General features: G+C 47.4%; 3 protein-coding genes across 9 annotated transcripts in view; 2 read left to right on the top strand and 1 right to left on the bottom strand.

Annotated features, from left to right (window-relative positions):
* The first annotated feature begins 23,217 nt into the window (after positions 1–23,217).
* ADA (adenosine deaminase) lies at positions 23,218–51,301 on the top strand. 2 transcript variants are annotated; one of them, XM_008515560.2, is made up of 12 exons: positions 23,218–23,393; positions 33,746–33,807; positions 39,475–39,597; positions 44,339–44,482; positions 45,757–45,872; positions 47,130–47,257; positions 47,992–48,063; positions 48,146–48,247; positions 48,536–48,600; positions 49,962–50,091; positions 50,424–50,526; positions 50,987–51,301. In XM_008515560.2, the coding sequence occupies exons 1-12, from the start codon at positions 23,361–23,363 to the stop codon at positions 50,998–51,000; spliced, it is 1,092 nt and encodes a 363-aa protein (XP_008513782.1). In that variant the 5' UTR covers positions 23,218–23,360; the 3' UTR covers positions 51,001–51,301. The 2 variants fall into 2 exon arrangements, with proteins under 2 accessions (XP_008513782.1, XP_008513790.1); XM_008515568.2 differs by having other exon boundaries at positions 23,224–23,393; positions 51,094–51,301.
* A 461-nt stretch (positions 51,302–51,762) lies between these two features.
* On the bottom strand, positions 51,763–128,135 carry PKIG (cAMP-dependent protein kinase inhibitor gamma). 5 transcript variants are annotated; one of them, XM_070588390.1, is made up of 5 exons: positions 128,009–128,081; positions 100,760–100,920; positions 73,589–73,658; positions 56,217–56,390; positions 51,763–52,515 (listed from the first exon to the last, which is right to left on the bottom strand). In XM_070588390.1, the coding sequence occupies exons 4-5, from the start codon at positions 56,365–56,367 to the stop codon at positions 52,436–52,438; spliced, it is 231 nt and encodes a 76-aa protein (XP_070444491.1). In that variant the 5' UTR covers positions 56,368–56,390; positions 73,589–73,658; positions 100,760–100,920; positions 128,009–128,081; the 3' UTR covers positions 51,763–52,435. The 5 variants fall into 5 exon arrangements, with proteins under 5 accessions (XP_070444491.1, XP_070444490.1, XP_070444489.1 ...); XM_070588389.1 differs by lacking the exon at positions 100,760–100,920 and adding an exon at positions 89,548–89,615 and having other exon boundaries at positions 128,009–128,063; XM_070588388.1 differs by lacking the exon at positions 100,760–100,920 and having other exon boundaries at positions 128,009–128,135.
* A 5,423-nt stretch (positions 128,136–133,558) lies between these two features.
* SERINC3 (serine incorporator 3) overlaps positions 133,559–142,985 on the top strand; it is a 20,098-nt gene continuing 10,671 nt past the window's right edge. The window contains exons 1-6 of one of the 2 annotated variants that reach the window (XM_070588382.1): positions 133,565–133,700; positions 134,120–134,310; positions 139,018–139,179; positions 139,799–139,992; positions 141,118–141,197; positions 141,862–141,999. In XM_070588382.1, coding sequence (XP_070444483.1) covers positions 134,272–134,310; positions 139,018–139,179; positions 139,799–139,992; positions 141,118–141,197; positions 141,862–141,999 — 613 coding nt within the window. In that variant the 5' untranslated portion in view covers positions 133,565–133,700; positions 134,120–134,271. Of the gene's footprint in view, positions 134,311–139,017; positions 139,180–139,798; positions 139,993–141,117; positions 141,198–141,861; positions 142,000–142,985 lie in introns of both variants that reach the window. The other variant, XM_008515655.2, reaches the window with a different exon arrangement.

The following is a 142,985-nucleotide window of genomic DNA, read 5'->3' as shown; positions in this document are numbered from 1 at the left end:
TGACTGCTTGTGTCGCTCTCCATCAAGTAAATGTGCTGCAGGGGGACGAGCTGTCTCCTGCTGGTCACACATGTCATCTGTCCATCAACTCCAATGTTTTATTGAGTGCCTTACCATGAGCCAAGCCCTGTCCCAGCTTATGCAACCTGCAGAAATGAAGCTAGTAGTTTTGTTCGGGGTGGTGGGATTCTGGGTAACAGGTTTCCCTCGCTCAGCCCCCATCGATTCTCCAAACTCTCTATATGTGGGTGCATCGCCTTTACCATGGTGAAAGAGAGGAAGCACGACTGGGCACCTCCCATGTACCAGATGTTGCCCCCTCATCCTCCCTCTGACTCTATAGGCTCCATGCAGGTGGGGACCGTCTGGCTTGCTCACCGCTGTATTCTCTGTGTCTAGCACTGTGCCTGGCACGTAGTAGGTCCTCAAGAGATATGTGTTTAATGATCAAGAATGATTTGTGCAAAGTTTACAAATGAGGAATTGAGGTACAGAGAGGTTGTGTGACTCCTCCAAGGTTACCCAGCTAGTGGGATACAGGGCCAGAATCCTGAGGGAGTTCTTTCTGCTCAGTGTCTGTCCCTCCTCCCCATATGCCTACACCCCCTTTACCCAAAACAGCTTAGTGTACAAATATGTGCAGTCATGTGTCACTTAACAACAGGGGTGTGTTCTGAGAAACGAGTCATTAGTCGATTTCGTTGTTGTGTGAACACCACGGAGTGCACTTACACAAACCTAGATGGTATCACCTCCTACACACCTGGGCTGTATGGGACCATCGCCGGATATGCGGTCCATCGTTGATGGAAATGTCATTATGCAGTGCGTGACTGTACTTATTTAGTACTTGTTAAGCAGTGACCCTAAGAGGCAGGTGTTAGAATTTTCCCCATTTTCCAGACCACTTGGGAACCCTGGAGGCCTGGATTGGGGCTTCTTTTGCGAGCCCCGGAAGCCCCTGGCACAAGCTGGGGCACAGTTCAGGCCCTCCAGCTGGCAGTTTGTCCAGCAGACGAGGCCCCTTAGTTGCTGTCGCTCTGTCTGGAAGTCAGTGGGTGGCCCTGGATTTCTAGTGCAAGATCATCTCTGCCCTTTGAGCCTAGAGCCACCCGCCCATGCCCCACCTCATCCTGTGCACACCTGCCAGCAGTGGACAGCACTTTGAGGATACGGGGAGGGGGCTGCTTTGTCTGCACCACTTTCCCCACTCTTAGACAGACGTGTGTCCAAAAGCACACAGCCTGTCTGCACATGGGTATATACATATGCACGCGAGCCCACACGAACTCATGTGTTCCCATGCACATACCTGTGGATACGAACCGTCCTGTATGTGAGCACACATGTGGGTCTGTGTGTGCTATGTGCGCTCCCGTGTGTGTCTGAGAGTGCAGATGTGGACCTGAGTGTGAACACCAGCTTGTGTGCAGCTCTGCACACGTGTGAGTAATGTGAAAAGACAGACACCGAAGCGGAAGGGTGTCTCCTTGCCCAACCTCAGTTTCCTCATCTGTAAAATGGGGACAGTAATGGTACCTCACAGGTGGGGCAGCCCCAGACACACAGTAAGTGCCATAATATTAGCTATTATTATTATTATTAACCTTCCGAGGGTTGTGTGGAGATTCCATGAAATAACAGCTTTCAGGATCTGGCTCAAGAAAGGTCTCTCCCATCATCCTTAGATCAATCATTTTTCCTTCTTTCTCTCGGTTTTATCACTGCAGAGACAATATAACAGTAGTCGAGAGAGTTTGGAAAATAGAGGTGGGGAAGAGTGGGGCATCTCACCCAGAACCCACCACCCCCACCACTAGTGGTATTTTCATTGTTGCTCTTCTTTTCTAGACTTTGTCCATAAGTAAGCTAGCTCGGGACTTGCCACGTAGTGCATTGGTCAATATACATTTGGGTGAAATAACATATCTTTTTCTGCTGTCATGACTAAACTGAGTATTTTTTTTTTCCTGCTTTTGTTCACTTATCATGGGCATTTTCCACATGACAACCAGTCTTTATAATTATTAGAGATAATAGAAGAAAATTAGAAACTTACCAATGCCCCCAAACTGGGAACTAGTTAATTCATTTATGGAAAAGCCACTTTAAGAAATGTTGTGAGTCAATAAGGGACATCTTTTTCCGTATAGATTCTTTTCTTTCTTTGGGACAAGTTAGTGTTTCCATATTGGGAATGGGGTGTCCCAGGATTTATTTGTCCCTGGACATGAAGTCGATTCCATGAAAAAGATGGAGACACTAGCCATCAAGGAAATACACATCAAGACATCAATCAAGCAATGAGACACGTCTACACACCCACTAGGATGGTTACAATCAAAAAGACAAGAACAAGGGTTGGAGGATGTGGAGAAATGAGAACACTTATACATTGCTGGTGGGAATGTAAAATGGTGCAGCTGCTTTAGAAAACATTCTGACAATTCCTCAAAAGATTAAAAATAGAGGGGCAAGCCCAGTGGCACAGTGGTTAAGTTTGCACGTTGAGCTTCAGCGGCCTGGGGTTCACCAGTTTGGATCCCGGGTGCGGACATGGCACCACTCGTCAAGCCATGCTGTGGCAGACGTCCCACAAGCAAAGTAGAGGAAGATGGGCATGGATGTCAGCTAAGGGCCAGTCTTCCTCAGCGAAAAAGAGGAAGATTGGCAGCAGATGTTACATCAGGGCTAATCTTCCTCAAAGGAAAATAAAAGATTCAAAATAGAGTTACCACATGATCCAGCAATTCCACTCCTAGGTATATACACAAGAGAAATGAAAACATATCCACACACAAATGTTCACAGCTGCATTATTCATAAAAGCCGAAAGGTGGAAACAACCCAGATGTCCAGCAACTGAAGAACAGATATATTTAATGTGGTACATCCCTACAATGGAATATTATCTGGCAACATAAAAGAATGAAGGACTGACACATGCTACAACATGGACAGACCTTGAAAACATTGTGCTAAGTGAAACAAGCCAGTCACAAAAGATTTTGTATGATTTCCATTTTGTATGATTTCATTTATATGTAATGTCCAGAATAGGCAATCCATAGAGACAGAAAGAAAATTGGTGGTTGCCCAGGGCTGGGAGGGGAGGGGCATGAGCAGGGGGTGGGGGAGTGGCTGGGGAATGACTACTAATGGCTGCATGGTTTCTTTTGGGGAATGAAGAGAAAATTCCAAAACTGATTGTGATAAATATAGTAAAAACTAGTGAACTGTATATTTTAAATGGGTAAATTGTATGGTATGTGAATTTTATCTCAATAAAGCTGTCATAATAATGATTTTTTTTAAGAAATATGGAGACCCAGGATGACAATGAAAAGACATCCCATGAGGAGCATGGACTATGGGCCAAGTACTTGTTAATCTCATTTCACTTGCACAATGACCCTGTTAGATTATTTTCCCCATGGTACGGATGAGGACACTGAGATTCAGAGAGTTTGAGTAAGTGGCCCAAGGTCACTCAGCTCTTTAGTGGTAGAGCTGTGCTTTGAACCAATGCTCATTTTTTTTTTTTTTTTAAAGATTTTATTTTTTCCTTTTTCTCCCCAAAGCCCCCCGGTACATAGTTGTATATTCTTCGTTGTGGGTCCTTTTTCAGTTGTGGCATGTGGGACGCTGCCTCAGCGTGGTTTGATGAGCAGTGCCATGTCCGCGCCCAGGATTCGAACTAACGAAGCACTGGGCCGCCTGCAGCGGAGCGCGCGAACTTAACCACTCGGCCACGGGGCCAGCCCCCCTGAACCAATGCTCATTTTGAAGGTCCACGCTCAATTTGAAGCACTTTTGCTGGAGTTCAGGTTCAAGATGGTGATGCAGGAGGATCCTGAACTCACCTCCTCCCACAGTCGCACCGAATCTACAGCTGCATACGGAACAATTAGCTGAACGTCTTGTACACATCAGATGAATAGAAAAAACCCACATCAAAGCCAGTAGGAGAGGCTGAGACCATCGCGCCATAAACCCCACCCCTGGCACCGTGACCCGCAGTCGGGAGGGAACTCAAAACCCTGAGCTTCTCCCTGAGAATCAAAGGTTTGAAGCCCCCATCTGGCACCCCAGCTTTTAAAACCTGCGCCTGAAATACTTTTGTTACCTCCCTGGAGGGGGCCAGGAGCTGGTGCACCAGGTCGGCTGGACAGACAAACACACAGCCGACAGGCCGTGTGGGGCCCCAGATCTGGGCTGCTCCCTGCCCCTTATCTCACCTGGGCAGCCCGGGCTCCTGGTCAGGGCTCTTTATCGCTCCCTCAGGCCTTCCCCCCGCATCTCCCTGTTTAGGGCCCCTTTAATGGACACCCAGCAAAGGGCTCCCAAAAGGCCCCGGTGTTACTGGCTCTTAATGCCAGCCCTGATATCGCTTCCCCTACAGTGAACCCAGCATGTATGGGGTTAAAACTAAAAGCACATGTTCCCACTTCCCTGGGTCTTTAGCTACACTCTTATGTGAATGTTTGTTTCTTTAGCCTCTGACTCCCTGAGCTTTACAACCAAGTGGGAGTTAGAAACCCTCAAAGCCCAGCTGGCCTGGCAATGGGCTCGCATTAAACTTTCAGCTAGTCCCGTGTCCTTGAACTCCGCCACAGGGAAACCGAGGTCCAGAGAATATCAGAAAGCTGACGCTCCCCAGGCCCAGCTCCTCCACTTCCTGGCGCCAGAGTCCACCACGGAGCCCGGAGCCGACAGCCAAGGAGGAAATGCCTTCTCTCCGCCTCCCCACATTCCTCGAAAACCCTTAAAACCCTTCACCCATTTCTTGACGGACAGCGAGCAGTTTTTGAGGCACCAGCTGTGCTCCCTCTGCCTGGCAAAGTAAAGTTGTCTTTCCTTTTCACTCAAGACTCTGTTCTCGCTATTTGGATTGGCATTCGGTTCAGAGACTGAACTTTCGGTGACACCGGGACTGGTGTGGCAAACGTCCGACTCAGGCCCCTCCCAGGCAGTGCTCAAGCTTGTCCACCGGGCAGCCCCCCAGACTTCCCGTCTTTAGCAGACAGAGATAATCATACATGTGACAAAGATGTTGGGATACAGATGTTCATCACAGCACTGTTGAGAATAGGGAAAAACCAGAAAGAACCTAAATGCCCAACACCTGGGGACTGGTTACTATGCAACAGAAGGTCCAGTGGAAAGACGTGATGCAGCCCTCAGAGCTGCTACAGCAGAAGCGTGCTTACCGGCACAGGAAAGGTTCACAATACATCAAGTGAGAGAAGCAGACCCCTGCTGGCCACCCCAACCCTCTGCCACCACCCAGGCCAGCCCCACTTGCATCCCACCCTCTGGCCACATTCAACTTCTTATGGTCCCCAAATGCCCCAGGCTTTCTCTCTTCTCAGGGTTTGTATTTGCTGCTCCTGGCAGGCGACTCCTGTCCCCTCCCTTGTAATTCTCTTTCACACCAGCTCTGCTTCCGCCTTCAGGTCTCTTCCTCTGGGAAGTGCTCTTGGGCTCTGGGGCTGGGGCAAGGCCCCTCCCTTGTGCTCTTGCAGCCCCAGTGGGTCCCCGATCATGGCATGGGTCACACTGTGACAGCAGAAGATAAGGAGAGTCATGTCCTACTATTTTCTTCTCAGTGTCTGGTCTCGGAGTAGGCACCGTCCAGTGACTTCCTCTGCCACTGGAAGGAAAGGTCTGCAAGATCTTATGAGATCTGGCGAGCGCCCGCTTCTCCAGCTCATGCGCTGTAGTTCTCACTCCCTCTGCCCCCTGACCGGAAGGTCTCCAACACGCCGCGAATGCACTCCTGCCTCAGGCCTGTTGCATTCGCTGTTTCCTTGCCTGGAAGGAATGACCGAATGACCAAGACCTAACCCTTCACCTCAAGTTGCTTATAGTCCAGTGGGGGAGCCAGACACATAAACAGGCCCTCCTCGGGCCTGATCTCCTCGCCTATAAAACGGAGGTGGTCATCTGCCCAGCCTCTCTCTCTCTCTCTTTCTCTTTCTCTTTCTCTCTCTCTCTCTCTCTCTCTCTCTCTCTCTCTCTCTCTCGCCTGCCTGCCCCTCCCTTGCAGGCTATTAGGAGGGTTTCCTGAGGCCCAGTGTGGAGCATGTTTATTGAACCGCACAGGGCAGAGCAAGTGTGAATGGATGTCATTATAACAGGGCTGAGAGCTGGGGGCCCAGCTTCTGATGGATCAGGAGGGGTAGGGGCTGGGAGGAGGGAACACAAAGGCAGGCTGTTTCCCACTTTGCCCCATGCTGCACCTGGCTAGGGTCCACAGACCCTGCTCTGAGATCTTTGCCACCAGGTGCAGCCCGGCCTGGAGCAGGGACCAGCTGAGGCTGGCCGGGCCCTCTGTGGGGTCAGGTAGTGACTGCCGATCTGCCTTCCTGAGCCAGGAGGGCCTGCAGCAGGCTGCAGGCTACACCAGCCCCGGCGCCTGTCCCATCGTGAGTGTCTCTGCCGCCCATTGGACTCCTCTCCTCCCAGGAGGAGCTCCAGGGAGCCATAGGATGCCAGAGGCCCCTCAGAATCGGTTCTCAGGTGCTCCCCTCTGCCCTTTTGGCCCATTCCTGGCCCCCTAGTGCTCAAGGGAGCGGAGTGTGTATCCTTCACCTAGCCTCATCTACTGCCCTCCAGAATCCTTCTATTCCTGTTCCCCCAGCGGGAAAGACGTTCCTGACCTTTCCATTTGTCCAGCAGGGAGTTTGCAGTGACCTAAAGCAGTATGTGACATTGTTAAGACTGTAATGAGTAGGGTTCCTTGTTCCCACTTGATCTGTGAGGAAGCAGAAGCTTTGAAAGATTGTGGCCACACGGATTCAGGGAGAAAAGAAGCTGAAAAACTCATCCAACACCTAAGATGTGATGGGCACTTTCCAGTGAGGATCTCATTGGATCCTCACTGCAGTCCTCTGAGGTAGGGACAGCTGTCTTCATTTAGCAGATAAGGAAACTGAGGCTGAGGGAGGTGAGTGCACGGCCCAGGGTGTCCACATAGCTAAACAGTGTGGGGCTGGGGCTCAAAGTCAAGTGTGGCCAACTGCTAAGGCCGATGCCCTTCATCACGGTGATTCCCGCCTCTGGTTGCCATTCGGCTGCACGGCAGTGCTAACGTGAGGAAGGCTATTGGCTCTGTTTCTCAAGGAAGAAAACTGAGGATAAGAGCGATTAAGAGACCGGTCAATTCCGCGTTGGCAAGACATGGAGTTCTGACTATTTATGAAAGCTCAGGATTAGAAGGAATGATAGAGTCTCTGAAGGTCCTCGTACCCAGCCCTCTCATCTTACAGATGAGAAAGCAGAGATCTGGAGAAGGGAAGGGACTGACCAACATCATATGGTTGCAAAGTCATACTCAGGCTCTTTCTCCTCATCTGGAGTAGCTCGATTTCCTTGGCAGGGTCAGCAGCTCAGCTTCACCACCACCACCTTCCTTCAATCCAAGGTCAGTCCCTCGGCCCTGTGTGACCATCTCACCATCCCACATGTATCATAGTGGACCGATTTATTGATGATATCATGCTCATAGGAATTGACGATCAGGAAATATTAGGCATCTTAGGTGCCTCACTAAGACACACGCAGGCTAGATATGGGGCGACAAGACCCTTGTATCAGCCAGGTTTCTTCAGAGAAACAGGACCAATGGCAGACATACATACATACACACACATACGCACACATATGTGTGTATATATCTATATGTGTGTATGTGTGTATGTACATGGGGTGGAGGAGAGAAGGAGAAGAAAGAGATTGATTTTAAGGTTTGGCTCACACAATTGTGGGAGGTGGCAGGTCCACTCACAGTCCACAGGACAGGTCAGCAGACTAGAAACTCAGGATGTCTATGTTGCCGTCTTGAAGCAGAGTTAATCTCATATACACGGACCGGAATCCCCTACTTCCAGCTATTGAATGCAGTGATTAAAATCATGAGCTCTAAAGTCAGGGAGTCCGATTACACCACCCGTGTGCTATGTAACCCAGGCAGGTTATTTAATCTCTTTAAACCTTGGTTTCCTCGTATGTAAAATAGGCTTCGTAATTGTTCCTGTTTCCTACGATTGCCATACAGGTCAAGCATAAACAGCACCCAGCACGGAGCCTAGTATACAGTAATCACTCAGTGTGTGTTAGCTATTATCATCACCATCATCATCATCACCATCATCATCATCATCATCATCAGCGTCATCATCATATGTATGGGTGGGTGAGACATCTTTGAGATGATGGGTGAGGAAGACTTTGGAAGTCAAGTCATAAGAGGAATCTCGGAAGGAGGCCAGGTTATTCTGGGCAAGGACAGAACTTGAGCACTGCTCTCAAATCCACAGAGCTATAACGAGACGGGAAGACGCAGCCAATTATTTCCAAGACCCCTAGAGAAGATCAGGACCCCAGGGGAACCACAGACAGTTAGTGGTCAGCTTGACAGAGGAATTTCCCAAACCACAGCTTTGACCTATGATAGTGTAGGATTTGGAAGACAGAGCAAGCTGCCCCCCGAGGAGGTATGCAAAGCCAAGGCTCAGTGGGCAGCTATCAGGGAGAGGGTTCCCGCACTGGTGGGAGGTTGAGGAAATGCTTTATGAGGTCCTTTCTTTTGCTTTGGTCTCTCTGGATAAGGGTCCCAAGATTCCCTCCCCTGTTTGGCCACACAGTCAGTGTGAGGTCAAGTCAGGATTATGGGCAATACCCTCCCCTCCTCCTCTGCCTGTCCTCTCTGTGCTTCTGGTCCTCGAATATGGCCAAGCTCTCACCCACTACCACTGGGCCTTTGCACATGCCATATCCTCTCCATAGAGGTGCATCCAGCTTTTGGGGGCCTGAAACGTAAAAGCTGGGAGGCCTTCTTTAAGAAAAAAGAATACAAAATCAGAGAAGACTGTGAATATTTAGAATAAGACACAAAACCACAATAAGCTTTTGAAAGCTGATAAACACTATACAATGTCCAGAAAAATAACATAATATTTACATTTACCACCTGATACACCTCTATAATACTTTTATTTCTACACTTTGGTTGTGTATTTCAGGACAGTCTCTTCATGTGACATTGATTCTATAATGTCATTTTCTTCAGAGAGAATAAGAAGATAATTTAATCTTTTCTCTAGCACAGTGGACCAGAGGTTTTTTTTTTTATTGTTGATAGTTTAGAAAAGTTTCTTTCAACTTCACAACTCATTATTGGTAGTGTCATAAGATTTTAGGATTCTGGTCAACTTTAGAAACACCTCTATCAACTTTCTTTCATATAGGAGCTGTAAGATTTCAGGACTTTTCACGTCTCCTTAATCACTCATCTTAAAAATTCTTCAAGAGGCCGGCCCAGTGGTGCAGTGGTTAAGTTTGAAAGTTCTGCTTCAGCAGCCCGAGGTTTGTCGGTTTGGATCCCGGCTGCGGACCCGCACACTGCTTGGCAAGCCATGCTGTGGCAGGCATCCCACACGTAAAGTAGAGGATGATGGGCACGGATATTAGCTCAGAGCCAGTCTTCTTCAGCAAAAAGAGGAGGATTGGCATCAGTTAGCTCAGGGCTAATCTTCCTCAAAAAAAAAAAAAATTCTTCAAATTGCTGCCAGCTATTAATCAGTTTGTTGTTAATGTCCTCTTTGCAACGACGTATTTCGAGTTTTGTTATTTTCATCGATGGCAGTATTCCATGACAACGTCCTCCTAGCTAGATCCCCCAAAATGTCCCAGCCACCCCAGCGATATCTGAAGTGAGAGGAAGTGTGACCGAAGGGGAAGTCACAAAGGAAAGAGGCAGCATTCTTAATCAATTGCAGGGAAAATAGCTTACTATGGCAAACTCTCCAACAGCATGCAATGCTGAGTGTGCATCTCAAGGGCCCCTCCCAGGTCAGGGGAGCCTGGCCAATGACGTGCTCCATAACTTAAGCTTCTGGAGCTCCACGGTGAGCCAGGTAAATCTGCTTCTGCCTCTCCCCGGAATGACAACCCTGCCCCACCCACCCTCCCGTGAATGTGGTTCACAGCTCCCCATTTTGTCCACCTCCCTGCAGATGTCGCTTCTTCCAGGAAGCCTCCAGAATCGGTTAGCTGCCCATGATGCTGGAGGCCACGTCTGTCTGTCCAGCTCAACTTGTACCCTCAGTACACTTTGAGCAGTGCCTGGTACAGAGTAGAATTGTAGGCTCAGAAGGCTGAAGCCACCTGCCAAGGTCACCCAGACAGTAACCGCCAGGGCTGGGAATCAACCTGGAAGGGAGGCAGGAAGAAAGGAGGGAAGGAAGAATGGGAGGCAAGGAGGGAGGGACAAGGCGGGGGAGGGAGGGAGGGAGGAATGCCAGACAGGATGCGAGCCTCAGATAGAGAAATTCATTTCTCGCCAGACCCCTCCTTCAGAGCCCTAAGCTGGCCTGCTTCCCTCTCTCCGCCCTGGACGCCTGGCCAGGAAGCCCTGGAGGAGATCTTCTGAGCCTGAGCAGAAATCTCCGTCCCAGGCACGGCGGTGAGGCATAGGAACGAGTGTGGGCCTGTGTTTGAATCTCCAGGCCACTCTGGCAGCCACGTAGCTTTGGGCGAGCTGGCGTCACGTCTCTGCTCCTCGATGTCTTCATCTCTCACGTGGCTGCTCCACGGGGTTGGAGCACCGCAGACAGTGCTGGATCAGAGGAAGCCTCTGGCCCTCGCATCAGCGTCAAGCGGCAGCACTATCTTTGTGAACTGGGGCCTAAGCAGAAGCCCTTTCTTCCTCTCTATAGTCTGAGCCTGTCTCTACCCCCCACCCCGACCCCCACCTCAGTCATCCGGGGTGCCCCCCAGGCTTCCGCTGATGCTTCTTTGTTGATGTCAACCAAGAGGACGGACGTGTTATGGTAAAGTAACTGTGGAGTGAGCATGCATTCCTCCCTCCCGCCTCTTGCTTTGAGGGATGAGGGGCACACCTCCATCACGGCCGGTGAGGACCAGCCTCACACTCACTGAGGTCAGAAGGCAGCTGCCCCCAGACTGTGAGTTCCCCTCAGCAGGCCAGACCATTCTCAGCATGCGTCGACAGCATCAGCGTGGCCCAGGGTTACACTCAGGAAATGTGGATGGGAATTAAAGGAGATGTTGAGACACTGCCTGTCCCAAAGCAATCACCTCAGGTCCACCACTGTGGCCACTGGGGAAAAGGAGCTGTGCACCTGCTGGGTGCCAGGCACGGTGCTCAGCATTCCCGCACGCTGCTCTGCTTTCCCAGCAGCCCATCACCCTCGCTTCTCAGAGGTGGAGACCCAGGCTGAGCCAGGACGAGCCACTTGCCTGGGCCACCCACACGCTGACTGTAAAGCTTGGAGGGGGCGTGCAGCCAGGGCTCCTGATGGTCCGCTGCTCTTCCCACTAGTCCTTACACCCAGAATTTCCCCCTTAGGAAGTCATTCTTTCAGTTAGGGAATTCTCCCCTCTTAAAATGTAACACTATGGCAAATAACTCTAAAACTTAGTTTCAAAAACTGAACACTCTTTTCTACCCAGGGGTAAAAACAGCTGTGAGCTCTTCAAGAGAAGCAATGGATTTTTGTTCTTCTTATGTCCTCGCTGCCTGTCACAGGGCCTGGCATGGAGTAGGATTTCAATAGATGTTTCTTGAATGACTATGTGAATGACTATGTCACCTGGCCAATCATCGTCCCTGTAGAATCATGGCTCATTTGGACAGGAAAAGACCTCTAACCCAGAGGTCACACACAGACTGATAGCATGTGGACGGTATGGCTCACAAGCACGTTTTGTTTAATCCACACAATGTCTTTTTAAAATTTGAATTATTTGCCAATACTTAAAAATTAGAAGGTTTCACATAAAATCCACATTCCCAGCTTGTGGCTGAGTCTGGCTAGCTTTCCCCAAACCCATATCCTTTTCCTCCCGGTACATAGCCTCACTTGCAGTTGGGTGGGACCACGTGACCACATTCTAACCAGTGGAGTGTAGGCAGAAGTAATACGCACCACTTCCTGCCTGGTCCCTCAAACCTCCCTCCCATCCTCCTCGCTCTCTTCCCTGACTGCTGGCCAGAAGCAGAAGATCCAGGCGAGGACTCCTAGGCCCTAGGAGACGGCAGAGCCACAAGAGCAAAGGAGTGGGGCCCCTCCATGCCATGCAGAGGCTCCTGCGGGGCCACACTGGACTGTGGTGGGATCAGGAAATAACCTTTTACGGTATTAAGGCCCTGAGCTTTGGGGTTGTTTGTTATAGCAGCCTCTCCTGACAATACAGCTTCTCTGGAAAAATCAGAAATCTGGCAACACTTTTCCATGTGGCGATGGAAGTTTGTAACTGCCGCCCCCTCCAGCCCGGCTGGCATTTTCTAGTTCCCCCGATCCCTGAACTTAATCTCCCTGGCTCCTAGAGTTATTTGATTTTGCAGCTCCTGATCAAATTCAATCTCTTCCTCAAAGATATGGGGAAATTGAGGCACAGAGAGGACAGGGGACCAGCCCAAGGTCACAGTGTGTTGGGGGCAGAGCTGGAACTTGGACTGGAGTCTCCTGACTCCTCCCCAGGGTTCCTTCTTGGGATCTTTCTTTCCTGTGAGCAGAGAGGAGATTGGATTACGGGGTGAGGATCACACCAGCCCTGACAGTGGTTCCCCTACATGGAACCCAGCATATGTGGGGCTCAAACCAAAGTGCTCATCCCCTTTCCCGCTTACTCCCTGACTTCCTGGCACCAGAACCCACCATCCCCGCCACAGAGGCCGACAACCAAGGACAGCCGCCTGGATTTCATTATCATCTCCTCCTCCTCCCTGTAAGAAGCCTCCCAAAGCCGGATGCAGGCTGGTGGGGAGGCTCCGACCAGCCAGGCCACAGGCTCCCCTCCACTCCCGCACTCCCCTCCACCCCTGCCCCCACCCCCACACAAGCAGACACATTCCTTGCAACCTTTGAACCCCCTGGCTTCTCATCTTTCCAGGAGATGAGACGAATTTGAGGGCTCACTCTCATCTCCTGGCTGGCATCACCCGAAATCAAAACCCTTTCCTGGCCATAGCCTGGCGTTCCAGTTGTTATTCGGCCCCTTTTGTGTGGCACGTAAAGAAACATTTGTAGCCCGTAACGATCAAAAGAGGGAGATGTTCAAAGTCTAGGGCCCTTTTGAGGTGGTGGGGTCAAGAGGGGAAGGGGACACCCAGATGGCGGAGGGGATGAAAAGAGGAGGGGGAAGCCATGGCTTCTGGGTGATTCTACAGTTTGCATAAGGCTTAGAAATGCTTGACAGGCAAAATAAGGTTCCCTCCCCAAGGGGGTAGAGCCATGTGTCTGGTGTGGAAGCCCGACCCCAATCCTCCCCTTCTCTCTCCGTTTGGGGAAAGGCCCATGTCCTTGATGGCTGAAGCTCCACTGACAAGAAGCAGGAGTCCATTTTCCCTCCCAGACAATTGAATCCTGAAAGAAATGAACTTGCAAGATAATCCCATGTTGAGGTGGCTGCGACAGGAATGTCTATGCTGGGGGCTTCTCCTTCCCCTCTCGTAGTGCTGTAACTCCCCAATACCTTGAGTACCTGTCAGCCATGCTTCTCCTGGAGTGCTCAGAGAAAATGCACCCCAACTGAGGACACTTCTAGATTCCCCTCCGACGCTTTTCTGTAGATGCCGCCGTGGAGATGTTTGTAGACACCCAGGAGCTGCTGAGGGGCTCCTCTTGGGCTCCACTATCTCGTCTGCCCAGACCAGACCACTGCCTGGAACCATGGCGGCTTTGCCAGAAACGCAGCTTCTTGGTCATTTCTCCACTGCGTACGTCCCCTCTCCCATTGGGCGCCAGCTGGCTCCCCCAGCTCAGACTGGGAAAGGCTCCTGGAGACTTGAGTTTGCCATCACCCCCACCCCCACCACCACCTGCCAACTACCAACTACTGCCACCCCACCCCCACCCCCACTCACCACCCATCAACTACCACCAGCCCCACCACGACCACCACCCACCAACTACCACTGCCACTATCACCACCATCACCACCACCACCCCACCACCCACCACCCACCATCAACAACGACCACCACCACCGCCGCCACTACCATCAGCATATTGGAAGGAACAGAGAGAAATCACTAAATTGAGGGCCTGGGTAGAGAAAGAAGAAAACAGTGTTGCCTCAGCCTTCACAGAGCTATTGGTACACAGAGGCCCTGCTAAGAAACTCCTTGAACCCACAGGGGCCACGGGCACAAAAGTTCTGAGTTGTCCTCAAGAAGAGAGTCCACGGTGGTTACACCAGATGTCCTCAGACAATAATGACAGCAAATCTTACACAGGCCTACATGCCTCACCTATGCCCCTGAGAACCGAAAAGTTCTGAACAAAATACTTTACGTTTAGCACCAAAACTCATTTGGTGGCAAAAACCTAAATTGAACAGATATATGAATATTCATACATTATTCTCTGCAGAAATATTAATGTGTTTAATTATGGGATGCTAACCCCGACCCCACTGGTATGTTATATAACATATGGCATGTGCTTTTTTATTTTAAAGATCGGCACCTGAGCTAACATCTGTTGCCAATCTTTTTTTTCCTCTCTCCCCAAAGCCCCCCACTACATAGTTGTATAATTTTAGTGGTGGGTCCTTCTAGTCGTGGCATGTGGGACGCCGTTCCTGCGTGGCCTGATGAGCGGTTCCATGACTGCGCCCAGGATTCGAACCGGCAAAAGCCTGGGTCACTGAGGGGGCTGGCCCCGTGGCTGAGTGGTTAAGTTCGCGCGCTCCGCTGCAGGCGGCCAGTGTTTCGTTGGTTCGAATCCTGGGCGCGGACATGGCACTGCTCATCAAACCACGCTGAGGCAGCATCCCACATACCACAACTAGAAGGACCCACAACGAAGAATATACAACTATGTACCGGGGGGCTTTGGGGGAAAAAAAGGAAAAAATAAAATCTTTAAAAAAAAAATAAAAGCCTGGGTCGCTGAAGCGGAGCATGCGAACTTAACCACTCAGCCATGGGGCTGGCCCTGGTATGTGCTTTGTAAAACCCAAAAACGCCCCAAATCCCAAAGCCCATGAGGGCCCTGAGACATCAGGTTTTAGATAAGGGACCTGTGTGTGTTCCAAGTGTTCCACATCTATTAACTCACTTAATCCTTGCAACAACCCTATGGGGTAGAACTTGTTCTTATGATTCCCATTTTATAGAAACTGAGGCAGAGAGAGGTGAAGTGACTTACTTCACAGCCAGCGAGTGTTGGAGCTGGGGTTTGGACGCAGGCATCCTGGTCTCTCTGAACCCCTCCATCACCTGCCTTGCTAGGCAAGGTGGGGTGGGGCGGGGTGGGGCAGGTGGGGTGGTAAACAGCAGGGAATAACTATTCGAAGCTGCATGTGCAATAAGTACATGCCACGGAGGGTGTACGAGGAGCGAACTGCTGTCACAGGTGTTCTCACAGGGGGACCAACCATCCCGGTTTCCCCAGAACTGTCTTGGTTTTAGCACTGAAAGTCCTGCATCCCAGGAAACTCCTCAGTCCCACCAAACCAGGATGCTGGTCCCCCTAGTTCTTGGGGACCATGTGCCTCTTATGAGCATCATGAGGGGGATTCTAGGGTCTCAAGATGTCTGTTGTTCATACAACATGGCTTCTCAACCCAAACCAGGATCTCCTGCAGGCACTTAACCAGGACACGGGGAGGAAACCTGGAGGAAGTGCAGGTTGTGTCAGAGTCACCAAGAGCCAGTGTGTCTGTGTCCAACCCGACACCTTCCTCAGGGGTTTGCAAGGACAAGTGCGACTCCATCCAGCTTTTCTCTTGAGCATTGACTTTGGACGCCGGTGTAAACACAGTGGGAGTATGCCTTTGGGTGTCGATTTGCTCTGAGATTCCAATTTAGAAATGACTGGCTGTCATCCCCAGCTTTGAATTTTAACTCATTAAAGCCCACACCTAACTTCTCAGGAATGAGTCACACCAAGGACTCACAGCCACCTGCCACAGGCCTGCCCAGTCCCGTCTGGGTGCAGAGAAGAGGGAGGCAGGACCCCTGGGGCTGTGGAGGTGGGAGAGAAACAGGCCTGTGCTCAGAGAGGGAGAAAGAGGGCCCCATGCGCTGCGAGTCCCCGGGCCTGTGGGGCTGAGTGAGGGAGGAGGAGGCGGGATGTGAATGCAGTACCATCCTCCTGATGGCTGAGGGCTCGGCAGCCTGAATACATTTATTTACCTCCACTGTTCTCTGAAATGCCAATAAGATGACATAAAGGCAATGTGAAAAAAAGCACACCTATTCACTGGGAGAAAGAGACCACGTGAGCAGATAACAGCAGATAAGAGGAGTTGACTGAATTCTGGAAGCTGGGAAGCAGATGGTGAGTGGGAACTGACTTAAGAAACCCGAGAAGCTGAAAGCTGACTGTTCATGGGGAGCCATCAGGACTCAAGGCAATTTATAGATCCTCAGAAAGCCTCAGGACTGGAGGGACCAGGACTCTCCAAAGACCAAGGTGCAGAGCAGAACTAAAACAGAAGGGCTGGCTGGTTACCCGTCTGGGGGACAACTGGGTTTCTAGTCTCCTACTCCAGCTGGCACAGGCAGGACACGACCCCTCCCCGCCAGAGCAGGCGGCTCCCTCGCGGGAGAGGCGGGAAGAAGATAATCTGAGATGGTGTTCACACAGGGCTCAGCACCGGGCCTGGGACGCAGCAGGTCCTTGGTAAGTTGCTGTTTCCATTCTTATGTTCAGCTGGCATCTTTCTGTCTTGTCCTCTTCTTTTCGTCTCTTGGTCAGAGGCTCAAAGACACATGAGGCAGGAGAGGTGAAGTGGACGGCAGAGTCCGGCTGCCTGGTAACACCTATCCACACACACTCCCCACTCACCAGGCTCTTTTATGTGGCAGAAATGGCCAGTTGCCTTCCAGGATCCATTATCGTCCTCTTTTTTAGTTACAGGACCTCTCCTTTTAACTAGCTACCTTGCCTCCCAGCTACAAGCCATTTCCCAGTCTCTTTTGTCATTACATGTGGCCATGTGACTATATAAGTGGAAACATTATGAGGAAATCAGGAAGTATCTTTAAAAGAAGAAGGCTCTTCTTCCATGCTGCTCATTGAAACAGTGATGTGATGGCCAATGCTCCAGCAGCCAGCCTGGACAATGAGGATAAGGGTCACATGCCGGAGATGACAGAGCAGAGAGATGGAAGAAGCCATCTTCAAAGAGTTGCCATGCCAGCCCTGCATTGCTCACCTTTGGACTTCTTTTACATGACAGAGAAATCAACTTTTTTCTTGTTTTTGGCTACTGTTATTTTATGGTTTTCTGTTGTATGCAGCTGATCCTAATGCTGTCTGATAAATTCAAGTTGTGTACAACCCCTCACTTTTCCTCTTTCTATTTGGAGATACTAGAAGATCAGAATCTGCAGAGACCTCAGCTATTATGGAGTCCACAGGGCTGGGGCAAAATCTGGCCCACAGATGTTGTCTTTAGCTCATACCAAGTTTTAAAAATTCAAACATGTTTTAAACATTAAAATTGAGGTTTCTGGCTGTTCTTGAGTAATTGGAGGATCTGACAACACTGGATTCACGTTTCAGGATGGCAGCATTCAAATAGGGCATCTGCTCCCCTACTGCACCGACTCTGAGCTAGGTATGTATATACAGGTTATCCTATGATCTAGGTATATAAATGGGGTATCCTATGAGCTAGGTATATATACGGGTTATTCCAGGAGCTGGATATGGATGTGTATTATCCTGTGAGCTTGCTCTCATGGTTATCTGCACTCAGCAGGTGAGGAAGTCAAGGCTCAGAGAGGACTTGCCCAAAGTCACGGAACTTGGATGGAGCGCAAACTCCAGACTCTCTGCATCCCGTGCTTGCTCTGTCAGCATTTGAGTTTGCAACTGTTGACTTCCCAATCCCTTGCTTGAAGTTTCACAGAGGAAGTCAGTAGAGCCAAGGAGGAAGAAATACTTCATGACCCTTGTCATACTGTATCAAGTTGACGGCCGGGCTCTGTCCGACCTAACCCGCTTTCTCCTGGAGACAGACAGAAGTCAAGAGCACAGGCTCCAAGGTCTAGCATAGTCACACCCAAATCTAGTTTCACCTCTCACCAGTGATCACTTGGAGCCTTGGTTTCCTCACTAGCAAATGAGATTAATCACAGTACCCAGCTCACAGGGCCACTGGGAGGACTAGATGACATCACACACGTGAATCCCTTCTCATGGTGATCAGCACATAATTGGTGCTCAATAAATGATAGCCTTTATTGTGACACATATTTTGTATAAGTGTGTGGGGTGAGGAGGGATTAATTTGCTTTGTGGTCAAATCCTTTCCCTGAGACATCCACTCGCCCTCCCTTAGCCCAAGGCAGCCTGAGCCTGCACAGCGCTGTACACAAGGTCGTGCTCAGGTGAGGGCTTCCCACATATCACAGGAGCTCGAGAACAACGACCTGAACCGCCCACTTACATTTCATCATTCCACCAACACGTAAGAAGCTCCTCCTCTCCAGCAGGCCCTGGGCCAGGACTGGAGATCCAGGAGCAGTGGAACCTGTCCTGCCTTTGAAGACCATCCAGTTGGCCGGTAAAATTAGACAAGGCCACGTGACTCTCCGATATAGGGAAGATGATGACAAGTATTGTGGGAAGGGGAGCAAAAGGGCTTCCTCGAGTGAGATGCACTCCTGCTCCAGCAGAAACTGCCAGAAGCTCACCCACATCCCTACTCTCCCCTCCTTCCCCGGCAGTTGCTGGACTACATTTCCCAATCTCCTCCGTGATTCAGTGGGCCATACGACCCGGATGTGCCGTGGCTGAGAGTGGGCTCAAGGGGCCTTCTGAGCCTGGGACCTTGAACCCCAAACACTCCTTAACCCTCTCTTCCCCCTCTGAATGGCGGAATAAAGATGAACTCCAGGGTGACCTTGAGACCCACACGTTATAGATTCAGCCTGAGTCCCAGAAAGAATAGAGAGTTGCCATCCACCCAGAATTGTTACAGAAGCAAGAACTCTATTTCTAGCTTATTTGCCAGGTATTTGTAACATTCTATGTGTTACAGTAGCTAGGGTTACCCCAGCTAATGCATCTACCTTGAAAGCCTGATTTTTTTTTCATTATGTAACCTTTCCCCTTCACAACTTTAACAATTACATTTATGCTGTTGTCCTAAGTTATCAATGTTATTGTCACAACCTTATTCTTTGTTTAACTGGAGATAATCCCTCCGACCAGTATTCTTTCAGATTGGGATATTCTTATTCATGAGTTCTCTGTTTTCATTTATTTCTCGTTGTTGGCCGGAATTAGATCTTGAGCTAGATTTTTCAGGAATGATGAGAGTTAGAACTCCTGCATGTTTGAGAATGTAGCTCTCTTGTCTTCACACATGAACGACGTGCTGTGTGGATAATGAATTTGGGGGAGGGTATCTCTCTCCATCCCTCCTCCAACTCTGTCGACATTGACTCACTGTGTATTGATGCGGAGAAGTTCAAGACCAGCCTGGATCACCCAGGGTCCTGGCAGGAACCGGGTGACCCCCTCAAATTGAGTGAGTTTAATAAAGGAATTATTTACATTCTGTTATAAGATGAATAAGGAATGAGGATCGGATGCATAAAAAGGTGACTATAGTTGATAACACTGTTGTACAACTGAAATATGCTAAGAAAGTAGAACTTAAATGTTCTCACCAAAAAAAACCCAGAGGTAAATATGTGACATGATGGGTGTGTTAATTAACTCAATGGGAGGAATCCTTTCACGATGAATACGTATATCAAATCATCACATTGTACATTTTAAATATCCTACAATTTTGTCAGTGATACCTCAATAGGGCTGAAAAATAAAAAACAAAGCATTATTTACAAAGGTGTGGGCAGGTGTAGCTGTCAGTGCCCCACCCACGTGCCCGCAGCATCACCTCTATGCAACAGCTGCTTACTGCTAATTCCTGCGTCAGTCTCTTGAGCTCTTTCTGCCGCAGGGGTTTGCCAGCCAGGGGAGCAAGCTTAGCAGTGGGTTGAGCACAGGAAGTTAACATCCCGGAAGCAGCCCTCAATGTCAGAGGGCAGGGAGTGGATAAACCCCCTCAGCGTCCTCACTCCTCAATTGGGTTAACTCTGAGACAGATGCTACATCACCTCCCAGAGCCCCCCTGAGGGACTGAGCTCCAGGTCTCTGTCTGGCCACCCACTCATAGCGGCTTCTCTCACTTCCTGTCCTACTTCCGCATTCCCCTTCCGGTGTTTCCTGGGATCTCTCCCCACAAAAACTACTTGCACTCAAATCTTGATCTCAGGCTCTGCTGCTGGGGGAACTCTAACTCAGAGCAGGGTTTAGGGAAAGGGCAGTGCAGTGGCCCGAGGCTAGTAACAAAAGGAATCATTGCCTTTCAAGAAAGGGGTAGGAGGGAAGAGTATGGTAAGGAGAGGACCTGCCAGGAGCTGTTGCCTTGGTAGAGAGGCCCTATTGACCCAGTAATTGTGCAAGAAGAAGAGAGGGAATAAACTTCCTAACTTCTCCATCCTCCCACTTTCTGATCTCCTGCTGGTGCCCTCTATCTGCCAAACCCAACCAGAAGCCAGAGGGCAACAGAGCCCATTGGTGTTTCCACCGTGGTCAGGCTGCTTGACACAGAGCAGCGTGGAAGAGGGTAGAGAGTGCATCTGGTGAGGCAACTAGGAGATCTGCAGCACACGGCCTGATCATTTTCCTTTGGGTTTGACCTGCTTGGAAAGCACAAGTCCAGGATCTGGGAAGAGGCTTTTCCAGGTGTCAGGATGGAGTAAACTAAGGTGCAGAGACTGGAGGGGCTGGGGTGGGGAGGAGCTAGCATCCCTGTTATTTGCTGCTGCATAACAATCCACCCCGAGACTTAGTGGCTTCAAATAACAACCATTGTCTTTTCTGTCACAATTTTGTAGGTCAAGATTCGGGCTGGGCTCACCTGGGTAATTCTTCTGTTCCTCACGGCATGACTGAAGTCACGTATTCAGCAGGTAGCTGTTCTTGTCTGGAGGGTTCACTAACATGCTTGGTTTCCTGGTAGGGATGGCAGACAGGCTGCACTGAGCTGGACTGTCGACTAGAGTGACTGCGTGGATTCTCCAGGGTGACGGCCTCCAGGTAGTCGGACTTTCCACATAGCGACTCAGGGTTTCTGGAGAGAATGTTCAAGAGGCCTCGATGGAAGCTGCAAGGCTTCTTACGACCTAGGCTCCAAGTCCAGGAATATAATTTCCACTATATTCCATCAATCAGATAAGTCATTCAGTCCAGCCCAGGTACAAAACGAGGAACATTAAACTCCATCTCACAATGGGAGAAATAGCAAAGAACTTGTGTCACCTTTAATCAACCAGCAAGTCATCCAGGTTGACTTGCCTTTGAGGAACGTGCTGGGAATCGGTGGGACTGATGTTGGAGAGGGACTTGAATGTCACGACAGGGGCTGAGGAGATAGTAACAAGGTGGGGAGTGAAGGTTCTGGAGTCAGATTCAAATTGGAATCCCAGCTCTGCCACTTACAACACATGCACCAAGCAGGCTGTTCCTTTCTCTGAGCCTCAGTGTTCTCATCTGTAAAACGAGGAGCTCAGTTCCTATTTCACAGCATTGCTGTAAAGAGTAAATGGGATGGTGCTTATAAAGTGCTTCTCAGAGTACCTGGCTCTGAGTATGTCTCAATAAATGGAGCCGTTATTATTCATCCTGAGTAACATGGAGAGCCGGGCAAGGGTCTTACAAAAAAACCCTTTGAAGAATCATTTTTGACCCACTCTCTCCCCCACTCCCACTACAACCCAACCCAAGTCCAGCTGATTTCACCTCTTAAATGTAGCCTGAATCCAGTGTTCCCCGTCTCCCCCACCGTCACCAGCATCTCCACCTGGACCACTGGGTTGCCTCCTTCCTGCTTCATCTGGCCCCTCTGTCAGGCCTTCCCCTCACAGCAGCGAGCCCAGGCTTAACCTGCAACGTGCACACAAGCCACCTGGGGAGCTTGGTAAAATACAGATTCCAGTTCAGTAGGTCTATGGTGGGGTCTGAGGGTCTGCGGGTCTAACGGGCTCCCAGATGATCTCAATGCTGATGATTCCTGGACCACACTTCGAGTAGCTGGAGAGTATTTTTCCAAATAAAAGTTTGACTCTATCATGCCTCTCTTTTCTCTTTATTTATGGACTTGTTAATTTCTTTATAATATAATGAAATGAAATAAAACCACCATCCCATCCAAGTACTGGAAGAGGATCAACAACCCGAGTGCACCTGTGTGTGCCTCCTCCCCCACTCCATTCCCCTGAGATAACCATTCTTCTCAAACTGGTGTTTAACTTTCCCTTGCTTTAAATTTTTCTACTGATGTATGTGTCTAAACATGCATATTTTTGATTTTGCTTTTATTATACATTCTCAAAGTTGCATGATAATCTATAGTTTCCTGTGACTTATTTTTTCACCCAACATTTTTTTCTGAGCCAGATCTGCGTCGTTGTCTACAGCTGAAGTTCAGTCAGTTTCGCTGCTGTGTAATAGTCCATGGTGTGAAATGCCCACTCGCCTGTGGATCGGCATTTGGGGTGTCTCCATTGTTTTTGTTAACAAAAACAGCATTGCGTGAACATTCTCCAAGATGCTCTCTGGCTGCAGGGGCTCAGGTTTCTCGAGGGTAAATGCCTAGGAGGGGATTTGCTGTGCCCCCGTCCCCTGCTTGCATTCCCCATCTCCTGGGGTCTCACATAGGATGGCCTCTCCACCCGGGCTGCCCACTTCCACTCCACCCCCACCCACCCCAACCCCCTTCGCCGGGAAACTCCTTCAAGTCCTCAGAGAAGCCTTCCCCCGATCTGCAGGCCCCGGCTGGTCCCCATTAAAGCTCCCTAATTACACATTTGTGTTGTGTGATTAGGTGTGGAGCGTGTGACTCGCCCAGTAGAGTGCAAGCCCCACGAGGTTTGTGATGCGCGCAGGTTCCCAGCGCGGGCCTGGCACGCAGCAGGCGCGGGGGCAGCAGCGTGAGCGGGCTTCAGGGGCCGGGCCGGAGGCAGAGCCCGGCCGGACGGCTGCAGCCTGAGCTCACAGGTGGCTGCAAGCCCGCGTCCCGGGCCGGGGTTTTCGGGCTGACCACGGCCCGGAGGGAACTCGGGTTTGTCCCGGGTGCTGGGGGGGAATTGCAGGAAAGCGCAGCTGGGCACGGCGGGGCGGGGGCTTCGGGCGGGGCGGGGGCTTCGGGAGGGGCGGGCCCGGGGCGGGCCCGGGGGCGGGGCCGGGCCCGGTTAAGAGGAGCGTGGCGGGCCGCCCGGGAAGCGTTCCGGCCACCCACCGTGCAGGGACCTTCGGCCTCCGGCGGAGAGCGCAGCGCCGCCGCGCACACCTGGCACCATGACCCAGACGCCGGCTTTCGACAAGCCCAAAGTGAGCGGGGGCGGGGCCTCGGGGTCCGGGGGTCTGCTTCCTTGTCTGGCTGGCGGGCCCAGGGGCGAAGTGGGCCCCTGCAGGCGCTTCCTTCCTTTAGTTCAGGCCCTTGCCCGCCTCCAGGCTGTCGAACGAGAGCCAACGAGGCAGGGAGGGTCCTGAATCCGGGGCGCCCCTAGCTGGCCTCCGAGTTCTGCTTCTGCCTCTGACTTAGACCATGTGGGTTTCAGTTTCACTAGATAGATCTCTCAAATGGGCTTCCAGCCCTGCCCTGAGCAGCTGTGTGAGCCTAGGCGTGGGGCTTGACTTCTCTGAACCGCACCTGTAAAATGGGGCCCAGTGTCCACACCTCTAGGCACTTAGTGCTGTGGACAAGGCATCCTGAGCGCTCAGTGAACAGTAACAGGTTTAGACTCCAACACTATGATTGCTTCATAAGCGGGGAAGAGCCCACATTGGTGGATGTGCCCAAGAATCATGAGCCATGCCGGGGAGGGGAGGGGAGGGTGGGGAGCAGGGCCCCCTCTCTCCACGCTAGGGGCAGAGGGGCTGGGTGGGCCCTGGGCCCTGGTAGAGTTCACTTGGGGCTAAGCCACAGCTGCTGGCTCTGGGGGATAACTTCCTGTCCCTCCTCCCACCAGCTGTGGTGCCTTGGGAATGGTGCGGTCAGGGAGGGTCCGGGCCCACTTGGCGAGCTTGGGAGCACTGGGATTCAGCCCAGGGAGGGGGGGGACCCAGGAATCCACCCAGCAGAGTGAATCAGCTAGTGGGGTTTGAGACAGCTGGGGGTCTGGGGAAGGAGTGAGCTTCAGTCGGCCTCAGCTTCCCTCTCCGAGAGACAGATGTGAGGGATGATGATGGCTACTACAAAGTGTTGGTGACAAGCCTGTGTGTGAGTTGGAGGGGAAGAGAGGGGACGCTCTGTGGAGTAAGCCCTGGCCCCCACTGCTGATGCCCCCACCACAGGGCAGATGTTCAGCTACTCCCTGCCAGATGTTTCAAGTGCGAGGGCAGCACTCCTGCCCCGACCTCATGCCTCCTCCACACCCCGTCTGGATGCCCCGTGCCCGGACATTAGTGCCTCTTCCCTTTGAAGGCTTTTTTTTTTTTTTTAATGCTTTTGAATTCTCTCTGCCTTTGGGCTGGGGAAGCATCTTACCCTGATATGAATCCTAAGACAGCAGACAAAGCCCCTTGATTGGGAATGAAATGGGAGTTATGAAGGTAAAAAGCAACACTTCTGTAGAACTTGCTGTATACGCCAATTTGATCCTTGCAACACGTTTATAATAGCCCCACGAGGGAGGGACTATTATCCCCATTTTTTTGGCTTCACCCAATCTTCTCCTCTGACTCAAGGTGGCAGATGCTTCTGCTCTCTGGGCCTCAGCTCCCACCCCTGGGAAATGAGCCCCACCTGCTTGTGGGAGGGTCCGGAAGTTATGGTTGATGCTTGCCAGGATACCCGCTGTGCACGTGAGGTGTGATAACTTTTATATTATCATGAGGCAGGAACGTGCCTGAGCTGGTAGGGGAAGCCAGAAGGAGCATGAATCTCGGAGCCCCTGTAACCAGAGCCAGCTCCTTGCCCTCCCGTGGGTGGAGCAGATAATAATGAGGATATTAGTATTGATAGCTGGGGCTTACCGAGTTATTGCTCCGTGCCAGGCACCATTCTGAACACGTTACCTGCATTAATTCACTTGATCCTAGCAGTGACTCTGCAAGGTAACTGATGTCATCTCATTTTATAGATGAAGAAACAGAGGCACAGAGAGGTTAACTAGACCCAAGATCACAGCTAGGAAGTGGCCCAGCTGAGCCCAGGGAGGCTGGCTTAAGAAATGCCGTGCCCCTAACCAGCTTCCCTGAACTGCCTCTGCAGAAGCCTTTGGGGCCGTGGAGATGCCAGAGCCCCAGGTGCAGGCCTCTGGGACAGGAGCCTCTGCTGGGCTCTCTGGCTTCTCATACTGACCACCAGGTGAGGCCCAGGACCTGGCCAGCTTTAAGAAGGCAGAGCGGGGCCGTGCTTTCCGGACCTTATGTGTACTCAAATCACCTGACTTCTGTTACTGTTCACACTGTGAGTCAGGAGGTCTGGGTGGGGCCTAAGATGCTGCACTTCTAACAAGCTCCCAGAGGATGCTGATGCTGCTGGTTCATGGACCACGCTTGGAGTAGCAAGACCCTAGGCAGCTGCCTACCTGGTTTGATTGTGTCATTCCATCAAATGCTTCCTGAGCACCTGTTGGGCCTTGGAGGAAGCACAAAGAGGGACAGAGGGATGGCCCTTATCAGCGTGTTTCCACAGGAGGGAAGGCTGGAAAACCCCGCAGGCCTCAGGAGTTCTTTGTCACGGAGGGCAGTGCTTGTCGCGTGCCTGTTATTGTAACAGTACTAACAGTGGCTGTCATCTGAGTGTTTGTGGGTACCAGGCACCTTCCGTGACTTATCTCACGGATTCCTCTGGACAGCTCAACAAGGCAGATGTCTTCATCTCATCTACAGATGAGGGAACTGAGCTGGAGAAGCGAAGTGACCTGCCCAAGGCTGCTCAAAAGCTGAGAGCCTCGAAGCTGTGGACTGGCGAGTGAGCTGGCTCGGGTCAGAACCGCAGGGTCTCAAAATTGCCCCTTCCTGATGCAGAGGCGAGTGGGAGCTAAGTCCCAGTGTACTTGCTTCTTTCTCATGTTTGAATGTTTGCTCCGGATCAGGTGCTGTTCTTATTGCTTTGCATATATTAACTCCCTCACTGCTCACAACCGTCCTCTGAAGTGGGTCCTATCATCTTCATTTACATATGAAGAAACTGAGGCTCAGAGAGGGGAAGGAACTTGCCAGTCACACAGCCGGAAAGCAGCAGAGCTTGCAGAGCTTGATGTGAACCCAGATCTCCCTAAAACTCAAGTCGAAGCTGTTAACTTTGCTGATTTGCCACTGCGCTTTGGGGTGGGTGTGGGGGCAGGAGTTAGAATCAGGGTGGCCTTGGGCTTCAGATGGACTGAGACTGGATCCCTTCCTGGCTCTTAGCAGCTGAGAGCTCAGGTGGACAATTCCCTGAACCCCAGCTCCCTTCTCTGTGAAATAGGCTGATAAAACCAAGGTCCTGGGGTCCCGGGGGAATCGATGTGCTGACTGGCTGGCAAGCAGCAGGCCCTCAGGTTTGTACATTCCCTCCCCCGGGCTGCAGTGGGTGATGGAAGTGGGGTGTCTGTGGTCACACAGTGAGGCGGGGGCGGCCAGCCAGCCTCCTGATTCCACATCCGGCCTCAGGGTGGGCTTGGCTCGGGCAGGAAGGGGCCCTGTGAGCTGGGAGAAACTTGTCCACTTGCCCAGTTGTCCTAGGGGGTGACCCTGGGGCAGGGGAGGGTAGGCCCGGGGCCTGGCTTTGGGAAGGAGTGAAGTTTGAGTCTGTACCGACCCGAGTGTTGGGCAGGCTCACCCGCATCCCCTAGGGCTCTGAGGCCCCAGAGCAGCAGGATGGAGAAAGAAAGAACCTCTGGTGTCCTTGTGACCACGGAAGGAGAACAGCAAGGAATTGAAACTAGTTGGGGCCAGGCTGACTGGGCCCACTTTTCAGCTGGGGGGCGCTTGAGTGAGTTACTTAACTGCTCTGTGCCTCAATTTCCTGGCTGTAAAATGGGAATCATACTCGTATTCACCCCACGTAAAACACCAAGTGCAGACCTGGCCGGGGGCGGGGTGGGGGGGGCCCGCCAATGCTAGCTGCCATTCATCAACATCCTCCACCTGTTTACTCATCAGTCTGCTTAGATTTGAGCAGCACTGACTCAGCACTAATGTGCAGGAGGAAGGGAGTGTATCGTGTGCGCTGATATGCAGGAGGAAGGGAGTGTATCGCGTGCGGTTGTGGCCTCTGGCTTTAGGGTCAACCAGCTTACTGACTGGGCTCTAGGGCAAGTTCCTTCATCTCTCTGAGCCTCAGTCTTCTATAAAATGGATAACTGTGCTGAGTTCCTAGGCTGTTGCCATGCAGGATGTCCCCCTTGGTGAAGACTCACCTTGCCTTCCTGAAACCTCTGGGGAAGCTCACAGCAGCGGCAGCTGAGAGCTCAGTCAGGCCCTGAGTCAGCAGGAGGCCCCAAGGGACTGCGGGGCCCTTCAGCTCTGCACCTCGGAGCTACAGGAGCCCAGGTGGCTGACCACAGAGGACTTCCTGGAGGAGGTGTGGCTGAAACAATTTGTCAGCCCTGGGGCTGCTCTGTCTTCTGACCTCGCCCCAAAAGTCTGCAGCGAGGCCACAGGGGCATGAGAGCACTGCCCAGCTCATTGCCAAGAGCAGGGCGGAGAAGGGGAGGGGACATCTGCCTGAAAGTGGGCCCCCATGGCTCATCCAGGTTCTGAGTGCGGTGCCCAGGTTATGGGGGCTGGTCAAGAAACCCTGGCTACTCTGCCTTGACCAGGTTCTCTGCGAGGCCCGAGGGGGTAGGTCAGCCCCTTCCTCAGAGCAGGGAGAGGACGCAGCACTGCTGACAGCGAACAGGGAGAGGAGGAAACCAACACTTGGTCATTCAACACCTACTGAGCACTTTTGCTGTGCCAGGCACTGTCCTAGGTGCTTTCCGTCTGCCCAGGTGCGCCACACACCGCTGAGCTCGTTGTACTGAGCACCTACCGTGTTTGGCGCCACTGTGCCTCCCTGTCATCCTTGTCTCCCTCTGCACCGCCGCCTCAGCTCTCTGCCTTCTGCTCTGGCTTCCCTCCAACCCATTCTCCACACAGCAGCCAGAAAAAGCTTTTAAAAGGTGACTCCCCATTTTAAAACTCTAGTGGATTCCTTAAGTGTGACCCGTGAGATCTCCCTGACTTACTCTCTGGCCTCATCTCTCGCCACCAACCTCATTCTCTGCGCTCGAGCCGTTTCCCTCACAGCTCCCTGATCCAGACACTTAGCACGTGCAGCTCCCTCTGCCTGGAACCATTCTCTCTCCCTCCTTCCTTCTCCCTGACACTAACTCTTCCTCTATTTGTCTCCTTCTCAAAGTGATCTTTTCTGGACACACTTTCTAAATCGCCCCCCTGCTGTGGATGTTTTCTTTTTCTCATGACACTTGGTGCATTTTCCCAGCATGATCTATAACTATGAGTTCAGAGAGGTGTGTTTGCTTGTTGTCGGCGGGATAGGCTGCGGTGCGCTGTGGTAGCCAACATCCCCAGATCCGCAGGGCCTCAAACAGCCGAGGTAGGCGTCGTTCCTGCTCACGCCGTGTGTCCATCACAGGCCTTCAGTGTGGTTTCTCTTCCTCAGTCATTTGGGGACCCAGTCAGATGGGTGACACCATCCTGAACATTGCCAGTCGCTGTGCCAGAGTGGAGAGAGGGCTCTGGGGAGTCTGGCATTGGCATCTAAATGCTTTGGCCAGGAGGAGCCATGGAGGCCCACCGAGTTGCAGGGGGCAGGGCAGGGCAGCAGAGACAACCGCCCCGATTCATTGCCTGACTTTCCTACTCCGAGGCTCCGCCGCCAGGCTTGATTTTCACCTTCTGACTTCTCCTGGCTGCTCGGTGACGTCACGCAGCTCTTCACCCAGCTTCCGTCTTCCCCATCGACGTTTAAACGTGCTCAAGTCATTCCCACCTTGAGACACAGCTCTCTTGACCCACACCCACCTCCAGCCCCATCCCAGGTTCCTTCTCCGCGTTCAGGGGTGAAGTTCTTGAAAGAGTGGTCTGAACTGGCTCCGTTTTCTTACCCTGCTCCAGTGTGGGTTCTGTCCCCTCCGGCCTCTGGAATGATTCTAGGGCAGTGGTTCTCAACTTGGCCCCGTGTTTTTATTTTTAAAGTGGATTATTTAAAAAACAAATGGGCTGGCTGGTGGCGCAGCAGTTAAGTGCGCACGTTCTGCTTCGGTGACCCAGGGTTCACCAGTTTGGATCCCTTGTGCAGACATGGCTCCGCTTGGCAAGCCATGCTGTGGTAGGCGTCCCACGTATAAAGTAGAGGAAGATGGGCATGGATGTTAGCTCAGGGCCAGTCTTCCTCAGCAAAAAGAGGAGAATTGGCAGCAGATGTTAGCTCAAGGCTAATCTTCCTCAAAAAAAAACCCAAAAAACAAACACCACAAAAAAACATGTCCCCAGGCCCACCTCCAAGGATTGTGATTTAATTGATCTGGGGTGAGCCCAAGCATGGGTAACTTTGTGAAGCTTCCCCAGGCCTCCTGATGGGCCTCTGGGTGGAGAACTCCTCCCAGGGTCCCCGTGCCCAGCGGCCTTAGCCCCAGGGACGTTTCTGCTCTCCTCCTCCTCCACCCCTGGCAAGAACCAACGGTATTTGTTTCCTGTAGCTGCTGTAACAAATGACCACACCCTGAGCAGCTTAAAACAACAAACTTATTTTCTGTCGGTTCTGAAGGCTCAAGTCCACGGCTCTGGGGGAGAATCGACTTGGTGCCACTTCCAGCTTCTCGGGACTCTGGGCGTTCCTTGGCAGCATCGCTCCAGTCTGCCTCCTGTCCCGTTGCTGCTTCCTCTTGTGTGTGTAGGTTTCAAACAGCCTGCCCTCCTCATAAGGAGGCAGGAGATTGCATGCAGGGCCCGCCCAGCTAATCCGGATAAACTCTTCTCGAGATTCTTAATCACGTCTTTTGCCTCCTAAGGTAATTCAGGTTCTGGGGATTGGGACATACACGTCTTTGGGGGGCTACCATTCAGCCTACACCTCGCGGGGGGCCACTCCTCCTTGAAACCTGGTGGCCCCTTGCCTTCTGCGCGCCACACGTTCCAGTTTCCTTCCCGCCTCTCTGGCGACTCTTCCCAGGGCTCCCTCTCCTCTGTAAGGCCCTGGGGTGCTGGCGCTCGTCAAGGCTTTGTCCCAGGCCCTTTCCTCGACATGCCCTCCTGGGTGAGCTCACTCGAGACCACAGCCTCGGTCATCCATGTTCTTGCTACATCTCCAGCCTCAGTCTCCCTGAGAGCTCCAAACCCTCATGTCCATTGGCTCCCTCCCTTTCCGTTTGGAGGTCTCACAGGCATCCCTGTGTAACTGCTCGTGCCTCTCCCTGCACCCCACCCCTCCTGATGCCCTTTGCACTGGGTCTTCTTCCCGAGTTCTCTGACTCAGCGTGGGAATCACTACCCACTCGGGTCCAGCCTGAAGCCTCATCCTAGACGCTCCTGTCCACCTGCTTTTCCACATCTGCCTCGCCACCCTGGCCCGAGGCACTGTCACCTCTCCTAAACTTGCCCGCAGGAGCCTCTCTGGTCTCACTGCGAGTCGTCCTCTTCAGCTTCAAACCTCGTCACGGCTTCTCTGCACGCTCAGGAGAAAACCCGCCTGCTCCTCGAGGCCCACACGGCCCTCCCTTCTCTGAACCCGTGCTTCAGTTCCTCACACGCACGTCCTCTCCCACCACACGACCTTTGCACACGCTGCTCCCTCTGCCTGGGCTGGCCTTCCTGCCTCCGCCTCACCTCTGCCCGCTTGGCCCCTCTCCATCCTTCTGATCTCAGCTCGAGCTCTGCTTTCTCGGGAAGCCACTGTTGGCCCGCTGGCTGGGTCAGTCCTTTTGTTTGTTACCTCTCTCAGGACCGTGTGTGCACATCCTGAGGGATTGTCTTGGCTCGTGATTGTACATTTATCAATGTGACACTTAACGTCTCCCTTTCTGGACTGTAGGCGTCACAGGAGGGGCACTGTGTCCCTTTATCTTACCTCTGCATTCCTACCGCCAGCAGGGCCGCGACAGTTTGGTGAATGAAGGATTCTGAGTTGAGGCTGAAGTATTTACTACACGTCAAGCACTGGTCTAAGCACACTACAGTCACGCGCCACATAGCGTTCCTGGCAATGATGGACCACATAGGTGATGGCGGTGCCATAAGGTCGGGACCATGGAGCCTGGGTGTGTAGTAGGCTCCGCCATCTAGGTTGGTGTAAGTGCACTCTGTGATGTTTGCACAGTGATGAAATGGCCTAACGACGCAGTTCTCAGAATGTGGCCCTGCTGACACCTTGATTTTGGACTTCCAGCCTCCAGAACTGTGAGAAAATGGTTCTGTTTTAAGCCACCTGATGTGTGGTATTTTGTTTCGGCAGCTACAGGGAACGAATACGGTCGGTTTCTGCCAGAGGTGGAGGGTAGGAGAGCAGAAACATGTCCCTGGGGCTAAGGCCACAGAATGCTGGGACCCCTGGGGCAGGGGCTCGCAACCCAGCTACCCATTAGGAGCCTCCGGGAAGCTTTGGAAAGTTACCCACACTGGGCCCACCCCAGGTCAATTAAATCATAATCCTTGGAGGTGGGCCCGGGCCCAGGTTCTTTGTTTTGCTTTGTTTTAAATTATCTGCTTGTTTAAAATACATGTGTGCATGCGTAGCACGCACACACACACACGCATCCATGCACACACAACACATGGAGCCAAGGTTGAGAAGGCTGCCCTAAAGGAACCATTCGAGAGGCCAAGGGGGCAGGACCCATAGAGGAGCAGGGTAAGGAATAAGTGGAGGTAAGGAAACGGAGAAAGTTCATTCTTTCAAGAATTTTACGCCTGAAGGGGGAGAAAGGGCCTAGGACGGGGCTGGAGGTGGAGGCGGAGGTGGGTCAAGAGAATTGTGTGTTTTTAAGGTGGGAATGACTTGGCATCGTTAAGCGATGCGTGACTGTGCGTTAACACGGTTAAGCCTCAAGGAACCGTAGGAGGAAGGCACGTTGTCCTCCCCATTGGACAGATGAGGACGCCGGAGCACTGCAAGTGAAGCAACTGTCCCCAGGGGTGAGTGGAGGAGTCAGATTCCAGCTCTAACCACAATGCTTCGCTGCCTCTCTGGCTGAATCCAACCCACGGCCATGTGAAGGTTAAGGATACGAAAATGGAGGTTCAGAGAGGTGAGGTCACCTCTTCAAGGTCACACAGCTGGTCGGCAGTTCCCTGGACTGGAAGCTTCTGTGCTCCCAATGCTGAGCATTTTTTGAGAACCCAATACACATTTGGCTGGGTGGGCCTTGAACTCATTTTGTCAGGGAATCCATAACTAACTTGACTCCGAGTCTGGGTAGCGTGCTGCTCTGTCCTTTGCTGGCTGGATGACTTCCAGAGAGATCTGATTACTCAGATGTCCTGCTGATAGGAGGGCTGGGTGGCTCTGTTCCTGCCGTGTCCCTGGCCCCAGGCTGGGTTTCCTCTGCAGGAGGCAGCTCTTTATGTGCTCCCGGGATGCCCTTGGGCCAACAGCTCCCTGACCACTCCCTCCCTCCCCAGCCAGGGCAGCCACTTTCTTGTCCAAGTCCCCAAGTGCCAGAGAAGGCACCACCCTGGGGGAGATGTCAATTGAGAGTTTTCTGGATCTCTCTCCCCCTGGCGGGGGAGCATTTCCTCCGTGACCTGGAATGGGCGGATGGCAGAGTCGCTTTCCCATTGTCTCCTAGTGTCGGCTGTGCTTCTCTTAACAGCTCACGGAAAACAACGGGCTGTTTCCTGTGGGCCACGCGTGTCCACTACACTGTATTTTTAAAGCTGTGCAGTTGTTCTTGGACAGGGAGGTGGTCTTTCCTGCTGCTTTTCAGTTGAGGAAATAGGTTCAGAGAGATAAGCGTGTTATCTAGGATCACACAGCAGGAGAAGGGGCAGAGCTGGGAGCCCAAGCCTGACGGGGTTGTCTCCACAGTCCCTGTGCTTACACTCTTGGTTTTGTGTGCGGGGTGGTGCCCGTGGGGCTGAGCACGTGGGAGGTGATCGCTAAGTTGGCCACAGATCGATGCCGTTTCTAGAGCACTGGAGAGGTCTTGTGTGGCCTGGTACTGATTCCTGGTAAGCTATGCTTAAGTAACACCTGCTTTTGAAAATGGAGCCTGATTTTTGAATTGCACTGTGTTATTCACTAGTCCAAGAAGTCAGGTCAGCCCTTTTTGTTCAAGTTGGATTTTGTTGAGTGAGTTGGGTGAGAGCAGCATCGGCCACTGTGGTGGCTGGGGGCTCTGTAGTTCCTACGGGACCATGGCTGGCCTCATGTTTAAGACCACCAGCTTCAGAAATGGGCTGGGGTTAGAATTCCCATCTGCCACTTAGCAGCTGTGGTGGAGAGCAAAGGCACTGGGTTGGGTTTCTGCTTCCATCACTTGCTTGCTGTGTGGCCTTGGACAAGTTAGTTAACCTCTCTGAACCTCACTGGTCTCAGCTAGGAAAGATAGAGATTACAGTTAAATCCACCCTACGGACAAGGATCACACGAGATGGTGTGTGTGAGGAGTCTGGTGGTGTATGTGAAGCGTCCTGTAAGTGGTGACCAGTGGTTATCATGGTTTGTACTAACACGAACCCTCTCACGGGTGCTTCAGGCCTTCATGGAGGTGTGTGTTCTCATCTCTCTCTTCCCTCTGCCCCTGCAGGTGGAACTGCATGTCCACCTGGATGGAGCCATCAGGCCCGAGACCATCTTATACTATGGCAGGTGAGTCCGTGGATGAGAGGCCTTCCTCCCCAGGATTTGGGCGGGGTCCACGTTGGACGAAGAAGCCTCTGGAGAATTCCAGGGTCGGTGCTCCTTCCTGTATCCCTGTGGGATCAAGCCAGCCCCCAGCCAGAAGAGGGGGTGTGTGGGGACACGGGGACCTCAGCCCTGAGCTGGAGACCCACAGCCCAAGTCTTCTGCCTTCTGTGCCTTGGACTCTTGTCCTCTAGCTGCCAGGTGAGCCAGGAGGAGCTTGCCTCACCTTGCACACCTGCGCACACGTACACACACGTGGAGGCAGTTCCCAGAGCCGAAGCGGTCACTGTTTTTTGACTTGGTCAAGAGCTCGTGGCAGGTGACACTCCCACACAAGATTCTGGTACACATTTGCTGAACATCTCCCAGTGCTGGGCCGGGCCCTCTCCTTGAGTCAGCGATTTAATCCCTCCCCACCTGGAGGAGGCAGGTGTTGCTGTCTCCATCTCCCTGAGGAGAGAGCAGGCTCAGAAGTGAAGGCAGTTGCCCAAGGCCACATGACAAGGAAATAGGATGGTCAGTGACCCCGCATGGTCTGACCCCGAAGCTCTTCCTGCACCATCATGGTGGTAACCTACTGGGAGGCGTGGAGAGCTGGCTCCCCTCTCTGGGCCCAAACCCCTCATCTTCCAAATGAGAAGGCACCTCCTGCCTCAGCTCTCGTGGATGCTGCTGGGCCCAAGGGTCCCCAGGGCCCCCCAGTAAGGGAGATCCACCCCTCCCTCCCCCACCTCAAGGGCTCATCATGGCCCCTCTCTTAGGTCCAGCACTTAAGAACAGGGACTTTGGGGGCCAGTGGATCTGGATTCAAATCTGGACACATTGTTTCCTCGCTGTGGCCTTGGCCTCGGTAGTTTGAGGATTAGAATAGGGCCTTCCTCCAGAGCTGACCTGGGAGATGGGGCCCCTCCTCCACTCCACCCCGCCTCTCCCTCAGCAGACGGTGTCCTTCCTGTATTTACCCAACGTTCATTTTGTTTGGAGCTGGGAGGGCTCCACCTCTCCCTCATTGCCTTGAGCAGCTCAGCTCTGGACCCAGATTTGGACGCTCTGCTCCCTAAGCCAGAATCGCCTCGGTGAGCCTCAGAAGGGAATTGGGAAATCCTGGGAATTTGCCCCCAATTCCTGGGAGCATCTTTTCCAAGCCCCTGAGAGAGTACTGGCGAGAACACTTGTCTCCATCTCATCGTACTTCCACTGACCTTTTTCTGCCCTAGGAAGCAACAATTGATTTAACTTCCATTTAACTATATAAGAATATTAGCATTTACTGCATGCCAAGCATCGCTTTAAGCGCTGTACCTGGGTTAACATAACTGAGTCCTCATGACAGCTTGTGAGGTAGGTCTGTAATTATCTCCATTTTATGGATGAGAAACTGAGTCCTGATAGGTGAGGCTACTTGTCCAGTAAGCACAGGTGTGACCCTGAGTCCATGCCTGGACCCTTACCCTGCCAGCTGGAGGTAAGGTGAAGTCATGTAGGAAAAATGCTTACCCAGGGCTGAGCGTGCTAAGTGATCCATCAGTGTCATTTGACCATGATAGCATTAACTACAACATATGACTCTGGCTAAATGGGGTGAAGCCATTGGTTTCCCTCTGCCTGTCCTTTGCCCATGTCAAGCCACTGACCTTTGCTGCAGGCCCCTAATGAGGCCATTAGGGCAGGTCGCTAGCCACCAAGATGAGATCTAATTGCTGTGCTCGTTAGGGGGTCATAGGGCACTCATTAGCGGAGCAAGAGGCCAGAATGTCTGGGGTGGGGTGGAGGGAAGAAGGGAAGGAGATGCCAGTGTAGGCGGCCGGTTGGATTTCCCCTATTCCATGTCGCCTCGGTGTCCGGGGAGCAGTCTAGGCCCTGGAGGAGGGGGTGGCTGCCAGCTGGAGTTTGATCTCGAGGTCAGCAGGAGGGGGACCTGGGAGTTGGCCAGATTCAGATATGGACACCCATAAACACGCTGGAGGACGCCGGGTGGGGCCAGGGCTGGGAGGGAAGCGGGGGCATCTGGCCTCTGAGCTCTCTGCCTCCAGGCCAAATCAGTGGCCCCTTTTCTGCCTCAGTCGACTGTTCTCACTTGTTTCTTCTTCCTTCAGCTCTGCGATTCCATCCTCCCCGGGGCCTTCTTCCTCCTCTTTCTCAAGCTCCTTCACGCCCTGTCGGCTCTTTCTCCAAAGCACATTCTGAATCTGGTCACTCGCTCCTCTCTGTCACCACCCAGGCCTGAGCCCCCAGCATCCCTCATCTGAGCTATTACAGAGGCCTCTTGACTGGTCTCCAGGTGTCTGCTCTGTCCTCCTCCATCTGCGATCCCCACACTACTGTAGTCAGAACAATGGTCTTAAAACACAGTCTGATCAGCTCACGCCCTTATTCAAAACCCAACAACACTCCCATCTTGCTCAGGGTCAAAGCCAAAGTCTGCATGTGGCCCCTAAGTCCTACAAAGCCCTCATTAACTCTCTGACCTCTTTTACTACTCTTTGCTTAGCCACACCGGGTGTTTCTCAAACATGCTAGACCTAGTAAACAGAGAGATTGGGTAACTTTCCCAAGGTCACACAGCCTTTATAGCAGAGCTGGGATTCAATCCCAGGCCGTTTGGCTTCAGAGTCAGCTGTCTTTCCCAGGACACATAAGTAGCCTCATTTGTTTCCCTCTCCACCCTCGGAAAGAAATCCTTTTCCTGAGAGGGACGTGGCGGTCCACAGAGGGGAGAGCTCTTGCCCATGGTGATATGGCACCCACAGGAGGGAGATGGACTTTGAACTCCAAAACCTGAGCTCGTCCTGCTCACTGGGCTCCTTGTAGGAGCATCGCCTACTGTGATGTTATGCTACCGGAACAACTTAACTGCCAAGGCGGGCAAAGGGCTGGACAGCGCCCCAGGGCGTGGCTGTGCTGACTGGGCGAGAGGGCACCCTCTAAGAACTGAGCTTGGCCCCAGGAGGAGCCCCGGCTGCTGTGAGTGGCTGTTGTGGCAGCAGGACCCAGGGCCCTAGAACAACAACTTCCTGCCTCAACTTTGGGCCCCAGGCAGGAGCGTTCCGGCTCAGTCTGAGCAGCTTCTGGAGGCCAAGGCCTGTGTCACGCTGCATGGAGAGTCTGTGCTGTTTGTCCCCTAGTGGGACCACTGTGGGAGCTCTCCATCTTCTGCTCTGGTTTCCCTCTGACCTGACCCTCACATGGCAGCCAGAAGGAGCTCGTAAAGTAAATTTTTTCATGCTGCTCCCCTGAGAAAAATCCTTGAGTGGCTTCCTGGTGCTTTCAGGATAAAGTCCCCACTCCTGTGAAGCCCGCCCTCTGGTCCTTGACCCGTCATCCACCGCTGACCCTGCCTGCCCTCCCATTCCCTCACTGAGTCTGTGGAGCCCTTGGCCTAGGCTCTTCCCCTGCCTGGAACCCTGTTCCTGCTCCCTCCTTCTCTCTTCCCCTCTCTAGCTCTCCTGCTTAAATGTTACCTCCTCCGAGAGGCCTTCCCAGGCCACTCTGGGGGTGGGGGGGGGGGGGGGCGGTGAAAAGAGCTTTCTTGGTGGCTGTTGAGAGAGGTTGGGAGAAATATTTAGAAAGTAAAATAGGATTTGGGGACCAGCTGTTGGTGGGCAAGGGAGCCAGAGTGTGGGGGAGGCCCCATCTCTGGTCTGGGCAGCTGCGTGGACGGAGGAGCTGTATTTGGAAGTGTGGAGCCTGGGAGGGGGAGGGAGGTGGCTCATGTGCCCTGCCTTTCAGAGGTGGTCAGACACACGGGTCTGTCTGAGTCACTGCCATCCATCCAGCGCCCAGCACATCATAGGCCCTCAGACGTTGGTGTGTAGAGGGAGAGAATTGGAAAGTGGGGACCTGTGGATCCTCAGTTGAAATCCATGACAGGAGATGACATCTGGGCAGGAAGAGAAAGAGTCTGGAAGACAATGGTCAGAGGAAGAGCGCCACCAGGAGCAAAGGGGTCATGGGAACTGGAAGAAGACCATCGGGCGAATCACGCACAATGGGCCCAGGGCAGATGTGGCCGCCATGGTTGGCAGTGTGGCAGCCAGAGACTCAGTGTCGCCTCCTCTGCCTTCCACCCACTGGCTCCCAGAAAGATATTCAAACTGTGGTATTGAACAACTGGCGCACGCTCTGCAGAGGCCACGGTTCCTGGGGACGGCCTCGTGAGGGCAACTCTGGGGCAGGGTGGCCAGCCGTGCGCACTGAGCATCTGACCTCTGGGTTCCAGAACGGTACCAGAGCTGCCATCTCCCCCATGGTGTCTCCCGGGGACGGGGGGCCAGAGAGGGACCACAGCGGGCGGACTGGTAGGCACCAGGGTGACCCCTTGGTGGTATCTGCTGAGCACCTGTAGGGCCTAGAGCCACCAGAGGGGAAGGGGGCAGACTTTAGGGGCTCAGGGAACAGGTATTCATGCAGGGACACATCCTAGCACTTTAATAAGGGAGATATCCAAGGACCTGAACACTATTTGGTCACACTTCCATTTCTTTGGCGATTTCCTTCCTTCTCTCTTCTCATCTTCTGGATAACGATGCTTGAACCTCCTGACTTAATCCTCTAACTTTCTTAACCGTCTGCTCCTGTTTTTTATCTTCTAGTCTTTTCTACTTGCTAGAGGATCTTCTCGCCTTTGTTTTCCATTCCTTTTATTATATCCTGACAGTTGCTGTCATATTCTTTTAAATTTCCAAGAGTTCTTTCTTAGCCTCTGAATGTCCCCTTTTGAAAAAGGGGTAGTGGTATTTTAAGGATGTACATCTTCTTGTCCTCTTGAGGGTGTTTTAGGGTCTTCTCTTCTCTCATCGTTTGTTCCCTGAGTCCCTTTCATTGCCTTTTGTCCCTCATGGTAGAAGCACTTGTTCTGTGTCAGGTGTTCTTTGCCTGTCCCTTTATCTTAAAAGTGGGGAAACTGAGGCCCAGGGTGACCTGTGAGTCAGGGTGGAGCGTGCAGAAGCAGGAGCCAGCCCCGCCTCGCACCTGCTGCCTTAGCTCGGGTAGGCAGAGAGCTGATGACGGGAAAGGGCTCCGGGCCAGAGGGCCGTTCTGGGAAAGTCCTTCCTGTGTGATGGCCGCAGTCCAGCCGCAGGCGGGAGGCTGTGGGCAGGGAGGGGAGAGAGCTCTGAGGTGACGGCCAGCTCACCCGGCCCTCTCCTGGCACGCTGGGCCAGGCAAGGCTCTGTGATGTGCCGGCCAGATGGAGGGCGGAGAAGGGAGGTCTGGCCCCTGCCCCTCCCCCCGCCCTGGGCATGACATGTTGCAGATATTGCCCCTGATAACCCCTGACCTGGCAGAGGACCAGCGGCTCTCCCCCTACCTGGGGCTGAGGAGGAAGTCATGCACTTATCCTGGCACATTCCCCGTCCCCAGGTGTGTGTGTGTGTTCATGCGCACAAATGGATTTAACCCCTGTGTGACCCCTTGAGATTTGCTGGCTGGTCATGGTCTTGGGGACGGGAAGCACTGGAAGGATTCTGGTCCTGGTTCTGTACGCCCTGGGCCTCGGTTTTCCTATCTGCCCACTGGGAGGGGTTGGGTGAAGACCTCCTGGTGTCCTGCCTTGTTTTCCGAGGAGGCTGGGCTCTGGGTCTGTCGGGTCCTGCCCAGGGCAGCCCACCACCCACGTTGTCTGATCCCCAGGAAGAGGGGGATCCCCCTCCCAGCCGACACAGCAGAGGGGCTGAAGAACGCCATCGGCATGGATGAGCCGCTCAGCCTCCCGGACTTCCTGGCCAAGTTCGACAGCTACATGCCAGCCATTGCGTGAGTCGCCCCCGTCTCCCCCCACCCCAGGGCAGCATTGACCCCTGTGCCCGTGGGAGGCTGCCAGCCCCGGCCTGCACTTCAGCCTGTTGGGGGAGAGGGCTCTGACACCCCAGCTCTGCTTCTCACCATCGTGTGTATTTGTGTAAATCTCTCCATGCCTTTGGGCCTTGGTTTTCCCTTCTGGAAAGTGGGTGTGATGGACTGAGATTCTGTCAACTTCTACAGAGAAGTGACAGAACGTGGGCTGAGAACACAGATCCTAGGATCAGACTCTTCTGTGAAATACCTGTGATGTCGGGCACATTTTCTCTCTCTGGGCTTCAGTTCCCTCACCTCGACAATGGGCTGATTGGGACAATGGGTGATCCTACTTACCTCTGAGGCCTGGGAAGAGGACACTGCCCTCAGCAAGCCCCTCTTACTGTGAAGACGATGGCTCGCTTTATTGACAGCCTGGCGCTAGTTCTCTCCTGTTACCTCTTAGTCCTTCTTTTTTTTTTTTTTTTTTTGAGGAAGATGAGCCCTGAGCTAACTAATGCCAATCCTCTTCTTCTTGCTGAGGAAGACTGGCCCTGAGCTAACATCCGTGCCCATCTTCCTCTACTTTATATGTGGGATGCCTGCCACAGCATGGCTTGCCAAGTGGTGCCATGTCCACTCCTGGGATCCAAACCAGCAAACCCCGGGCCGCCGAAGCGGAATGTGCGCACTTAACCACTGCGCCACCTGGCCGGCCCCAGTCCTTCTATTTTTTAATCGCAGAATATCTTACATATGGAAGAATGTAATATGTATAGAGCTCACGGAATTATACTTCTGGTAGTTGTCAAAAGGCTTGCCAAGTGGACACACTGCTCTTTTGCAGAGGAGGAAACCAAGGTTCAAGGAAGTGAAGGAGCTTGCCCGAGACCACAAAGCTGGCAAGGGGTGAAGCCCAGATTCTTGCCCCAGTGCCACCTCACCCTTCCTGGCACGAGGCAGAGTTTCCCAAGGCAGGCAATCATCGGGCGTTGGCAGTCAGTGCTGCAGGAGCTCAGGAGGGGGAAGAGGCTAAGGGGCTGGGACCAGTCAGGGAAGGCTGCCTGGAGGCGGAAATGCGGACTGGGCCTTGTGGGGAGAGGGTGTGATACGGTCCAGAGGGCTAGGCCTGAGGAAGGGTTTGGAGGACCAGTGGAGATGATGGAGGCCGTTGGCTAGATAAGTGGCAGGACAGGCATAGGGAGTCCTGGGGAAGGAAGATTGTGCACCAAGGCTGCTGGCTTCTTGCTAGCAGGAATCTTTGGGGCACAGTGTAGAAGGCACCAACTGCCCCATCCTTGCCGCTGGTAAGGAGACACTAGCATGTGCGAGTGCCTCCCTGCTGCCTCTCCCCCAGCACCCCTACCAGAGCGTACGTACAGGTGGATCCTGTACAGGCCGAGGTGCCTCTCCCACACCGCCCGCAAGGCTGCTCCTGTTTCTCTGGCCACAAGATGGAAGAGGCCTAGCTCCCTGAAGGCCCAAGCTGGCCAGGCTGTTAGACGTTGTCATCTTCAGAGCTGCCTGGCCTTCAGGCCACGGCCTCTGATGTTCTGACCTCCCTGTCTGCTTGTCACCATTCGCGGGTGTCAGATGAGAGCCCTCATCTCCTGCCACTCGCCCTTTGCTTGCCCCTCTCCAGTCATATCAGCCTCCTGTGACATCTCGGACACCAAGTGCACCCCGGACCTCGGGTCCTCTGCACTTGCTGTTCCCTCTGCCTGGAATGCTGATCCGGTAGATGCCCCACGGCTCGCTTCCTCACCTCCTTCACAGCTCAAATGTCCTCCCTGGCTGTACTACTGGCAATGGCAGTGCCTTCCCAGCCGCTGTGCTGTGCCCCCTCCCCTGCTGTATTTGTGTCCATAGAAATTCGCACCATCTGCCCTGCTGTCTGTTTTGTATTTTACTTGTTTACTTGCTTGTCTCTCTTGCTAGACTGTGGGCTCCTTGTCACCTTGTTTGCTGTGTCATCTGTTCCTAGGACAGGGCCGGCCACCGTGTGCAGTGACTGAGCCCCCCGCTGTCAGGGAGGTCGGGCCACCAGGTGGGAAGGAAGAGGAGCGCCAGCTCCCCTGCAGCGGCGCTGAGACCCAGGGTCCAGGCCCTGACCCCGCCCTCAGGGCTTTCCTTGCAGGAGAGGCCGGAGCTCCTCATCTGCATCAGCAGCGGCACCCTGGCTTCCAAGGACGCTCCTCCTGGGAGGCCGGTTCCGCAGCGCAGGGCTCCTGGGGCGCTTGCACACCCTCCCTCACACACTCTGCGTCCTAGTAACCTAATTCCTCTCTCCTCTTCACGGTGGAAACTTCCAGCTAGGCACGGCCCACTGTCATTTGGTCAAGACTCACAGTAGCCCTTGCAGGTTAACTTGCGCCTGGCTTCTGGAGCCAACACACAGAAATAGTGACTAAAATACTTTGAGCACTTGTCTGCTCTGCTCCAAGCACTGGCCTGAGTGAGTTTTATGAGTTTTAATTCATTTGTCCTCACAATAACCCTTTGATGTAGGGGTCAGAGAGGGTGACTAACAGACCAGGAGTCACACAGCAGATAAACATGGGAACTAGGATTCAGGTCTGAGTCCCAGGTGTCTTCCATCTCAGAGTTTCATTGTCCATCTGTGTCTTTTTCTCTCTCTCATTTTTTCAGTCTCATTGGGGTATAATTGACAAATAGGAACCAATATATTTAAAGTGTACAACTTGATGATTTGGTAGAGATACAAACTGTGAAATGATCACAATCAGGCTAGCTGACATCTGTCACCTCACATGGTTACCTTTGTGTGAGTGTGTGTGCTGAGAGCACTGCTGATCTGTCCTCTGAGCAAATTCAAGTAGGCAATACAGTATTGTTAGCCAGAGTCGTCATGCTGGGCATCAGATCGCCAGAACTTACTCATCTTGTGGAACTGAAAGTTTGTACCCTTTGACCAACCTTTCCCCACAGGCCCTGGCGGCCACCATCCTACTTTCTGCTTTGACGAGTTTGACTATTTGAGATTTCATATATAAGTGAAATCACGCAGTGTTTGTCTTTCTATGTCTGGCTTATTTCACTTAGCATAATGTCCTCCATCTGTCCATGTTGTTGCAAATGGCAGGATTTTCTTCTTTAAGGCCAAGTAATATTCCTGTGTGTCTGCATATCACATTTGCTTTTTCCCTTCATTTGTCAACAGATGCTTAAGGGGTTTCCATGTCTTGGCTGTTGTGAATAATACTGCAGTGAACATGGGGGTGCAGATAACTCTTCAAGATCCTGATTTCATTTCCTTTGGGTATTTACCCAGGAGTGGGACTGCTAGATTGTATGGTAGTTCTATTTTTAATTTTTTGAGGAACCGCCATACTGTTTTACGTAGTGGCTGCACCAATTTACATTCCTACCAACAGTGCCCAAGGATCGCCTTTTCTCCACATTCCCACCCACACTTGCCGTCTCCTGTCTTTTTGATAATAGCCATTCTAACAGGTGTGAGGGGATGTTGTGGTTTGATTTGCATCCCCTGATCATTCATGATGTGGACACCATCTCATATTGCTGGTGGTGTCTGGGGCTTGTCTTTTACGAAATGTCTATTCTCAGGTCCTTTCCCCATTTCTCAATTGGGTTATTTGGGGTTTTTTGCCATTGAGATATATGAGTTCCTTATATATTTTGGATACTAACCCCTTATCTGATAGATGGTTGGCAAATATTTTCCCCTAAAGGTTGCCTTTTCACTCTTGATGGGTTTCTTTGCTGGACAGAAGCTTTTTAGTTTGGTGCAATCCCACTTGTCTGTTTTTGTTTTTGTTGCCTCGGTGTGTCCTTCTCTCTTCTCTTCCCTGCCAGCCTACATCCATCACTCAACAAATATTTGAGTGGCCACCATGTCCTAGGTTCTGTTCTCAGCTCAGGGGTCATAACCATGACGAGACAGATGGCAGGGGGATCCTTGCCTCATGGAGGCTAGGGGAAATGGAAAACCGGCCAGTAAAGAAACCCATGTGCTCTGTAATGTCAGTGGTGATGAGGGCCACAGGAAAAACTAAAGCTCGGGAAGAGGGGGAGAGTGATGGAGGGCCCATTTTAAGCTAAGGTGGTCCAGGAAGGCCTCTCTGAGGAGGTGAGGCTGGAGCTGGCATCTAAGTGAGGGGGGCAAGGAGGACAGGCTGATCTGGGGGAAGAGCATGTAGGCAGGGGTAGCTGCAAACACAGAGGCCTGGACGTGGGGACACGCCTGACTGTTCTTGGACAGAAAGAAGGCTCTGGTGGCCTCATGGAGTGAGTGAGACGGAAGGTGCGGGGCAGGGTGGCAGGCCCAGATTACGCAGGGCTGTGCGCTGGGCCATGAGGTTGGAACTGTACTCGCCGTGGCGGGGAGCCATTAGGGTTCGGAGTGGAGGAGCGGTATGCTTACATGTCAGAGGTTGCTCTGGCTGCTGTGTGGAGAGCAGAGTCAGAGGCCACCTTGGAGGTGGGGAGGCCAGTTAGGAGGTGGTTAGGACCAGGGTGGAAGGGTGAGAATTGGCACGTAGTTTGGAAGTAGACCCGGCAGGACTTGCTGTGCTTCTAGGATCTTCTCCAGAGGCCGCCCAGAGCTTGGGGCTGGGGGATGAGCGATGAGGGGCCAGAAGTGGGTTTGATCTGCCAAAGGTTGGGACAGCCTCGTGGCTCCTCCTGCTCCCAAGGGACTTGGGGAAGGTTGTCCCCACTCGCTGTGCTCTCTCCGCAGGGGTTCCCGGGAGGCTATCAGAAGGATTGCCTATGAGTTTGTGGAGATGAAGGCCAAGGAGGGCGTGGTCTACGTGGAGGTGCGCTACAGCCCACACCTGCTGGCCAGCGCTAAGGTGGAGCCCGTGCCCTGGAACCAGGCCGAGTGAGTGGCCGCCTGGCGGGTGGCGCCGAGGCTGTGGCCGCATGGTCCAACCTGAGACCTGAGGGACGGACAGTCAGGAGGCCTGACCCAAGCGAGACTTTGCTTTTGCCCCCGATCTGGTCCACGTCCTCAGAAAGATGGGCTGAACTCTGTCGTGAGAGATGTAGCTCCCGTCCCTCCCCTGGGCTTCTGGTTTACCTTGGGCGAAAGCATTTGGCTGTCTTGCCACCCCTAGTTCTCGACACAGGCCTGCAGTCTAGAATATTAACCTGCCTATCCAGCGACTTGCAGGGGTCCTGCTGTGACCTGTAGCTGAAGTGAGTCTGGTCCATTCCTGCCCCCTGCCTGGACCCCAGGGGTCTCTAACTGCTATCACCCAACCACCCCGTCCCCCTTCTAGCCATGACTCTCACACACGTGGACAAGTGAGAATCAGACCAGGCCCCAGCTTAGCGGTGCTCTCCATCTGGGGGGACGGCTGGGTCTGACCCCCCAACCCCACCCCAACACACACACTGGGACATCCACTGCGGGTCTGGAAGTGCCCAGGCAGTTCCGAGGAAGCTGGAAGGGGGTGTGCTGGGGCTTGGGGCCATCTCCCTCCCTCTTTCCTCAGAGGCAGTAGGTTAGAAGGGGAGGGGGCTTCTCCTGGAAGACTCCTCCTCCTCCTCCCCTTCCCATCCCTTCCCCCACCCCTTCTTCCTCCTCCCCCGACCCCCAGGCAAATAAGCCACAAATAACATTCTTGCTCAGGTAACAAACAATTCTGGGTGGATGGCAACTCTCCATTCCTTCTGGGGCTCGGGCTGAATCTATAACGTGTGGGTCTCAAGGTCACCGTGGAGTTCATCTCTATCCCAGCCATTCAGAGGGGGGAGGGAGGGTTAAGGAGTGTTTGGGGTTTCCAGGGGCCAAGCTCAGAAGGGGTACACATCCCTTGAGTCCACACTCAGTCACCGCACAGCTGGGTCATGTGGCCACACTGAATTGGGGAGGAGACTGGGAAACGTAGTCCAGCTGGGGAAGGAGGAGAGTGTGGGGATGTGAGTGAGCAGGCAGGCTCTGCTGGAGTGAGAGTGCCTCTCCCTCGAAAAGCCCTTGTGCTCCCCTTCCCACAAGACATCATCTTCCATGCATCGGAGGGTCACGTGACCTTGTCTAATGTTACCAGCCCTCCCCTCCTCCCCCTCCTCCCATCCTCTGTTCCGTCCGTCCCGGGGCTGTCCTTTACACCTTCCTTTGTCTCAGGCCCATCCCTACTCTTCTCCCCACAGAGGGGACGTCACCCCAGACGAGGTGGTGGCCCTAGTGAGCCAGGGCCTGCAGGAGGGAGAGCGAGACTTTGGGGTGAAGGTGCGCTCCATCCTGTGCTGCATGCGCCACCAGCCCAGTGAGTATGACCTTGGCCCTGCCCTGGGCTGCCCATCTGACAACGGCCCCAACCTCCTGGCCTGGCACCGGGGCTGAACCTGGTCTCCCCATGCCCCTGCCACCCCAGGGTATCCCTGGAGCCCATCCGCAGGCCTTGGGGCTTCCTGAGGCCATCACAGCCCTCCTGGGCAGGCTCGGAACTTCCTGGCAACAGAGACTTCTCCCCAGGGAGACTGGGCCTGACAGCCATGTGACCTGCAGGAGGCTGCCAACCAAAGGAGCCTGAACAGTAGGCAAAAATCTAAGCCCACGGTCCTCCCTTGAGACCCTGTGGGCCAGGCCTTATCCTAGGTCTGATCTCCGGGATTTCTGAGGGGTCTCCCTTGTGACAGACACTGATCAAACCTCCAGGGCTTGAGCTTCCAAGGTGCAGAGCCTTACTGTGTGACCTTGGGCAAGTCACAGCACCTCTCTGGACCTCAGATACACATTGTCACAGGAGGTGCCTGTACTTACCTCATTCTCTGCCCTGAGGAATAGTGAGAACCAAAGGGTGAATGCCCCCTCTGGGGCCGACTTGCACGGGGCGACTTGCATGTATCTTCTCAATCTTGGCAGCAGCCTGTGAGGTGGGACCACCATTGTTTATCCCCAGTTGACAGATGATGAAACTGAGGCAGAGAGAGGTGAAGGCTCTTGTTCCTCAATCAGGAAGGCAGAACACCCAGATGTGAACCCAGGGCCATCTGGTTCCAAAGCCTGTGACTGCTCATTCTTTTTAAACACTTCATGAAAACTTTATTGGTTAAGGGTCCATAGTATATTAGCAGTATGTTTAGCAATAGCAGTGTAAGTTAGGTTTGAGATTCAAATGTTAAAGTGCGCAGGCCTCCACCTCCCCATCTGCCAGGTGGGGGTGAGCCCACCTTGAGGGCTGTTGGAAATCAAGTGCAAGAACACCCATGTGTCATTTACTGAGCCCACGCCCTGTCCTCGGTGCTGTTCACCCTGGCGTCGGCAGAGCCTTGCCGGGACCCTGTGCAGTAGCTGGAGGTGTGCCCTGAGAGGGGGCAAAAGGAAGCGCTGGGTGGAGCGGTTTGCTGAAGGCCACGTGGTTAGACCACAGCAGTCAGGATGTGAAGACACCGGGCCTTCTGTCGTGAGCTGGCCTCGGGGGGTGTGTAGGGGTGAGTGGGTGGGCCAGCTAGCAGGAGGGCTGGAGGGTCCTCTCTCCTTGGTGCTGCCAACAGAGGCCCAGCAGGCATCTCTCCAACAGACTGGTCCTCCGAGGTGGTGGAGCTGTGTAAGAAGTACCAGCAGCAGACTGTGGTAGCCGTGGACCTGGCTGGAGATGAGACCATCGAAGGAAGCAGCCTCTTCCCAGGACATGTGAAAGCCTATGAGGCGGGTCTCGGGGAAGGAGCGGGAGGAGAGGCTGGCACTGGGTGAGCGGTGGGAGCAGCTTGTCTCCAGCCACAGGAGGGAGAAATCACACACCCTGGGGTGTGTGAGACCTTCTGGGCTCCTCAGTGTGTCTTAGTTGCGTCTGGGAGCTCTAGAAATTGGGAATTTGGTATCAAGACCCCACTTGGTATTGGGAGTCCTGTGTTTGAGCCGTTTCTGCCTATGATTTGCTGTGTGACCTCGGACAAGATGGTATCTTCTCTGGGTCTCTGTTTCGTCTGCTGGGATGACTGAGTTGGAGCAGATGTCTCAGAGCCTCCTGATGCCCTTCTCGTGGAAGGGGGGCAGCGTGGGGCTCAGAGTGGGGGCTCTGGAGTCTCACTGCCCGGGTCAAGCCTGGCTCCCCACGTCCTAGCTGTTTGACCTTGGTCATGTTACTTAATGTTCCTGAGTTTCAGTTTCCCCCACTGTAAGGTAGGGATTATAATAGCTATGAATATTAGATAATGTATACAAACCATTTCGTATAGTGCCTGACACGTATCTGTCTAATAAATGATAGCTACCATTTAAATAACGATAAAAAAGACCAGCCTTCCCTATCTTGCAGCAGGCCAGCCTGACTGTGGCCATGGTGCCAGCCTGCTCAAACTCCACACCCAAAGTGTCGTGAAGGCAGGCCCTGCTGGGGCCGTCCCCCGGGGCTGCCTGTGACCTGGCTCTTGCCCTTTCAGGAAGCTGTCAAGAGTGGCATCCACCGCACAGTCCACGCCGGGGAGGCGGGCTCAGCGGAGGTGGTGAGAGAGGTGAGGAGGCCGGGCTGGCTGTGGGGCGCTCCTCCCTGCTTCCTCCCCGCCCCATACTGGGCTCCACTCTGCTTCTCTGCAGGCTGTGGATATACTCAAGACGGAGAGGGTGGGGCATGGCTATGAAGTTGTGGAGGACGAGGCCCTTTATGACAAGCTGCGCCAGGAAAACATGCACTTTGAGGTGAGGGGGCCAGGGAGTGGGAGCTGAGAGAGGTGGAAAGCCAGGAGAGGGTCCCAGGAGCCAAAGAAGCGGGGCAAGCGATGGCGGGAGTGGGTGGTGGGCATTAAAGCAGCAAGGTGGTGGAGGCTGAGCAGGACTGACGAGGTCGTGGGATTCACCAGCAACGAGGCCAGGGTGACCATGGCAAGAACGGTGACGGAGTAGGTGGCTCCAGCCCCAGGGCATGGGGGGAGGGGAGGTCAGCATGGCCTGGGGGTGTCTGTGCCAGTCACACACCTGCTCTTCCAGGTCTGCCCCTGGTCCAGCTACCTCACAGGCGCCTGGAAGCCGGGCATGGAGCACGTGGTGGTTCGGTGAGGCCTGGTTCCCTGGGGCCCATTCAGTTTTGTACTAGGAAAGCCAAGGGTGGGAAGGAAACGCAGAGGCTAGGACTCTGGATATGAAATCTCTACGAATCTTCGGGAACAGGCAGGGTTAATGTGACCAAGGCCCCCCAGCTACTAGATAGCACAGCTGGGGCCCTATAGCTCATTCAGCGATAGTAGAATGCCCTGCCACCCCAAGGGAGACTTCCACACTCTAGATTCTGCCTCCTCGGCATCAGGAAGATGAGTGCCTCCTGCTCGCGTGGTCTCTGCTCCCGGGACCTCTGGGCATTCCCCCGAGCACCATCTTGAAGCTTTCCCCCAGAGGGTCTGTCCCACCCTGCCCTGTGCCCACCCTGCAGTCTGTCTAGGGGGTCTTGGCCCTTCTTCGGGCTGTCCTATGACTGAGCCCTGGCAGTGGCATCAGGCCTCAAGAGGGCAAAGCAGCCTTTCCTTGACATAGGATAAGGACAGCAAGAACTTGGGATGACCATGGTCAGGCCAGCACTGGTCTGTCTGCCAAGCTTCTAAGAAGGGAAGGGGCGTGGGCTCTGATGTTCTGATCACAAGGAGTCCTAAGGCCTGCTCTAGGAACGTGGAGTGTGCGGTACCTCTGGGATGTCCAAGTGGAGGTTCTTAGAGGCATATGGGTATACAGCCTATGGGCTGGAGAAAGATTCAAGAGTCTTCTACACAGATATGGTGGTTAAAGGAAAAGGGATGGCCTCAGGAGACAGAACAAGAGGGCCTAGGACAGAACCCAGCAGGACAGTGACACTTAAGGGATAGGCAGAAGAGACAGGTAGGGGAAAGGCAAGTGTGATGTCCAAGAAATGGACGGAAAGGGTTCCAAGAACATTCACCAGTGTAAAATTTTGCTCCATGAGTCAAGTAAGAGCTAGGAAAGGTCCACTGGATTTAACGAGACGGTAGTTGGGGATCGTGCCGAGAAGAGTTTCCATGGCGTGTCTCAAGAGCCAGGTCCCAGGGGGATTGATGATGACTGGGGTAGGTGCGGATGACTCCCGGAGTGTTGGCTGTGAAGGGGACGGCTAGCTGGAGGAGGGTGTTGCTTTTGTGGCCTCCTCAAGCCCCCATTCCACCTCGCTCCTCATCCGCCTTTGCCTGGCTCGGGCCTGGCTGGATGGGTTTTAGTCTCAAGTTGCTAGTTATGTCACAGGCCTTGGGCAAGTCACTCAAGTTCTCTGGATTTGTTTCTTGCTCTGTACAAGGAGATCTTCCAGGTGTATCTAAGGATGCCGCCGAGGCTCAAAGGAGGGTGGAGTCAGTGTGCGGCGACTGTAGACAGAACAGTAAAGGGGAGCTCTTCTCCCTCTCCCTGCATCCAGGTTCAAAAATGACCAGGTTAACTACTCGCTCAACACAGATGACCCGCTCATCTTCAAGTCCACCCTGGAGACTGATTACCAGATGACCAAACAGGACATGGGCTTTACCGAAGAGGAGTTCAAGAGACTGGTGAGTGGGTGCAAGCCCGGTCAGCCTCGACTCTGGGTCCTGGGAGTGGGAGGCCTCAAGGCCTGTCCAGGGCCTGGGACCTGTGGAGATGAGGAGTGAGTTTGCCTCAAGAGGCCAAGCCACATCTAGGGTTAGACACCTTCCACGGAAGACAATATTTGGCTGATGAGAAGTGTGCTCTGTCACTTGTTGCCATGTGACCTTGGACAAGTCCTTCTCCCTCTGAGCTTAATTGCCCATATTTAATGAAAAGGATGGCCTATCACTAGATTGCCAAGGGCTCCCTTCCGTGCTCTCTGGTTCCATGTTGTCTCCTGTGCTGGCCCTTCCAGAATATCAATGCAGCAAAGTCCTGTTTCCTCCCAGAAGATGAGAAGGGGGAGCTTCTTGAGCTGCTCTATAAAGCCTATGGGATGCTATCTTCAGCCTCTGCAGGTATGTTCTGTCTGAGCTTCAGGGCCATTGACTTGCCCTGGATCCAGCCTGGCTTTGTGGGACTTCTAGCAAGATGCCTTCCCTTCCTCTCTTGGGCAGCACCAAGGATGTGTGATGACTTCCTGGTTACAGGGCCCTGGCAGGTGACAACTTCTCATGAGATGGCTTATTTTCTGTATAATGCTGTCTTGAGGCGGCTGGTCTAAAAGAAGAGACTTTCTAAAGCCCAGTCCAAAAGGTCTTGGCAACCCTGGGGCATCTTCATGGCTGCCCAAAGCAAGGTCCTATCTCTGTTCCGCTCCTTCTTTCCTGTGTGTCCTTGGCAAGGTATTCCCTGGCTCTAAGCCTCAGTCTCCTCATCTATAGAAGGGGATTCCTCTCTGGCTCTGACGTTCTGTGACTTTTTTTACATCCTGGGTGCTACGAGTTGCCTAATCTGCTTCTTTGACCTGGCAAGCAGGGCAGCATCGGTGAAGACATCACGGCCGCCTCTCTGAGCCCTCACCCTGTGGATGGAGTCTTCACAACTCTGCGGTCAAGCAACACTCCTTCCTTTACCCCTTCCAGGAACACTATGATTTGCAGTCTCAGCTACTGACGTTCTTGAAGCTTGTGTGCCTGTCTCTCTCCACACGCACAGCTCAGCATGGCCACACTCTCTGATTATGTGCCCAGCTCAGGGGCAGGGCCTAGGTGAATCTGAAACCCTCCTCCTGTGGTGACTCGTGCTGAAAATCTGGTGCTCAATAAAGAAGTCAATGGCTGGTGTCGTGTAGCGCATGGTGTGAGGTGCTGTGGTCCTGGGTGAAGGGAGACTGGAGGGGACCTCAGGGACTCCTAGACCTAGGCAGCCCACCCAATGGCAGGGCCCTGAGAGCCCCGTTCGGGCTGTGATTGGCTTCCACTACTGGGGGCTCAGAGGGACCTCCAGCCCCCGCTCCCTCCAGAAGAAGTAAGGCTTCTCTTGAAGAGTTGTCTGTGGCATAAGTGCTCCCTGAACTCTCAGCCCCTCCTACTCTGGGTTTTAAGGGGAAAACCTTTCTTTTGGGTTCCTGAAGCTGTGGACTGGGGTGAGGCGGGGGTGTTGGAAGATTCATCAGACACTGGGCCAAGGAGTGGTGCCAACCTCTGTGGAACTTCATTCCATGGATGCCTGGGGCAGCTAATTGTGGACCTAGGGAAAACAGGGCCCAGCCCCTGCTTTTGTTGTTTAAAGGAGAAATAATCTTAAACCAGTCACACAAATCATCAGCATTTATTTCCTGGGTCCTAGGTGTCACTTATCTTGGTAGAAAGGGCAAAGGGTTGATGATAGTTTTGAGCACAAAATCCCTTCCCTAAAAATGGGTCTGTGAAGCTCCATGAGGGAACCTCAGAGCTGCATAGATGATCAAAGAGTTTAGCTTACCATGGCTTCCAAAAAAAGGTCAATTGTCAGCTCCCTCCCTCTGCTGAAAAAAGGTTTAAAGTTATTAAAAAGTTTAAAAGTGTTTTTTAAAAAAGGGATAAGAAGGTCTTGACCCAGAAGGTTAGGGCTGGAGAAGAGAGGGCAGAGCTGGGATGTGGTCCCTGCCCAGGCCGCCCGGGAGAGGAGCGTTCCTGGATGGGCTGTTCACTCAGGTGGGCAGGGCCCAGCCCCCGAGTCTCCATGCCCACTGAATAAATAACACCCTGTGGTCAGTGTCTTGAAAGTGTATCAGGCCATGGTGAGGAGATGGTGGGAGCATGGACCCTGTGGGTGCGAGCGGAAGGCCTTGCCAGGGTAGGGGCCACGGTGGTCCCTGGAAGTGCCTTTCAGTCTGGCCTGGCTTGCCTGGGACACGGGCTCAGAGAAGAGGCTGCCGGGCCAGTGCCAGGGCTCCCCATTCACAGCAGGTCTCTCTTCCAGCCTCCTCGGGCAAGGTCAGACTCAAGACGAAGTGGTCCCGTCACTGCTCACAGGCTGGTTGCTAGCTTCCTTGTCTGGGGTGCCCGCTTCTGCCTGTCCTTCTGGAGAGGGAGAAAAAGGAGCATGTACACAAACATAAAGCATAGGAGGAGGTCTGGAAGGGCCAGCCAAAGTGGTTAATAGTGGATAAGCCTGGGGAGCTGGATTTGGGGGTGGTAGCCACAGGGCACCTTAGTCTGGTCTATAACATTTTAATTTTTACAAAGAATATGCATGCAGTATTACTAGTATGATTAAAGTCAATTAAAGGCCAAGATGGATGCTGAAAGCATCAGATGAAGGGCTGTTGAGGGTCAGGGTACTTGTGCAGGCTCTCCAGAGAGGAAAACGTGAAGTCCCAGCAGGTACCAGGTGCTCGGCGAAAGGGAGTTCTTATAAGACAGAAAAGCGCCTGGAACTAGGCCAGCTCAGGAGAGTCCCAGGGTGCAGGCTGGGGCTGGGAGGGAGCCCACAGCTGTTTCATTGTGCGGCGGCCTGGCCTGACCAGCCACACCTCCCTAGATGCCTTCTGCCTTTGCATCCTTAGGCTAAGCCCTTCAGATGACAAAGAAACACCACCCTGCACTGACCTCCATGCCTTGCACACAGCAGCCTGGAGGCGTGACCAGGGTCAGAACACAAAACGGAAAAAACCGAGCCTCACAGAGGTGACCTGATTTGCCTGAGATCAAGTGGTGGAGGGAGCCAGTGTCCCTCCCACTAAATGTAACTTCTGCTGAGCGTGCAGCACTCCCAGCACTGAGGCCTCGTCATCCACAGGGCCTCACCTGGCCCTCGCGGCAGGCCTGAGCAGTGGGGGTCAGCGGAGTGAGGGATGCAGGCCGAACGCAGATGCCCACCCCAGGCTACCTCCTTTCCTAGGGTGGTGCTTGTAGCAAAGGCTCAGTCCCAGAGGGTCCTTCTGGCCCTCTAAAAGCCTGACAAACCAGACTGCACTTCAGGCACATTTCCCAGCTTCTGATGCTCCGGCCCTGACCAGCAGGAACATTCTCGCTAGATTTCTCAGTAACCTCTGCTCTGCCATTTCCTTGCTGTGGGACCTCAGGCAAGCGTTTAATCTTTCTGAGCCTCTGCTTCCTGATCCATAAAGGGAGGATGGTGACACTTCCGCACATATGTGGTCATCTGGCACATGGGAATAGCTCAGCCAGGGAAATTGCTTCCTCTGTGTCAGTCCCCTCTCTCCTAGCCTGGAGAGAAGGTCCTCAAGTACTTTCCTCTCCAACTAGCACCCTTGGGACACCCCTGGAGTCAGCTTCCAAGCTTGATTCGAGAAGCTTTCGTGGTCACACACTCTCCCAGGCAGTGCACTCATATTTCTTCACGCCTTGCCTATTGTTTACCTCTATTAGGCAAGGGAAGGAAACATTTGTGCTCCCCATGTAAGGAACTCTCAAAGAAGACAAAGTTTTGCCCATGACATGCTTGGGGAGTGTTAATAACCAGGACCAGGCCACAGACGTGGAGGCTGGGAGGCCAGGCCTTCAGGACAGGCTAAGGCCGCGGCTCCCCTTCCCTTGCCCTGGCCACGCACGGGTCTCCCGAGACCTTTCAGCAATCAGGGCCTCTGGGGCCCCATCCCGGGCCCATACTCCCACTCCCCTGGGGCGTCTGCGGGCCTGAGCGTGCCACGCACCTGCCTGTGGAAGCTGGTCACTGCAGGGCCTACTGGGAGGCTCCTCAGCCTGCCATCCACCAGGAGTGCTTCACCTCCCTGCAGCGAGTGCTGCTCCTTCCTCAGGGCCCCCTTTTAAAGGTCAGTCACCCTGGCAGGCAAATGTCATGCACCCAGAGGACCCAGATACCTCAGGGATTTCGAATTGGACAGGGGAAAAGGGGATTGGGGTACATGGGTGGGCGGCCACCACTGCTGAGGTGGAGGGAGACAGCAGTGTCCCAGGGCTGGGGGTGCAGACAGAGAGGCCCTGAGGCCAGCCCCCGGCAGCATGCCCAGGTGGCGGCTGGGCACGCTGGTCCTTTAGTTATTCACTGAACAGCCACTGACCAGGCACCTCTATCACATGCCAAACGCCACCAGGCACTGAGGGCACAAGACACATCCCCTCAGGAGAAGCTCACAGCCTAGAGGAAGGGCATTGTGTTAAGTGGGATTACGGAGGCGGCTGGGAGAAGAGGCACCTCCCTGAGGCTGAGAAGGGGGACGCGGTCAGGCAAGGCCTCTCAGTAGGCGGTCTGTGTCTCCAAGAATGACGACAAGTGAGCCCAGCAAGGGGAGGGCAGGAAGAGCCGAACAGAGGGAGCAGTGTGCTATGACCCATCGGGGGCTGTCTAGAAATAAAAGTACTTTACTCTGGCTGGATCAGAGGCACTAGGGGAGAGAAGTGAGAGGGGAAGTGAGCAGGGTGAGACCCCGTGGAGGCTCATGTGCCTGGGTGAGGAGCTTTGGGGCCACATGATAAGGGAAGGCTGACAGACCACTCGAGCAGGGAAGGTATGGGGGTGGGGTTCCCTGGGAAGAGTGTCAGGGGCAGCCACCTTCTTGTTCTAACTATGTTAACATGCTGGGTGACCCTGGCAAGCCACCGAACTTCTCTGGGAGTGTTTGTCCATCTATAACAGAGGGTTGGGGCCATACCCCCACCAAATCTTCTCTGTTCTGTACTCACAGGTCATTTCTGGCCAGCAAGGGCCAAGGGCTCTGGACTGGGGGGGCTATACAGGGAAAAACAGGGTTGTAGCCCTCTTAAGGACAGCCTCAGTGGTGCTGTGAGACAGGGAGGAGAGGGCCCTAGCCAGTGCAGGGGGGACCAGGGCAGGCTCCCAAAGGAAGGTCCCAGGGCTGACCAGTGGCTTGAGCTGAGCGGACTTCACTGGGAGCACAGAGGGAGGAGAGGAGGGCTGTCCCAGGCAACACGTGAGGTGGCAGACGCTACTTCTTCCATTCATTCATTCATTCAGCCAGTGCTTTCCAAGCACCTGCTATGTGCCAGCAGAACAGAAGGCCCCTGTTCTCCGGGAGCTCGTATTTAACCACATGAGACCCTGTCAGAGAGTGATGAGGGTCATGTGATTGGGGAGGGATGGGTTAGCCATCAGGCAAGGCCCCTCTGAGCACCTGCAGGAGCTCCGGCCTGAGGGTGAGGAGGCAGCAGCCACAGGGCTGGGTGGGGAGTGATCCAGCAGAGGAAACAAATGAAACAGAGCAACGGCGGGTGTGGCTGGAGGGCAGAAGGTGAGGGGATAGTGGCATCGGTGAGATCCCAGAGGCAGGCAGGCAAGGCCTGGTCACTTGGCAGGGCAATGTGACAAGTTTGGCTTCACTCTGCGTGTGATTGGGGATTTTTTGGGCAGAAGCAGGATGGGATCAGACAGTTTAAACGAGTCCCGCTAGCTGTTGTGTAGAGCAAGATGGGAGGGGTGGGAGTGATGCAGGGGGGCCAGGGAAGAGGCTGCTGCAGTCGGCCAGGATGGGCTAGCAGTGGCCTGAGCCAGGAGTTGGCTGTGGGGATGCAGAGAAGTGGAGGGGCCCGGGAGGGACCCTGGAGGAAAACTGACAGGACTTGTGGATGGATGGGGTGAGTGGGAGGGGAAGAACCCAGGATGCCCAGCCAGAGTCCTCCTGCCAGGGCCCTCCAGCCGAGAGACTGGCTGGACTCTCTGCCGCTGCCCGTGGGACCAGGGCCTGATTCAATGCTGTCTCTTCTCTGAGTGAGCGGGCAGTCTAGGAGCCCAGCAGAGGGTTTCTGATACGCAGGAGTGCTGAAGACGCATGGGTTCTGACCTGCCCCCTCGAGTGCCAGCTCGCCCATGTCTCCAGCCAGCTTCCTCACGCTCACAGCCTCAGAGTCTCCCTGGATGTCAGGGACCGCGTTCCGACGGCCTGTCCGGTCACAGGAGATGAAGTCCGAGTAGGAGGACTCGACCTCCATCATGCCTGTTGCATCGCTCTTCAGGCCTGTGGGGCAGGGGCAGGAGGGCAGAGGTGAGTCCAGAGGCATTCTGCAGAGAAGACTCAGCTCTGCTCCCAGCACTGATGTCTTTTGACCAAATGACAGTTATTGCCTTGATCACTGAAGATGAAACAGCACAGAAAAGTACAAAGAACAAAAGGAGTCACCCGTAATTTCACACCTGGGAAACCACCATCAACATTTTACAGAACATCTTCTGCCTTTTCTTGAAGTAAAGTTATTGATAAATATCTACACACTTAGCAATATCATGTGCCAGGCACTGGCTTAAGTGCCACAAATGCAGCAAAGAAAAAATGAGCCGTGGTCCCTGCCACGGCTTATAGTCTATTGGGGGCTAATCCGAATACCTAATACCTAAGTAATGATCACGGGGCCCAGGGCCTCCAGGGAGAAGGCAGGGTGCGGAGTGACTACCCAAGCCTGACCAAGTCACGTTTTAGCTGAGATCCAAGGAGGACTAGGCATTAACTGCACAAAGAGAGGAAGAACATTTCAGAGAGGGGAACAGCATGTGTGAAGGCTCTGAGGAGGGAAGGGCTTGGTGGGACAGAAGGATTGAAAAAGGGGTGTAGTGGGAGAGAGGCAGTGACACTGAGGATGCTGCTGGGCTGGGCAGGGGCCAGATCCCATCTGTAACTTGGTCCTGAGGGGGCCAGGGCAGGTCACGAAGGATCAGATCTGCATTTTCAAAGATGACTCTGACATCTGGGTCAAGCAGGGGCCAGAAGGGGGCAAGTCAGGGAGCTCCTGTAGAAATTCATGTGCCAGAAGATGGTGTGTGGAGGACGGGGCTGGTGGTGGTGGGTGGACAGATTCTAGATGTAATCTGGAGGACAAATGAACAGGACTTGGTATTCGATGCAAAAGTGACCTTTCTGACGTGAATACGTAGGTGGACAGAAGTGCGGTTTGTAAGATGAGGAGTAACAGAGGAGGAATATTTTGGGGAGTGACGGTGGGGCAAAGATTAAGAGTTCTGTCTCACACGTTGACTCTGAGGTGCCCGTGAGCCCTCCCGGGGAGGTAGAGTAGGCCACGGAGGTGGGGGCGGGAGCTCAGCTGAGAGATGGCATGCGAAGGAAAGACAGGAAATTAGGAGTTATCGCTACAGGGATGGCGGTTAACAGCCCTGGTGGTTGACAGCACAGTCGAGAGAGAAAAGAGAACCATACATATAGAAAGGCAAGCTACATACATTTAAAAAATTATTCTGGGATCACACCACACATTGTATTTTATCGCCTGCTTTCTGAAACACTCTCGAACATGTCATTAAAGTTCCCTGCACATGACTTTTGTATACGTATACTTGCATGTACCATGATTTACGTGATCAGTCCCCTAGAAATGAACATGGAGGTACTTTCCAATTTTCCCCCATTACAGGAGCACTGGGTCTTTATGTAAATCTTTGCGCCTCTCTCTAGTTACTCCCTTGGAACATATTCCTAGGGGTAGAACTGCTGGGCTAAAAGGAAGGGTGAAATAATTTTTAAGACATCTTTTGACACTTTTCCAAGTCGCCTTCCAGAATGGCACGGTGGTATTTATAATGACAAAAAATTGAGGGGGAAAACCTTATAAACCTAGGACTGTTCCTCTTTATATTCCTACCAGCAGCACACGAGACTGTGCATGCATCTGCACGCTTGCCAACAACAGGCATTGCTACAAAAAAGGCTAACCTGCCAGGGGACACTAGGATGTCTCATTGAGCACCGACGACCTTCTGAAGGCAATCAAATCACAGCCACTGCACGGACTCTGGCAACTTGGCAGACCCTGGGTTAGGAAGTGGAAGGGGGGGTCTAAGCCCCTGACCTGCCCATAGGTGTTCATGGTCCTCCTAACTGGTGTGGGCCCAGCAAACCCCAGTTCTAGACACACTGAGGCAAATGCCAACGCTCTCTATGCTGTGAGGATATTTACTGTGCGTAGTCAGTAACAGCAAGCTGTAGGGAGCCACCCACATGTCCCTCAGGAGGCTGGGCATTACATGAATTATAAAGTATTCATAAAGAAATGTGCTAGACGGACCTGTACTGACATAGCAAAATGTAGGTTGCAAAACAACACCTAAAATAAAACCCAATTTCTTTGGGGAAAGATGGCAGATACAAGAAAAAATCTTGTCAAGGTTCTTTGTGATTAAGGAGAACTTACTTTCACTTTCTAAGACTATCTTTTTGTAAGACTTGAAGTTTTTATAAGCCCCAGTTGTCACGTAGTGCTTTGAGAAGGTAAGTGACATTGGCAGGAAGGGCTGGAAAGTGCTCAGGGTGGGGCTCAGACAGTAAGGGCGGGGGGGGAGTTTGTGCATAAGGAGGGGCTGGCCAGGATAGAGGCCTCCCCACAACGCCTAGCTCAGAAAAGACACCTAAAGAATAATTTAGGGGCACTCAACAATCAGACAGAGGAGACAGGGTGGTGTCCTGTAGCAGAAAGAGAAAAGAATGAGAGACGTGACCTTGTGTTTTGAACCTGGCTCTGCCACCGGACTGTGAGCAAGACTGCCCCTCTCTGAGAGGGCCTCCAAAAGTCTCCCACCCTGTAAAATAAAGACAGGGCCAGAATTCCGTCTAGGGCAATCCCCCCACGCTTCAGCAGAGGGCGCGCCCAGCCTGTTCTCTCCCGGCTGCCCTGAGAGAAAGAAGTTGCCCTAGATGTGCTTTGGCTCCTCCTCAGTAAAAAGCGGCATTCCCAGGAGTTCCAGAGGTGGTTCCTTCTGCCGGTCACAGAAGTTTCACTCCCGCAATCTCCCTCTGAGGAGACTGCTCCAAGCTTCAGAACAGGGGAATGGCCTATTGCAATAACCACACAGAATAAAAATTATGACGACAACTCTAACAATAACAGCAAAGGGGACATTTACCAAGTGCTTACCTGTTTTCTGTATCTCATTTACTTAATTGCCAAAACAGCCCTCTGAGGTCAGTGAGGTGAGTTCATAACTGTGACTCAGAAAAGTCTCGAGCAGCCCCATCTGGCTCCTCGGCCCAGAGTCATCCTCTCTGTTACACCTGCCACTGCTGAGGGAAGGAACAGGCCTGGGCAGGCCACACCACCTCCCTGAGCCTGTCTCCTTAGCTCTTTTCTTCCAATGAGAATGTTGGCTCCATGAGATGAGGGATCTGTGAGTGGACTCTCACCACGCCATACACAGGCCTTGTCCTGGCAGCTGAGCCTACAGGCTCTGGCCTTGTTGAATTAAATTTGAATCTATCCATCTGTCTATCTTCCTCCCTCTCTCCCTATCTGTGGGGATGATAAAAGCACCTCCTCCTTCTCAGGACTGTTGAGACAGGCCTCCGTATACTGTCGACTGCCCTGCTGATGCTCCTGTCTGGTGGCCCTAGGATGTGACACCATGGGATGGAATTACAGGCTCCACCTTAAAAGGCCAGCTTCCTGCTGGAACAGACACCCTAGGGCTTCAGCTCCCGCCTTTGCCTGTCTGACCTCACAAGCTGCCCAGTGCAGGAAGCTGACCCTACCGGCTTGGGGAGGGCAGCGGCTTGGGGAGGGCAGCGTGCCAAGCTCAAAGCCCAATCCTGGAAATCACCAACCGAGCCAACGTGCTCTGGCTGCCCCATCTCCATCCCCTGAGGGAATAGCGATTCCAAAGAGTCTAGGGTTTGTGTCTGGGAAGCGCTCTGACCCATGGTGCAAGCACAAAATTTCACTTTTCTTCAACATTTGCATCCTTTCTTCACTCTCTGCTCTTTAAAGTCAACAGCAAAGGGGGACAAGAAAGAAAGAATCCTCAGAGTTGGAAACTGTCAGCAAATGGTCGTTCTCAGACTCTGTTAATGAGGGTGTACACCGCCAGGATCTCTCTGGCGAGTGACTTGACAAGATGCACCAAAAAACCTCAACTTTTTCATATCTTTGAGCCACTAACTCAGCTTATAATAATTTATTCTAAAACAATAATCCAAGTTGTGCACGAAGATAAATGTACAAGGATGTTCATCACAGTATTACTTATAATAGTTAAAAACTAAAGACACAAAAATGAGCTCCTAAACGGACAACAGAGAAATATATACATATTTAACTAATTTATATTCAAATGAAATATCATTCAGGAATTAAAATGTTTGTGAATATTTTTTAAAGACATGGGAAAATGTTCACGAATATTCTTTTTTTTTTTTCTGGGGATTAGGATGCGGCTATCTTTTTGTGTGTCTGTGTGAGGAAGACTGGCCCTGAGCTAACATCCACGCCAACCTTCCTCTACTTTGTATGTGGGACGCTGCCACAGCATGGCTTGATGAGCGGTATATAAGTCCACGCCCAGAATCCGAACCTGTGAACCCCAGTCTGTTGAAGCAGAGCATGGGAACTTAACCACTACACCACCAGGCCGGCCCCCGAAAATTAATTCATTTTGAATATGTGGTATAAAACTCAAAAGGTACAGAAGGAAAAAGAGTAAGCTTGGTGGCCTCTTTCTCACAGATCCCCTCCCCTGCCCAAAGCAGGGACTGTCTTGTGTCCTTCCAGGGATAGTTGATGCTACACAGTCATGCGTCGCTTAATGACAGCGATAACGCTGAGAAATGCGTCATCAGGCAATTTGTCACCATCCAAATATCACAGTCGTTATGCAGCACATGACTATACATATTCCCTCCCTCCCTTTCCTTTTTCTTTTATTTAAAACAAAGAGTTGTTTTCCATCTTGCTTTTTTCATTTAAAAATACATCCAGAGGGGGCCGGTCCAGTGGCGCAGCAGTTAAGGGCGCAGGTTCTGCTTCGGTGGCCGGTTTGGATCCCGGGTGCGGACATGGCACTGCTTGGTAAGCCATGCTGTGGGAGGCGTCCCACATATAAAGTAGAGGAAGAGGGGCATGGATGTTAGCTCAGGGCCATTCTTCCTCAGCAAAAAGAGGAGGATTGGCAGCAGATGTTAGCTCAGGGCTAATCTTCCTCAAAAAAAAATAAATAAAATAAATAAATAAAAATACATCCTGGAAACAATTCCAGATTACCCTGAGGCCACTGCTGCACTGATTCTATCAAAACACTAGAAAGAAACTCAAAGTCTTTAAAGAACTGAATCTTTAAAAAGAAAAATTTATTGGCTGCTGCACAGACTCTGTTGTCTCACTATTGTAAACTGATTTAATTATCTCCCTCTTGATGGGCTTCGGGGTTGCTTCACAAAAGCAGAAGTGCTGCATTAAAGGATCTGTGAATTTTTTTTCTGTACTAGATATTGACAAATTTTCCTCCACAGAGGTTATTTAATTCCCATTAGGTATATATGAGGAGTACTTTGTTTCACTACCTTCTCATCAACATTTTTCCCCAATCTGAAAGGTGACAACAGTATCTGATTGTTGGTACCGCTCCTGCAAGTGAAGCTGACCATCTTTCCATGTGTATTTCCTTTTCTATGCACTGTTTGTTCAAATCCATTTGCCCATTTCTATTGGATTGTAGCTCTTTTTCTTATTGATTTGTAAGAGTGCTTTATATACCAAGGAAATTAGTCTTTTACCTTAAGAAGTTACAAGTATCTTTTACTTGTTACTTGTTCTTTGACTTTATTTCTGGGATTTCTCCCCAGGCACACTTTTTTTATATTCCTGTAGTCAAACTGATCCATATTTTATTTTATGGTTTCTGTGTTCTGGATCATACTTAGAAATGGCTTCCCTACTCTGAGATTAGTAAAGAATTCTCTCTTGTTTATTTCTTGTGCTTTTATGGCCTTACTTTTCACATTTAAATCTTTGATCAATCTGGAATTTATTTGCTATAAAGTATGAGTTAGAGATCCACCTTAATTTATTTTTTCCACTTAACTCAAAACCATTTGTAGAATAATCACACTGAAAGGGCTCCCAGAGCTCATCTAGACAAGCCTCTCATAACAGCTGGGGAAGCTGAGGTTCAGAAAATGAAGTGACTTGCCCAAAGTTCTTGAATTCAGGGGTCCTACCTCCTGATCTAGAGCTCCTTCTCCCACACCATGCTGCCCTCTCAGGAGTCCGCAGGGACAGGACAAATCTCTAAGGGGCGTGCGTGGTGTGGGAGAAGGCACGCAGCACAGGCCTCCAGCCCAGTGTCTGTTTACTGGTGTGGAGATCCTGGACAACTCCCTTCACCTCTCTGCACTCAGTTTCCTCCTCGGCAACGTGGGGATAACAGCCACAACCTGCGGCTCAGGGGGCTGTTGTGAGATTCAGTGAGACGACATGCGTGGAGTCTCACAAGGTACATGGAACATAAGAGGCATGCAACTAATAAATCATGAGTATGCTCCGTTTTTGTTGGGTGACTTATCAGTAAAACTGTCCTTTTGACATTTTCATTAAACTCCTTTGTTTTTACTCTATGTTTAATGGTGCTTAGAAGGCCCAAACTTATACTTCCTTCTTTACTGCTTTACAGGGCTGAGTGGAATATAAGTTCCACAAAAACGGCTGCCCTGGCTGCCACATGCACTGAGTGTGCAGCTCTATCTACATCATATCAGTGGCCAAAGGTCTAGCTCAATCAGACCCCTGATGAGTCCCTTTCTCCCAGCTTCCTTTCCCCTCATCTGAATAATGAAGGTTGAAATACGATCTGAGTCTCTTCCAGTCCTGACATTGCATTCATTCATTGTTTAGTGAGGACCTTCCGTACACTGGCACCGTGCCAGTATGGGGTATACATTGGAGACTAAAAGACATTTACAATTTGATAAGAGAAAAAGGCATCGAACAGTAAATGAATCTAGCATCACCGACTGTGATAAGGGCTATGGAAGAACAGAGTTCTCTGTATGTGAATAGTTCAGTTAAAGGTTGCATGGTTGGGAAAGGCCTCCTTGAGGAGGTGACCGTGGGCTGGGTCAACAGTCAATCTGGGTCTGGAGAGATGCAGCAGTAGCTCCTGTCTCAGCCCGAGCCCTCTGGGGCGCTGAAGAGTAAAGATGCTCTTTCACTCCTCACCCTCAGGTCTTAGTGCCTTCCTGGGGTCTGGACGCTTATGAGGCATTGGACCCTGAACGCCCTGGATGGAAGGGAGGAGCCCCTGTACTCAGCTTCCCAGACCCTGGTGCCCGGGCTCAGAGGCTGCGGTTCCCGCAGGTGCTTGCTCTGGGCACTGTCAGGCTTCCCCACAGGAAGCCACCTTCTCCCTTGGTCTTTAATTCTCCCCTAGTTTTGAAAACTGAAGAGGCCCCAGGCTCTGCCAAGAGCTACACGGTCTGTTCCAAGTCTGCAGCTATTAGTCCTCATTGCTCAGGCAGATTCCATTACTGCTCCAAACTGTTTTCCAAATATACCAGAAAGGTCATTTCCTGTTTTCTTTTTTTTTTTTTTTTTTTAATTAAATATTTGCAGAGACCATACAAAAAGAAAGCAGACCATTTCACAGAGGACACAGAGCACAGAGTGGGATTTGGTCCCATGGGAGAGGCCTCCTGGGGATGGGGGAAATGCTCTCTAAGGCCTCTCTGAAGGACGAAAGGGCTGTGGACACCTGATGGAAATACCAGGGCCTAGTGAGCTGGCATTCCCCAAATTCAAAGGGAAGCAGCTCTTCTCTGTGATGGGCAGCCAGAACCAGAGAGGCACGGAGGCCGGCAGGAAACTCAGGGCCCCAGACTGAGTACATTCCAAGAACCTGGGAAAGGGCAGGGCGGCTGGTCTAGCCACGTGCAGCCTGCTGGGGACCAGCACCAAGCTCTATCTAGTGCCCTAGGGGCACACCCAGAGCCGAGTCACCAGAGAGGAGCCCGCCTCCTGCCAGAGCGGTGCCTGATGCCCTTCAGAGAGCAGCCCCGAGAAAGGCCTCACTTGGAGGCAGTCAGGCAGGGCCTTGGCCTTGGCAGCCAAAGGGCCAGAGGGCCAGAGCCACAAAGCCCCGAGTATAGGAGTGGAGACCGACTTTGGGGGCCACTCAGGGAGGAAGAAAGGGCAGGGTGCTGGAGTCAAGCAAGGTCCTCAGTGACTTCTGGGTGACTGGCCCTTCTTCTCACATCACTCTCCTCCAGGGGCCTCCAAACACCACACCCTCTGGGCCTCCCTCCAACCTCTCGGGGCCACTTCTCAACCCTCCTCCACAGAGGCGCCTCCTCCCTTAGGGACCTTGGTGTTAGAGGGCCCCCAGGACCAGGACCAGGCCTGGGTCCTCTTCTCTCTATTTGCTCCCTGGGAGTTCCTACCCTTTCCCTTAATAGTATATGTTGGGGTCAGCCCGGGGGTGCAGCGGTTAAGTGCGCATGTTCCGCTTCGGCAGCCCGGGGTTCGCCGGTTCGGATCCCGGGTGCAGACACTGCACCGCTTGGCAAGCCATGCTGTGGCAGGCATCCCACATATAAAGTAGAGGAAGATGGGCATGGATGTTGGGTCAGGGCCAGTCTTCCTCAGCAAAAAGAGGAGGACTGGCAGCAGATGTTAGCTCAGGGCTAACCTTCCTCAAAGGAAAAAAGAATAGTATATGTTGATGATTCCCAAAGAGCCCCAGGCCTCTTCTAGACTTGCCAGTCTAACTGCCTACTTAACTCCCTTGGGCATCTCACCAGCATTTCAAACTTCACATGTCAAGTCATAAGCCTGCCCCCTCCAGCCTTCCCGAGCTCAGCAAAGGCACCATCTGTCTCAACTGCTTGAGCTGGAAACCTGGAGCCATCCTGGATTCCTCCTCCTTTTTCACCACTCATGACTGTACTCATGTACAATCTGTCAACAGGTCCTGTCATTTCTACTTGCAAAACAGAGCCTGAATCTTCCCATCTCTCCCGTCCACACGCACCACGTGGTCTCCATCATCTCTCATCTGCACCCCTGGTGCAGCCTCTTCACTGCATCCCTGCTTCCACCTTGCCCTCAGCCCAAGGTCTATTTTCTGCACAAGCTGCCAGGGTGATGTTCACAAATCAGGCATTGGGTCATGTGACTCCCCTGCTTCACTCAACCTTTGATGCTTTTCTATTCCACAGCTGGCAAAATCCAAACTCTCTGCACCAGCCCCCAAAGGCCTGCATTGATCTGGCCCTGCCTTCCTCTGCGTCCTTTTGTCTCATTTCTACTCTCTTTTTGGTCCATTGTGTTCTTTAATTCCCCAAACCAGCTAAGTTCTTCCTGACCTCAGGGCCTTCACAAGACTGTTCCCTCTGTCTAGAACATTCTCGGTCACTCTGCTCTTTATAGAGCCTCATAAGTGGATTCCTGGCCCTGTGTTTTCAAATTTTCCTGCTTTAGGACACTGACACAGGGGCCCTGTGGGGCAGGAAGCCCCTGAGTCCCTCTGTCCACCACTACTGCATGTTGGGAAGGCCTGGCAGAGCCACCTGGAGTCTTGCATGGTGCAGTGGACACAGCAGGGCCTTTGGGGTCACTCAGCTTCTGCCCCTACAGCTTGGCAACTCACCTGACCACAGATTACTCTCCTGTAAAATGTGGGTCTAACAACTGCCTCGAAAGGTAGTGTGGGGAATAATGAGAGCCAGCTTTTATGGAGTCCTTACCGCATGCCAGCCTGTGCTAAGCCTCTTACAGGCATTATCTCATTTAATTTCACAGCAGGTCTATGAAGTAGAAAGCATTATTATTCCTGTTCTATAGAAAAAGAAACTGCGGTGCTGAGAGGTTAAGTGGCTTGCCCAAGGTCACGTACCCACCAGGTGAAGGGCGGGGCTGAGCCTGTACTGTTAGGCTGGAAAGCACGGAAATGAATAACATCACGCCTGGCACATAGTAAGGGTTTTCTCCCCTTTTTCTCCTCTATCCCCAAGCTCAAAGTAAGGCATTTCTGAAGAAAGGGCAAGAAAGCAATGAAGTCTCAAGAAAACATTCTATGATGCTGCGAAAACATATAGGCACATGTATCTTACCCGTGCCTAAACAAAACTCTATTTAGAATTTTCAGCTGGATGTAAAAATATTCAGAACGTTTCTAGTGACATCGGGTTGATTCTCTGAATTCTGCCCCCAAATTCTATTTTTTGTTATCTAACTTCACAGAAACAGTAAAAATAATTATTTTTGGGTACAAATTTTAAAACTCTCACCCTCTCAGTAGCCGTATCTCACCCAGTGGCAGGGCACTGTCGGTACTTCGTGCAGGCCTGGGGCTGGGCACGGGGCCGTGATCCCGACTCTTCAATCCACGTAAGTGTGCGCTTCTGTGGAGGTCTTTGGAAAGAACCAGAACTATCCAGCTGGATTACTACTTGGGGACCAGGCATGCTGGGTCTCCCCAGGCCTCCTGCTGTTTACACATTATCTGAACCTGGTGAGGACGCAGCAAGGTTCCCAGAGACTGGCAGTCCCTGTCACACTGTGGAGGGCGGGCAGGAAGGGAAAGTGAGATCACTTCCAAGCAGGCAGGCCAAAGGTCCAGGGGCTGGACTGAGCTCCAGCTCTGCCGATGCCAGGCTGGGCACCTCTGGGCAAGTTCTTCCCCTGCAAACCTCGGGGATCTCAAGTGTGGAATGAAGGGGTAAATTGTGCATCTCTGTGGTGGTTCTGAACTACGCCTGCAAATTCTTTGGCAGTCCTCCTATCAAGAAGTGGAATCTAATTTGCATACCCTAGAATGCACTGGCCTTAGTGACTTGCTTCTAACCAGGAGAATGCACCAGAAGTGATGCTGCGTGACTTCCAAAGATGAGGTTAGAAAAGGTGACATGTCTTTCACCTGGTTCTCTCTTGGGACACTTGTCTTGGAACTTTGAGCTGCATGAAGGAAATCTGAGGCTGCCATGCTGCGAGGTAGCTCCAGCCCCATGAAGTGACCACATGGAGAGTCCCGAGACAGCACAGAGAGAGAGGCAGCTGGCAATCCCCAGCTGCGCTGGCCCAGAGCTACTCAGGCACCAGCCACTATCTAACTGCAACTGCAGGAGAGACCCAAGCCAGAACCGTCCAGCCAAGCTGTTCCAAAATTCCTGCCCACAGAAACCAGGAAAGACAACAAATTGCTGTTGTTTTAAACCACTAAGTACTGGGGGTGACGTGCTGCACAGTAACGGGTAACCAGTGAGCTCTACAGTTACCTTCAGCCCTGGAGAACCTCTCCAGTTCCTCTAGAATTCTGTAAAAAGCAAGCCAAAAATCCACTGTGGAGGATGAAAAGAAGCAAGGTGTCATCTTTAAAATATTAATTCATTCATTCACTCACTCATTCAACGACATTTTAGCGATCACTCCATGTGTACCAGGCTTGGGACTAGACGCCATGGATATGAAACCAGTAAGACACCACTGTGCCCCTGAGGGAAGTTCACGGTCTAGTTAGGGAGACTGACTCATAAACCATAATTCTCAGCCAGTGCTGGTGGTGGGACACATCAGAATTAGCAGAATCACGGGGCGACAGTTTCAAACTACACCCCTCGCCTTCCTCAGGGATTCTAATAACGCCAGCTGGGGAGATGCGGGTGTGGTTTCCAGCTGATGGTCACTGCCCTCGTCAGCCTCCGTCACCAAGGGGAGCCTGGCAGAGCCCACACACGCTGTGAGAGAGAAAACAACTTAAGGACCACTTCTGAATATAAATCTTTAAAATAAGAATCTTTTAAAAGCTTGGTAGTTAAGAGCATGTGTATACGGCAGAGTGGGGCGCAGGGGCCAGCCATTTACACACAGTCACTAATTTGAAGGAAGCTACTCCCTCCTCTCCTTTATCTTTATAGTTATCGCCCACCGGGCACTGGGGATTCAGCAAAGAACAAAACAGACTCTGCTCCCATGAAGCTCACGTTCTAGTGGAGCAACTCACACTAACAAATAAACAGAGAATCAGGCGGCAAAGCGCTATGGGGACAGGAAGTGAGAGGGGAGTGCGGTTTTCCAGAGAGGACAAGGAGCCCCTGTGATAGAGGTGACGCGGTCCAGAGACCTGAAGGAAGGGAGGGAAGGAGGCAGGCAAGCACGTGGGGAAAGCGTGCCAGGCAGAGGGAACAGCATGCAGGAGGCGGGCCTGCCTGGCGTCCAGAAAGATTCTAAGGAGGCCACTGGGCTGCGGGGCAGTGAGCTGGGGAGAGAGAAGAGTGAATGAGGCCGGGACCTTCCAGGGTGTTGGAAGACAAGGCTGACTCTGAACTCTGCTCTGATTTCGATTTTACCCTTTCACTGGCATTTCTAACTGGATGCTTTAATGCTTTCCTTGCGTGCCGGTTTTCAGAGTCTTCTCCCTGAGTGTGGGGTGAGTGAAGCCTCGGGGGCAGCGAGGGCATCTCTTCACACGTCACTCACAGGCACAGACACCAGATGCCCAAAGGCACTGCCAACAGGGCTCGCGGCCCTCCTGTCTTAAGCTGAAGGAGAAACAAAGCTGTCTTCCATTCTTCCTGCCCGAGATAGAAGTAGAGTTCAGAATCCACAAACGCAACACAGGGAAAGACCAATTTATCAACAGCCTCCCTGGAAACCTGCAAGAGCGACATGTTTGCAGGCCAGGGACCACCCTACCCGAGCAGAGAGTGTAGATTCACCTGTGCCTTTGGCCCATATTAACAGTTTGCACAAGATTCCCAGACCACTTCCACCCCTGGCCTCCAGGCACTGAGGCTTCATGGGGTGGCCAGCCCTCAGCCTAAGTGTTCTGTGTAATTCCTAGTGGCCCAGGACAGAGATTCCTCAGCCTGCGCATCCTCTTCCCTGAGCCAGCAGAAAACACAAGAGCTCCCTGATCTGCCACAATGCAGCTGCTGACACAGGTTCAATGTTTGCCTTCACAACTGGTTCCAAAAGGACAGGTACCCTGACTTTCTTGTTTGTCACTGTATCCCCAGCACCCAGCACAGCTCCTGACACATGGAAGATGCTCAATGAATATATTGCTATGAATGAATTAATGAACAAACAAAAGAAGAATTTAAGAACATCAACACTCTCAAAGCAGTGCTTAAAATAACCAGCTAAGCCCTGGCTCCTGACCAAATAAACAACAATGGTAATAATAAAATAAAAACAGCTACCGTTTACGAGGTACATATACTATGTATCACACATGGAAACAAATGCTTTCCATATGTCTCTCATCTATGCTGCACAGTAGCCCTGTGCAATTAGATGCCCTTTACACAGAGCCAGGACCTACTGGAGCCTGCATTCACACCCAGGCCTGGCTGCCTCCTAGGCCCAAGGCCCCAAAGGCAGCGCCTCTTTGGCTCAAGGAAGCAGAGGATGTGGGAGCCCCAGGAAAAGGTGAGCGGAAAGGGGCTGAAGTGGCAGGAGGGGACTGACTGGAAGAAGAAAGGGAGGTTGTCCTTTGTCTCCTCCTCGTCATCTGACCTGCTAGAGTTCTGCTCTAACACTCAGATACAGACTATCCCTTCATTCCTTCAGGCATTCATTCAACATTTACTAAGTACGTACTCTTTCCAGAAATGGTACTGAACGTATTTTGAGAGGCACTGCATTATTTCACCCTCACAACAGAGAGCCCACGGCTCAGAGAAGAGCATGAGTCGCCCCAGGTCCTCCAACCAGTCAGTAGCTGAATCAGGACTTGAATCTGTGTTTCTTCATCCTGATTCAGTGTGCAGTCTTTAGGACAGTGCGTTCTGGTGATGGCTTTGTCTTGAGGAGGATGATGCTGTGCCTGTCTCCTCCCCATCAGAGAACTGTTCTGTTACCGAACCCCATGCCCCTGTGGCTTCTTTCAGCACAAGTGACTAACTCCATCTGGTCAAATAAGGCCAGGCACTGTAATGATGGGGACAAGACACTTTCAGAGTGATTTACTGAGCACCTACCACAGCGCGTGCTGCATACATAGGCCTCCTAAACGTTTTCTAAAACAACGAATGAATGGGGTCAGCCCAGTGGTGTAGTGGTTAAGTTCGTGTGCTCCGCTTCAGCAGCCCAGGTTTGTGGATCCCGAGCGTGGACCTATGCACTGCTTATCAAGCCATGCTGTGGTGGCGTTCCACATACAAAATAGAGGAATATTGGCACAGATGTTAGCTCAACGGCAATCTTCCTCAAGCAAAAAACAAAGATTGGCCATATAGATGTTAGCTCAGGGCCAATCTTCCTTACCAAAAAAAAAAAAAAAAGAAGAAGAAGAAAAGAAAGAAAAGGCGAAAAAGAATGAATGAATGAATCAGGAGAGATACACAGTGGATCTGCTAACATGAAATGTTCGAGACAACATGCAGTTGTAAGTTCTCCCAGTGCCGGACAGGATCCCATGCTGCTGTCTCTTAAATTTCCAAGAGTGACAGGCATCTACATGAGCGCCCTTCATATCAACAACCACAGTAGGGCAGAGAGAGAAACCAAGCCAGGAATTCAGATGACAGAAGAAAGATCCTGTGTTGAACTAGTCCTGGTTCTGACACCAGTGGAGAAACACAGCCCCGTGAAACCATCATCATTTTACAGTCACTTGCTGAGAAGAGCCTATTTGACAGGCGATGCTGACAAGTGGAAGTTACTCACAAAAAAACTTGTCTTTTGCCTATGTCAACCCCAAATTCAGGAATATAAAAGACATGCTCGTAGCTTCTTAGCTAATAAAGCCATTTATAAAATACATTAGAGCCAAATTTCATTTGCCTAATTATTCCCCAGGGAATGACTCACTCCAGATCACTAAGATTCCCACACTGTTACTCTTTTAACATCAAAACCTTATCTGGAGACAGAAGGCAGATCAGTGGTTGCCTAGGACTCGGGAGGGCTGGGGGCTTGGGTGGGTGATGAGTAAAGGGTGTGGGGTTTCTTTCTGGTGTAAGGAAAATGTTCTAAAATTGACTATGGTGACAGATGCACAACTCTGTGAATAGACCAAAGGCCATTAAGTTGTACACTTTAAATGGGAGAATTGCATGGTATGTGAATTATATCCCAATAAAGCTGTTAAAAAAAAACCCTTATCTGAATTATAATGGATAGAAATTCTTCTCACATATTGCACTAATGCATTAATGCATTATCCACTAACTTTTTCTTAATAATTTAAGATGACTGCCGTGAGCAGTTTTTCGGGTCTGCTATAATACAGCAATGTTCTCTGTATTACAATATACAGGGCAGTTTGCCCTACACTAAATAGTCCCATATTTTTTCTGCTTGCTTTACTTTTTTCTAAAAATGCCCTTTACTTTCATCATAAAGCTTCATGGTTAAGCTCATGTGCTTGGGTCATGTGTCACTTACTGACTTATTGGCTATGTGATCTCTGATGAGTTACTAGATCTCTCTATGCCTCAGTTTCTCCATAGGTAAAATAAGAATACCAACCTCAGTGGAGGGTTGTGAAGATGAAAGAAGATAACATATATAAAATATTTAACGCTGTTCTTGGCAATGGTACACCAGATTGAATCTTAGCCACCACCAGTATTCTCACTGTTGTCAGCGTAGCTGCCTGGAGCAGCCTTCCTGAGCTAGGGATTCAGGAACCCGAAAACTCGCATAGTGTGTTCAGTATACCTGGCGCGTTCAGTGAGATGCAACAGGGGCTGGGGTGCAATTTCATGATGTGACTTTGGGACATCCCATGGGATGGCTCCAAGGTTCAGTGATATCAGGTAATTTGTCCTAGTTCACCCCTAAACTTTCCATAAACTTTTCTAGAAAAACCTAGAGGTTTCTTGGATGACGTATCCCAAGATCCTGGCATCTGGGAGGCTGGTGCTCAAGGAGACACAGTGGCCCACGACACTTTAGGCTCTCTCTAGACCATTAGTTTTTAAAATTCAGAGGTTACAGACACATTTGTGAATCTGAGGAAAGCCACGGACACTTTGCCCAGAAAAGTATATATACACACACATACAAAACTGTACCCATGATTACAGGGGAATCTTGAATTCCAGAAGCCAACTAGAAACCCCTAGTTAAAAACCCCCGCTCTAGACTTCATACAACCTCAGCATCCTCAAGGTTCGGTGGCTCTGGGCCCCAGGGCTCTCACAGCAGCCGGAACAGGAGGCCCTCTAGAGGCTTGCCCTCCTAACTGGCCTTGGCCAGATAAACAGTCCTGGGAGCGGACTGCTGCATCCTAGTCCCTGCAAACATCTGCATCCAGGGGATTCCCAGGGGGCACTGAGTCAGAACAGGACGCAAGCCTGGTGGCTTGGGAAGCTAGTGTAGGGCAAGACCCAGAAGCCTTGCTGATAAGATAAGCAGCTGGGGAGTTCCAATGCCAGGGCAGCTGCCCGCCAGGCAATACTCTCACTCTGCCAACAGCGAACAGGAATCTTAGGAGAGGTGTTAGAGGCAGGCTAGGCTAGAGGGAATTCAAAGGAGCTCAAAATCCCCCAAATTCCCGGGACTGCTAGGTCTTGGACAGAGAAATAAAGGCTGGAGATTCTGCCCTAACTACAAGGAGACAGAGCTGAAAGGGGGTGGGCGGGTTGGGGGCAGGGGAGGTGGGTGAATCACGGATCAGAGACTTAAAAATTAACTTATGCCAGAAACATTTAGATACCACAAAAATATGAACACTGATCCAAAGGGGCCGTACTTCCAGGCAGGCCACTCATGTTCTATGAACTGCAACTTTCTTCCAACTGGAAGGGACCCTCACAAACCCTCCTCATCAGACCACTGGGCTGTGCTTATTTCTTCTTCTTCTTCTTCTTCTTCTTCTTTTTTTTTTGCTGAGGAAGATTGGTCCTGAGCTAACATCTGTTGCCAATCTTCCTCTATTTTATATGTGGGACGCCACCACAGCAGGCTTGATGAGTGGTGTGTAGGTCTGCACCCAGGATCTGAACCTGCAAACCCCAGGCCACCAAAGGGGAGCACACAAACTTAACCACTATGCCACCAGGCCAGCCCCTGTGCTTGTATCTTTGGGCTGAGTTTTGATTGCTTTTGCTCCTCTATCACAGTATTAAAATTCCCATAATGTACCCTAGTCTTTATGAAAATAGCATTACAACAAACAAATGGTGGACAGGAAAGTTGGCATCATGCCCAAATTTGCTACTAACTCCTATGTATGATTCTTTCTGCTTCAGAAGATGGCTGCAGAAACCCATTCTCTTGTAAGCCACCAGAGGTAAACTGTCTTTCTGACGCTGTAAAGAAAGCGTCTGTGAAATTGCAGCTTGACGTTGCACACCTTCTGAACAGGGCCATCCTGCCTTTGCTTCACGAGGCAGGGACCTATTCCTATTGGAACCTATTTCTTTTCCTTCTTGAAACAAACGTATTTGCACAAACACTCGTGGTGCTATGACAGAGTGGTATGAACAATGCAACTACCCACCTGGTTTAGTTTCTTTTTCCTGCTCGCATCTCTTCAGATTTTCCACTGTTGACTAATCAGTGTGGAAATTCTAAGGAACCAGAAGAAAAACAAAAGTTAGAGGCAGACATACTCTAGCATTGTAAACTGAAACAATATTTTGGGACAAGTTAACAATATCTCCTAAGATTTTAAAGGGCACATCCTCTGGGTAAGTCAAATACCTAGGATTTATACGATAGATATGTTCAGAGAAGTAAAAGGATGTTCAGTAAAACATACTGTGTAATAGCAAAAAAAGAGGAAACAACTTAAATTTCTGTTAAGAGGAAAAGAATTTAACTATGGTGTATCAATACAATGAGAAACTATACAGCCACTATAAAGAATGAGGGAGATTTCGTCGTACTGACATGGAAAAATGGACATGCTTTGTTCTTTAAAAATAGTGTAAAATTGTATACATTATCATTTTTACTAAAAAATACGGACATGATTGTTTATGCTTAGAAAAAAAGTATGGCATTTGTGTACAGACACATTTTTTTGTTTCCACATAGAAAAAGGCAGGAACAGTGGATCTCTCTGGGACTCAGAAACTGAGGGAAAAGGAGTGAAAAATTTTCACTTTTTACATTAACTATTTGTGTTTTGGTTGAAAACTTTTAAGGAGGCAGACATAACTTTCATAATCATTAAACACGCTGTCTATCTAAAATTCTAAAATATCAAGAGTAAGGGCAAAAGACATTTTCAGACAGACTGAGCAAGGTCATCATTCCCAGACTTCAAGAACATTCTCCAACAGAAAGGAAACTGAACACAGAAAATAAGTGAGATTTTTAGGATAAACAGTGGGCAAAGAAATTAGTAAGTATATTGGTAAATTTAATGAAGTACTGATTTAGTGAAACAAAGCTAAATGGGGAAATAAAAACAATTTGACAATATTATATATTTGATAACAACAACACTGAAAACGGAAGAGACCAGAGTTAAAACTTTCTAAGGTCTTTGATTATTCACTTATATAGAAATATTGTTTCACTTTAGAATATGTCTATGATGCATATTAAAATTTTAAAGGTAAAAACAACAAAATATAGAAATAGAATGCATAAGTCCCACACTAGTTAGCATGCTCCTAGGTAGAAAAGCCTAATTGTCTAAAAATGCCAATCCTTCCCAAATTCCTACATAATTTCAATAAGAATACCAACTGTTTTTTTGGAGGGGGGAAATAGATAAAATTACTTTAAAGTTCATATACAATAATAAATATCCAAAAAAATTAGCCAAGAAATAGTAAAGAAAGCTATAAAAAATGAATACGTAGGGGATTTGTCTTATGAGATAATAAAAATTTATTATAAACACATTACAAGTAAAAGATACGGTATTAACATAAAAATAGACAAATAGGCCTATGGATGAGAATAGCAAGTTCAGAAATTGATACAATAAAGGAACTTATTTATGACAAAGATGAGATTTCAATGTAAAATAGAAAATAAAGAAAATAGGCTTTTCTTTCTCACTATTATAAACATAAATTTCAAAGGGATTTAAGGTTCAGGATGAAATTAATTAAAAGCACAGGCGTATGAGAACATTTAGGAAAATATTTACGTAACTTTGAGGTGGGGAAATTATTCTTAACAAGAGAAATACAGACACTACGAAGAGAAAAATAGAAAAAAATCTAATGAATAACAGATGAGGAGAAACATTTGCAACAGATATGGAATCCTTAATATATAAAAATATATTGAGTTTGGCCCTGTGGCCGAGTGGTTACGTTTGCGCGCTCCGCTTTGGTGGCCCAGGGTTTTGCCGGTTCGGATCCTGGGCGTGGACATGGCACCGCTCATCAGGCTATGTTGAGGCAGCATCCCACATGCCACAACTAGAAGGACCTACAACTAAAATATGTAACTATGTACTGGGGGTATTTGGGGGAGAAAAAGCAGGAAAAAAAAAGATTGGCAACAGTTGTTAGCGTGGGTGCCAATCTTAAAAAAAAAAAAAATAATATATATATATATATATATATATATATATATATATATATAAAGAGCCCCTATAACTTGTTGAGAAAAAGACAAAAAATTCATAAGAAAAATGGGTGAAAGAAATTCACAGAAAAGGAAAATGGAAAGTCCAATGAACATGAAACAATGTTCAATTTCACTAGAGGTAAAGAATATACAAAGTAAGCAACTATGAGATACCATTTCCTCCCATCAGCTTGGTCACAAAATAAAAGAACAGAGATAGATGGAGGCACAGATGGAGGGAGAGATGGAGGGTGGGAAGGAAGAAGGGAAAGAATATCTAATATTGGTAAAGATTTAGGGAAATGGAAGTACTCATACTGCTGGGGAGAATGTAAATTACTAGAACTCTTTGTAAAGTAGGATGGTATTATCTATTAAAATGTCAAATACATATACCTTTTGACCCAGCAATACTATTTTGAAAAATGTAACCTATAAAAATAAAAGCACCAGTAAAGAAGGATATGCATATAAAGTTATTTAATACAACAAGATTTGTAGTGGAAAAAAACAGGTAACAACTTGAGTATCTGTCAAAGGAGAAACGGTTGAATACATTGTGGTACCTCTAGATCCACAGCCCTGAAGCTATTTAAAAGAGTGAACTGGATTCACACCTACCCATGATGTATTATCTAGTGGGAAAAATAAATTGAAAAATAATTGACAAATATGATCCCACTTCTGACAAAACAAATAACCACATACATACACAAATCCTATATCCATTTAAACAGAAGCTTGGAGAAAGGTATGGAAGGATATACACCAAACTGATTACAGTGGTTATCTCAAAAGGATCGAAATGGGGAGTAGGGGGAGGGGAGAGATTATAACTTTTTCTTTATACATCTTCAAATTGTTTAATTAGTTACAAGGAGCACATGTATTACTTTAGGGAAAATTAATGAAGAAAATAAAAACAATAACAAAGAAATAAGCATATGAAAGCGCAGAAAGAACTATGTTACACACTACCGACTTATGTTTACATGGGCTAGTTAACTGCACTTATTGTCACCTGGTTTTTTGGTCAAAATAGAACAGATCCTCCAATCTATCATTTTAGTAACTGGAAGACGATTTTTTTTTTAAAAAGCTTCATAGAGGGAAAAAAGTGCACTTTATTTCCTAAGCATTTATGCCTTTTATTTAAAAAGGGGGGAAAAAATCTTACTTTAAAAAAAGAGAATTTCCTCCTTTAAAATCCAAAAGAAAGCCCAACGCTTTGGCTTGAAACTGCCCTGTTGAGGTGGTGTGTGGGCTGGTTCTGCGCTGTTGACTGTTTTCCACGGCTCGGTGCCCTTGACTGCCTTCCTCCCCCAAACCTAATTAAATACACTCCTGGGAGCGCACCGGCTGCTGGGGACCAGAGCCCTGCAAACCACGGAGTTCTGCTCACAAAGCTCTCTTGGTCTCCAAGCAAACGCTCTGGCTTCTCTATCAAATGGGTCCTGCAATGTAGAGAAGTGAAATGGACTGTTTTGCAAACCATTCTGATGGAAGGAGAAAGGAGAGGAAATGGTTTATCCCAGTGGACGAAATAAAGGAGAAAAGAAGAGGAAGAGCATTCCCGACGAGCTCTTGAAAGAGAGCCACCTATGCTGAACATGCCATTTCAGAGTTACCTGTAAGGGGCACTCTGCCTTTCCCCGGTGGAACGCTTTGCTTTTAACTTTTCTTGTCTTATTTCATTGATGATAAATATTTCATTGATGATAAATATTTCATTGAAATAATAATGATACCTCACATTACAGCACATCGTATTTTACAAAGCACTGTAAGATATCTTATTTGATCTTCACAATGACCCTGGGATCAGATCAGTATCAGTCCCATTTACAGATGAAAATGCGGCCCAGAGGAATTAAGGATCTTTTTAGGTCACACAGCAGCTTGGTAACAGAGCTGCAACACAGTCAAGTCTCCAAACCCCAAGTCCCATAGGGAGCTCAGATTTGAAATCAGACAGAAAGAGAAACTACAGGCAGGTCAAGGAATAAAAACAGGCTCTTGGGAGTAACAGACTCTTCCTGCCCCTTACGAGAAAATTATAGACTAGGAGAAACATTCTATGCCACCTCAGACAGAAACTGTCCTCGTATACCGGAACACAGCTGAGTAAGGGCAGGAAATCCCCTTTAAAGACATCCCACGTCTGCCCAGCCACAACCTTCAATGCCGCTAGACCTCTAAGGCCCTGGGGGACAGAGGACCTCTTTCTTCTCTGTGCCCTCAGGGCTCAGCCCTGGGTCTGGCACAGACTAGAAACCACTAAGTTTCTACCTCCATTACAGTTTCAAATCCATCTACATCTTTCAACTCCACCTCACCCTCCAGTCCTCCCCAGCATCAGTCATCTCCCCCTAACTACTGCGACTGCCTCCTCATTCTGCTCCTCTTGCCTCCAGATCCATTCTCCACACAGCAGGCACAGCCTACATCCCCAGGCCCCCGCCTAATTCTCCCAACCTTAACCTGCACTCATTTCCCTCGTCCTTGCCCCTCTATGCTTTAGCCACGCTGGCCTCCTTTCAGGTTCTCCAACGTTCCACATGCTTTCCTGCCTTGGGCCCTTTCACATGTGTCCCTCTCTCTACCTGGATTCTTCCTTCCCAATCCACAGCACCACTCCGCCCCCGCTCCTGCCTTAGCTCTTGGCATAACTGACTCCTCAAGTCAGTCTAAACAGCACCTCTTCAAGTAAGCCTGCCCTGACCACAACCTCCTCCTCGTCCATCACTCCCCATTTATTTCATAACCCTCCTTTTTGTCCTCGTAACACTGTCCACCTATCAACTTGCCCAGTGCCTGGCAGATATTAGCTGCTCACTAAATATTGGCTGACTTCATGAAAAATTTATTGATGTGGATTGAAGGCTCGGCTCAAATGCTACTGTCCTCCACTTTCTCAGGCTTTCCATAGCATGTCCCTCTCTTGGGGCACAGAATCATATGAGTTAGAGTTACCTGAGTCTTTTTTCTTATCAGATTATGAGCTACTTATAAGTCGTATTTACCTTTGTGTCCCCCCATAGCACCTCGCATAATGCCTAACATATGAAAGGTTCTTTACCAGTAGATGAATTCATGCATCCACACAAGAAAGTATAAATGGCTGCAGCACTAATCAACCACAGATAATGGTTTCTCCTCCCCAAGGGACTGCAGCCCAGAAAAGGAGCACCTTTGAAATTTGCAAACAAACAGAGACTCTGCCCAGGAAGAAATTAAAATTAGAGCTAAACTTGAAATGCAATGGCAGTGTGTGGGTGAGGGGGTGGGGGACAAGCATGTACTGCTAATGAGAGCTTCACAGGCAAAAACCTTCTGGTGCCAAACTGGAAATGTGTATCAGAGATCTATAAAAAGTCATGCCCTCTGACCTAGCCACGCCTTTTTAAAAACTCAGAGCAGTGAAATCACTTGGTGATGACTTTAAGTATGTTTTTCTGTACTTTCTAGTTTTCCTTCCATGAAGATCCTTTAATTTGTAGTCAGAAAAAAAAACACACGCACAATAAATGTTGGAAGAACAAACCAAGAGAAAATCCAGTGGTGATTTTAGACAACAAAATCGCCCATCCCTGTTTCCTTACTACACCTGGGACTGCAGAGTCAGGGTTCGCTAAGGTGGGGCCACTGCATTTCATGAAGAAGAGTTCCTTGCTTCTGTCTGAAGCCATGGGGCATAGGAAGGTACCAGCAGTGAAAGCTTCGGCAGGGGGCAGCCCTCACTTCTCCCTAATACAAATGCTGGTAAAGCTCTGAGAGTCAGGAAACAGAGGGAGGTGTGGAGGTGATCAGCCAGCTCCAGAGCAGGTCCTCCACCCACTGGACACTGATCCACTGTAAGGATTCATTCACCTGCCTGTCTTCCCTGGTGCACTGAGAACTCCGCAAGACCAGAGGCTGTCTCATCAGTCTGCTCCTCTAGCATCGTGCTTAGTACTTGTTGGCCCTCAGTACAGTTTACTGAATGTTAGAGACCACGCCTATAAAGCACTAAACATAATGACTGACTCAGGTCCCTGCAACATAATAAGAATGCATTAGCTAACAAATACTTCATTTCTTTAGTGCCCTGAAGGTCCATTATTCAATTTGGAAAAGCCAAGCCGAAGACCAGTAATTTCTTGGAAGATTAGAGACTTCTGTGAAATAAAATCAGGAAATGCTGGCTTCTTCCAGTAAGAGTGGACACATTTTCAGCTGCAATTTGGAATCACTTAGCATCACGCAGCTGACTGAAACTTCTGAAGAAACCACTCTTTGAAGGAGCACTACTCAAAGTTTTCACAAGGCATTTCTGAAAGATTTCCAGGAGGTAGTGAGCTCAGCCTTGGGTCATGATTAATGACTTGTTTCCAAGAACTTTAGATTTTCCACATCTGTCTCCACTTAGGAATCACTTCTGGCCCCTCGTGAAAACACTCAGCAGAGTTAATTGGGCGAGCTCAGCTCCTTGTCACACTCAGAAAGTAACACCTGCCACCAGCTTCTTCCTTAAGTGGCTGGGCCAGGGTCCTCTGTCCCAGGAGAATAGCACTCACTTCTGCTTTCGGCCTCAGTGCCTGACTGGGTGACAGGAAACAGCACTGACACTTGGTTCAAAGAGCCAGCAGGGCAACTCCAGGGCCCATCACAGGGGGTTTCAACATTGATGAGTTGAGATGACTCCAGCTTCCTCATACGAACCCCATCCTATGACTGAGGGAGCAGGTGCCTGTGTACACTGGCCAACATTTTCTTTCTGGAAACCATCAAGTGGCTAACCCTGAGCATGTATTTTTGTGCCAACTAAAGAGTGTTATGAGCTCTATCCTATTTCATCCTCGTGGTACCCCTACGAGGAAGGTATAATTGTGACCCCCACTTTACAGAAGACAACCAGCTTCTCTGAGAGGAGGTCATCCATCCAGGAAGTCTGAGCTAAGAGGTGGTGAGAGCAGAGCTCTTGTCTCCTACATTCCCCAACTTCTCATTGAACTCTAGACAGTCTAAAGTGACAGAGACTGTCGACACCAACCAGCCCAGGGGTCACAAATGCAAATACCCAGAGGGTCCAAGGGGCAGGCAGGAGACTAAAGAGTGCAACAGACTGGGTAAGTGAATGGTGCAGAAGGTAACTGGAGGACACACCTGCCTAAAGGCATTCAAATTAAACAGAAATAAAATCCAAAAGCAGGTACCCTTCCTTCCTTCCAGAATATCACCTCCTCACCACCACCTTAGGAAGAGGAATGACTTTTCTAATTAGCCAAAGTCTCAAGATCCTGGAGGACTGGGGTGAGGCAGAGGTGAGACCCGGGCCTTCCACTGCCCATGACCACGGGTGGTTTCATGGTAGCAATGGTCCACCTCCAAAAGGCTGAGTTGCTGGGGAAGACCATAGCTCTCAGATATGCCAAGGGGGCTTTGAGAATCCTCCTGTTAACTAATCTTAATTCAAACAAACAGTTTTTAAATACTGCATCCTCCTGAGGGTTAGGGTCGCTGATAGCCTTTAAGATAAAATCCCTTAAATTGCCAAGACCTGGAACTTTGGAACTCAAAATCCAAGGTTTGACAACTTCTTTTGCTTTTCTCTGTATTCTGGTTCTGGCCATCCTTTCCCTGCAGCAGTGGAGGCCAAGTCTCAGTGAAGGAAGGTGGAGGGGGGGCAAGTAGAGATTTTTCCTCTCTTTTGCCAAGGTAGGAACCAGGATGGTGGGCTTTAAGTTAAAACCGAGTATGATGTGTCTCCTCTGTCCCTAGGGGCCAGGCTTTCTACCAGGTAATGGGGTGACAGCGACAGATGAGACAGACTCACAAGAGAGGGTGCACACGGTCTTGCAGAGACACGGTGAACTAAAGTTAGGCCAGTAATCACGGAAGCACAGCTCAGATAAATACGAGGAAGGCACTGAGGATAATACGGGAAGATAGAGCAGAGATGCCCCCGGTCAGTGGAGTTAGGGAATGATACTGACCACCTTGGTATGTAAAAGACTGAGCATAACGTGGGGCCTGGCCCTTACGAGGTGCTGAATACTGTTACTTCTTTTTCTCCTCCCTCCCTGTTGTGTGCACACATGCACACACACATCACACTGAGACTTTCTCCTTCTGCAGAGACCCCAAACCGGACAAAGCTATAAAAAACTCAGAAGTAACTTAATATTGCCTGTTTTACGTGGAAGGGGTTCAGAACAGGCCTCCCAAGATGTGCCACTTTGGCATGTGGAATATTTCGAGCTAAAGGCAGCTGAGACCCTATGGGCTCAAAAGAACCTCCTGCCTCTCCCTTAAAGAACTGAAATTGGAGCCTTGCCCATAATAAGAGTTATCACCAGAAATAACTTTTTATGACCTATCTGTACGGCAGGGCCAACTTCTAATTACTGAACATCTGCTCTGCTTATCGTCCTGTGAATTCCCCTCCTCCCCTCTGAAGCCTCAGGCCCCATCCCATTCCTTAGTTCATATATACGTCCTCTACCTTTCTGTCTCTGAGTCTCTCATGTATGTGGGGTTCCTGTATGTACACAATTAAATTTGATTTTCTCCTATTAATCTGTCTCATGTCAATTTAATTCTTAGAACAGCCAGAAGACCCTAGAAAGGAAGAGGAAAATTTTTCCTCCTCCACAACGTCCTCTTTTAAGTGTCTTAAAGGTACCAGTTTTTAGCCACTACAGGATACTGAAAATCAACAGCACTTTGCTCCTCAAGCCCTGAGAGTTCTCCTCAAAGGGGCCAGAGATATGGATGGTTCAAACTTTCAAGATGAATTTGGAAATATAGCGATCATCTAGTTTCACCCCCTCATCTAGGTACAAAAAGGAAACTGAGGCCCAGAGTGTGAAACCATTGCTCAGTTCACATAGTATCCTTTGTAGCCCTTCTATTATATGGTGGCTCTTTGTTTTTTAAAGCTGGAGTCTTTCCCCTTTAACTAGGAGTTTTCAACTATTTTTACCTGCTAGCAGGGGAGGTGGGTCACACACAGCAGCTAGAAGCCATTTATCTCAAGCCACGTGAGAACACCCACCCAGTACCAGTTCGACATCCTGAAAACAGACCCCAACAAATAAAATGCGCGAGGGCCTACATGTTCTGTTTATTTTCTAGGCATAAACAGCAAATTTTAAAAAGAAAGTAATAAAAACATCACAAAGCCAAAGTTAAAGATTTCCAACACTTCTTTCCATCTTGGAATTCTCCATGCAGGTACTGCAGTACTGGGGTATATGTGATTAACTTCATGAAATCTAATCATATGTGTATCTTAAATTTTTTTTTTCTGAGGAAGATTAGCCCTGAGCTAACATCCACCACCAATCCTCCTCTTTCTGCTGAGGAAGATCGGCCCTGAGCTAACATCTGTGCCGAGCTTCCTCTATGTTATATGTGGGTCGCCTGCCACAGCATGGCTTGATGAGTGGTGTGTAGGTTCGTGCTGGGGACCGAACTGGTGAAGCCCAGGCCGCGAAAGCGGAGTGCGCAAATTTAACTGCTACACCGCCGGGCTGGCCCCTGTATCATAAATTTAAAATATCAATTTTATATTTATGAGGGGAAGATTAGAGGGAATTTTCATGTTCAGAGACATTTCTCTCTAGAATATTCAAAATTTTTTCTACCATCTTTGTAAACAGAAGAAAAATAAAGGTTTACAAACACCAATTTCTAAGGGAGTATTTATTTCTTCATCTATATTTGGGGCAAGGAGCTGCTTTTAAAGCTCTAGATAATCTGCCAGAGTTCTCCGGGTAAAAAAGGAAAAATGCATTTGACCGGAGCCCATCTGTGAGACTTGAGGCTCAGTCTCCAGCCCTAGGCAGTTTCAGACAAAGTCATAATTTCCAGAACAATAATATATCATAATATAAAAATAGACACTTTGTGACCAGCAAACTGGAAAGCAAGCTCTCCAGAGAGCTCTGCCTCCGAGCTCTGCTTCTCCCTGGGGGTGGGGACAGCAGAGGAGAATAAAGTTCTACTTACAAGAGCAAAGTTTCTTCAAAGTCCAGTGGTGCTCATTCAGAAGTGAAGGCAGAATTCAAGAAACCTCCCTTTTGAGGGTAAGCAAGATTAGCAGAGCAGGCCGGTGGGGACAGGCAGGATTCTCTCTCACCCTTTATCTCTCCCGCTCCCTCCCTCCTTGTCTGCTAAATGAAATGCACTTCGAGGTTTTAGTGGGTGTTTCCCACGTCTCGGGCCAAGTCAGTCCCCATTTGTTGTAACCCAATGCTCAGCCTGATGATGTCAACCACTCAGCTCCCTTGCTCAGTTTCCACCTCTCCGTCCACAGGAGAGATCCATTTCCTTTGCACAATGAGCCAAGGGGGCTGTAACTGCATCCCAGGCCGTCACATTTGCCTAACATCCTTCCTTCAATTTTTAACAGGCAGCCTTAGTGACAAAAGGCTTCCTATCCACTCACTGGGCTCCCGACGTAAATCCCTTTGCCTTAGTCATGCTGACTGTAGGCTATCTAGTTTGTTTTGCTGAGTTTTAATTCATTTCTTTGGTGTATAACATAGTAGTTAGGGTGGAGATCTGCACCCTCACCCAACCCCACCACGCCCCACCCCCATCTCTTTCTTCCTGCCCAATTTTCTGAGTGAATTTCTCCATAAAGTTTCCTAGGTGCATGCTGAGCACAGTGCATGAGTCTGCCCTCCACTTACGGGAGATGACACACCCCCGTGCAAAAGGCTGGAAAAGAGCACTGGTCTGCCGCCTGGGGAAGTGGGTTCCGGTCTTGTTCACACTCCTAACTGAATGAATGGCCTTAAGAAGGCCACCTCTCTCTCTGGACCTCAGTTTCCCCATCAATAAAGTGATGGCTCGGCGTCTTCCACTTCTGAAATCCAGTGACTGAGAAACTTACCAACAAATGCAACATAAGGAATTTTACTAAAAGTTGGCTAACTATATGCTTGAGGGAGGAAAGACCCTGGAGGTGTCAGAGGCCGCTGCTCAAGATGCCAGGCTCAGCCTAGCTCCTTCAACACCCTTTATGGTGGAGCTGAACTGTTTCTCTGGGTGAAAACCCCAAAGAATTCACTGAACCAGTCCGGGGGACATGAAAAGAGGCAGCGTATACTGCTAGAAAAGATAAAGCAGCAAGAGAATTTAACTGTCCTTAGGGACTAACATGGAACAGCAGTGGTTACAAGAGATAATAACTACAGTCGTGCGTTGCTTAACGACAGGGATACATTCTGAGAAATGCGCCGTTAGCCGATTTTGTCGCTGTGTGAACATCAAAGAGAGCAAGCACTTACACAAACCTAGATGGTACAGCGTGCTACACGCCTAGGCTCTATGGTACGAATCTTAAGGGACCACTGTCATATATGTGGTCCATCATTGATTGAAACGTCCTTTGCAGCATGCATGACTGTAATCTCTTGCCATTTGTAGAGTTCTTGATGGCAAAGCCATGAAACGTCTCTGCTTTTGTGTACAGTGGGTAGCAATGTGACACGCAGAGTGATCATGAGCATCAATTTGAAAGCCAGAAATGTGGATCTGAGTCCTCTGTGACTTAACTTCTCTGAACTTTTTTTTAAACTATAAAATGAAATACTAGGGCCTCCATTTTAGGACTGTGATAATTAAATAACACATCTAAGGGAATTGAAAGTATTTGGCCCATAGTAAGTGTTGATAGATGGTAGTTCTCACTGTTGTATTTAATCTCCTTTGATTCTCATTTTAGGCGAATTACGTACCCAGGGGTTGCATTATTAATCGCCTTTTCCAGGATGGGAAAATGAAACAGAGAAGTTAAGTGACATGCCCAAGGTCACACAGTTCAAGATTAAAGGGCTAGATTTGGAAACTGAGTCTTTTAACTCCTATTTAGCCCAGCACACATGCCAATGCTGCTGCCAAAATACTGTGTGGCCTGAGGCAAGCCTTGGCTTCGATCGCCCCTCCCCCAAAGAGGCAGCTCTGATTTGTCTTAAAACTACTTAGATGGGAAGCTGGGACTAGAACTCTATTAGGGCTGGGGCTGGAGCTCTATTAGGGCAGTAAAAGTTATTTATAGGTGGGGGTAGGGCTGGGGCAGTTTGTGACCTAACAAGAATTTTAATTAGTTCTCAGAGAACTGTGATGCTAATCAGGAAAGACCCAAGCAAACTGGCTATATATTAGGAGGGATTTCGCCAATCTGAAGACTTTCCCACAAATTGGTGTGGGACTGTAATGGAATCAAAAGAACACCAGCCTAGCAACCCATGGAGAGGAGGTTCACAGCCTGGAGAGACCTGGGTCTCCTTCCTGTCCCTAGACTTGGGCAGGTTAACATCTTTGCGCCTTGCTTTCCCAAAGTAAAATGGGAATAATCACATTTACCCTACAGGGTTCTCGTATGGATTAAGTGCCTGGCACATACAGTAAGTTCAAAAATACATGTAAAAATAAGCTGGAAGATTCTAAAGTAAAGACATCATTTTCTAATTCTGACTCAGTGTCACCATCCTCTGCCCTAAGGATGACATGACAATGAATGAATAAGTTCAAGAATGCCGAGAAGCCAGAAGAAGGGCCTGGTATTTCTCTACAATGTCAGGATGAATGAGGGACAAAAGGTGACTGAGAGCTATCAGGCATGCTCTCACCTGGAGCTGGAGCCATCATTTGGCTACACCTTTATTCCAGAAGCCCAAGTGGGTGTCAGGAAATGAAGCTGGGCTCCTGACAGCTCAGTTTACTGACATCACCCTCAGTGCTCTGAATCATGTTTCATATTCAAATACATAGTAAGGAGCCCGTTCATAAACACAAAGATGGTTTTCTTCAACAACACGTATTTTGTAACACTTGCCATGCAGCTTGAATAACTGTGCATCTGTGACAGGACCCATGAACAGAACCGTGACAACACCAGCATACTCATTTTGTCTCCTGACAATGGTAGCTGCACTTTGTGGACTGGGGCCCTGCTCTGTGCTGAGCACTGTGTAAACATACTTCAGGCTTTCTTTACAACGATCAGGAGCAGGAGGGGTTATTAACATTCTCATCTTTTGGTCATGGAAGCGGACGTGTGCAGAACCTGCCCACAGGTCCCTGGAGTAAGTGACAGGGCCTGTGCTCTGAGCCAGGGCTGTCCGGGTCAGGCCTGTGTCGCGCAGTCCCGTCCTCCACTGCCTTTTAAAGGGTTTTCCTGAAATTTGGCAGTTCTTCCCAGACAGCAGTATCAGCTCCACTGGAGGAGAAGGGAAACTGGCTGCTTCAGGGCGCAGAGCTGGTCTGAGGGGCTCAGACAGCCCCTCTGCCACAAAGCTGCCCTAACTCCCACCCACTCATTGCTCATCTCCAGTCTGGAAGGGGTGTCTCCTGAATTTCCTTAGTGCTTTATCTGTTTCTCTCTTTAGATTTTAAATTTCTCTCTTTAAAAATTTATCCTTTTCTCCTTTGAGGCATATTTATTTCTGGGCTGATCTTATTCTGCTGCTAGAATTTGAGCTTAAGGAAAAGATGTGTCTAATTTACAAGCATTTTGTGCATGAGACACTTAGTAAAATAAGGAAATCTATAAATAACGTAAACTTTTATTGCATGTTTACCATATGCCAGATAATATTCTAACTGCTTTATACAAATTACCTCATTTCATCCCCACAAGGAACCGTATGAGGTAGGTATATTATCATTTCCACTTGACACATGAGGAAATTCGAGACCCAAGTCAACTGGGTAACTTGGTCACCTAGTAGCTGACAGCTATCTGTTGAAAGGAGTGGATGAATGAATAAACTCTGGCCACCACTGCCCAACTTCCAGGCCAAACAGCTGCTACGAAGCGTCATGAGCTTTCCACCCTATCAAAGGTGGGCTCCAGCTGTCATGCCTTTTCAAACTCACTTACCCACTGTGCCACACAGCTAGAAGGTCCCCAGATTTTCTAGACACGATTAATTGAGAAGCATATTGACTGAGACAAAAATAAAAGGTTTTTTCTTTCCAATTATAATCATAATTGCTTATTGTAAAAAATAGGAAAATACAGAAGAGCAGGAAAAAAGGGAGGAAAGCCATCCATCACCCTACCACCCAGAAATAAGCAGTTCGCCTTGCGGGGTGCGGACCCAAAAAGAACCACACCAACACTCAAAGCAAGGTTTTGAAATCAGACGCTTAAGTCATTTTTGGGGGGGGAGGAAATAACCCCACAAAAGGTGACAAAGAAAAGTCTGATATTGGTTTTTGGTTTGGGAGTACACCTGGCTGCTTTTAACAGGGTGTGACGTCCTGAGGCTCCATTCCTGGTCCCCCTCGGACAGCGGCTGATGTGACTGACAGAGATCTGGCAGGAGAAGAGGGGCCTGATCACAGTGAGTATCCATCCAGAAAATGGGTGAGTGGATGTGCAGGATACCACACTGCCCCTTCCTGCTTTTTGTGGCCTTCTTGAGACCTGCTCCCCACCAGCTGGAGAGAAGCTTCAGATTGGGGCAGTTATGGGAGAGATGGAGCTCCACGCAAGTCAATTTTAAACAATCTTAGATTGGTTGGTTTTTACAGCTGAAAAGAGCATGTGGTCTCCTCATTTTTGAGGTGAGGCATGCCAGGCCCAGAGAAGGCAAGGGAGTCCCTGACACTGCACAGCCTGGGTGCTCTAACAGTAGGAAGACCTCCTACTGGTTCCAGGCTCTCCCTTGCCACTGCAGTCTGAAACACAATCTGAGTGGCCCTTCCTTTTTGTCTTGGTTAACTCCTGCTCAGCTATCTGATCTCAGACTGAATGTCACGAAGGCCTTCCCTCTGAGCCAAGCTAGCTCCCCCTGCTGTCTGAGTCCCATGACACCCTCTTCCTCCTCTTAGAGCCCTTAACACACGTTACTGTAAATACACATTACATGTGTTTCCCTGCCAGACTGTAAGCTCCATGAGGTCAACATGTCTCCCTTGTTCACTGGTATAGAGTAGGAAACTCAGTAAGTATTTTCTAAACACACACACACACCCCCTCCTTGGGTAATTCGGTCTGGGGTAAAGTGTGTTTAAAAAAAGCATCATGTCTTCTAAACTACAAACCAGGCTTTTCCTCTTGGGGGTAGGATCATTAGAGAACAAGAGATTTCATTTCAAATAATTTCTAAAAGAGAGAGAAAGTTCATAGAAGAATGATGACAGATAGAAGCTGAAGTCCAGAGCACAGGGACAAGAAAGCAGCAGGGGGAACGGTAGACAAACTGCCGTATGGAAGCCCAGGGAGGCTCTGGGCTTGGAGATGGCAGGTATGAAGAGGACTAAGGAAGAAGGCTGAAAATCAGGGGATGCACGGAAGGTCTGTGTGAGTCAGCTCCCCGCCCACCCCTGCAGCACACAGAGGGTCAGCAAGCTCTGCAGAACCCCAGGCAAAGACAGGAGAGCTCCTGAAAGAAATGGAAAGATCGGCCTGGGATGATCCAGGGCATCTAGTGAGAGACCAGGCAGCCCTATTCTGACTTTTGAAGGGCCCTCAGTTGAACTCCTGCTCAGGTGGCCTAAAGCAAACTGCACCCTTCATCGTGGTATGGAGAGCTTCCAGCAGCTTCCCAGGCAGGGGCAGGGCCTATGGGGCAAACAGACAACCAATTCCAGAGGAAACCAAGGCCTATCGCCTAAAAGAAGTCTTTCATTATTGATTACGAATGGCAAAAAAAAAGCATCAGAGGGCATCTGAGGAAAACCAACAGCATGACAAAGACTAAAATCAAGAGAAAATTGACCCTATAACGGAAAAGCAGCTTTGAAAAAAATTCTTATGTCTTCAGAGAGATTCTGAAGATACCGTGCCCATAAAACATAAAGTAAACTGACAAAACTGGGCTCTTAGAAATTAACAATATGAATACTGAAATTAATGATTCAGTAGAATGACTGGAAAGTAAGAAAAGGAAATCTTTCAAAATATAGGGAAAAAATACTCACAGGATAAAAAAGGATCTTGATATAGAACAACAATCCAGGAAGTCCAATGTCAGACTAAATAGGAATTCCTGAAAAAGAATAGAAAGGAAAAAAAGTACAATAGGAAATTATCTAAGAAATAATGAGGAAAATTTCCCAGAGCTGAAGGAAAACCGCATCTTCAAACTGAAAAGTTTAAAAAGTGCTGAGAAGAGATGAAAAGAGAGTCCCCTAAACTTTCAGAGTTCAAAAGGAAAAATCCCACAAGGTCCTAGAGAGACAAACAGGCTGTTTCAAAAGAAAAGACTAAGACTGGTGTCAGACTTCTCAGCAGCAACACTGGGGGCCTGCAGACAACGGAGCAATGCTTTCGAAGGGAAACATTCTAAAGTAAAATGACTTGGAGCCTAGATTTTATACTCAGCTAGGCAATAAAGACATTTTCAGACATACAAGGACTTAGAACAATTTATCTCTCACGCACTGTTTTCTCAGTAAATTCCTGGAGAATACCTTACCTAAACGAGGGTTTAAACTCAGAAGTAGGATTTGAAAAACAGATCTAGGAAGAGAGGTGAAAGGAACACTAAGGATGATGAGGAAGGTAGCCTGGGACCTCGACTGACCCGCAGGCCTAGAGAATGCCGGTCTGACTAGAGCAGGAGGGTGGAAGGCTCCAGGAAAACAGAACGGACAGGCTCCTTAATGGGTTTGCGGAAAACCGTATTGAAAGTCTACGGGAAAGTGTGGAAAGACTTAGCAATAAGGAACAAGGAACACTAGCATATTAAAGAAGAAATTATTAAGTCCGGGAAAGATAGTCACACAGAAAGGAAAAATAATCAGAACGTTAGTGGCTCAGCAGTAGACAATATTTACAATGCCATAACACTGTAAAACACTAAATGCTGACCTAACCAAAAACTGTGATATGCGGAGAAAAGGAGCAGTGTTGGGTGGGGCTGTGGTGTTTCTAAAACAGCAAAAGCCTCATGTACCACCCCAGGAGGTCAATAGGTCACACCAAAAAGTGATGAATAATCAAAGAGCAGTATGGTAGTGTCTGGTCTTTGTTTGGATCTGATTTGAACAAAAAAATACTTGAGTTAATTGGACACCTTTGCTAATAATAAGGAATTATTAATTATTCTATGTGTGATAATGGTAGTGAAGTTATATATATATATAAAAGGAGTCCTTATTCTCTTAGAGATACATGCTAAAGTAGTTACTGATGAAATGATATAATGTCTAGAATTTACTCCAAAATTATCTAGTAGCAGGAGGAAAATGGCTGCAGGCACAGACGACACAAGATTGGTCATGATTCTTGAAGGAGGGTAATGGGTGGTACACGAGGATTCATTATACTCTTCTCTTTAGTTTTGCATATGTTTGAAATTTTCCACAATACAAAAACTTTTAAAGAGAGAGACTGCTGTATAAGCATATTATTTAAGATATACAGAGAAAAGTACTGGAACGAACAGCTAACGGGATCCAAAGTATATGCTCTCGGGAGCAGGACAGGCGGGAAGGGAAAAGGGGAGGGGGCAGGGGAGAGCTGTTTTTTAGCATAAGTTTTTAATGATATTTGACTTTAAAAATAACAAAGCAAAACTATCTGCACACGCCATTTTAACAAAACAAAATTAATTTTAAAAAAGAAACGGAGGGAACATTATTTAGAGAAAAGGAGGTAACCACCTAAAGAGCTAAAAACAGAAAAATTACATGGCTGCCCCAGGGTGAGGGGGTGAGTAGGAGACTGATGCCTTTCTGGATTTGAAGACGTTTTCAATGATGTTCACGTATTACTTTTATTTTAAAAATGCTTTCTATCATTATCAGTTCTTGCCATCAGCTTTGTGCAGGACCTTTTGCTAATCTTGACACCTACAAATGGAATGTTTCTCCAGGTGAAGAATCCTAACCCTCCAGAGTGAGTATCTTCATGTTAAATGTAGTAATAACTACTACTGCCATTCTTGCCTGCCATTCATCAGTGCTTTATGGTTGTTATTTCTAATCTCCTGCAAGGCAGCTTTTGCTGTTCCCATTTTACAGATGAAAACATGGAGGCAGAGAGACGTGAGCCATTTGCTTGAGGTCAGAGAGGAAGGCCAGGCTTGCGAGACTCTCTCCACTACCCTACCTCTCCCACAGTCCTCTAGTTTGGTATAGTCCAGAAAGGACTTTTATATAATTTCCTCATCAACTCCATGAAACAGGAGAGACAAGATTATCGTTACTTGACAGATAAAGAAACTAAAGCTAAGAAAAGTTAGGCAACTTGCCCAAGAATCCAGGTTTCCTGATCCTTAATCCAGTACTTTCAATCATTCCTTATCATCTGTCCCCTCACAAACAAAATGTCGAGTTATTCACGACCTCCTCACGGGCATTCGCCATAAGAGTCACTGGAAATGAATGCAGCTGAAGCAGGAATTTTAAAAACAGAGACTTATTTTTGCCAAAGGAAATATAGTAATAAACCGTGGAACGTCCTCAGTTGCTCTAATGCCAGCATTTGCTTGCATCCTCCAAGGGGCTCTTGAAATGTCAGCAGCCTGCCGCCTGGCATACCGCACATCAGTGGCTGGCACAGGCAGCTTGCAGCAGTTCTGACAACCGGTGCCGGCTCCAAAAGAAAGGAATGAGCCATGCGTGCTTCTGCCCTAAAAAGAGAATGTCTGTGTCTCCTAACATCTACTTTAGTCGATGGCCATGTGGCTCCAGGGCTGTTACAGTTGCCAGGAATCCTAGATCAGTGCTACTCTGGAGCAGATAAGAGTCTGTAAAGCTGAACAACAGGCTGGGTAGGATGGGAGCCAAAAGTGGGGAACTGAAAGGCCTGAATATCTGCTCCCCGGTCACCTCAAGCCCTGGGTAGCTGACGGCTCTGCCTGGAAGAGAAGCAGCCAAGAGTTGGGCACAAGTGCCATGAGCACGGTGTGAAATGTTGCTTCCTGGGCTGTTCTGGCATCTGAACAATGGCAAAGCAGCAGCTAGAGGGAAGAAGCTGTTTACTTGAGTTCAAACTATTTATAGCACCAGCAATCTGCACATATTTGGATAACCAATCTCTGGGCTTCAAGTGAGCGTGCTTTGCTCCTGGACAATTTCACCCAACATGTTCCCTCCCTACACCACCCCCAGACCCCCTTGCTAACACATGTTGCCCTCAGGATGTTTAATTTAAGTTGCTGAGTTTAAAAAGATTATAAAAATAAATCACATTTTTAATCCATTTGTCTAGGAGTTTAAACTACATAGTATCATTTCCTGTAAGGCTCGAATCAGAGATTAAATTCTAATACATGTGTATTCTATAAAAAATACAACTGAAATAAAAACAGCATCTGAATGAGGTCTATAACTTAACATGTACTATATTGTTGTAATGATGCTGAACTCCACTCAAGACCTACAAAGAGAATGTTTCTTATGACACAGTTTATGTAGGATGATAGAAGCCTTTACGGAACAGATCCACAAACAATATGTCATCATATACACCTTCCAAACAAACAAAAGAGGTCTTATTCCCACTGGTTCTGGGGCAGAGGCAGCTGTCGTGTCCGGTGCTCAGCAATGCCCTCTCCTCCCTGCCGCCAACTGCACGCCATAGAGGAGAGGGGTTTGACGGTAGCAAAAAGATGTGCAGAGCCTTCCGCACAGTTTTAACTCACAGAAGGTATTACACTCTTGCCAACAAATTCGTTCAGAAAAACCAGCCTACCTCTAAAAGCTGCCTTGTTTTTATAGCAAAAGCCATGCTGATCAGCCACCTCCCCTAAGCCAAGCATTGCCTAACTTGAAAGGAGAAAAGTGGTTGTTAATCAACATGTATATTGGCTAAAATGTTGGCTTTCAGTCCTATCACACAATGCAGGCAGGAAATGGCAGAGAGAAAAAGGGCAGCAGGTGAGAAGAAAGGCTTACCGTGTACCAGGTGATGCTGCACAATTAATTTAGGGAGAGGAAACAAGGGATTCCTCAAAGCGACTAACTTGTTTTCTTATCTTTTGCCTTTGCTAATGAAGCTCATTAGAATACAAACCAAGGTCTCTAAGATAATTTCGATAACCCTACTTTTTAAAATTAGGAGAAAAGTGCTGGTGAGGGTGAAGGAAAGCAACATGTCTATACAGAGAGGGAATGAAAACTATTTTGGAAATTTCTGCAGGTCAATTTGTCAATACTACATTGACCAAAACTTTCAATGCATGTAATCTTTGATCCCACGATTCTACTTCTAAGAATTTAAAGAATATCCTCATCATTCAGACCTTGGCTAAAATGTCACCTCTTGAGAAGACTTCCCCAACCCACCCACCTTAAGGGAACCACCATCTATCACATCACTTTAACTGTCTGCACAGCGCTGCTATTCCTCTTGTTCATTAATTTGTTTACTGCCTGCCTTTCACAGCTGCTTCCCCCTTCCCACACTGAAACGTCAGCTTTATGAGAGCAGGGACCTGGGCTAACACACCGTCCTTCCTTTGAGTTGGATACTAGCTAGGGACGTTACATGCATCCTTACAACCATATGAGGTTGCTGTTATCACCCCATTTTACACATGAGCAAACTGAGGCACAGTTTAAGACTAGTGAGCGGCCAGCAAGTGGCAGTGGGAATATGAACACTAGAGACAACAAAGCCCATGCTCTTAACTACTTCTCTCAAAAAGAACCAGAAGTTTCAATGTGCACAGGTTTTCACCAGGAAATTCTGGTTTTGGAAATTTATCACATGGAGATAATCGGACAAGAATATATAGTCAGATACATCGTTATTGCAGATTCCTTATGGTAGTAAACTGGAAATATGTTTAGGCGAGCCAGCCGTCAGCTGTGAGCCTCAAGTTTACTTTTTGGTAAACTTTTTGGCCCCCACCTCAGAGACTCTGAGGATTTAATGAGACAATGCACAGAACCTGGCTCGTAGTCAGTGTGTTGCTGTTGTTGCTATATGCATTTAAATCTGTAGGATATACAATATCCCGAATGGTTAACAGAGGCTATTTCTGGGCAGCGGGATTATCGGGGGGGTTTCATTAACTAAATTGTGTACTTCCATGTTCTAATTTTTATAAGATGCACATTAATGTTATACTCATCAAAAATAAACATATTACTATTTTTTAAAAAAAGACGATAATGCGGGGCTGGCCCCGTGGCCGAGTGGTTAAGTTCGCACGCTCCGCTGCAGGCGGCCCAGTGTTTCGTTAGTTTGAATCCTGGGCGCGGACATGGCACTGCTCATCAGACCACGCTGAGGCAGCGTCCCACATGCCACAACTAGAAGAACCCACAACGAAGAATACACAACTATGTACCGAGGGGCTTTGGGGAGAAAAAGGAAAAAATAAAATCTTTAAAAAAAAAAAAAAAAGACGATAATGAAAATAAAACTGGAGGAACTTAGAGGAGAAACCTCAGTTTATGGGACACTGAAGAAAACCAGTTTAGTTGATCTCAAAATAAAAATGTTCCTCCTCTTTTGTTCTATGTAAGAAGAAGAACTTCAATGTGCTTATAGGTCCAACCCCATTGCAAGGGCCCACATTCACAGTGAAATGAAGGAGATTTTTAATAAGACTATAGACCTACAGAATTTATTAAGATGGCTTCATGAAATTTGAGAAGACGCTGAAACATATACACAAGGGGCCGGTCTGGTGGTGCAGTGGTTAAGTGTGCACACTCACCTCTGGCAGCCCAGGGTCTGTGGGTTTGGATGCTGGGCATGGACCTGCACATTGCTCATCAAGCTATTGGCAGCATCCCACAAATAAATAGAGGAAGACTGGCACAGATGTTAGCTTAGGGCCAATCTTCCTGACCAAACAAACAAACAAGACACATATATACAAAAAGAAAAAATATTCTTTATGATCATATCTGCATTCCGAAGAGAAAGGCTCCTATCAAATAAAAGGTTGCTGATCACCTTTTTGGGTTCAGCCATGCAAAAAACAACAGAAATAAAAGCTGAAGGTTGCTATGTAGCTCTGCAAAGAAAGAAAGAAGAACTGGATTTCCAGGGGAAATCTGTGAGGAATGAAAAAAGGAGAGGGGCAAAGAGCCAGGAAGATGGATTTTCTGCTATGTGACCCCTTTCTGTGACTTCCAAATCATCAGCAAGTTAAAAATAACACTCAGAAATGCTCTCTGGGAGTGTATTCTTTGTTCTTGATGGAAATCAAGGAAAGGACTGAGTTTCAGTTCTGAGCTGACAGGCTGAGAAACAGAGAAAGAGGACGCAGAGATGACTAGGGGAACATAAGCCACAACTTCACCCCCACGGAGTCTACAGAATCTTGGGGAAACTGTGGACTTCCACAGGACATGAAACAGGGGTCAAGCTGATCTGATCTAGATCTTAAAGTGCTAACTATCTGGGTTACATAGAGTTTATCAAGTGGGACCAAGGAACAAAGTGGTATGTGTGTGTGCAAAAGTAAGCTGACAAGACTACTTCGCACCACTGAAAAGTTTTTCACAATCTGTGCCATGATTCCTACTCGTTTTAGGTCACATATTCCTTTGAGAATGTGACGAAAGCTAAGATCTTGCTCTTCAGAAAATGGATATCTTCAAATGAATGTAATTCCAAGGGGGCTATGGAACCCCTGAAGGTCATCTCTGGGTCCATTTCAGGTCCACAGACCAAGTTCCAGAACTCTCGCTCTAGGGAAACTGCAACAGTGATGATGGACACTGCTTGTTGTTGACAACAGGTATCACAAGCCACCTTGCAGTTTGTGCAGAAGGCGTAAGAACACTGCCAACATTCATTCATTTATAAACATTTGTTGGACCACACTGGATTCTGAAGGGATAAAGATAAATGCAATGTGATCCCTGTATTCACAGTTACAGTCAACTGACAGAAGGAAATAACAAAACAGCCCACCACACTAGCATGAGATAAGTCAGACTAGACATTTCAGGCTAACCTCACCCCTTGACTTCCTTTTTGGCTCCAGGACTCGCTAAGCACAAATGAAACACCACGTGGAAACAACTGACATGAATACTGAGCAGAAGCAGAGGAAAGTAACAAGGGCCAGGATGCTGGTGCCATTTTAAATAGCCAGCCTGCTTCTCTGTGGACTTTTGATTTTGTTGCGCGTCTGCATAAAAATATCTCAAAACAAAACAAAAAGACACCAAACCTACAGTTCTTTTCTCTAATAAGCAGGAACCATGGATTTTCTTTTTAAATGACACTTTAAGAAAAAGGAATTAACAAACTGAAAAACTGTTCTGAAAAACTCATCTACGTAAGAGAAGACTGCAGTCTACACCGCTTGTTTGCACCGTTAGATCAGCAAATATTTATGAGCTCTGAAATAATAACGACGTCTCAGACTTGCCTCGCACGGGGGACTCTCACATAGATGGTCTCCTTTCTTCTGCAACACATATCTTGCTGTAAGTGCTCATGTCCCCATTTAATAGAAACAGAAATGGAGGCAAAAAGGGGAAAGTGACTCGCCTAGAGTCACTTATAGCTTGTAAGTTCTGCAGCCAAAATCAGAATACAGACTGACCTAGCTTTTCCTAAGCTTGCAGGGAAACACGACAGTAATGACAGAAACAGGAAGGTCACGGAAGGTGGGGGCAGGGATAAAGAGTGGTGGGAATACGTTCATGCAGCACTGCCAACACAGGGGCGTTGAAATCAGATGGACTTGAGGAAAACTCCTGGCTCCATCCTCCACTTACTAGCTGTGTGACCTCAGGCAAATCACTTAACTTCTCTGAATTCTGGTATCTCATTTGTAAAGTGAAGAAAATAACAGTGTCTATCTCATTTGAATGTAGGAAGGTGGAGGGAAGAAGAGGAGGCAGTGTGAGGCAGAGGGGTGCTAATTCCTTCATCTTTCACAAAGGGGAGCCAAGAGATAAAAAGTGAGGACATTACGACTGCCACTTCAGCCAGTATGATGGACTAAATATCCGGAAACCTTCTTCCCAAAACACCTCAAGCGATGGGCACCATCACCCTAGCAAACACAAGTGCGTGCCTGAGCTTCAACAAGCAAGCATGGGAAATCTTCTGAGGCCAAAGAAGCAGCACAAATCCGGTGAGATAAGAAGCACCCGAGCCTTTAAAGACATCTGCAAGTCTAATCATACACGGCTACTTATCAACGTTAACTGTCTCAAAAGACTAACGAAGAAAAAATATGTGTGTGTGTGTATCTATCTTATTTAGAATTTTGGAGGTAATCACCACAATTAACTAAAAACCATTAAAGTAAAAAACAAGTGGCTTTCAGGAGAAAGACTGAGTGAGTGGGAGGGAGATATTTTTACTTTTTTCTTTATATCTTTCTGTTCTATCTGGATGTTTATTTTTGTGTACACGTATTACTTTTATAGTTTTTGTTAAATTGGCAAGGAAAGAAGGTTGGTGGAACTCTGCCATCAACCATAATAAACAGTAATGGAATGGATAACATAAATATAAATTTCAGAAGGAAAAAAAATCAGTCTTACGATGGCTAGAATAAGTACTCTGCTTTAAATGTGCCTTATCAAAGATTTCTTTTTAATGATGATACCTAGTGTCATGGAGATATGGGCAAATGTAGGTGAGAATGGAAAATGGTACAACATCCTAAAAGGCAATTTAACAACACATACTGAAATCCTTAAAAATCTACATGCACGGAGGGTATGTGGGAATCCCTGTACTTTCTGCTCAATTTTGCTTGAACCTAAAACTGGCCTAAAAAATAAAGTTACTAATTAAAAAAAAAGTGTGCATGCCCTTTGACCCAGTCATTTCACTTCCAAAAATTTATCCTAGAGAAACACTTATGGATGTGTGCAAAGACTTGACTCAAGGTTGTTCACTTCAGCACTGCTTAGAATAGTGAAAAACTGAAAACAATCCTAAAAGTCCACAATTAGGGAGTGGCTAACGAAACTTCAGTACATCTAGAGAATGGAATATTATACAGTCATAATAAGCGATGCCATAGAAGAACAGTGAATGACATAAAAAAAAATAGGCTCTTTTTAATGTTAAGGTTCTATAGTAGGGACTCTTGATGCTTGTAAAAGGGAAAATAGTATTTACGTAAAAAATGGATGAAACTATTAGCCAGTAACAACACAGGTGATTTTTATTTTCTTCTTTTAGTTTATTAGTATTTTAAATTTTTTCTGCAAAGCATTATTTGTGTAATAAAAATATAGTTTTCATTCTATAAAAAGAAATATAAAAAGTTATTTTTATGTTGCTTTAGACAATATATACCAAGTGCTACAAATATGTACATACTCTGACTTACAAGTATGAGAGACATTTATAGCAGTTATAACAGGGGAAAAATGGAAACAATCAAAATATCAAACACATGTGGCCACCATAAACGGTGGGGAGACACACGAGCCACACTCTGCCAGCCGAGCACAGTCTCCAGAGTCCTGCTCCTGCCCTCTACTCCCCTGGCCTGGTCCAGAAGGTGTTTTGCCAGCCTGTGCCTGGCACAGGAGGAGGCACTGAGGCCATTCTGACACGTGGAAGATGCACAAGAACACAAGCCCGAAGAAGATCTATATGAGGAGCAGGGAGAGAAGCCCTTGAAACGGCACCAGAAAGCAGGAGGAAATGAAATCTCCAAGTTCCGTTCAGGCACTGCAGCCAGGATTCAGGCCACCTGATGACAGGAACGATCATGACAAGCATAAGCACACAGAAAGGAAAAAGAGAAAGAGGGGAAAAGGTAGGCCCCTTGGGGAAAAAGAAGGAAAATAAAATAAGAGAAGAAAAAGGAGGATTTTTAGAAAAGCAAGATGGAAATGACAGAGTATGAGGCAGGATCCTGTAAGACGGAAATGCCTTGAACAGCCTTGGAGCTCCTTAGCCAGAACCCTCCTTCAAAAGCTTTGATGAGACAATCACAGAGAAAGGACCTCGGAGCTTTCTTTGCATTTCCCATGACTGCTCCTGGCAGCTCAATGACGACTATACATCCAGTGGATTTTAGTATAATGAAAGATTAGATCAAGAACAAGGCTATCAGTCCACAGAAGGTAATTTCAAACTAATGTGCATCAATGCCATGGTTTATAACAAACAGAGACTATTTATTAAAGAGCAGCAAAGAGTCTCAGATGAAAATTCTTCGCCAGGAAAAAATTCCAGGCCTGAAGCAGAGCAGTCTACAAAACAGAGCAGACTTGCAAAAGATAAAAGAGATCCTCTCCTCCCCCTCAGGAAGGGCAAATGCTGTTGGCCAGAGATAAGAAGACTCTGAAGATACTTATGTGGAAGTTTCTAAAAGTCTCAGTAAGGAAAACAAAATGAAAGACGATACACTCGAAGATAAATTTAAACAACAAATTAGAAAGAGCACAAAAGCAGACCAGCTGCTTCTGTTAGAGGAACTGGAGGAAGCTGACTACAAAGCTCCTTAATAGTCAGCGTGAATCTGAAAGAAGAAAATCAGATGGAACAATAACACTGGGACTTCTCCATCCCTCCATCAGAGGATCCCATGATAGGAGAACCAAGGCTACTGCCTTCTAAAATGGGAGATAAAACCAGAAGACTTCAGCGTGGACTGAATATATTACACGGGTTCAAGGAAGAGAAGAACAAAGTTATACCTGAATCACCATCCCTACAATTCTTACACACTCAACTACTAACTCAGGTTCACGTGCCTGATGCGCAGTAAGCCAAGCACTGGACATGGTGCTTGGAGAGGAAGAAAGTTTTATTTGAACTGGCCAAAAAGAGAAGGTGAGAAAGCAGGAGGATAGGTTCTCTCAAATTCGCCTTCACAAGAGAAGAAAGCAGGGGGTTTTATAGAGCTAAGGGGCTTGGCAGGAGGAGTTTCAGAGAAACAAAGGGGTAATCTGTGTTTCTTTCACCCCAGATAACCCCTGGGCAATCTGACTTCTGGGTGTCAACAGCAGCAGGAGGCTGGTTATCTGGCGGTTGTAACCTCCTTGAAGGCATTCTTTTTCTTCTGCAACAGAAGCTAATAATCCTTGTGACCCTTGAGTCACCCCTCAGGCTACCCAAGAAAACAGCAAATTGACAAGATTAACTTCTTTTCATCTATGGCTGTGCTGGGAACAAGGCCGAAAGGCAATCATGTTCTTATTAAATATTTACACAAACTCTCAGGTACCTGGTTTCAACTCCATATTTGCAAATATCAGCGAGGATGATTCTGATTTAATTGACTTAACTTACATGAAAGACTGATCTTCCAAGTACTCTTCAGCATCCATTAATTTCTAGCCATCGCCCAAGATTATCCATATCTTATGGTAGAGAGTTTACTGGACTTCTAACAACTGAATCTTCTATGAGCTGGATACACCATCATCTGAAGATGAGGACTAGAAATGACACTTAACAGAGCAAAAGGCAAAAAAAGAAAATTAATTAATTACAGAAATAGAGCCGATAGCCTCTTGGGACTCCTGCAGTCAAGACAGGCTCACAGCACTCAATGCACAAATAAATGCTGGCACTCCAGTTGAGGTTTTTAACTGAAGGGGCTGGACTGTTCCAAAGAAACCTTCGTGAAGACATCATATTACTCAGGGAGCTGCAAGCGGCCAAATGAATGTCTGAGCACTGACTCCCTGTCCCAGTCTCTTAGGAACCTCTTATGCAGACAGTATCTCCTTGAACAAGTAACTGATCATCTTACTGAACTAGCACAGCAAGTATCTCGATCATCTTACTGAACTAGCACAGCAAGTATCTCGATCATCTTACTGAACTAGCACAGCAAGTAACTCGTGTTGCAACTCCTCAACTCTGCCGCTGTTGTGCAAAAGCAGCCAGAGACAATGTGTAAACAAATAAACATGGCTGTATCACAATAAAACTTTATATACAAAAACAAGTGGCAGGCCATATTTGGCCTGTAGGATATAGTTTGCAGATCCCTGTGTTAGAGGATGGGATGCTGGTAGTCAATGACATGCAGTGTTGAAAGAGTTTTTAAAATAATCACCTATGGTTATCTGAAGCAAAGTCCATATTGAAGGCAAAGCTATTTCAAACTCAGTGGTTGCTACTATAGAGTCCATGAGGGGTGTGAGGACTACAAAGATCAGGAAATGGGCCAACTGCATTTAAGAGCACTGGAGACCTTAAAGAAAATTATAAGCTCGTATTATAGGGCTGTCTTGGGGTACAGTTTCTGACGTCGAATGTCTAATGCCATTTGTGCTGAAGAAGTGAGTAAAGGCAGCAGTGGAGTTTTCTCCAAAACAATCCCCCTTAGTGTAATTGGGCATTTCTCATGGAAACATTGTCCCTGATTGCTTTGTTTCCATCTGTGTAACATTCAAGCCCAGATCTATCGACTTCCTGGGGACTCTGTACCTTTCTGCTTAAATCAGCTAGAGCAGATTTTAAAATCCTTCCTTTTTGGGGGGTGGGAGGGGAGATTAGCCCTGAGCTAACATCTGCTGCCAATCCTCCTCTTTTTGCTGAGGAAGACTGGCCCTAAGCTAACATCCGTGCCGATCTTCTTCTACTTTATATGTGGGACACCTGCCACAGCATGGCTTGCCAAGTGGCGCCATCTCCACACCTGGGATCCAAACCAGCGAACCCCTGGCCGCCAAAGCAGAACATGCGAACTTAACTGCTGTGCCACCAGGCCGGCCCCCTGGCTAGAGTAGATTTTGTTCCTTGCTACTAAGAATGTTGACTCTTATAGTACCCAGCACAGTACATTATGATTACTTCTTATATTTGTCTCCCTTGGTAAACAGTGAATGTATTTTATTCAACTCTGTAGCCCCAGCACTTACCACAATGCCTTGCAAAACAGAAGACACTTAATAAATGAGTATAGATGAATAGACACATCAGAAAAAACTCACAAACACATGAAAACTATTGCTTTAGTTAGAATGGTGAGATGAGTAATTTTTTTTTTTTTTGAGGAAGATTAGCCCTGAGCTAACTGCTGCCAATCCTCCTCTTTTTGCTGTGGAAGACTGGCCCTGAGCTAACATCCATGCCCATCTTCCTCTACTTTCTATTTGGGACGCCTACCACAGCATGGCTTTTGCCAAGCGGTGCCATGTCCGCATCCGGGATCCGAACCGGCGAACCCCAGGCCACTGAAGCAGTGAGAACTTGCCCGCTGCGCCACCCGGCCGGCTTGAGATGAGCAATTTTTAAATGATGTTGTAATGTACTTCCTTACGTGCCTAGGTCAAAGTTAGCACCATTCATCCAAGACCAACTAGCACAGTAGTATTCACATCAGGGACCACAAGTCCTAATGAAGAAAAATGATTGCTAATTCTCTTTATTTCCAGTGACAAGTTTGAACTGAGTTACAAAGTTTGACAGGTTTGTACATTTATGTCTGGAACAATGACCAGAACATGAAATCGTGATCAGGAAAGTGTGTTTTCTACAAGAGATTTTCACATACTGAGGTACATGGGTATCTATTTGGGTTCAAAACGGACTCGACTTGAACTAAAAAGCCTGACTTTGGCCTATCAAACACTGTACACCTGCTTTAATGACTCACGAAGGCTCTCTCTTAAGATAAGAATGCATCCTTCCTCTCCTAACCCGTATTAGTAAAGCCTATATTAGTCCCTTTTCCAACATCAAGGTCATGTTGACCTGCCAATCTGCAACTGAATGCCTCTTTAAAACTTTGATGAATATGTGTCCTGGGTGTGTTTAACGTACGCTCTTTGTTCTAAAGATATAAGACTGTACTGAAAATCATACTTATCCAGAACGCTTTCTTCCTTTCTGGAAAAGGCCTTCCTGGGTTACACTCCTCAGTGTGGCTCAAGTAAAACCTCTCTCTCATCTACAGAATGGTTATTGGTTATCTTGTATTGACAGCTCACAAGTCTTATAAAGTAATAAATGAACGGAGAGTTACAAAAAGTTAAAGAAAGATCACTGGATTAAGATAGACTTGGCATCAGGCAAACAAAATCAAAAAGGATAGTGCTCTGAAACTGATGATCGTAAAAATAATGGCTAAAATTCACTACAACTCATGCTATACCACAATTTAGAGAAAGCTTACAAATGAAACAAAGCTGTGTCCTTTCATGACATCAGAAAACAGTCACTTTAAAATGGAACAAAAATGAGATCAAAATTGTAACACGCCAAGCGGCCTATGGTACTGCAGTAATAGAAAGTTTTGGGAAATGAAAAGAAATATTGAAAAAGGACTCATTTTAAAACTATTTTCCAGGGCCCGCCCAGTGGCGCAGTGGTTAAGTGCGCACGTTTCACTTCTTGGCGGCCCGGGGTTCGCTGGTCAGGATCCCAGGCACGGACATGGCACCACTTGGCAAAAGCCATGTTGTGGTAGGCGTCCCACATATAAAGTGGAGGAAGATGGGCACGGATGTTAGCTCAGGGCCAGTCTTCCTCAGCAAAAAGAGGAGGATGGGCAGCAGTTAGCTCAGGGCTAATCTTCCTCAAAAAAAAAAAAAGAATAACAACAACAACAACAATAGTAGCACAGAAAGACACTAAATAAGTTCTGGCACCACATCAAAAACCCAGATATTAAATTGTCAGAACACTTAAATGAGATAAGCTTCAGTAAATCCCTAAAACCCAAAACCGTAACAATATTTTTAATGCCTTGCTCAGAAGAGGAAAATGTCACATGTAGTGTGGGTAACAAAAATAAATCAGTGAGGTGATCATTTCCCTGTGTTTCGTCAATGAAGTCAGGTGAAACACTGCCTCCGGAGCCTGGCATGCTTTCGGGAGGCTTTCTTCAGAATGCAGGCGGCCTGGGAGTCTTTCCAGGAAGACCTGGAAAAACCGCAGTCTTCTGTGCTCTGTGTAGACTCTTCGGTCCCTACAAAGTACTTAGGGGTTTGTCCTCTGCTAAAAATATCTCAGGAAACCAAGATCTTGGTCCATGCCCAAGCTAGGTTCTCCTGCCCACCTGCGAACAACCATCCATTTCAGTCCTGTCCTACTGGTGCCCCTCCCACCCCAGGGGGCTCTCAGCTACAATTAGCATCCAGTCTGGGCCCTGCTCAAAACCCATCCCTCCGGCTGCTCTCAGTTTCAAGCTAAAAGTCCTTACTCGTAATGAGGTGTTGGTTACATCGGTATATGTACTTGTCATGAGCAGTTCACCGTGTGTGAAATTTATCTCAGTTAAAAAAAAATATTTTCAATTAATAAACTGATCCACAATGCTCCGAATGATCTGGCCCTGCCAGCTTCTCCAAATGTATCTTGTGCCAAATATCCCCCTCACTCGACTGTCCTTCGGTCACACTGGAACTTAGTTCCTCTCCGAGCAAGCTCTTTCCCACCTCTAGGCTGTCACACATGTGGCTCTTTCTGTCTGGAATCTCTTCAGCCATCCCTGCCCCACCCTATCCTCTTTCTTCCAGTTAACTCCTACTCATCTGGCCAGTCTCTGCTTGGGTGCCTTTTCCTCCAAGAAGCCTTCCTTCCTCCCTTCATCCTCATGCAGAAACGTGTGCTCACACCTGTGGCCCAAGGCACTTCTCCGCTCCCTCAGCATCGTCTGCTTCCACCACCACAGCACTTATTACAAACACGCGTTGGATTATACGGTGCATGACAGCAGGCACCGTTATCTTTACGATTCACTGTTGTAGCCCTAGCACCAGGCACAGCACAGATGATCAGTAAATATGCATTTAATGAATGTCAAAGGAAGGCATAAGGATGTCAGTCACTCTGACCCATAGCCTGCCTTCCGCATTTTGCTGACTCTAATGTGCTGCCTGAATTCTGTATCTGTCATCTCGAATCCAACAGAGCTCCGGCTCTAATTCTGCTCAGGTTTCTTATCTTAGAAAAAGGAATTTTCTAGGTGCAACAGAATTTAAGTTAAAGTGACAACACGCGTTTAGTCGATTAACTGTACATTTTGGGCACTTGTCTAATCTCTCAGCCAAAAGAACTGGTATGTCTAGACAGTTTTATGTGAGATGTTTGGCTATATGGCACTGGTCATTCTGGCCACTCCAGGGCAGCACAGAATTTAGCCTTTCCTGAGACAGAATCAATGACGTAACACCTTCAAGCTTTCGGCTTTGGAAAGTAGATATAAAGCAAAGTAACTCGACTGAATTCCTTAAAAATCTCTCCTTTGCACGGTTGTTATGAGGGATGGGAAGGAAAGTGAGGATGAGTCAGTGTGAGTCAGTGTTAAGAAAAAAACTCTGCTTCTGGTAAACAGTTTGCTCTTTTACAGACAAGATTAGGATTAGCCGACTCCCACTGCTAAAAATACACAAATAACAGGTGGTATACATTATATAAGTAGTTCCAAACAGAGATTCAGATAATTGATTCCAAAAAGGAAACGGTTAAGCCAGACCCTCCCCAGGGCTTGTTTTTTGTGGAGAAGCCCCAGACTAAGTAAGCATCTCCTTTAAGACAATTAAGATCCTAAATACTCCTACTGCTCGCTCAAGTGACTTAAAGGAATGACTGAGCTTTCCCAACAATAACTACCATGGAATGGGCACCTACTGTGTGCTAATAAGTGTGCCTGGCACTTCATATAATTCACCTTTAAACTTACAACAATCCTGTAAGATGGGTATTATTATCAACATTTTATACATTAAAAACCTGGTGCTCACAGAGATTAAGTGATTTACCCAAGGGTGCACAGTGGCAGCACCATAACATGAACTCAGATCTGACTTGGAAGTGCTTGTTGCCTGTATCCCAAACTCAATTCAGAAATACCTACAAATCACCACATGCAAGGCAATGTACCCGGTATCACAGGGGATATAAGGGAATAAAGGGCCACTCTAATTCTTAAGAAAGCAAAGTGAGGGCTGGCCCAGTGCCATAGTGGTTAAGTTCACACACTCCACTTCGGCGGCCTGGGGTTTGCAGGTTCAGATCCCAGGCTCGGACCTACACACTGCTCAACAAGCCATGCTATGGGCGGTGTCCCACATGAAAAATAGAATAAGACTGGCACAGACTTTAGCTCAGAGACAATGTTCCTCAAGCAAAAAGAGGAAGAATGGCAACTGATGTTAGTTCAGGGCCAATGTTCCTCAGCAAAAGAAAGAAAGAAAGAAAGAAAACAAAGTGAGAAGAAAATGGAGCTATCTAGGAAAGATTCATCTCTATTTCCAGAATCTTGAAAAAGGCCTGCCACGTAGGGACTGTCTGGGAAATTATTACTGAAATATATGTGGAAGATAAGGTAAGCACACAATCAAACGTAACATAAGGCAGTCTGTGGTTAGTGTGTCATGAGAACATGCTGTGGGGATTAAGATTACATCTTGCCGCAGGGCTCGAGGAAGATAGGGCTGGAGGAAGATCCACGAACAACAGGGCATTTGAGATAAGCTTGACAAACGGACTCTGACAGGTAACAGTGAGAAGTAAGGAGACTGGTGGAGTACAGGGGGCAACAGAGTTGGGATAAACCCTTACGAATCTCCAGCAAAACAGGGAGAAAATAAGGCTGGAAAAGCAAATTGTGTGGGCCGTGGGTCTGCTTCAAGTCTCTTTATATAGAAAAGCACCAGAATCACAAATATTTCTGAGTTGATTCAGATCAATACATGAGCAGACACACTTAACGGTTAAATAAATCAAGAACTGACCATCAGCCTTTCTCGGACAAAGGGGTGATGGTGGTGGTAGTGGGGGTGTAACTGAATAAGTGAATGCATGTATATAAATCTAGAACATACACGATTATATGACAAAAGGAACATTACAGATAAGTTCCACCACTTTCATTACCTCAACACTAAATCACTGTAGTATGGTTTTTGTGAGCGTACACTTTCTTTTAATTTAACCTACAGCTCCTTTATTAGGGGTCTAGTTAGGTCAATGACTCTCAACAGGCACAGTCGATAGACGGCTTTCTGGAAATGGGGGAGGATAGGAGGGCATTTTGGGTTGTCACAATATTTGATTGCCCCCTCGCTCAAATGGGTACTCAGTAGGTTGGGACCAGCATGTTAAACGTCCAGCAAATTGTGAGGTCTTATAGAAACAAAAATTGCCCTTACTCTGCCTGACTTTCAAATACCAAAATATTCGTGTAAGTGGAAATCTGTTTATAATTATCAGAGCCTAGAACTTAACTCCTTTGTACATGTAACGAAGTACTTCTGCATGGTTTCTTTTTTTTTTGAGGAAGATTAGCCCTGAGCTAACATCTGCTGCCAATCCTCCTCTTTTCGCTGAGGAAGACTGGCCCTGAGCTAACCTCTGTGCCCATCTTCCTTACTTTATATGTGGGACGCCTACTACAGCATGGCTTGCCAAGTGGTGCCATGTCCGAACCCAGGATCCGAACTGCTGAACCCCGGGCCGCCGAAGCAGAACAAGCGCACTTTACCACTGCGCCACTGGGCCAGCTCGTGCACACTTTTAAAGGCAGTGTATTTTCCAAGAATGCATGGAAAAGGAAAGATGTAAATACCATGGAAAAGGAAGATGATGCTCTGTTTTGTATTTAGGAGTGAATCAGAACGTCTGTAACACACTTTCAAATAGTTCGGTGAAAAACTGAGACACACACATATACAGATAAAACACATGCAGCAAAATGTTAACACTGCTGGAGCTAGGTATTTGGTACAAACACTCACTGTACTCTTTTATTTTTTTCTAAATGTTTGAAATTTTTCGTAATAAAAGCTGGGGGAAAACTCCATCTGGCCCTCATTAAGTGAGAGGTTATAATAGAGGCTAAGAGCACCAACTCTAGAGCTCTGTGACTATAAGCAGTTTACTTTCCCCTCCCTGTGCCTCAGTTTCCCCATCTGTAACATGAGGATAATAACAGCACCTACCTCATAGAGCCGTTACAAAGATTAAATATGCTAACAAATGGAAGCTGCTTAGAACAGAGCCTGGCGCAGAGTAGGCCCTACTGCAGTCATAGCTATTATCATCAGATCTCAGCAAACGGCCGCCCACCCAAGCACCTGCCCATCTCGCCAACCTCAGTTCCTTGAACAAGCAGAAAGGTTGGAAATTCTTGACCAAGAGTCGTTTTTTCACTATTTCCTTTCAACCAGATCCTTTCCCTCAGCTCCCCTTCTTGAATCTGCTCAGCCAGATAGATCCTACTTAGCCTCTGACACTCTGGTGCATTTTTTTCTCAGACATCTCCCGACCTTATTCTCTCCCCATCCCACCTGAACACCTTCCTCCCTCCTACTTCTTACTCATCCTTCAGGACTCAGGCCCAGCACCAGCTCCTTTGTGAGCCTTCCCAGGCTCAGCCATCACTTGGCTGTCCTCCTTTGCAGTCGTCCCAGACACTTAGCATAAGACTGCCTCGAAGTGTCAATTACCTTTCAATTTGCATCTGTCTCTCTAAACAGACTTTGAAACTCCTTGAGAACAAGGGCTATACCCTTCTTTGCTATAAATTTTCTTAGGCTTCTCACAGCCCCTCACAGAGGAGGCATGATGAAATCTTTCTTTGATCTAGGTGGTTACATTTGTTATCTGAAGAACTTGCCCTTGTTTTCAACGCTGCCTCAGATAAAAACTTGCTCCAAAGGCTTTGCCCCAAACAGAACACTTCACTTGACAGTATCTTTCATGCTAATATAAAGTCAAAGGCGGTCCCAAAGAGTTCCAAGCTGCATGTGCTATGTTCAGAAGCCAGGGCACACTGAAGTACTGATCTGGGTGTCACCTGGTGCTTCCTCCTGAATATACCCAAAGCCCAGTCCCAGCTGCATCTTCCTTTCTCTCCCAGCAAACCCATCACTCTGCCTGAATTCCCTGTGGGGAAGACCAACGTGATGAATGGATGATACTCTGAAGGTGACAGGACAGACTCCTGTTCCTGAAGTGGTCTCTAAGAAAAATCTCTACACATAGGAGGAAAGCAAGGGAAAGGGAAGCATCATTCCAGACTGAGACTTTGGTTCCGGCACCAGAGCAGAATTCCAGTGAGCTACGCTGGACCATGCTGTTGATAGAGTTCCCTTGCTTAGAACCTTCCAACACCTCCCACCGTACTCAGAATGAGAACCAAACTCCTCGTCACAGTCTACAAAGCCTGGGATGAGCCAGGCCCTTTCTCTAGCCTAACACTGTACCACTCTCTCTCTCATTGCCTATCCTCCAGCATCATGGTCCTAGCTGTTCTCCAAAGAGGACAAACTCAACTCTACCTCAGGGCGTTTGTGCCTGCGGCTTCCAGCGGTGGTTCTACCACTTACCGGCTGTGTGACCACGAAAAGTTACTCAATCTCTTTGAAATTCAGTTTCCTTATCCATAAAGTTCTATCACTCAGGAAATATTTATCACGTGCTTACTACAGGCATGCCCTGTTCTAGGCACCGGAGATAAAGCAATGACAAGAATAGACAAGGTTCCCACTCTCTTTAGCTCGCCTTCTACCAGACAAAAGGCAACTAAACAAACAAACAAATAAATAATTTCATACAGTAGCAAATTCTATGAAGAAAATTAAACAGAGTAATGGGACAGATGAATGAAAGTGGGGAGAGCAGGCTACATTACAGTGGTCAGGGAAGGCAGCCTTGAGGAGGTGACATTTGAGCTGAGATCTATTGTTTAGGAAAACTGGGTAAAGGATACATGCGATTTCACAAATGCATATGAATCTACAATTACCCCAAAAAGTTAAAAAAAAAAATCACACTGGCTACTATGTGGAGATTTATAATACATACATACATACATACATACATAATATGTACACATACACAAAATCTTTTTTTTTCTTTTTTTTTTTGGAAGATTAGCCCTGAGCTAACATCTGCCGCCAATCCTCTTTTTGCTGAGGAAGACTGGCCCTGAGAGCTAACATCCATGCCCATCTTCCTCTACTTTATATGTGGGACGCCTGCCACAGTGTGGCTTGACAAGCGGTGCCATGTCAGCACCCGGGATCCAAATTGGTGAACCCTGGGCCACCAAAGCAGAACGTGCGAACTTAACCCACTGTGCCACCGGGCCAGCCCCCATAATATCTTTTTTTAACTTTAATAATCTGTTTTATTTAACCCAGTATTTCCAAAACATTATCCTTTCAACATGCAATCAATATAAAAATTATTAATGACATACTCTTTATCTCTGTCCTACGTCTCTGAAATCCTCCGGGTACGACACATCTCAGTTCAGACTAGCCCCATTTCAGGCGCTCAACAGCCACCTGCGGCTAATGGCTACCACAGTGAACAGTACAACCAGAGTTCCACCGAAGGCCTTTGATCGTGGGCATTTAACTTTGACCCTCATTTCTCTCTGTACTCACTCTCTTTCGTTTCCCCCCCAGTTTTATTGAGATATCGTCAACATATCACATTGTATTAGCTTTAGGTGTACAACCATAAATCTTGCAGTGGGACAAGAAGGGAACGAGGGAGACCGCGAGGAGTCTGCTGCTGTCTGACGGCTCACCCGTCGCAGCAGCGCGCAGGGTGTGTTTTGCCACTGCGGCAACATAACCAAACGGACTGGGTATGGACCAAAGAGCAAGCGAAACCAAGGAAGGTTTTTAGTTCAAGCAATTGGGTATTTACCTAAATCATATCTACCTAACAGTGCTTCCGTGAGAATTAAATGAACTCATACGCGTAAAACGCCCAACACAATGCTAAGCACACAGGAAATGCTCAATGTGTGTTGAAATGAAAAAAACAAAAATTGATCCTCAAGTTCCAGCACGTAAAAAGCTAAGGTACACCTCCACTGGATAAAATCCCCCAGTTCTTTCAGAAGCCAAAACTGTTCCAAACTTCATTTTTCAATGATTAACAAGGAAGATCCAGGAGTACATTTAGTCTCCTTTCTAACTTCCTTTTCACTCAAAGACACATAAACGTGTGTCGCTGAGAAGGGTTCCACAATTAAAAAATTCTAAGTTTTTCCTGTCAACTCTCTCAATTTAGAAGTTTAGATTTACATTAAATCTAAATTAGAAGCAGCCTATCTGCTAACACAACATACATGACTCGATGACTACCAGAAAAGATCTGCGCTGGACTCTTCGGAAAGAAGTATCAACAAAAATATACTGGAATTCCAGAGAAAAAGAGTCAAGAAAAGAGACTGTGTAATAAAACATTTAAATAGAACAGTCTATGGGAAATAAAGCTAAGAGTTCATGCATCATTGCAGCCAAGAGTGACATCAGGATATTGCTCTTTTTGAGATAAAACTGCATTTTGTATTTATTGGTTTTTGTTATTTGAGGGTATAGAATGGGGGTTTAGTTTGTTTGAATGAAGAAGTTTATAAAAGTACAAGATGCTATAAATCACAAATGGTAAGAAGGCCAAATTTTTACCAGCTAAAACAACAAAAATCCAACTTTTAAAGAGTCAAACCTAATGGCAAGCGGCAGTTCGAAAAGAGAAAATTTTCCTGAGAATTTAAGTTTGGGGCACTGACTTTGCGCCCTGGATTTCTATAGCTCTCATACCCGGGAGACATGACAGCTGATTGTCCTGTCCAAACAAACTGCAGAAATAATTACAACCACCAGGGAGAGTCCATTTCTCTTCCCACAGTATCCACTGGTCCTTATCACAGACAGATACGTGTTTGTGTGGTTTGGATGAATGTTCTGCATAATTAGAATTCTTTGCAGTACCGAGCAGAAAGCAAAGTCTTTAAAACTTGTCATTTAAAAGAAAAGAAAACTGATTTTTTTTTAGAGGAATTCTGGCTTTGGGAAAGCTATTTTTAACTAGGAGTTGAGCACAGTGTTACAAGAAAAATATAGACAAATGAAGATACTGTTTATATTTCAAAGATGGTGAAACAGATTCTGCTACAAAATTTTTCCAATACTAATCTCCAGGAAATGCTTCCTTAGGAAAACTATTTTTATCCCTTTATCAACTTGGTGGATAAGTGTTTCATTTCCAGTACATATATGGACAAACTATATAAAGCAAAATTGTTTTCATGCTCTAGAAACAAACATTTTACAAATGGAAACGAAGTTTATTGTACTATAATGTTTATCTGCTAGGCTGACGAATGCCCTGGGGCCACTGATATCATGAAGTCTTAGAACAAGAGTCCATACAAGGAATAGGCTTGATTCCCAAGAAACTCCAGAAGCACGTCCTCCAGACCAGACACCACACTGGAAAACTGTGATTACCGTTAATTAATCCAGAACACATGTACATGTATTATTTTACTGCCTTATGTGGTATATAAGATGCTATATCACTCCCATTTTTCAGATAAAGAAACTGCAGCTCAGAAAGGTTGATGTCCAAGGTCACCAAGTTAGTAAGCGCCATGGCCACCAAACTTAGCTCTCTCCAGCTATGCAGTAGTGACAGTAATGCAGCGGCACTGGCAGGATTTAATTTGCATTCACCACGTGCTGGACACTGTTCTTTGTTCATATATTCTGAATAGTGTTCATATGTCAACTCCTGCAACCCTCACAACAACCTTATGAGGGAGGCAGGCAGGTTTGTTTCTGAGCCACCAGCCTCCTCTTTCTCCATCCTGCCCACCATATATGCGTGCTTCTTTCCCCACAAAATCAAAATGGGCATCCCAAAGTCCTCACGTTCTCTCTACCAAAATCAAAACTGGCTCTAAAGTGTTGATAATTATGGGCCAGCCCCAGTGGCCTAGGTGTTAAGTTCGGTATGCTCCACTTCAGCAACCCAGGGTGGTTCCCAGGTGTGGACCTACACCACACGTCTGTCAGTGGCCATGTTGATGCAGCAGCTCACATACAAAAAGAGGTAGACTACGGTAACAGATGTTAACTCAGGGCAAATCTTCCCCAGCAAAAAAAAAAAAAGAAAGAAAGAAAAAGAAAAACCCAACAGGACTTGATGGTTGCAATTTGTTAGGTTTGTTCAAAAAAATAATAATAATAAAATAAAATGTTGATAAGTGCTGAAGCTGGATGATGGGTAATGAAAGTTTCTTTATACTATTCTCTCTACCTTTATGTTTGAAAATTACCTTATAAACACCAGTTTTTGTTCTAACGTGGAATGTGACCTATTGAAGAGGCTAGAAGACTAGCCTCCACTAACAATGAATTCAAAGGAAGTGTTATGGAAGATGGCTATATAATAAGGAAGAAAGTGACACATTGATTCATTCATTCATTCCATGAAAATAAACTGAGCACCCATTACGTTAGGATATGTAAAGGTCCAATGAGGACTCCAGTGCTCAAAAAGCTAAGAATTTAATAGCAGATACAAAACGAATGCAAAAACAATTACAGAGGAGGACTATTTATAAGAAATGCTATAAAAAGAAAAGTTCAAACAAAGTGTTACGTGAGAAAGAAGTCACATCAGGACAATCCATTACACTGAACTTTCTGGGACAGCCCAACCTTTTTGGTGTATTAAACACTAAACATTATCTAAAATCAGCAAGTGGCCCACAAGAAGAAATGGAGCTAAATGCAAAAGAAAAATTAGGGCTGGAATGTCCACACGTCCTCTTTTATGGAATTACAACAATGGTTTCCAGACTGAAATTCAGGCCTCTCAGAGAAGAGGAGCAGAATTCCTCCGAAGTCGGATCAAAACATACTGATTGGAAAAGATTTAGCTGTAAAGAAGCTCACCCGAGCACCATTTATAACACTGAAAACTGAGAAACAATGTAAATGTCCAACAATAGGGTCTGGTTGCCGGTAGCCGTGGCTACATCATTTGATGGGCTGTTTGACAGGGTCCAGCCGATTAACGCCGAGGGGTGCAGCGTCGTCCCTTGGTGAAGAATAACCGGCCAGCCCCTCACATAGTTCTGAAACCTGTGCTGCTTCTAATTGCCCTTCATTCCTTTTCCTTTCTTAACCTCCAGTTTTCACTCCTTTGGATGGCTGCTTGGGAGGCACTACCTCCCGGGAAAATTAGATATAGTAAGAGAATGTGAGCACCTGCAGGTAACTTTCAAGATATTTTTCAGTTAATTAATGGAGGAGCACACAGTCCCCTTTGAGACAAGCAGAAAGGAATCCTGCCCAGATAAGATGTCGAATTAGGTTTATGGCCTCCATCTGGTTAATGCTTTCTTCTTCCTCCAGTTCTTTGTCTAAATATATATATGCATCGTCCTTCTAAGTTTGCTGGTTAATTGGATGATCAAGAAGTATCTATATATTATTCTTGACCCTCTGCTTTCTGTTAAAATGTTATAGAGGTTTTCTCCTAAAAGCAATAAATAATAAATAATTGATGAGTAGAAGGGCCGAGGGGTGCAGGGATGCCCCTCGGTGAAGAATGGCCGGCCGACACCCCTGATATTTTCTGAATTACATGCATGCTTTCTATCAAGGTTATGTCTATACTTATTTCTGTTTTTCATTCTTGAAGATATATAGTTTAGCTTAGCTTTTCAGCCCTTTACTTTACTAACAAAATGATACTTTCTCCGGCAGTGTGCTTAAGGGACTGTTAGCTCTACAATCTAAAAGACAAAGGAATGCTTTCACCCAGTAAAGGGCGCGAAAATGTAAAGATGTTTAACTGCCCGCTGAGAATGCAGATAGCCCTGGGGATAAGATACCCTGGAGTTGCCCTTTTTTCCCATTAACCATCTACACTAATGGCGTAAATGATTGAGGGAGGCAGGGATGGCTCCACCAGAATGTAACCAGACGGACTGCTGTCCTGTCCGGAGGCCTGGACCTTCTCTCTTTGATTTAACTTTACCATGAATTACAACAGATGCCTAGGTACCTATCTCTTTTAGCTTAGAGACAACAAACACTAGTTAATTGCAGAGAAGACTACCATTAACCTTATGCTCTATAGAATAGAATGCTAATAAATATTCTTGTGTTCGTTTTTTACTTCCTTATCTCTCTGAGAATATTTGTAGAACTATTTCTGTACTAATCCTAAAAAATATATAAACGACACTTGTGCACAGTAAAGTTGGACTTGCTAACACCAACCCAAGTCTCACGTCCTCTTTATTTTCCCCTCATTGCGCTGACGCCGCCCATCCCTCAGGAACCTGGACTCAGCTGGGGCGGGACTCTGGCATTTGGTGACATTTTTCATCTCAACTGATGCACAGTAATGCATACATAACAATCTAAAAAAGAAATAAAATAGAAGTTCTCTTCCTGACAGGATTTGGACTAATAATGGCAGAATTCATTAAAAAAAAAACAAACAGGGAGGAATCATTACAAAATGTACATTCACTTGCCAAATACTTGATAAAAGACCAAGGCTTTTTCTTTGAGAATAAATTCTGGCAATTAAAGTTCCTGCATGAACCACACCCATGATGCATGTCTATGAGTTCCAGTTTTTACCAGAAAGACACTTGCCAAGTAGTCTGAAGGCAAAATCCTACATTTTGATGAATTTTTTTCCCTCAATCTTTTCAGAGGTCTCTTCTGCCTCTAATTTGACAATAACTTTCTTTTAGTCATTTATCTTTATCAGGTGTTTCAAACACATTCAACTTATATTTTTTTTAACTGAGGTAACATCGGTTTATAACACTGTATAAATTTCAGGTGTATGTCATTATATTTCGATTTCTGTGTAGACATCCAACTAATTTTTCACAAAGACAATGTCTTTTTTTCCTTTTTGTCCTCATATTTCATTATTTAACAAAACATCTAGTTATTGTGTAATTATAATAATAAAACTGGCATAAACAGGCTTGGGAACAAGCCCAGCTGACTCTTGTTGATCATTATCATCATGGCAAATACTTACAATGTGTTTAATATGCGCCAGGCACTGTTCTAAGCACTCTACATCGATTTATAGTCCTTTAATCCTCACAGTCTAGGTACCACTGTGACTATCACTTTACAAATAAGGAAACTGAGGAACAGCGAAGTTAAGTAACTTGCCTGAGGTCACACAACTAGTAAATGGCAGAGTGAGAATTCTAACGCAGGCAGTCTGGTTCCAAGTCGGTGACTTTAATCACTATAAAACCAGACGGAAGAGAGCTGCAGTGTGCAGGCGCTCTAGAGCAGTGCTGTCCAACAGAAGTTTCTGCAGCAGTGGAAATGTTTTCTATCTGGGCTGTCCCATACAGTAATCACTAGTCACATTTGGCTATCGAGATTGAGAAACTGAATTTTAATTTAATTTTAATTAACTAAAATTTAAACAGCCACATGTGGTTAGTAGCTATTGCCTTGGACAGCACAGTAGAGAGCTGTCTACTAGCCGAGAACATTCAGAAGGCCATGGGAGTTAAACACTAACTTTTATAGTGAAAATGGAGAGATCTGTTAATCTAGCATCTGTTACGTGAGATTGGTTAAGAAGCTTCTATATGTTAACTGACATGAAAAGATACTCATGATGTGGTTAAACGGAAAATATCAATTATAAGACATTACATAAAGTACGATCTCATTATTTGATTCAAAAATTATGAATAGAAAGATAGTAAACATATACAAAATTGTGGTTTCCTCCAAATGGAGGGTACAGTGGCTGCCTTCTCTGGTGGCCACTTTCCCTTTCTCCCACCGCAACAGAATCCCTCTACTGTTGGGAACGGTGATGTGTCCAGCTAAGAAACGACATTCACCAGCCTTCCTCACGGACAAGAACGGACAATGAGAAGTAAACTGAACGTGTTGGTTGAGACTTCCAGTAATTTGAAGGGTGTCCTTCGCCCTCCCTTTCGTACTTCTTCCTGCCTCAAGGAAAGACTGTTCATCTAGAGAGCTAGAAGCCCACCTGTGACCACGAGGTGACCATGAGAGTGCCAGCCATGGTGAAGCAGAGAGAGAGAAAGATCTAGACTGCATGATGGCACTGTGGAACTGCCATGCCAGCAACACACTGCCTACTTTGGATTTAATGTTTTTTGAAAGAAAAATAACTTGTCTTATTCAAAGCACTGTTACCAGCAGCCAACACAATTCCGAGCCAACCAATGTACTCAGCGTCCATTTCTCCTGCTCACAGAAAAAGCTCCTTCCTCACAGAAACACAATTCTGTTCCTGATTGGCATAAAGATAATCTCATCCCCCCTGTAAACACATGCAGTGAAGTGTTCAAGAACCAGGCCCAAGCCAATAAGCATGGCATTGCCCTGGTGACAGGAATTCGTTCAGGAATGGGCACATGACCCAATTCAGGCCAACGAGATTCTAGGATTCGTATTCGGGGGCTTCTGAGAAAAATTCTCACTCTTAGGAGAACAGAGGAGGAGAGAATCTTTCTACTCCTTTGGTGAGTGCCATACATGGATCTGGGGCCCAGAACTGCTACATCTGTTTTGCTGCTGGCCTGAGGATGAAGCCAACAGACTGGGGAGGGCACAACCAAGAGAATCTTAGGGAAAGAAGACTGAGGCAGTGGACTAAGTTAATCTTGAAGTCTGTCCTACCTCTGGGACAAGTATAAGTTATACGAGCCAAAACATATCCACACTATAGCGATGTCATCTCACAGGCAATGGAATGTGTGCTAAGAGTTATTCAAACACCGTGAGGAAGGCGAGTAAGTCAGGTCTTCCCAGTGGGCATGCAAAGTTGGGCCCTGGGTCTTCCAAACACTTCTGTGCCTTTTCCATGCCTCCTTTCCACAAGGCCTGATAAAGCTACTACAGGGGCTAAATTCGGCATGTCCTGCTTGGGCAATCCGGGTTCACGGGTTCCGATCCTGGGCATGGACCTACACCACTTATCAAGCCGTGCTGTGGCGGCACAGATATTAGCTCAGGGCCACTCTTCCTCAAGCAAAAAAAAGTTATTATATACTATGTGCCCAAATATTGAGTTATTTTAGAAGAGCTTTCATACACGCTTTTGCAAAAAAAGGTTACTGAATGAGTGTATATGTTTCAAAGGCTTCAAAATGATCACAACAGTTAACACTGATCTGTCAAGTGTACTGACTACTTTCCAGGCCCTGTGTTGAGCCCTCTCTCTCATGCAATCCTCACAAGAGACAAGGAACTCTCCTTACAGCCACTTTACAAGTGAAGAAACACCAAAGCTTAGAAAGGTTAAGTAACTTGTGCATGAAAGTAGAAAGTGCCTGGGCCAAGATCTGAACTCATGTCCAAAGGATTCCAGCACCTCCTAACCATGACTTTGTTCTATGTGCACTATTTTAACAACATTTTGGTCAACGATGGACTGCATATATGATGGTGGTCCCATAAGATCAGTACCATGTAGCCTAGTGTGTGGTAAGCTATACCATCTAGGTTTAAGTACACTCTATTATGTTTGCATGACAGAATCAGCTAACAAGACATTTCTCAGAACATATTCCCATCCTTAAGTGACACGACTGTATTTCAAAATATTCTGACTGTATTTCAAAATATTCTTTTTTTTTTTTTTAAGGATTGGCACCTGGGCTAACAATTGTTGCCAATCTTTTTTTTTTCTTTTTTCTGCTTTATCTCCCCAAACCCCCCCTGTACACAGCTGTACATCTTAGTTGCCAGTCCTTCTAGTTGTGGGATGTGGGACGCCACCTCAACGTGGCCTGACGAGCAGTGCCATGTCCGCGCCCAGGATCTGAACCCTGGGCCACCGCAGTGGAGCGCGCGAACTTAACCACTAGGCCACGGAGCTGGCCCCTCAAAATATTCTTGACTCTCTAAGTACACTATACTCATCAGACCACTAGTCCCAATTTTTTGGTTTGGAAAATATGGTCACCACATTTACTATGTTCCACATATAACATGCAGAGATCAAGAACCACTGAACGTTAGACTTATGCACACAAGAAAGCAATATAAGTACGTATGTTTAACTGATGCTGAAAATTAGGATTAGACCACCAACTTTTCTAAGTTTCCTTTTGGTGGTAAGTAGAAGCACACAGTAGGTAGGCTTGTGGAATTGGGAATGGAAGGAAAGAAGATAACGCATTTATTAAGCCCCTTCTAGTGGCAAGTTCTATAATGGTTAACTCTCAAAAGACTTCATGAGGCATTTCACAGATAAGGGGACCAAGACTAAAAGACCTTGCCCAAGGTAACCCTGATCTGCCTGAAACCCAAGTTCTTGTTCTTCCCACTATACAACTCTGCATTCCGATGAGTTCTAGTATCTTCCAAATATTGGCTAAAAAGAGAACAATGACTCTGAGGCCATAGGAAAGCTATGCCATTTTATTAGCCTCCATGGAAATACCACTTTAATTTTCAGTTACTTTCAATCATGGTGCCTTCGGCTTTAATAAATTATCCATAAAAAATAACAAATTGAAAATAATGCCTCAGGTTTTAACTTAAAAACCACAAGGTAACAGGTATTATGTTTCAGATAAACTAATTTGGAATAATATATATAGCATTGATTTTCTTAGGTAGTAAAATATAATCAGTAAGCAGTAGAATGCTAAGCTTTGGTACAAATATTCAAACAAAAACACAGTCTAGTCTTAAAAGTACACTGGCCACAAAGTCTCATTTATAAAAAAAAATCACCCAAATCTACCTCACGTACAACTAAATGGTATCATATTAAAATATTTACGAAAACTTAGAAGTCCTATTTTTAAATGACATATGTATATGACACTGTCATTCTCTAGGCAGCTGAGATCCCCAAATAGAGAATATTATAGCATAGAATTAAGAAGGCTTTATTATTAGTTTGCTAAAAATAAAATTAAATTAAAAACAAAAAAAGGTTTATATGAAAAACATTTTGCAGTTTCTTTGTTCAAGAGGTATCGATCATCTGCCTATGTATCACCCCCAAATCCTCCCACGCTCAGAGCCAGCCAGACTAAGTGCTAAGCTCTTTCTAATACCTTGGAGCTATCAGTTGTCTCAAACCAAAGGAGACTGCTAATCACCTTTTCAATAAGAAGGGCGTGTCACCAGTCCATACAGAAATAAAGGCAGCAGCTGAAAAATGAAACTGAGCAGGGCATGAGGTAGGAGCAGGCTTAACTACTCAACAAGGGAAAACATATTTCAGAAATAATAATAGCAGCTAATATTTACTGCGTGGTTCTCCCAGGCAGGCACTGTGTTAAGTGCTTTAACTACTTATTCAATCCTTACAACTCCATGCAGTACGTACTATTATTAAGCTTAACAGCACACGTTTGTTCAGAATATTTCCAGGATATGGTAAAGCCTTGAAATTTGGCTCCCCCACTTACTGGCTGATTCTGAGCAACTTATACTCTCTGAACCCCAGTTTTAAAATGTTAACTGTACACTGTAGTCCAACATCTGCATTTCCTAGTCCCTCATCTCTAGTGTCCGACTGCTTATGTCCTAAGCCAATCCTGATAAGGGCAGGAACAATATTAGGGCGGCCTTTGTCACCATCGTGTGCACAGGAGGTCTGGGTGACCCCGCCCCACTCCCACATCCGGAAGCCAGCCAAAGGGCTGAGTCAGTTTCTCTAACAGCCCAATCCTGACTTCTTTCCCGTTCCCAACCACCTAATACTGATGAGGCTCCAGCATGCCTTTTAATGATGCCAGAGCTGGTTGGAAGCATATTTACTACCTCAAGGGTAACAGAGAACCAAAAACATCAGTATGCGTGAAAACCCCTGGAGAGTTCACACTTCTTCACGTATTCAATTCAACTTGAATACTAGAGGATTAGGTCATCAGCGATAATGTAATTCTGGTTAACTGGCAGTCACCCAAAAAGGCTTTAAAGGAATTCTAAAAGGGATCGATAGACTGTACTATTTTATAAGTAGTAGATTTGAACATAATTGAATCCTTGGCTAAAGAACTTGCTATATTTCAGGGTGGTCATCTGAACACTGGAACAATACGGTTTTTGAACATGACTCCCATAAGAAATACATTTTATATCATGGCTCAGATAGACATACATAAAAAGAGCTGAAACACAAGTTTTACAAAATAAAGCTTATTCTTACTATATGATACACGCTCTGGGATTTTTCCGTTCTTCCTATCCTGTTTTTTCACTTAAAAAACATGCTGGAACCTCTCCCTCAAATAATTCCTCAATTTACTAATACGTAACAACCTACAGTTAGAAAAACACTGCTATAGGCAGCCCTTCCACTGTGTGGTTTGGCCAATGCATAAGAACAACCCAGGAAAGCAATGTTGTGAGCAATGAGTGTTGGACAGAGCATAGAGCTTCTGTTTTCTTTTCTTTTTTTTTAATATATTAAGCTGAGCTATTAATTGAGGGATTTTTCTCCACCTACCAGAGGAGACAGTACACGACAGTGTGCAAAGGCTTCCTTTAACTGAGACAGTGGGATTTCACAGAGCACATGACTTGGCATCAGAAAACCTGGATTCATTTTGCAACTCCCAATGAAATAACAGATCTAAGAAATGATCATTAATAGCTGCTAAAACCATTCTGTGAAAGACTAATGAGAAACTTACAACGGATGGATCATGCAAACAATACCTAAACCCAATGGTCAATTTTAATATCACACAGAGAGAGAACTAGACTTTTCTGCCTGCTGATGTAATACACAACACCACCTATTAAGTATAATGGCCAAAAAAAAATAAAGGGAATAGAGGAACACATTAAAGGGATGCAATCAGCCAAATCCAGAATGTGAGAAGTTGTACAGGACAAAAAACTTGATTTTTTCAACAAATAAAAGGAGGGGAAAAAAAAGAGAAATTGACACAGATTAAGGAATGGTCAATCAGACGTAATAAGTGGACCTTATTTGGATCCCAGTTCAAACAAACTAATGGAAAAAAACATTTATGAGATAGCTGAAGAAAGTGAATACTAAGTGGATATCAGGTAATATTTAGGAATTACAACTGTTCATTTTCTTAGGTGTGATAATGGTATTGTGATTATAGAGAAAAAAGAGAAAAAAAGTCCCTATCTCCTAGGTATGCATATAGAAGTATGTATGGGGCTGGCGCCGCGGCCCAGTGATTAAGTTTGTGCACTCCGCTTTGGCGGCCCAGGATTTTGCTGGTTCGGATCCTGGGCATGGACACGGCACTGCTCGTCAGGCCACACTGAGATGGCATCCCACATACCACAAATAGAAGGACTCACAACTAAAAATATACAACTATGTACTGGGGGGATTTGGGGAAAAAAAGGAGGAAAAAAAAAATGAAGATTGGCAACAGTTGTTAGCTCAGGTGCCAATCTTTTAAAAAAAAAAAGTAGTATTTATGAATGAAATGATATGATGTCTGGGATTTGCTTTAAAATAATCCAAAGTGAGGAGAGAGTGGGGGAGTATACTGAAATAAAATGGGCCACATGTTGTTAACTGTTGAAACTGGGGTATGGGAATAAGGTATTTATTCTACTATCCTTTGTACTTTTGTATATTTTCAAAACTTTCCATAAGAAGAAGATATAATATAAAAAGAAAATAAGGAATCCTGGATTAAAACTCCAGGGTGTATTAGATGTCGGAGCTGGGAGGTGTGCGGAATCCTCTGATTTCAATTTTCTCATCTGAAAACGGGAATGGTAATCTCCACCTCGTTTTTGTTGGGAGGAATGAAATGAGATCATGGATTCACATCTTTTGGAAATCCAGCTCTTATAAATTTACAAAGCTCTTACAAACATTAGCACAACAGTTAGTTCCTTCTCTCTGAGATGCTCTGGAAGCAGAGAGAGATTACAGGTTTGTGGGAATACAAATAGCTAATAGTCTGAAGCTATTCGGACTCATAAGAATTTCTGTTTTGTAGTAACTCCTCAATATGACACTGTTTTCTTCATAATGGCCTTTCTCTCCCAAAAGGACAGTGTCAAAGATATTTGCAATAAATTGAAGTTCTCTAACTGGAGTTGTTTATATTTCTTGTTTACTTTCCCAATTAGTCATATTTCCCCTACTAAAGGTAAAAAGTAAATTTACAGTAGACTGTATTGTTGAGATAAAACCCAACACAATTAACAATCAACCTAATCTAAATAGGACTCTGTTTAAAATATCCAGGTGCTTCTAGAAGAATAGATAGGTATCTTTCAGCACTAATGCTTCATCTCAAATAAAAGGAAATTAACAGAGGTTCAACTCTTAAGTAACACAAAGGGAAACTTGGCACTATCTGGCTTCAGCTTGCAGAATGAGTGAAGGGAGCCAGAGTGATCTTTCTATAATGCAAATCTGATTAAGTCATTTCCCTTCCATCAAAGGCTTCCCTCTGCTTTCAGGAAAAAGTCCAAACTCCTGAACAAAGGCTCAGGGGCTCTCCAGCCTTATTTCCACCTTCCTTCCCTAGTTTAAGCCCTCCAAGATGAGGCCCCTTCACACCATAGGCAGGGAAGTCTTTGTCTTCCACTCGTCTCTCCCTTACCTCTTAGTTGTCAAGTCCTGTCAATTCTCCTGAAATGTCTCTCAAATCTGCCCTCTCCATTCCATTCCTGCTGCCACTACCCTAGATCAGGCTTTTTTTACCTTTACTTCCTCACCTCCCAAAACAGAATATATATCTTTATTTCTGCTTCTGATTATGAAAGCAATTGATGCTCATAGAAAAAGAAAAGTAAAGCAATAAGGAAAGGAATAAACGTCTCCCCACGATCTCATGACACAGACATAAAGAATTTATCTTTCTAGTACACTCATGTTCATGGCAGCATTATTCACAATAGCCAAAGTGGGGAAGCAACTCAAAGGTCCATCTATGGAATGGATAAACAAAATGTGTTTATACACGTAAAGTACCTAGAAAGTGTATATGTATACATACAATGGAATATTATTCAGCCTTAAAAAGGAAAGAAATTCTGACACATGCTACAACATAGATAAACCTTAAGGACATTAAGCTAAGTGAAATAAGCCGATCACAAAAAGACAAACATTGTATGATTCCACTTACATGAACTATTGAGAGTAGTCAAATTCACAGAAACAGAAAGTAGAATGGCAGTTGCCAGGGGCTAGAGGGAGGGGGAATAGGGGACTAGTTGTTTAATGGGTATAAAGTTTCAGTTTTGCAAGATGAAAAAATTCTGGAGGTTGATTGCACAACAATGTGAATATAGATCCTTAACACTACCAAACTGTACACTTAAAAATGGTTACAATGGGGGCTGGCCCGGTGGCCGAGTGGTTAAGCTCGCGCGCTCCACACTCCGCTGCAGGCAGCCCAGTGTTTCGTTGGTTCGAATCCTGGGCGCGGACATGGCACTGCTCATCAAACCATGCTGAGGCAGCGTCCCATATGCCACAACTAGAAGGACCCACAATGAAGAATATACAACTATGTACTGGGGGGCTTTGGGGAGAAAAAGGAAAAAAATAAAATCTTTAAAAAAAAAATGGTTACGATATAAATTTTATGTCATAGGTATTTTACCATAATTAAAAATAAAAAAAAATTTTAAAGAATTAATCTTTCTAGACATTTTTCCTATAAATACATATGTATATACTTAAAAAAACAAATATAGGAACATACTGTACTATAATCTGCTTTTCACACCTAACATATGATGTAAACATCTTTCATCTTTCTCATATATATATATATATATATATAGCTCCCACCTCATTCTTTTAATGGCTGATAGCACCCATCATATGACTGCACCATAATTTAAGTTTTCAGTTTTTCAATATTATAAAAACATCATAGTCAACATCTTCGCATATTTTCCCATGATATCTTATGATAGACATTGCTTTTTCCACATGCTCCTTTTCTAGTATGGAGTACCCTGATTTTCCCAAGGGAAAAATACCTCCTCTTCACCCAAACACCCATTCTGCCCCCTACCACCCCTACTCCAGTCAACTCTTATTTTATCTGGCTAGCCTGGGCACATTTATTTTAAAGTTTATTCCTGGGTATTTATTTTTCATGTTGCTATTGTCATTAACTACATTTTCTGACTATTACTGCTGACATAAAGCTAGTGCTTTTTGTCTATCTTGTAGCTGCTTGTTCACTTAACCTTATTATATCTAATTTTTTTTTTTTTTTTAAGATTTTATTTTTTCCTTTTTCTCCCCAAAGCCCCCCAGTACATAGTTGTGTATTCTTCGTTGTGGGTTCTTCTAGTTGTGGCATGTGGGACGCTGCCTCAGCGTGGTCTGATGAGCAGTGCCATGTCCGCGCCCAGGATTCGAACCAACGAAACACTGGGCCGCCTGCAGCGGAGCGCGCGAACTTAACCACTCGGCCACGGGGCCAGCCCCTAATTATTTTTAATTCAATTCTCTCGAATCTTCTCAGCAGATAATCAGATCATAGGTAGACAATCATATCATCTAGGTAGTGAGTAAGAATAAAAGCTCTGGGCTCAGGCAGACCTGGATTCAAATCCTGTATGACGGTGGTAAGCATTTTACCTCAATTTCCTCATCCATAAGCTGGAAATTATAACAGAGGTGATCTCTCAGGGTAGTTGTAAAGACCACATTATTAACTGAGACTAGCACATGAAACGTGCTGAACACAATATTAGTTCAATAAATGTCTGCTATCTGATGATACTGAAAATATAACTTTCTGTCCACACTTACACCTTGCATTTCTTTTTTCTTGTTGCATGACACTGATGCACTCCTTTTTGGCATTGACCTCACTTCCCACTTCTCCAAAAAAGTAGAAGCCTTCAGATTCCTTTTAAAGGACCTGTGCTGTGGATCTTACCACTCTCAGCTTCTCAGGAAAGTTGTGCCACTGATTTCCCCCTCATCTCCTGTATTTTCTCAGCCTCTCTCTCACTACTGGCTCTTTGCCATCAGCATTTAAATCTGCTCACATCTCTCTCATGCTTAAAAAGATTTCACCTTATTCCCCAATCGTTCTCCAGCCTTCTCTCTCTCCCTTCACAGCCAAACTTCTTTGAGCTGCCTACACTTTGTCTTTACTTTCTCACATCCCACTCTCTCCTCATCCCACTGATACATTATATTGAACCTTTGGAAGCTGCCGATATAGATTCCGCCTCCACCATTTCACCAAATCTGCTCAATTAGGTCCCCAGTGACCTCTATATTTATTTATCCAAAGGGCACATTTTAATATTTAACTTATTTTACTCGAAATCTCAGCAGCATCCAGCAAAGCTGACCTCTTCCTTGGGCTTTCATTACTGCACTCTCCTAATTTTCCTCCTACTTCTCTGGCCATTTCTTCTCGGTGTAGTCTAAGCGAATGGTTGTTCCAAGAGTGTGCCACACAGTGGCCCTGAATGATCCGGGCCTTTTTTTATCTCTCTGAATGGAACTCTTTCAATATTGATTAAGTTCCAGTTGTAACTGGACTGCTTTCGTCTCCATGAATGTACCTTTGAACGTGTCTGGAACACATGCCATGAGGGCAGGAACCTGATTCCTTACTACCTACACAGTGCCTGGCACACAGCAGAGGCTCAATAAATATTTTTTGAATCACCATAAATGAATGGCTGCAATGTGGAAAACAGATTGAAGGAGTGATGAGACCAAGAGAGCACCAAAAAACCCTGATCTTTCTGAAACCATACCTCTGGTCAACACACACTCACTGCCTGTTTAAAATCCTCTGATGGCTCCCACTGCCCCCAAGATAAAGTCCGAACTTCTCAAAACTCACTAGGAGATACAGGAAAGTGTTTCAGAAGGGGCACCAGCTTATCTCTCAAACACATCTAGCCAGACCACTTCCACTTCTCAGAATGTGTCTCCAGCCAGCCTATGAAATCCTTGCAGATGCCCAAGGAGCCTGCACTCTCTCCCCGGGGCTTTGCACGTGCCTGCTCTCTGCCTAGAACACTGTGCACTTCACCAGCCTCATCTTCTGGCCATTACAAAGGCAGGCTTCACGTCTCATTTTGGAAGTCATCTTCTTTTAGAATCTCTTCGACCATCCTCCCCCACTTCGTCTCCAGAAATCTGGGTTAACTGCCTTATTGGTGCATTCACAGTCTCCTGTATGTCCAAAATCATAGCTCGAATCATAATGAATTCCTATTTACGCCGTAAAACTATGGAGTTCCCTGAGGACAAGACGTCTCATTCAGTTTTTTACCCCTGGCGACCAGCCCAGGCCCTGGCACACAATAGATGCTCAGTGATGGACCTCCTTGTAGTAGTAGGAATAAAAAAAGCTCTCAAGTATTGACGACTTACCTGCAAGGGCATTGAACATAAATTTACTTTGTAATAACCTTGTAAGACACGTGCTATCATCTCCATTTTGCAGATGGGAAAACTAATGCACAAAGAAGTCAATTCTCCCTGGCCCCCGAAGAGTCACACAGACATACATTTTCTGCAGTTTTGAGTTATTCCCCGATCCCCAAATAAGAAGGGCTTTTTTTTTTTTTTAAGAAACTTTCGGATCAGGACAACGGCCCCCAAATAAAATCAACAGCCGACAGCTCACTCCACGCCAGTGCCGAGCGGGGTTAAAGGGCACGAGGGGGCGCCGCCCGGGCGCGGCGGAGGGGTTAAAGGTCCGACCCAAGCCTCCTTCGCGGGGATCCCCCGCTGCCCAGCCCCTCGCCCGCTGCGACGAGTCGACGCCGGTACCCGCACGGCTGGGCCGCGACTGCCCGCTCGGCCCCTGCTCACCTGCCGTCCCGCCGCCTCGCCGAGCCGGGCCGCCGGCCCGCAGCGCCTCCCCCGGGCTGCGAGGCGCTGGCAGCGCGCAGCGGAGCCCGTTGCCTTGGCGACCGGAGCTGCGGCGCTCCCGCCGCTCGCGCTACGGCGGCTCGGAAGGGACTGGAGGGTTCCCGTGCCCTTCGGCAGCCCCCGAGCGAGAGGAGGAGGGAAAGAGGGTGGGAGTCGGGGTCCTGAGCAATAAGGGACCCGGGTGGGGTTTAGCAGCCTGGAACTTAGTCCCTGGGGAGGGGAGAAGGAAGAGAATGCTAGGGGTAAGGGGGCCAGGAAGGCCGGGGGTGGGGTGGGGGGAGGACTTGTGCCACGGACGCTGCCTGTGCCTCACTTTACCCCTCTGTAACCTGACATGGGACCGTTCGGGGAGAGGACGCGGCGTAGGCAGAAGCATGCTAGACTGGGATTATTTAAAGACGAGAAAACTGATGTGGGAGGGGTGGCAGATGCCCCACTCATTAATCTCTGAAGGGGTGGGGTGGCAAAGAATGAATAAACTTGTTTCTTTGGGCTCAAGGTGAGAATTAATCACCAGATTTTATTTCACTGTGGGAAATAATTTATTTTAACTTGTGACGAGCAATTATGCTTCTTGGAACAATCCTTCAGATATACTGGAACATGAGCACAAGGGATATTGATTGCTCCGTTGTTTGTAGAAGCGAAGCGTTGAGACCAGTCTAAATGTCCATCAGTAGGGGATTGAATAAATAAATTATGGTACATCCATAAAATGGATTACTATAATAATAAGAGGGACCCAGGTAGATACAGATGTAGATACAGTTTAGTACAGACCTCTCTTCAAGCTACGCATACAGCAATAGTCACCTAACTAGTCCTGTCTTTGCTCCAACCCTACCCCAATGCTGTCCCAGTCTATTCTCCACCCAGCAGCCAAAATGATGCTTTTAAAATGTAAGCACGATCATGTCCTTCCCCTGCTCAAAACCTCTCACTGTGCTGAATAAAGTGTAGAGTTACCATGGCTGCCCACAATCCTCTAAGAGAACTTCCCCTGGGTACCATCCAACCTCATCTCTCACCATTGTCCCTCTTGTCTATGCTCCAGCCACCCTGGCCTTCTGGGTTTTAAGTTAAGCATGTGTCTGTTGCAGGGCCTTTCCTCTTGCTGTTCCATGTTGGGACCACTCTTCCTTCAGATATCCCCATGGATAGGAAGGAGCCTCCTTCCTATCTCTGCTCAAATGTCAGGTCTTCAAAAAGACCACCTACCCTGACTCCTCTAAAATACCAGACCCCACCAACTCTGTATTCTCCTCTCCTGGCTTTTTTCTTCACAGTTCTTCTCAGTGTCTGACATATTATATATTAGTTTGTTTATTGCTCATCTCTTTTCATTACAGCATAAACTCTTAAGGGCAGGCATTTTCTTTTGTTCCCTGCTGTTTTCTCATCACCGGGAACAGTGTCTGGCACATAGTAAAAGCTTGATAAATATTTATTGAATGAATGAATAAGTTAAGTGAAAAAAGCAATGTGCAACACCATGTGGTTGGAATGCAACCACGTGTAAAAAGGGAGTGACAGATAATACATATAATGCTGGCATGTGCATATATGAACTCTGGAAAGCAATTTGGGAGATGGCGGGGGGTAGGGGAGATAATACATATTCCTCATATGTTCTTTTATGCAGTATTTTTTAAAGCCAAGTACATGCATCATCTTTTCAGACGATATATAGGAGTGTAGGGGATCAGAATTTGCCACCCTAAAATATGCCACTTTGGCATAAGGATTATTTTGAGCTGAAAGCATTTGAGAAGTAGTCATAGAGAAGCTCTCTGCCTTCCCCCTATACATTTCCCTTTGTGAAGGTGTCCCCTCCTCCTCTGTACCAGGAAGGGCAGAAGTTGATCACAGGGAACAATTCTAGACTTTTATCAGTGAAAGGAATCATCATAACAAACCTTACTAAAACAATCCTTAACTTCAGTTAGTTTCTCCCATATATTTACCTTCTCACAGTCTGCCACCCCTAAAAGCCTAAACCCCTTTCCATTGTCTTACCACTCCTCTACAAATTTAAAATTTGTCGTCCTTTGTGAAATGGTTTAAATGCCTAGCTGGTGTAGGGGAGGAAGGCAATTCCTCTCCCCTCTAGGTCCTTCTGGCTGGTCTAAGAATTTAACTGACATGAGACAGAATAATAGGAGAAAAACAAAGCTTTATAACACGCATACTTGGGAGAAACCCAGGAAAACAGAGTAACTCTCCAGAATGGCCAAAGCTACCACCCTAAATAACATTTTCAGCTAAAGACTAAGGAAGATGTTGGGGGTAGTGGTTTGGGACTTCAAAGGAGAGGAAGGCAATTCACATGGAGATGGAAAAGCAAATGTTTGATAGACAGAACTTTGATAAGAATGAGTTTAGCAAGGACCCTCGCAGTCTACCGATACCCAGAGTTATCTCTGGTGATGGCCTGTCCTGGGCACAGGCATTCTATCTTAAATTCTTTTAGGCAGCCACAGGGAAGGTCAAAGTTTCTTTCAGAGTCTCTTGTCCTTAAAAATAATCAATCTAAAGAGACATATTTGGGTGGCCAATTCTGATCCCTCACACTGGCCTAGTCACTGAACCTAAGAGGAGAGAGGAAAATTGTTCCTCCAATACGGGGGCGGGGAACAACCTAGTTTTGACAATTGAAATGTAAATATGGGAGGGCTGTTTTGGGTCGCAGTGAGCTTCGCCCACCTCCCCAGAAAAGATGTTGCTGAAGGGTTCTTGCATGAGGTAGTAAATTGGAGTGGATGATCTCAAAGATCTGCTCTCCCCCACATTTGCCACCTAGACAAGGCACACTTCATCACTTAAGGTCAGAAACAGTGAAAGATGGGCAGGATCCCACATTTGGGAGGACTAATGGTTGCAGGTCAGAAAATGAAAAGCTCTTCAGCTGCTAGCTAGACCCAAAGTCCCTCACTGAACATAAAGAGCACTTCCAGAATATAAACACATAGGAGACAAGGCCATTCTGTAGTTGGAACAAGGCAGAGACAAGGCCACTCCAGAACCACAAGATGACCCAACATCCTCCTCTTCTAACACGAGTGGGTCCTGCTCCTTTTCCAGTGACAGCTCTGGCCCTGCTTTAACCCTCGTACCTCCAGGATAAAAATGATTTAAGGTACCTAATCACTGAATTGCCCCTGCTTCTTGACTCTGTCCGAGTCAAAACTGTTCCCCACCTCCTTAAACCCTCCGAAGAGGTACTCAGCACAAACCGGAAGTCTAAAATAAGCTCTACCCAATTTCCTTCACTAAGATACCTCATGACGTCTCTGGTGTGCGTTCTCCCTTGCTGAACAAGCTAAATAAATCTAACTCTTTTTGACTGCAGGTGTGTATCTGGTGGAATATGGTCACGGGCTTTATCATCTTAGCTTTCTTTCGCCCAGTCCAGCAATGCCCAGACAGGAAGAAGCAACGATTGTACTGGCTACCTGGAAGATTCAGTGATCCTGAAGCAGCTTGACTTGGGCAGGTATTTTGAGGAAGCGGGGTGCAGAAGGGCTGAGGTCGTCTTGGGACCCAGGTCAGGCCACCCCAAAATATCCCACGATAGCATACTGATTATTTTGAATTGAAGTTCCTTGAAAAGCGAAAAGGGCATGCTGACTCTCCTGTCGCTGTTCCCCTGAGAGCAGGAAATAAATCTCCCCTGTGAAAAGGTGCTCTCCCTGCATCCTTATCCCCAGAGCTGGGGATTTGCCGAGAAGCCTGTGTCGACAAACCCTGCTAATTGACTACCTCGAGCTGAAACTCTGCTTAAATTCCTAATTACCTATCCCAAACCTAGTTTCTTTGTCCTGTCAATTCTTCACAAATTTACTGTTTCTTTGTGTAAAAGATATATATACTGCCTGCTTTGTTCACTCTCCAAGCATCATTTCCTTATGACCTCCAATACATATGTATTAAACTGGGTTTTTCTCCTGTTAATCTGATCTTGTGTCAGTTTTACTATTAGTCCAGCCGTAAGGATACAAGGAGGGAAGAAAGGGGATTTTCCCGCCCCGACAGTAGGAATTAGGAAAGTTTGGTAGTTCTTCTCACTCTGCCATCAACCCTTTTTGTGGCTTTGGGCAAACTATTACACTTTGAGCCTTTTTCCATTTCTCTAAAAGAAGCAATCGGAATATATTTCTAAGGCTTCTTCCAGCCTAAATATTCTAGGATTCCAAACTCCACAGGTTCTTATATTCCCAGGTGAATGTTCCTCTACACTAGTCATTTGTATAACATTGTCATCATTGTTGCCGTACCTGCGTACCACCTGTGCTGTTATGTAAGTCAGTCATTTTTTTCTTTAAACGGACTCTCAATTTTTACTTAAATTTACATCACTGCTTAAATGGAAAACCAGCATTGCTTGGTAGAAATAGAATTTCTGCAAACACCCTCTCCCAACCAAAACACTGTTATTTAACTGTAGTTGTGGCTATTTTTGGAGAGATCTGGAAAAGGAAGCCTTCACTCTGTTAAAAAGGGAGATAAGCAAATGTTAGAAGAATGTTCAATGCGTACTAGTCTCAAACAAACTTCCTCTTTGGTTTGAAACAGGCCTTTCTCACTCTGCCTTTCCATGGTACCTAATGTCGTGTTCACGCACCCTGAGATCTTTCCTTTATGCCAAATGGTACATATATCCCACATGTTAGGTGATGAATAAATGGAAAGCAATACATTACATTGGAGGTGTGAGGAAGCCGTTTGGTTCAAAACTAATTGGGCCCAACCTTGTTTTTCCAGAAAGGCCTGACGTGGCCTGTTGAGCACGCATTGTACATCTGCTTTAAACACTCGCAACCTCCCAAAGCCCAGGAGGACGCCCTTGGAGATGGGGATGTTGCCCTCCTGCCATATCAGCATTTCTTTATAGATAAGCATTTCTTCCCAGAAACCAAGGATTAACTACTGACCTACTGTGCTCATCCCGTGACCACTCGCCCGCTGAGCCAGCAAAGCATCTGGGGGCCCTAGTCAGAGGGATACTCCTGTCACATGTGACGTCTCTTCCTCCTTCTAAGACGGCGCACTGCCACTCCCTACACCCCGCCTCTTCCCGGTGCTTCCTTCCCTGGCCAAGGTCACTTCGGGGCTCTAGTCCTCAACACTGGCTCGTGTAATAAACTCACCCCGACTTCGATTTATAGATTCATTATGGATCACTTGCATCGACAGGGAAGCAATGCCCATCTTTTCCTGATTAACTTGGACTCATCCTTCAGTTCTCAGATTAAATATAAATTCCTCAGAAAAGCCTTCCAGGACTAACCCCGAGGAGGTTGCTGTCCCTTACATAGTAGGCATGAAATTAACTTCTTGTCAAAGAATGTTCCCTCAGACTCCTTTTCAGAGTACTCAGCACCGTACGTCGTGGTGCATTTCTGTTCAGCGTCAGCCTCTGCTTAACTAGCCCATCAATTCTGGTGCACGTCCGTACCACATCTTGACACATAATGGGCTCCCAGGGAATACAAACGCGGTGAAGTAATAAAGCTTTCACAGGATCCGCAGCCCCGGGTCGGTTACCCCGCCTCCCCATCAGCCCCGGGCCCGCTCAGCCCCGCCTTCTCCTCAGCCCTCGGCCAGTTTAGCCCCGCCTTCTCCTCAGCCCCGGGTAGGTTTAGTCTCGCCTCCCTCCTCGGCCCCGGGGCCGCTTAGCCCCGCCTCTCCCCTCGGCCCCGGGTCCATTTAGCTCCGCCTCCCTCCTCAGCCCCGGCCGGTTTAGCCCCGCCTCCCCCTCAGCCCCAGGCCGGTTTAGTCTCGCCTCCCTTCTCGGCCCCGGGTCCGTTTAGCCACGCCTCTCCCCTCAGCCCCCGGCCCGTTTAGCCCCGCCTCCCCCTCTCACACCCCGGCGGTTAGCCGCGCCTTCTCCCTCACTCCCCGGCCGGTTAGCCCCTCCTCCTCCCCAGCGCAGTGCTGACTTAGCTCCGCCTCTCCCCTCAGCCCCAGGCCCGTTTAGTCCCGCCTCCCCTCTCAGCCCGGGACTAGTTTAGCTCCGCCTTCCCCTTCTACCAATGACGGCTGCCCTCTCAGTAGCGGCCGAGGGCGTGGGCCGGGCCACGCAATGACGCACGCCGCGCGTTTCCGGCCTGAGAAACCGTGGCGTTTCTGAGGAGACGCCTCAGCTGGCACATACCAGCGCGCTAGAAGCCTGGTGACCGGTCGCCTCCATCGTCGGCGTCACCATGGGGGCTGTGCTGGGCGTCTTCTCCCTCGCCAGCTGGGTGAGTTCGGGGTCCGGTGCCTCGGTCGGACCTGTGGTTTGCGGGAGGGCGATAGGGAGCCGCAAGCCCAGACCCGATCGGCCTCGGCTCCAGAGGCCCGGGGTGGGGTAGACTGCCCCTGGGCTGCAGAGGGTGTCCGGCGGCCCAGGCCGAAATCTGCGCTGCCCCCGGCGGGACCGGGCGGCTCGCCTTCCGGGTTTGTTGAGAAACGCAGGAGGCCAGCCGCCATTGTTTACAATTTCGATTGCCCCGCCCCCGCCGGCCCTCTGGCCTGTGGGCTCCTCCGGAGCTGGCGGAGGACGAGGAATGGGCTCCCGGGGTCGGGGCTCGCTGGTTCGTTTCGAAGCACCTTCGTAAGGTGGCGTCATTTAACTTTGGGTGGGTCGAATGATATTTTTATTCCATAGCACGGGATTTGCCAAAGCTCCAGAGTACGTGGCGGAGCTGGGATTTTCGCCGAGGCCTGTCTGCGGTTCTGGTGCAGGGGAAAGAAGGCCTTGTGGGTTGCTATTGCGAGTTGGAAGCCGTGGCCTGAACATTTGGACCTTGTACAAGTCACTTATCTCTGGCTTCCCGTGAGAGAAGGGCAGTCACCCCAGTATTCCTCGCCTCGATAGCTGTCGTGAGGATAAAGTGAATAAATGGGTTGAATCACTTTGTAGATTGTAAACGCCGTGTTGTAAAAAGGCAATTTTAGGATCTAGGGAAGAGAATACGCTGAGTTCCCTCATACTCGTTCCAGAGATCATGATTCCTTGAAATCTTTTTCTTGTTTCCGAATTCCCCAACTGACTTAGTTGACCAAGGATTCAGTCTCAGCCCATTCCGCTACCATTTCTTAGGGACAGAATGTACTTTTCGTCCTTTCAGGTTGTTGATCCTAAACCAAGAGGGCGTTTGGTCATTTCTTGGTTCTTGAGAGCAGTGGCTTTCTAGTGTTTTGGACCTTGACCCAAAGTAAGAAATACATTTATATAGTTGATTTAATACACCCAAGTTTTATGAGATAATTTTTACCTTTACTATCTGCTGTACAATTTTCTATCATATTAAAAAAAAATCCTGGTCAGTTGATTTTTGCCATCCACGAGTGGGTCAAACTCACTATTTACAAAATAGATTTAGAAAAAATATAGTTATAGTCATTAATGAAGGAGTGAATTTGTAATTTGAAACAAAGATGTCTTTCCTTTCCTAATGACCTGAAACACCTTTTGTTGGCTTTGAGGTAAAGCTAAGATTTGAATGGAAGCCATCAAAGCATTTCTACCTATAAATCGCTTTTCTATTTTATTAATCTCTTTTGTTCAACAGAAACTGCACGGAGTTCGGTGTAGCAGAGAAGGAAATGAGTTGAGGGGAAGAATAATAGGAAATGAAGTCAGAAAGGTAGCAGGGAGCCAAATCATGTAGATAACGCATTGTATGGTCTTGTACTTTGGCTTTTATTCTTAGGTGATGTGGGGATCCGTTACAGAAAAGAGGAGTCATGTGATCAGACTTGTGTTTTCACAAGATTGCTGTGTGGAGGATAGATGGTAGAAAAGAAAGAGTGAAGCAGTGAAGGGGAGGAAAAACTCCCCCCCCCCCCCCCCCCGCCGTGGGGTTAGTGGTTGGGGGCCTGCGAATTAAACTGACAAAAAGACAGATTAGCAAGAGAAAAAGAGTTTGTGTACTGAGCAACACACATACACACAGGAGTGCTTAGTGAAGAATAACTCAGATGGGTGGTTAGGATATAGGGCTTGTTATATACCTAACCTAATAGGGGAAAAGGAGAGGGGGAAAAGGGCTTCTATGGGAAGAACAAATAGGTTTCTTTAGGAAAGACACATGGGTTTTTAGGAGAAGAATAGGAGATAAGAAAGCTTGTGGTAATATTTGTTTATGTAGGTGCAGAGGTCTTTTTGTCTTCATGGCCATAAAACTCTCCTGGAGAGAGAATTTATAGCAGCCTCATATCCCAAAAGTTGCTGCTTTTAGTCGCATGAGGAAAGCTCCGAGAAGACTTTTTTTCTGCATCTGTTGACTCTCAAATGTCTTCATCTTAAAATACTTTTTATACTAATTCTGGGTTCTGAATGGGTTGCTCCAGCAGTGAGACAGGAGCTATTGCATTTAATCCAGGTGAGAGTGATAGTAGTGGCTTGGACCAACAGGATAGCTAAGGATGCTCTGAAAGTCGTCAGATTCTGGACATATTTTGAGAGTAGAGCTGATGGTACTGACAGCTTTGGTGAGGGTTTTGAAAGAGAGAAGGCATCAAGGATGACTACAAAGTTTTTGCCCTGAGCAAGAGGAAGAATAGAGTTGTCATTACTAAGAAAGGGAAGTGACATAACGTGTAGTAAGACACATTTGTTTCCAAGATCAAGTACCTACTGTGTGAAGGTGGAAGAGATAGAACACTGGGTGGCCCCCCTCAAGATATTTACATTCTCATGACAGTTATAAACAAGTAAGTAGATGTGTTAGTTTGCTAGGGCTGGATAACAAAATACCACAAACTGAGTGGCTTAAACAATGGAAATTTGTTTCACAGTTTTGGAAGCCAGAAGTCCTAGATTAAGGTGTCAGCAGGGTTGGTTCCTTTGGAGGGGGGTGCGGGAGCACCTGTCCCATGCCTCTTCCCCAGCTCCTGGTGGTTTGCTAGCAGTCTTTGGTGTTCCTTGTTGTAAACCTCTGCCTTCATCTTCACACAGTCTTCTCCCTGTGTGGCATGTCTCTGTCCACATTTCTCCTTTTCATGACACCTGTTGTATTGGATTAGGTGCCCACTGTTCACCAGTATAGCATCATTTTAACTAATTAAATCTTCAATGACCGTATTTCCAAATAAGGTCACATTGTGAGATATGGGGGTTAGGATTTCAACGTATGAATTTTAGGGGTGACACAATTCAACTCATAGCAAACAGTAGGCAATTATGAGATTATTTAGTTGGATAGAAGAAAAAGTAGCTTAAGGGAGTCAAAAGTGTGAGTGCAGACAAAATAAACCCGAAGCAATTAGTGTCATTGTTTGGGCGATAAAACATCTGTATTTCTGTCTTTGGCCAGATACAGACTTTTATTATGGTCTTTTGGCCCAGGTTGTAGTTAAGAATTGGAGACAGAGGCTGGGTGGTCAATATCCCATGGCAGTTGCAATTACAGATACTAATGGCTGTCTTGATGCACCAGGCCCCTGCTATGCGAGGCATTCTTCTAGGTGCTGTATATTCCTGACAGTATCTCATTCTTCACGCAGTAACTCTTTTTGGGTAGGTGGTATTATGCTCATTTTTACAGATGAGAAATCTGGGCTTTTAAGTAGCAGCTTGCTCCAGATCGCCCAAAACCGTGGTAAAGTCTACACAAGGTACCATCTATAAAAAGTAAAGATTATTACCATACTATAAAACCAGAATCCCCCATTGTTTACATCTGCTGCTTCTGCTGATAATTCTAAATTAGCCTGTCCGTGTAACGTGACATGAACTGCCTGTCAAAGCAGTTCAGGTGGTTTCCTAATCAAGCATATATAAGAATGACTCAGGTTATATCCTCTCTCATCTGGAATGTTCATTGGGAGATTGTAGCTGAGCATAGATCCAAGTTACTCTTTTTTTAAAAAATTGAGGTGAAGTCACATAACATAAAATGAACCATTTTAAAGTGTATAATTCAGTGGCATTTAGTACAGTCACAGTGTTGTGCTGTCATCATACCTATCTAGTTCTAGAATATTTTCATCACCGCAAAGGGAAACCAGACACCCGTTTAAACAGTTACTCCCCACTTCTCTCCCTCCAACCTCTGGAAACCACTTTCTGGAAACCGCTTTCTGTCTCTGGATTTACCTATCCTGGGTATTTCACATAAATGCAGTCATACGATATGTGACCTTTAGTGTCTGGCTTCGTTGACTTAGCATGATGTTTTCAGAGTCCACCTGTGTTGTACCATGTACTAGTACTTCATTTTTATGGCTGAATAATATTTCATTATGTAGATATGCTACATTTAACTTATCTATTCATCAATTGATAAACATTTGAGTTGTTTCTGCCTTTTGGCAATTGTAAATAGTGGTGCTTTGAACATTCATGTACACGCTTTTGTTTGAATCCTGTTTCCGTTCTTTTGAGTGTATATTTAGGAGTGGAATTGCTGGGTCATATGGTAATTCTCTGTTGAACTTTTTGAGGAGTCTCCAGGTTACTCTTGAATGGAGCTAAATGGCTCTTGCTATTGTTATTTATGAGGGTTTCCATGTAATGTTGCTTTATGCTGTAATATCAGATTTGGTAGCTAGGATTCTCAATAAACAGCAAGTGGAGTTAGGTTTGTATTTTCCTCAATGTTAAGATATATTATTTTAACATAAAATATGTTCTCTAGGAATATAACTAAATTTATTGGGCTCGTATTTTAGGCACTGTGTTGAGTGCTCATTTAATACAGCAGTGTCCGAGGGAGGAGGATTCTGTTCTGAGTCTATTTTACAGACGGAGAAATTGGCTTAGATTATGTAACTTGCTGAGGTAAAGTGGCAGGAATAATACTGACTCCAGAGTCCATGGTTTTAGCCACCTCCTCCCGGCCATAGTGCTCTCAGTTAAGACTGTTAAAGCCTGGTTTGCCTCATCTTCTGTTCTGCGACATCCATGTCTTAAAGGAGTCCACTGAAGGAGGTCTCACATGGCCCTGGTGTGCTTATTACAGGTTCCGTGCCTTTGCAGTGGTGCCTCTTGTTTGCTGTGTAGTTGCTGTCCCAACAGTAAGAATTCCACTGTGACTCGCCTCATCTACGCTTTCATTCTCCTCCTGGGCACTGTTGTCTCCTGTATCATGCTGTCGGGCGGGATGGAAAGTCAGCTGAAGAAGGTAAGCAGAAGTAACACTACCTTTAATGTACTGGCTATTTTTATTATTTTTGTATTTTGCAAAATCTTAGTTGTAATTAATATTCTTAACTTCTTCACTGTTAAGAAAATCAACTTCATTGTAGTTGTTGGGTTTTTAAATTACTTTTGGGTATAGTCAAGATGCAGAATATGAAGATATTAGTTCTTTTCCAGAAGTAAAGGTAGTTAGAATGAATATCTTCAGCTCTAGTCTAACTGAGAGAAAACAGATGTTAAAAGAATGGCCCTAAAACCTTTTCTTTCCCTATTTGTTTAAGATTTAAAACATTTAAAGTAGACTAGCCCTTCACCTTTGGAAGGAGTGTACTATAGCATGAAAATTCATGGGAAAATGGGAAATAACGTCATCAGCAGAGAAGAGCAAAGAAGAAAGCGCTTCACTTTTATTTTCAAAATGCAAGTTGTTTATCCTTGTTGGTGGCAAGATTATGAGTGAATTGGAAGGCAAAGAGAAAAATCCTACAGGACAGTCTTGTAGTTGTTGAAGTAGTCAATTTTATAAATCCAGACTTCCCTGTGGGGGATAGAATCTCTGTTTAAATGTGGCTATTCTCATAGCATTGAAATTGTTTTTCTAGATTCCTGGATTCTGTGAAGGGGGATTTAAAATCAAGGTGGCTGATATAATGGCAGATAAAGATTGTGATGTGCTGGTCGGTTATAAAGCTGTGTATCGGATCAACTTTGCCTTGGCCGTCTTTTTCTTTGTCTTCTTTCTGCTCATGTTAAAAGTGAAAACAAGTAAAGATCCCAGAGCAGCAGTACACAATGGGTATGTAAGATTTATTTATTAACTTACTATATTATGGTATGGATCTTCCCCTTCTGCAGTTCATGCTGCCGTGCTGATGGAAGCAGTAGAGTATGCAAATCAGTGGCGCAGGTGTATTTCTGACCTTTTATACATATGAAGTCGTTTCAATGTCATTTTCACTTGGAGACCTGTAGCGTGGAGGATGTGGCGGAGAGGAGGGTGGTCTTGGCTTTTGTTTTTTTTTTAATACCTTTGCTTTAAGTTCCTAGATTTCTATTGAACACCTGTGAAACAGTTCAAGCACTGTGCTGGGCACTATACACACATACATTTTTTTTTCTTTTTATTGTTAAAAGATAATCATATGCTTGATATATTTAAACAGTATACAGCAATATACACAGTGAATATATTTGGGCCACTGATTTACATATTCTATTGCATCCCTTTCTTGACCCCCTTTTACATATATTTCTAATTCTCATTTGAAGACCTAAGGGAGTTTTGTAAACTTTATATGTATTATATTCCCCTTTTTACAGATGCAGTAACTGAATTTCAGAGAGGTTAAATAAATTGCCTGAGATCTCTCAGCCAGTGAGACTTGGAGCTAAGATTGAAACTCATATTTGTCCAGCTCCAGAGCCTGATTCTTTCCACTCTGCCATGTAAGGCAGTCTTTACAGATCATGGACTGAAAGCTAGGTTTGGTCCTGGCTTTGCCAGTGATGAACTGTGTGATTGTGGGCAAGGCACTTAAGTCCTGTGTTGTAAAAGAAGGATTAGGTGATACCTTTCCCCAGATCTAATAGTTAATTGTTCTGTATTTAGCTAACATTGTTAGTTTAGAACTCTCCAGAATTCTAGAAAAACTCCTATTTTTAAGTGCTAAAAGTAGGGAAACTCTGAAATTATTTGTTTCTCTTTTACTATGAATGTGAATGATTTGTTCTCTGTGCTAATATTTGTCTTTAAATTGTGTGAAATATTGAGTGAAGTAGCCTCATGTCAAATAAGGAAATAAGCCCAGACAATTAGATTGGAACTGCTACTAAGGCTTTATTTTTGCATTTCAGTAATTCATTTTTCTCAGTGTAAGGACAAAAATGAGCAGTTCGTAAATGCACTTTTATATTTTAATAGGTTTTGGTTCTTCAAAATTGCAGCCATTGTCGGTATCATGGTTGGATCTTTCTATATCCCTGGGGGCCATTTCACCACAGGTATGGCTCACTCTTAAGGGGGTTCAGTATAATATATACAGTCTCTGCGGAAGGTTGAGTTAAAGCTACATTTTTGTTACTGATTTTGCAAAACTGGCAATTAAATGAGGTGGTGCCCAATTATATGATTGGGTATTAATATTAAGACATTAATTGATTGATTAAAGCCAGGAGGCATTCAGCCCACTTCTCAGCTGGTCTGGAACCATATGTTAATTGTTTGCCAGTATTTTCATAGTTTACCTTCTCACTTGGCAATACTGCGTTAATTGGAGAGCTTGTCAACATAAGGACTTGTTCCACTGTCACTGTCTTAACTTGCTTCCCTAACATGGCATCAAATGACATCTGTGAGTTTCCATTGTGATTTTTTTCCCCCTGTAAAGTAAAGGAAAAGGCTTTGTAGTACCATTTGGAATGTCAAATCCTAGGCTTGCATTGGCACCATTTAGAACAAGTTTTAAAAGGTCTGAAAACTAACAGAACACTTCTCAGAGAAAGCCTTTGAGTTTGGAGTTGGAATAATCTTGCTGTCCTCCTGGAGATAGAATATGTCTTTACCACCTCTTTCTTACTTGAATGGAAATCTTTTTAGAATGTTGGACAGTAACATTCTGAAATGTTACTCCTACGGTAAATATAACTTTGTTCTTTTGGTTTGTAGCCTGGTTTGCTATTGGCATGGGAGGGGCCTTCTTCTTTATCCTCATCCAGCTCGTGCTGTTGGTAGACTTTGCTCACTCTTGGAATGAATCATGGGTAAATCGAATGGAAGAAGGAAACCCAAGGTTCTGGTATGCTGGTAAGTACCTAAACACACCTGTGAGAGCCATACTACGTTATGCTACATTAAACAGGGAATGCAATAAAAATCTCCATTTATTTAAATATATAAACGCCCAGTGTAGAGTTGACCTTTTAAAAACTACAGTTTCCCAGTTGAGTCAGTTCTGAGTTATATACATTTTAGTAGGAGGGAATAGAGTAGCACAGGTAATATAAATCATTGGATTCTCCCAATTCATTTATTTTGAGATTTGTAATGTAACTACTTGTGTTTAGATAGGGAAAAGCTGTTGTATTTAGTGACGTAGTCCTGGTTTTGATTACCTTGTTTCCGTGGACAGGCGCCTCAGATGGGTTCTACATATGGAACATCTGCCCACATCCCTCAGGCAGATGGGGGTGAACGGTCCACTGCTTTGTTCAGAGTCTTACCCCACCCCTTGTAAAAGCTCTCTGGTAGAAAAAGGGCACTTGAAATTTCTAGGTTGGGAATAGGATTTATAGCCTATAATAATGGGGAGGGACTTTGGAACCCTCTATTTATTAGACATAGCCATAACTCATTTTAAAAATAATAGTTGTTGAGATTTCTGGCCCCTCCTCCCCATAAAAGTAATAGATGCTCTGTTTCAAGAACTTAAAAAACCAGAAATCACAAAAGGAAACAAATTCCCCCATAATCCAGCTCTCCAGTAGTTATTACTTACTGTTAACATATTAGTCTGCACTCTTCCAGTCTTTTTTTCTATATGAACATATGTGTTTTCGATGTATAGAAGAAAAAGTCATTGAAAAATGTGTGTAATATATTTGTTTTATTTTTTAAATGTATAATACATTCAAATAGTTTATAGTTTGACTTTTTTTAAACTTAGAAATAGCTTGTGAATATGTTTGGCTGCAGTACAGCAATAAATACCTAATAATATATCTTTGAGCCCATTACTGATTATTTCATTCGAATAAATTCCCAGAAGTAGAAGAGTCAAAGGGTATGGGTAT

Source organism: Equus przewalskii, chromosome 21 (genome assembly GCF_037783145.1).
Source record: "Equus przewalskii isolate Varuska chromosome 21, EquPr2, whole genome shotgun sequence".
NCBI lineage: Eukaryota > Metazoa > Chordata > Mammalia > Perissodactyla > Equidae > Equus > Equus przewalskii.
The sequence above is the reverse complement of the archived record's forward strand: the minus strand, read 5'-3'. Positions and strand labels throughout refer to the sequence as shown.

Excerpts from the sequence above, each read along its gene's own strand:
- ADA (XM_008515560.2), top strand. The coding sequence starts at position 23,361 with ATGACCCAGACGCCGGCTTTCGACAAGCCCAAA. Across the intron at positions 44,483-45,756 it reads GTGCCCTGGAACCAGGCCGA|AGGGGACGTCACCCCAGACG; the intron begins GTGAGTGGCCGC and ends TTCTCCCCACAG. Across the intron at positions 47,258-47,991 it reads GACATGTGAAAGCCTATGAG|GAAGCTGTCAAGAGTGGCAT; the intron begins GCGGGTCTCGGG and ends TTGCCCTTTCAG.
- PKIG (XM_070588388.1), bottom strand. The coding sequence starts at position 56,367 with ATGATGGAGGTCGAGTCCTCCTACTCGGACTTCATCTCCTGTGACCGG. Across the intron at positions 52,516-56,216 it reads GCTGGCACTCGAGGGGGCAG|AAGGACAGGCAGAAGCGGGC; the intron begins GTCAGAACCCAT and ends CTCCCTCTCCAG.